The following is a 130,295-nucleotide window of genomic DNA, read 5'->3' as shown; positions in this document are numbered from 1 at the left end:
AGAAAACAAGACCCAGCGCTTGGTTTAAGACCGAGCCCTGTAGAAACCGAACACTATTGAACGAGCGCTGGTCCAAGACCAAGTGCTTATCACGAACGAGCGCTACTGAGACTGAACGCTTGATCCAAGACCGATCACTAATAAACTCACATAAAACGAATGAATATAAATCTATACAATTGAGCCACCACTTATTCTGAATGAAAAAGAACAATAACGTCTATGACCTTAAGTAGTATATAACACATTAACTAAACTGTTTAGGAAGTCTAAAGAAGAACTACACTTAGGCTGAACACTCATATATACATATCTACTATTATAACACGCTCTTCATTAACGAAATCCTTTCTAGAAGAAGAACTTAATATGAACGGACGCTCAATGAAAACTGAACGATGAATACAAACTCTCGGTCACAGTTTATCTATTACTATCTAATATTACAGAAAGACTCTTAAACACTATCCCTAACGCATGATAATTCAAGTAAGACCATGCACTTCCAAGAAGAACCGAACGCTCGCTAATGACGCTCGACCATACTATCACCTTTGCTCAGAATACTACGGTTCAAAGATTAAACTCTATCCCAACTCAGTTCACAGCGTATATCATACATCCATCCACACATCCAAATAAGCAGTACAATCATATTTCATACTCATCAAATAATCAAACAACATATCATGCAAGCATACAAACATTCAACACAACAATCTAAATCAAATTATATAAGCTTCCCTTACCTCTATACGTAACCGAACACTCAACTATGCAAAATTAGAGTTCCCTACTACCAAAGACTTAACGTCCGACAACCACGTTTTAGGAATACTGAACCACACAGAAAACCAGAAACGTTCAGAATAATACCACTCGCTCAGGCGACCAGGAATAAAGGTTTGCATGCGAGAATAAACGAACGTGCTAAAGAGGAAGAAACTCACCAGCTCAGAATCACAAACCGATCGGTTTAAACGGAAGCTCTTGACGCCGGCAGTGTTCCAGCGGTGCCTGAGAGGTTATCGGAAGAAGAAAAAGTGAGGTTTTCTTAGAGAGAAGGAGGAGATTTTAGAGAGAATAAAGAGAAAAGAGTTTCAGCAGTTTAGAGAAGAAGAAAGACATACAGAGAAGTGGCACAACATTTGAAATTTGTCCTTAAATACTGTCTTCACTCATAACGAACGATCACTCTCCTGCAGACACCTGTTTTCCACTAACTAAGACGCTCACTCTCTTCTTAGCACATGGATCTCACTACTTGAGATTTTGGATGTGTTTTAATGGGTCTGACATAATATATTGTGCATGTCTTTCAAATACATTCCAAAAAAATTCAAAAAATACTTGATGATATTATATTTAGTAATAAACTCTAAAAAAGGTTAATATCCAAGAATAAAAGAAAATAAAAAAAATGAGAGAAAGATGGTTTTCGTGAAGATGGTTTTTGTGATGAATCATAATATAATAATAATTTCTTTTATATATTATTGGAATATTTGAAACGTTATTAAAAAAGTTATTAAAAAATATTTTTCTTTTTTGCGTTTGTTTTTAAGAGAACAAAGCCCCTCGTTAATAGAAGTTCAGAGACCAGCTATCATCCATAATGTGCGACAAATTTTTACAACTTTTGGCACAAGCACAATAACTCTTTCGTTTCTATACTGAACGAGATTTGTTCTTCTATTCTTGGTAGTAACATTACCTCCTCTTGTGCTGTCTGTCCGTACTCTGCTATGAATAATTAATTTGTTTTTCTCTGCGATATTTTCTGCATTCCTGTTTCTTTGTACATAATTACAATAATAACACTTTTGTTTATTATTATTTGAGCAATCCGACATCAGCACCATATCACCCTGTCCTCCAGTCGTGATTCCCGAGAAGCCCCCAATTTTTACTTCATTTTCTTATAGTAATTTAAATTCTGTGATGCTCCATATAATATATATATATATATATATATATATATATATATATATATATATATGTGTGTGTGTGTGTGTGTTTAACATTTATTTCTGTATTATTAGTAATTTTTCATTTTAAATATTTTATTTTAAGAATATTTGTAATTATGATAAACAAACATTATTCTTATAATAATTTTTTCACTTATTTATTTGATTTTTTTAATCACATAATTGGCTTTTCATATTTATAATATTGTTAATAAAACTCAGTGATATATCTTGGGTAAGTTTTCTAGAAAAATATTCATATGATATAAGTTCTGTATAATTTTTTCTGTAGATTTTAGTATGGAAAAATATTCATAGATTTTTTTTTCTAAAATATGAAAATATTTTAGTTGTGTAATTAATCATGTAAATAATTTATTTTATTTATATTAAAACAGATAATCCTAACTATTTTACAAATTAAGGATAAATAAAAACTTTAAAACATAATTAAGAATTTAGTGGTCTTCTTAAATACTAAAGTGATATAATAAACATCCTATGTAAAATTCTGAATTGTGAGTCTTAAACTCATATATGAATAAAAATGAAAAGAAAAAACTTACTTCTTTACAACGAAAATATTTTTCACAATACTTTAAATCAAACAACAAACATTACTTTAAATCACTGAACAAACATTTTAGGAACATTAGTACTAGTTTACAACTTTTTAATATTAAATATGTTTTAATTTATGAAATTGAAATTTATCTTTTGATATATTTTTATTTTTAAATTTTGAAAACGAATGAACATAATTTTTTAATTCAATTTTTTAAAAAAAATTGACTTATCAAACACATTTTAGATTAATATTTAAGTTGTTTACACAAGTTTGAAAACATCATTTAATTAACTCAAAAAATTGGATTAAAATAATTATATTCTTTCACTTTTAAAGTTTAAAAATCAAAATTTATTATGAAAACGAATATCAATTTTGTGTATAAGTTGAGGGATTAAATATTTAACTCAATTTTTTATGAAAACTTTGTTCACTTCTAACACTTCTAAATTTGAAATAGAATAAATGTATTTGAGAGGATAAAGAAAAAAAATGACATTGCTCCTTTTAAGAATTTGAATGCGAAAGTTAAAATATTTGAAAATAAAGTTTATAAATAATAACATGATAGATAAAAGAAATATTTTAATAAATCAAAATGTAATATCACAATTTTATCCTTATAGTTAAAATTAATATAAAATAAGATCTATTTAGTTAAAATTAATTTAAAATAAAATCTGAATAATTAGTTTTTATATAATAAAAAAATTAATATGAATAATTATTCTTATTATAATGTAGGCTTGCATGCATGTGTAACTGCTTCTCAAAAATATGGAAAGAGGGGAAGAAAACAAAACTAAAATTCGTAAAAGCATCATTCCAGTTTAACCAAGATAAAATCAAAAGTAATTTCTAAAGTGAACAAAGATAAAATCAAAATTATATAATTAATCGTACTAACTTTAAACATATTTTATAGATGATTATTTATGATGAAAAAAAGACAGGATTTATGAAAAAAAAATGTAAACATTTATTTAAAGAAAAGTAGGTGTTGGGAGCATTTGTATTTTAGAAACACGTCATGATTATTGAATAGATGAATACATGCATCTAAATATTAAATATTAAATATTAAATATTATACTTTTTATATGGAACTTACCGAATGAGGCCAAAGTCGGCCGTCTGTTATGACCAAATAATAATGTCTTCCAAAATGGGAAGTGAAAAGCAAGTCTTCATCTTCATTTTCATAATTCATAATATAATAATATATTACAACTCAATCGGAAAACCGCGTCTACTTTCAATTCAATTACTTTTTACAAAATTATAACTTGTGATTGAACTTAATAAAAATGTAATCATTATATATTTATTAACTTAGGAATATAAAGTCAATTAATTGAGATATTTAAGTTAAAAGTTAAGATGAATAAGGTCATTAATATTTAAGAAAATAAACTTTTTTATTTTTAACACTTTAAGTTGAAGATGAGATTTTAATCTCATTTCTTTATGATTTATTAATGTCGAATAAGATAATTGACATCTTGATCTTTATATAAATTTATTTATTTATTATTTATTTGTGTTGAACTTTTTTATATATTTTCTCTAATATCTATTACAAGTCAAAATTTTCTTTATATAGTTTTTATTTTATTTGTATTGAGTTACGAGTGGATATTGTTTGTAGATGTTTTTATGCCTTTTTGAATTGTGTATCAATATATATTGACACTGAAGAGTGCATTTCTTCGTGTGCATGGTTATTATCATTCTGATAATTTTTATGTCAGTATTTATATAAATTAATAAAGTTATCGCATATTTTTTATTAAATAGTATTTAGAAACTCTTGCATGTAGCAATATTTGAACTATATAATCTTAATTTAAGTGGATTGATTAATATGGTCACTGAAAGTGTATAATAGTTTTAAGCTACTCACAAATTAAAAAGATTCTGAAAAGCCAAAAATAAATTCCATTTCAAACATATACAAGGACTTATGTAATTAATAATGAATATGAAATGAAACATAAAAGGTATTTTTAGGAATTTTTTTAGCTTATTCATCTTTAGGAACTATTTTGAAAACACAAATATTTTGGAACCAAATTTACTATTATCTCCATTATTTAAAATGGTTTCTTTATCATTAAACTATTGATTTTAAGAATTTAAATTTTCTGTAAATAAAAGTCACAATATAATATAATGAAACAAGTAATCTAATTAACTTATATAATCCAAAAACATGGCCAAACTTTTTTTTACATGTTTAGATAACTTTTTATTACATTAAGTATATTTGTTTACCAACCAAATTCATTTAATTTGGTTCTAATGCATCTATATATTATAGTCCTCCAAAATTTTCAAAATGTAATTAAAATTATCTTCAAAATATATTTTTACATTAACAAGAGTGTGTCAAAATACAACTAATGTAACGTCCCGACAACTCAGAATTACTCCAGGCCAAGCACGCTTAACCATGGAGTTCTTATGAGTCAGGCTACCGAAAAACAAATGCATTTTTGGTGATATGAGAGTGTGCTTTGTCCTCACTCGCACACTTTCCGGGAAAACTTCCCGGAAGGTTACCCATCCCAGAATTATGCATTTTTGGTGATATGAGTAGTCAAATCAATTCCTTTAAGCTATCCTTCAACTGTATAGTCCCATACCTATACAGTCTCCAGATCCCTCTCATTCCGATGTATGTTCGATTCATCCATGTGTCTCTTCCACCAGAAACCTTGCCAAGAGCCGCTCCTTGTCTGTGCCCCCTGCACCGGCGTCACTCCCGCCCTCTTATCAGTGCCCGGGTGTCACAACTAATATATAAAAAGTGTGAACTTAAAGTTCTAAACTATCCACCCCTAATCTCGACGCAGACCACCGTTTTCATCTGCATCATATGATCATAGAATGTAAAATCTACGAACCAAACAAAAAACAGAGTAAATTCATAGAATTATAATAATTCATAAGAGTTATAGAGTATCTTCTCATAATAAAAGGCCTTATCAATCCAACCGTTTACATTTTAAATACTGTACTAATTTCAATTTATGTTATTTATTTAAAGTTATACAATTAAACTCAATAGTAAATAAAAATAAGAAAATAAAATATCAAAATCATGTCACATAATATATAGAAATAATAATGATATACTCATCTATAAAGAAACAGCTTAATCTTCAATTTTTCAGTAGGTATCAAATTTTTATCTCATCCTTATTTCTATCAATTACCATCAATTAAAAGGTATATTCGTACTTTGTACTCGTTTTCTTACGGTTTCCATATTAATTAATTACTTTTTATAAAAAAATTCAATATCAAAATGTGATATTCTTGTTTCTTTAATCTATTTCTCGCTTAATGATGTTTATTGTGTTTTGACATGACAAACGATGAATCACGCTGATCTTTTAAGGTGTTGAGAGTAATGGAACTTATGGATTGCATCAATGTTATTTGTTGTTTGTTACATAAATACAATTAACACTATTGGACGAAAAAAAAAAATTATATCCATGCATTTCTTAAATATAGAAACTTAACCATATCAAAGTTAAAAATAGGAACAAAATCAAGAATTGTGTTATAGTTTAAGGACCAAAATATAATTAATCCTATAAAAAAATTATAATTTTATTTATACATTTCACATTAGAGTGTCAAATAAAATTTCATGAAAATCAAATATTCGTTAATTTTGCAACCATTAATAAAACAAAGTTGATAAAAATTAAAAGTATTCTTAAAAAATTCTAAAAGGTAAACAAATATTTAAACTAAAAAATATTTTAAATGTATCTTTATTTTCATTCTTTAAATTCTAATGAAATATATTTTTTTATACACTAATAAAATCTACACTACTTCAACAAAATCACACGAAAAAAAAGAGATTAAGTTAATAATAATTTAAATTTATCATAGATATTTCATCTTTTGAATTTCAATATTTGTTGCATGGTTATAAACAAGATTTATCACAATTACATTAAATTATTATATTACAGTAAATGAATTTTTTTATACAATTGTAATGATAAAATTACACCCATTATAACAACTTAAAAAATAAAAATAATTATATATAAAAAAATAAAAATATTAAAAAGAATAAAGAGGAATAAACATATCTTCATGACAAGTTACACAATTTGAAGAAAAAAAAGTGTGTAGGTGAATTTTGTTTTATAAAATTAAAAACTAAAAATATTATATATAATTCTTAACTTTTAGTTTTATAATTTTTTTAATTATTTGACTTATAACTTATAAATTATTTAATAGACTATAAGTATTTTAATAATAAAAACAACAGTGAGGACAAGTACTAAAGTAAGTATGAAAATAAAGATGATATATATATATATATATATATATATATGTATATATATATATGTATATATCTATTTTCATTCTATATTCAGTTAAAAAAATTATATATTGCACATACTTATATATTTATCCAATTAATATAGAGATTTTTGTCACACTTATTCAAACACAGTATCGACAAAAATAATTTTATTTGTCATTGATAAATATTACTTCATAAAATTTGAGTAAAGGCTTTCAATTTCAAATAATAATGAATAAAATTAGGAAAAATGTAAAATAAAAGACCACGTGTGTTGATGATGGGTGACGTTGACGTTAGAATTTGACATACACAAATCGGACACGATGAGGTTAGATACACAAATATATTGCCGATTCTGCTGTATAATTGTTGAATTCCAACCATCAATTCTTAACGTGTAGTAATTTTTATTGAATAGTATTCTTTGACATTATAGTCATACTTTTAAAAATGATGGATCAAATTATTTTTATCGTCACTTAATATAATGGTTCAAATAACTAACATACATTTAATCATTATTTAAAAGAAAATTAGAAATAAACCTCATAAAATTATCTCTGGAGTAACTTTATATATATGTATATTAGTTTTAAAGTATATTATTATTATTAGTATGTAGAATTTACACTACTAATAAAGATAATCGCAATGTTGATGGTGATAGTTTTTAATAATGATAACAATATGACCATTGTAACTATAATGGTTTTGTGTTAGCTTATGATAAAAACATATAAATCACATAATTTAAATTAGCTTAATTGAAAATTAGTTGTTATTAAAGTTGATCCAATAAGAAAGATGATATAATAATAAGATAATTTGGCAAAAGAAAAGTGTAGATAATAATTGAAGTATATTTCAACACAAAAAGTATGTTGGGGAAATAAACGCGCGATTAAGGAATAATAATTCAGATATGGCTGCTGGCCGGCGGAATAGGATTAAGGGGTATGTTCTTAATAATATCTCTTTAGAAAAGCTTTTATAAATAAATATTTGACTCTTTTTCAGAAATAAAGCTAAACATAAAGTTTTACACTTACATGCCAACACATTGCAATAAACTTAGAGCTACCTAAAAGAATTTAAGAGCTTGTTATTTTGTTTTCTTTATTATTATAAGTTAATTCATTCTTTTAATATATTTTAATTTTAAATTTACCATTTCAGATAAATTTTATTTTTTATTTTTTGATTTTCGAAACAAGATAATCTACTTTGGTTATATGGGAAGCTCATTAATAAATATATGAATTCTTCATTACATCATGATATTATTAACTATCCAATGAGACAAAGTCTCAAAACTAACAAGTTCTTGGACATCATGATTATTTATTTTCATTTTTTATTTTTGTTGTAATGTATGATAAGTATAACATTTTGTGAATGCGGAGATGGATACAATACAATGTAAGATCCAGTTTACGTAAACTAATATATATGATTTCAAAGTATATGTAAAATAAAAATGTATTTTAAAATAATTTATAAAAATATTTAAAATAATTATTTTTTATTTATCATTAATCCAAATATTTTACTTTCTAACTAAGATTTCGGGCTCAGCAGTAACATTTTTTAATAATCATATTGCACCACCGAACAGTAGTGAATAAATACATTTTAGAAAATAAATAATTTTATTATGTAGTACGTCAACAAATTTCATACTATTTAAAGGTTAAAATAAATAAATAAATTATACATATGTTCCTCTTTTAATTCATTAAAATACCTTTTGAGATGAAATCATAATAAACTCACTGTAGAGAATACTTTTAACATTTAAATGTAGTAATTAATCAAATCGACACTATTTTAATAAACTTGATATTGGAACAACTATTTAACATATTATAAAAATTATAATTATTTATTTTTTAACTTTTTGAGTTTATTATTTTATTACTTTTGGATATCATATATTGTCATATGATTTTTTTCATGTTTTAATGTAAATTAGGTAAATTGGATCAAAGAAGATGTCCTCAATCATAAAGAAAAGAGTAATAGTATCATGTCATATTTTTACATTCATTTGACATAGAGTATAAGGATAAAATGATTATAAAAGTATAAATTTTTGTATTTTTTTAAAAAATAAAAGAATAAAAAATAGAGAAAGATAGTGTCAAATAAATATAAAAATTTAGGTGTATCAAAAAATTATTTTCCAAGAAAAACAATTAGATTAAATGTATAAGTAAGTAAATTATAATTATTTTTACTTTATTTAAATATAATCTCCAAAAAGAAACTTTTAATCGATATGATTACATTTAAAATTTTATATCAAGTTTTAATCAAAGAAAATGTTTTTTATATAGGCAAAATTAATAAATTTGTTAATTAACTTGAAAATTAATTAATTATATATATTTATATATGGAAAGAGTTTATGATATGATAAAACATATAGAGAAAATTATGAGTTCAAAACTATTATCTACAAATACGATATCATATATGATATATATTTATTTATACGTTGATATATTTATTCTGTATGATAGTGAGTGATATGGTGATATATGTATGTTGAAAAGTGTATAATAATTTTTAAAAATAAAATAAATATATAATAGTTATTATATGAATTCAAATTAAAACCATATATTAACATAAAAAATTCTAAACTTTATAAATTAAATATTTTATTAATAAAGTATTATAAAATATCAAATACAAATATCTGTCAAATACATATCCATAATCCAAATTGAACAATCGATATATATATTACAAATAATTAAACTATTTATTTCTAATGATTCCAATAATTCTTTAAGAACACCACCTATGCAAAATTGATTCGTGCAAATATAAAAATGAGTATAATAATAAGATGGTAAAAAGAAAAAGTGTAAAAAAAGATATAAAAGCAGTACTGTTTGTGAATTGACATCAACACGTGGCCATGTATGGACAAAAGGAATGGAGTCCTGAATTTCAAGTTTGTACAACAGACATCAGATCAAACCATATATAAGTAGTGTTAATGGAAATCACTTACACTCATCATAGTATAATCTTCTCATAAAAAATACTTCATCAAAACCACATGCCAAACACCACTCAGCAGTTCCCAATCAACAACATCAACTTCAACAACGATTCCCTGCATGTCTCCCTTCGCAACCTCTCCCAACTCAGCACACGAATGGATTCGCTTCAGAGCTTTGTCTCCCAATCCATTCAATCTCACACTCTCCTCACACACCACCAAATGAACATCGTATCCAACGAGATCCTAACCGCAATTCGCCACGTCATCACCAACGGCGCAGCCTTAGTCGCAGCGTCGGAGGACGTGCTTTCCCTTTCGGAGACTCCCACGTCGGAATACTCTCCCAACCCAAATACCAACCAAACAAACGTGGTGGAGCTGGACGCGATGGAACTCCTGGCGCAGCACCTCCACTTCTGCGAGGTGTGCGGGAAGGGCTTCACGCGCGACGCCAACCTTAGGATGCACATGCGCGCCCACGGGGACGAGTTCAAGACTGCGGACGCGCTCGCGAGCAGGGCGCGTGGCGAGACGCGTGGGAAAACGACGCGGTTCTCGTGCCCCTTCGAAGGATGCAACCGCAACAAGACGCACAAGAAGTTCAGGCCGTTGAAGTCGGTGTTCTGTCTGAGGAACCACTTCAAGAGGAGTCACTGTCCCAAAACGTTGTCGTGCGAGCGGTGTCGGAAGAAGAGCTTCGCGGTGCTCTCGGACTTGAAGAGTCACATGAAACAATGTCGGGGAGAGGCCACGTGGAAGTGCTCGTGCGGAACCACGTTTTCGCGGAAGGACAAGCTGTTCGGACACGTGGCGCTGTTCGAGGGGCATTTGCCTATGCTTGAAGAGGAGAAGGAGACCTCGGCGGTGGCGGCGGCGGCGGCGGCGGTGGAAGGGTTGGTGAAGGAAAGTGACGGTGGTTTGGATGGGTTACCTGAAGGGTTCTTTGATGGGTTGGACGAATTTGGGTTTGGTTCCACTGAAAGCACCTCTTCACCGGAAGAAACTTCGCCTTGGGGTTTCCCACAAATGGAAACTCATTTCTAATTTAATCAAAAGAGATTTATTGCAAGTATTTTATGTACTTGTTAAGAAAAATAAAAAGGAATAAATATTAGAAAATGATCCTTGTTCATTGAACAAAAAAAAAAAATAACCTTTTTTCAAAATTTGGAGCATATTAATCTCACAAACCTAATTAACTTGGAAACACATAATTTTTAGATAAATAACACAGTAGAAATGTTGATGATGATTCACTAACATACTTTCTATGTTAAATTTAAACAAACAGTACTGAGATTCAATAAGCAAGAAGTCAGACTCACAGTTATAAAACTTGGAGAAACTAGACTCAAATAATTGATTAAAATTTTAAAATTCATACAACAGAAGGATATTTAATAAGTCACAAAGTTTTATATCAAATTTTGTTATGAACAAAAGTTATATAAAGAATATGTTAACATGTTGTTAGTAAAAATGAGACTTATTTTTAAGGACAATCATTTTAAATTTAGATATTGTGGATACAAAAAATATAGTTAAAGAAATAGTTCATGATGACTAATAAATTTCTAATAATGAATATTTAACATCATAATAATAAAAAAGACAATTTTATATAAATTTTTTAATTAAATAACAATGTAAATAAACAACAAAAATTTACACTTTGCGATCTAAGATTTAAAATCTTGCATTATATAGGAAAAATAATAAATATCACGTGGACAAATGATCATAAGTTATTTTCATTTTTCTTTTACAGGAGTCAGTCCACTTTGTGGGTTGATTGATCCATCGTCAATTAATAAACTCTTTTAAATTTCTATTTCTTATAAATAAATCCTTTAGTCAAAATATTTTTAAAATAAACTAATATTTTATGTAACATTTCGTTTGAACTTTTATAGAATTACAAGAACAGAACCAACAATATAAAAAACAGTCAACTAATGATTAATCAGTAAAATTCTTTTGCAAAATGTAAATAAATTAACCATATTTTGTTTTCTAAAATATAGTCGACATTTCATTAAACAGTCAAGAAAATGTCAACTCTTCTTTCCTAATAAACCTTATTGTAAGTTGAAGTGGGATCAATCAAATTTTCACACCCATGAAGATTCCAATTCTAAATAATCAAGAGTTGAATTCCTTAATTTCCCAAAACGCTTTTGTTATTTGCTTCAAATACGAAATTTTGCAACCCTTAAGACTCAACAACAAAGTTTAATGTCCAGAAAAATGAACCCAAACTTAACCTTTTTGCACATTCAATCAAAATTGTCTTCGATCTAATTCTTCCACCTTTATGCCAAATACATAAATCAATTCCAATGAAATCTTTAAAAATATATATATTTATTGCTGTTAAGTAGACAACTCCATGACTATTGAATGGATTAACTAATGATTTATTTACATACTTATTGTTTATAGACTTTTGTTTTCATTAAAATTGTTTATAGTCTTTGATCACTTTCTATCATTATCAAGTAAATTTGTAAGAATATCGTAGTAGTACTCAAAGGTGTAACTTCTTAATTTCAACAGCTTATTACAACTAATAAAATAAGACACCATAAAATTGATAAACAAAATAAATTATCTCAACATATAATATAAATATATGATATTAACACAATTATATAAAAGAATAATTATAACAATAAAATATATCTAAAACAATTAAGGAAAACTATACTAAACAATTAGTAAGAATACTTTGCACTATCACCATCCTTAACCAAAGATGTTTCAACACATATCCTTCATGTGTTCACACAAATAAGGTGATCAATGTAAAATAAACAACTAAAAAACATAAGAAAACACCAAAACAAATGACAAGGTAAGGTAATATGCAAAAAAAAATTTCATAAAACAAACATAATGACAGTATCATACATCACTCATTCATAAAAACAATTATATCACATATAAAGACTCATACTAGACTCAATTATCCGAATACATTCATTTGACATTGGGTTTCACTATAGGCGTGCATTTTTGTAATAGTATTTGTACTCTATAAAGTCATAAAAAAAGGGATTATCACCCTACTACTCACAAGATTAATCTCATTTACACCTGAGACCAAATGGTCTAGTGGCTAGAACCTCTTATCATTCTCTTCCCTGACCATTCCTCTCTATATGAGTTGAATAGTTGGTAGAATATCAGGGTACCTCCTTTCTAACTCCCCAAGTGTCAATGTGTATACTAAGATCATCACCACAAAAAAAAATTCTTTGAAATTCTCTCAACACCATCACCATACATGTCCACAACCACAATCATCACCACAGATAATAACAAACATTATTATAAATATACATCAATTCCATCACATATATATTTCAAACAACCAAAGAAGAAAATAGATCCAAACATATACACTAATGCTCAAAGGTGGCACCCAACGTCAAACCAATCGCAAAAGGTGGCACCCAACATCAGTTATGGCGCTCAGTATTAGAAAGTGAGTTTATGCCTAACTCAACCCCACAAAACCGGCTTGTAGGGTGAGGTTTGCACCTCACTTATATATTATAATTTGGCCTTATCTCTAGTCGATATGGGACTTCCAACACACCCCCTTCACGCCGAGGTATAGACATCTCGTGCGTGATAGTAGAAATTGGGTGGTCCGATAGCGGCCCGATTGCGGGTGGAAGAGAAGAATAGAATGCCCACTTAGAACTCGCTAGGATAGGCTCTAACCATGGCTCTGATACCATATTAGAAAGTGAGTTATGTTATGAGAAAAGAAAGGATAGGAATTGTATTTCTTATTCCATCAGAAGAGAGTACAATTTTACATATATATAATTGTTTGAAACAATATATAAACGGAATATAAATATAAAAATAGAATATAAATATATGAAGATAAATGCACAGATATGAACGGAAAATAAATTAAATCTAATATCCCCCCTCAAGCTGCAGCATATATATCCTTAATGCTCAGCTTGGACAACAAAGATTGAAATTGTGCTGGATGCAAAGCTTTAGTATGAATGTCTGCAAGTTGTGCTGAAGTAGGAATGGACAGGAGCTTAATTACACCAGCTTGAACTTTATCTCTTATGAGATGACAATCAATTTCAATATGCTTTGTTCTTTCATGCATGGCTGGATTTTGTGCAATTTGTATAGCAGATTGATTGTCACAAAACAGAGAAACTGGTTGTGGTAGAGGTTGTTTCAAATCATGGAGCAAATACAGAAGCCATTGAATTTCACATGTTGTGGAAGCTAAAGCTCTATATTCTGCTTCGGTTGATGATCTAGATATAGTACCTTGCTTCTTGGATTTCCAGCTAATTAATGATGCACCATAGAACACATTAAAACCAGTCACAGACCTTCTAGTGTTAGGGCAAGCAGCCCAATCAGAATCACTAAAAGCCTTGAGAGCATGTTCTGTGTTGGAGGGAAAGAATAATCCTTGTCCTGGATTGTTCTTGATATATCTCAGGATTCTTATTGCTGCTGCATAGTGATCTTCCAAAGGATTGGAAAGAAATTGACTGAGAGTACTAACAGCGAAACATAAATCTGGTCTTGTGTTGGTTAGATATAGTAACCTGCCAAGAAGTCTTCTATAGGCCTGCACATCTGAATAGGGTTTCCCTTCTGTCTTGGAAAATTTTGTGCCTGGCTGTATAGGAGTAGAAACAGGTTGACACCCCAACAATCCTGCATCTTCTAGTAACTCTAGAGCATACTTCCTTTGTGACAAATTAATGCCCTGTTGAGATCTTGCAATTTCTAAGCCCAGAAAATACTTGAGTTGGCCTAAGTCTTTAATCTTGAACTTTGCATTCAATAGAGCCTTCACAGTTTGGATTTCCTGGATGTCATCACCTGCCAAAACTATATCATCTACATAAACAAGTAAGATGGTAATATGAGCAGAATCACTTTTGACAAAAAGTGAATAATCTGATTTTGATTGTGTGTAGCCCAAAGAAAGTAAAGTAGTTGTCAACTTGTAATTCCATTGTCTAGAGGCTTGTTTGAGTCCATATAAAGACTTCAACAACTTGCAAACTTGTCCTGGTTTTTCAGATTTATAACCAAGAGGAAGAGACATGTATACTTCTTCATCTAGATCCCCATGTAAAAAGGCATTAGTTACATCTAGTTGATGTAAATACCAATGTTTGGAAGCTGCTAAAGCTAGAACCAATCTTACTGTTGTGAGTTTGACAACAGGTGAAAAAGTCTCAAAGTAATCTAAACCTTGTTGTTGTGTGTAGCCTTTGGCTACAAGCCTTGCCTTGTATCGTTCAATACTCCCATCAGCATGCCTCTTTATTTTGTATACCCATTTACATCCGATAGGTTGCTTTCCATTAGGTAGATCAGTCAAAACCCAAGTTTTGGTATTTACACCATATTAGAAAGTGAGTTTATGCCTAACTCAACCCCACAAAACCGGCTTGTAGGGTGAGGTTTGCACCTCACTTATATATTATAATTTGGCCTTATCTCTAGTCGATATGGGACTTCCAACACTCAGCACCACTCTTCTTGCAAATGGTGCACTCAATGACACTTTCTAGCACTTAGCGTCCTTGAGTGAAAATGCTCCAAACATGCAGTATAGGAATGACGTTCAACGCCACTCTTCTCGCAAAAAGGTACACTTAGTGACACTTTCTGACACACAGCGTCCTGAGTGAAAATGCTCCAGGCATGCAGTATAAGAATAGCGTTTAGCGACACCTTGGTGCTGCTCAACACTAAACCATTCGCAAAATGGGTGCTCAGCATCACCCTAGCACTGCTCAACATTATACCAACTATCAACACTTTTTTGCATTTTTAAGGAAACTTATACATGTTCAATTAATTAAATGGTATTCCTTAGTGAATTAGTTCCAAAACAATTTTAAACATGAAAACTTGTACCGTTTGACCAATTATTCAAATTATAACTCTTTTAAACTCACAAAAACAAGTCCAAACTAGCAAAATTCAAGATCAAACATTCAAACCACAATTTCAACAAATCATACGTACCAACAAATCAATCATACAATCAATTCACCATGTAGTCATATAATAAAAAATTTCAAGGTATCTATTAATGAAGTAATGTGTTTTAAAATAATAAAGTTTTCATAACAATAATATTTATATCAAAATCTTTTAATATTAAAATAATTGAATCTTACTTCTCATATAAAATATCATTTTCTATACTTTTGCATAAGTAACCCTTTTACATATATTAAAAAAAATTGTACATATTTGCAACTAATTTCTAAAAAGATTTTATATATTTAGTGTCGTATAATAAATAAAATGTAGAAAAAAATTCTTAAATCTTTTAAAGTCTTTTTAAATTTAACTACACTTTAGCTTACTTTACAGGTAACTAATTAAATCTTCAAATTAACTTTATGGATCCACACATGTTTAAAGTGTATTACAGGGAAGATAATATATCTATGTCTCTCTCTCTCTCTCTCTATATATATATATATATATATATATATATATATAAACAACATATAAAAATTAATTAATTTAATAAAAATAAAAGTTTTATTAGGACCAAAATTACACTTTTCAGATTTAGGTATATTATATATTAAAAGTTTGAAACACGGGAGGTTCCGAAAGACACAGGAATGAGGTAGTTTTGTAACATTGTTTGGCGGTGGGGAACTAAGTGGTCAGTCCTAATCGTGCAACACGCTATTTTGAGATGAATTCGTGCACGCGAAATGCATATTAATAAAGCAATTTGATTTGTAATTGCATGAGTGACATCAGTCTTGACTTTGTGTAGTGCGTTTGAATTGAGTCCATTCTTGGCTCTCCGGCATAGCCAAAAGGTTAAACCTATCAACCCTTTCCGTCTCATGGTCAGCTTTCAAAATTGAATAACACGCTCGAAGGGGAGGCTATCTAACATTTACGTAACTAAAAAAACAAAATTAATAGAACACCTTATTAAGTGTTTTCTTTATTATATTTTATTTTTTTATATTTAAAATTATGATTCATTTAAGTTTTTATATATTTTTTTATTAAATTAAGATTCAATGTCTTTTAAACAGAATTAGTTTAGTTTATTTGTTAAATTGATGTTAATACCTTTTAGAAGTTTCATGTGTAAAAATTTGAAAATGTCACGTGCTAAGGTGTTTGAAAATTATCAAGTGTTAAAATTTGACATATGTCATATTAAATCAAAGGAGTCACAGGGTATACTAATGGATGTAAGCTTTTTTTGCGTCGGTTAGATATAGACGATATAAAAAGTTTTCATTTTCTATACTGGTTATTCTAGAATTGGTATAACTTTTCTTACTCGGGTTTCTTTTTTTTTGTTATAGACTCTTTTGTTACTCTTTCCACCCAAATGTGATCAGAACAATAACTTAACTTAACATCATCACCATTCGTTGCGTCCAAAGGGGGGGTCGTCGGTGTCAATGAGTTTCTTCTTCTTCACCTACGATGGTTACTTAACCTCGTTCTCACCACGGGAGGATGCGTCGAACCATGGGAGGGGCGTCAAACCAAGGGAGGATGTTGTAGTCATCGTTCCTCCATCTTTCTTTTCGTTCAACCTTCTTCTTACTTTTGCCTTTAATTCCTGATTGATATTTGCAATTTCGTGCCTAAAAAGTGTGATGTGAGATTGGAATTGTTGAATGCAGTGAAATAGAATTGTGATGAAGTTTGATGGTACAAAGGGGTACTCGTGGTTGAGAATGTTTCTGCTGGAGAGGAAGTGTACCAATGTGGAAGAGACTCACCTTTGAGGGGGAGATTGTTGGGAATCTAAGTGTGAGTCTGAGTCCCACATTGGATAGAAATGAGAAAGTAGAGTACTATATAAAGGTGAAAGACCCATTAACTCATTGCCTTAAGGTTTTGGATAGAGAGTGGTGTCAATCTCTTATATGGTTGAGCTCATATAATTGGTATTTGTGTCTCTCCGGTGAATCCCCCTCCTTGATAGACCCAACATTGGGTTGTGTGTGTGTTTTGTAACATCCCAGATTATATAGAAGCATACAACATAGTAAGTTCACATTTAAATAAAAGAGAACAGTTAGAGTAGACTGTAAACAAAGTAGTTACGCTTACAGTCATCCCAGAATGAGGCATAATTTAAAACTTAAACGCAAGTAGAGTGTTTCAAAAGGATAGGAATCACCGGGAAAATCCTTAACAGCTAAATAGTAATTCAAAATACAAGAAATACTAAGAGAGTCCTAAGGAGACTAAGCCGCAGCATCGCCTTCCTCCAAAGCCTGCTCCAGAGGCACCTCATCCATCTCTGCTCACATCCAAGTGGATGATCATTGTAAAAGAAAGCATACCCAAGCAAATACAAACACCCAAGCAAACACAAACACACAAGCAAGGGTGAGCTAGATATAAAAATCATGTTATTAACAGTCATAGGCAACATGCAAGTAAAGGCGAATATACTATACTATACAAACATGACTTGTTGCACTTAAACTTGACTCGTCCGAACTTAGAATGATTGCCGAGCTATGGCGGGTCATGCACTCGTGGTGGCTTCTACTGCTTTGCAAAGTCATTGTCAATGGGTTTCACCCTACCACACTCACGAGGTTAGTCCGTTATCACTCACCTTGGGCTATACTGGAAGCACCCAAGACTAGGACCTCCTGCTACTCCTCACCACATGGATCAATCCTCTCTACTTGAGAATGAAAGACCATTGGAGCGTCAGGAAAACTCCCAAGACTGAGCTACCGTACAAATCATTCTAAGCACACTGAAAGGGCACCACCATGTATCCCCCTTAAGGATCATGGAATTATGTCCAATACTAATACTTTCCACTTTAACACCAACATGTTAATGCACATATAAACCCTTAAAGCAACTGGAACAATTAAGTAAAATAGCATACTTGAATAAATAGGAATAAAGGCCGAACAGGAAACATCAACACTTAAAGGGCAAGTCCGAACACCCTGTGAATGGGGGAGACCGAACGGTATCTCACTTCCCAAAGGACAGGACCGAACGGTCCATAGATGGTAAGACTAAAGAAGTGGTCGAACACTATTAAGGACCGCTCACTAAGAGAGACCGAACGTTACCTGAGATCGAACTCTCCTTAAGAGACTGAACGCTACCTAAGACTGAACGCTACCTAAGACCGAACGCTAACTGAGACTAAGCACTATCAAGACTGAACACTACCTAAGACTGAATGCTAACTGAGACCAAGCACCATCAAGACTGAACGTTACCTAAGACCGAACGCTAACTGAGACCAAGCACTATCAAGACTGAACACTACCTAAGACCGAACGCTAACTGAGACCAAGCACTATCAAGACTGAACGCTACCTAAGACCGAACGCTAACTGAGACCAAGCACTATCAAGACTGAACGTTACCTAAGACCAAACACTAACTGAGACCAAGCACCATCAAGACTGAATGCTACCTAAGACCGAACGCTAACTGAGACCAAGCACTATCAAGACTGAACACTACCTAAGACCGAACGCTAACTGAGACCAAGCACTATCAAAACTGAACGCTACCTAAGACCGAACGCTAACTGAGACCAAGCACCATCAAGACTGAACGCTACCTAAGACCGAACACTAACTGAGACCAAGCACCAAGACCAAACGCTAACAAGGCCGAGCACTAAGGTTGAACGCTAACAAGACCGAGCACTAAGGCCGAACTCCAACAAGACCGAGCACTAAGGTCGAACTGTTCTTAAGATCGAGCACTAAGACCGAACACTATTACGCCCGAACGCTCAACAAGACAGAGTGCTAAGGCCGAACTCCACTTAATACCGAGCACTAAGACCGAACACTATTACGACCGAACGCTAAGACCGAACGCTCAATAAGACAGAGCGCTAAGGCCGAACGGTTATCAATTGCAAAACTGCATAATTCTGCAAAATTATGAACAGCACCTAACACAACCATTCCTAACCATTTTTACTAACTTCTAACACCCTTAATTCTTGTTTTACACTTAATTAAACTCATCTAAATGATCCTGAACATTCCTACTACCATCCTAAAGTGATAAGATCAAGTTTGGTCTTTTGAAACACCAATTTCCACAACTTAAGGATCCAGTTTCGATTTTACCACTTCTAACATATTTTAGTCCAGTTTTATGATCCTAACAGGTCACAAATGACTTGCCTAAGATGTCCCAATAGCCCAAATGTGCCCAGAACCCTTACTTCCCAAAATCACTACCTCACTTCCTCTCAAGTAACCCAAAACCCTTACAGAATACCAATTTTTCCATCCATTCACTGTTACAACATGTCTCTCAGCCCAAACGCATCAACATAGACATTATAAAATTTAAATACATCTCAAAACAGTTTACATACATTACAATCCAGTTTCACAGTCATTCAACCCAACACATGCAACTAAGTCTTTCCAAATCAAAACACAATATCAACAGTCCAGCAGCACAACACTCAACATACAGTTCATGCAACCAATTAAAGAAACATTCTAGCTCCCTTACCTTGAAACTTCTTTGCTCAGCTCTAAGACCCGCAACTCCAGTACCCCACACGCGAATAATCTAGACAACACCCTACAACCCGCAATGCGGTGATCAAGAACAGCTCTTAGAGCTAGAATGAATGGAGGAAAACGTAAAGGAGGGCACACTAAGCACATGCAACTTGCCCTAGGTCCCAAACAGCGGAGAACAATGAAGAGCTACTTACCCGCTGAAGACTGAAAAATCTATTTGGATGATTGCGAAGGTCTCTACGCTGTGGTCACTTAAGCACCACCTAATCCAACATGCAACCACTAAACGTGAGGGAAAGGTAAAGAGAAGGCAGAGAGAAATGGAGGAACAAGCTTTTTAGGGAGAGAATGGGAAGCTAAGATAATGAACTCAGATATGAAAAATCCCTCCTAAGGTCATAGTGCCCTTAGTGTTATGGGTCTGGCTGCTTCAACATAAGGCCCAACTGCCTTATATTTTTAGGCCCTTACATGTTTTTTTGAGAGAGTTTGGAGAATATTAAAAAGAAGAAAGTCTGAAGAACATAATGACGAGGAGAACAACAACATGAAAAGGGTTAGAGGTATACTATGCCAATTTTAGTGACGAACTAGCATAGAAAAGTCTTTAATATTACAAAGATATCACTCTCTCACTTTTTATGCTAGTTTTAAGTCTAACCGGTATAGAAAGTATTTTAATTCATTATAAAAAATTTCATTGCTCAAACTTTCCATGTTAGGTCTAGGTACAACCATTATAAAAAGTCTTCTAATTTATTACAAAAAAGTCATCGCCTCCCCTTTTTATACTGGTTTTATTGATAACCATTATAGAAAGTCTTACCATAATTACAACTTTGTTACCGTGTCACTTATTATGCTGGGTGGATTATAATCGACATAATAAGTTGTTATAAAAGCATGTTTTGTGCATTAGTATAAAAGATGACTGAGATTTTGAGTGAAACAACAATTCCTGTGTTTGCTTCATTGGCAATAATTATTTTGTTTGAAAATTTAAATTCAAGATGTAAGTCAAAGGAAAAGGATTATGGGATCATTTGGATGAAATAACAATGTCACCCAAGAAGGAAGCTTGTTTCGTTACATGAGAGGTAAAAGATGCTCAAATTATGTCTTGGATCCTTAGGACTATTGATCCTAAATGATCAATAATTTGAGCTCTTTTACAAGTGCTCAACAAATGTGGGATTGTTTGAAAAGCATTTAGAGTAAAGACAATACAACAAATTTTTAATTGGAACGAGAGATAGTTAATTACATCAAAGATAATTTTTCTATTCAACACATCCCACATAGGGATGACAACCGGTCGGGTCGTGTACGGATAATGCCTACCTGCAACTTGACCCGAAAATAAAAATTCTATCTGCAATCCGACCCGCTACTCACGTGGATATTTGTTTCAAAAAATTCCGCTGATACCCACAGATATTAAAAAGTATACATCTTATACATTTTTAAAATAAAATTACAAAAAATATATAAAATTTAATATAAATGAAATAAAATATAAACTAAAATTTAATTTTAATTAAATTTAATCTAAACAAATATAAATTAATTTTATTTTAAATTAAATATAAATTAAATTATTATTTTTATTTTTTGTGAGTAATGGGTATATGAAGGGTAGTATAATACCCACACCCAACCCGTTTATAAGCGGGTATTAAAATATCTGCTATCCACAACCCACAAGTAGTAAATATCTGTGAATACCAACTATTCGTTGCGAATTTTATGTATAAATATCTACGGGTGTGAATTTTTTTTTGCCATCCTAATCCCACACGTCCTTCATGACTAATGTCCTATATAAGCATTCCATGTCACTACCGGTGCACCCAATTTCCATATGATGGTGCTGTTTTCCAGCTTGAAATGATTTAACAAATATTATTTTCTACTCTCTCAATTGGGTATTCAGGGTATGTCCTATAGTGTTTCTCACCCATAATTTATTTATTTTAGTGCATCCAGTGGCATGACGGATTCCTTTAAAAATTTACATAATGTAAATTCTTATAATGGTACACATAAAATACAAAGTTTTGACAGTAATACTCTTTCTATTACTAATATTTGTGACCTAAACCCTAATTTTTATAATATACTTGTCTCATCTGGATTTGCTTCCAATTTATTGTTTGTTGGTTAATTAGTGGAGAATAATAATGATGTTAAATTTTTTTGATCTGATTGTCTTGTGCAAGAGCAAGTATCGAGGAAGGTGATTACAAAAGGACCTAAAGTGGGACAATTTTTTTTCTCTCAATTTATTTTCAATAATTTGTCTTCTTATATTAATGTTCTAAATCTCTACGAGGTTTGGCATAAAAATTTAGGTTATTGAAGTTCTATTGTTTTGTCTCACTTATTTTAAGTTGGTTTGTTAGGAAATAAAAATGTTTTAGTTTAAACCCTTTAGTTGTCCCTATTTATGTGGAGTTTTTTTATTTTGATCCCTTTCTTATTAGAATCCTCAATTGAGTCCTTATAAGTGGTATTTTTAATCAATTGAGTCTCTGCCGTTAAATTTAGTTAACGGGGTTAAGTTTTTTGCACAGGTGGAAGGATGACGTGTTAATTTCTTTAAATGTGGCATGGATAGGCATTTGGCAAGTTGTTAAATTTGAATAATTTGGATTTCTTAAATATAGGATTTAGGGTAAAATGAAGTTAAATATGAGATTTCGATTTCATTCTTGATTAAAAATCTGAGACGAATGTGGTTGTGAGAGGAATGTGGTTGTGAGAGGAATGTGGTTGTGAACCTTGTGTAAAGTCTTTAGGATTCGTTGTTGTTGAATGCAGAGAAAAGGAGTTGAATGTAGAGAAAAGCAGGGCGAGTGAAATTGGGATTGTTAATTGTAATTAGAATTGAAAATTGAAGGAGAGAGAGAGTTGTTTCCTAGGGAAATAGAATTGTTGGTGTCGCCGCGGGTGAGTGATCGAGGATGTCGGAGATGACGAGCCCAGATCCCGAGGGAGTGGACGGAGTGCGCATGACGTGGAACGTGAGGCCCCGCACCAAGGTGGAATTGAGCAAGTGTGTCATCCCTCTAGCAGCCACCGCGCCTCATCCGCCCCCACCCTAACATCCCCCGCCTCCAGTACGCCCCTCTCCGCTGCAAGACCTGCTCCTCCGCCCTCAACCCCTTCGCCCGCGTCGACTTCACTGCCAAGATTTGGATCTACCCCTTCTACTATCAGCGCAACCACTTCCCCCCTCAGTACCACACCATCTCAGAAACCAACTTCCCTGGCGAACTATACCCCCAATACACCACTATCGAGTACAGCCTCCCCCTCTCCAATTCCCTCAACCCATCCCCCGTTTTCCTCTTCCTCCTCGACACCTGTCTCATCGAGGAGGAGATCCAATTCCTCAAATCATATCAGCGCTTCGTCGCGTGATTGGCCTTCTTCTCGATAACACACTCGTCGGTTTCGTCATCTTCGGCACCCAGGTCCAGGTTCATGAATTGGGCTTCTCCGACATGTCCTTGGTTTATGTCTTCCGCAGCTCCAAAGAGATTGCCAAATGCCTAATCCATGCCAAGTTTCAACTCTAAACATGACACGTTTAAAAAAATTAACATGTCATTCTTCCACCTGTCAAAAAACTTAATCCTGTTAACTAAATTTAACGGCAGGGACTCAATTGATTCAAATTAACACTTATAAGGACTCAATTGGAGATTCTAATAAGAAGGGGATCAAAATGAGAAAACTCCACATAAATAGGGACAACTAAAGGGTTTAAACTAAATGTTTTTTCTGATACACATTTTTCTTGTTTTATTTTAAAATATGGTTTTATTAATTTAAAACACTTATCAACTCCCACACTCTATTTATTATGTATTTACATAAATAATGGTGTTTAAGATTATTTTAAGTATGTAAATAGTTTGTTTTATTATTTAATTTTATTTCATGGATAATAAAACAATAATTTAAAATTTTAAAATATAAGTAAAGATAAAATAGAAACCTAAATTGATTATATATTATTATAGACAATAATTTTTTCACATGTGTAGGGTTGACCTTAAGCATATATAATTTCTCCATTGATTATATATATATATATATATATATATATATATATATATATATATTATAATTCTGTCATATTTTTCAAAGTTGGTATTGATGAGATCAAAGTTGAGTGTCAAAGACAACAACTACTCCAATGACTCAGAAAACAATATACCTGTGAGCTTGTATATATCTATCAGAAACACACGCCAACAAAATATTATGATAACTTTGGACATTAATTCAGACTTCCGTATTCAAAATTATTCTCAATGGTAACAGTGTTACACTCTCGAGATCTTCATGATAGCTGCTCAAAACTCAAATGTCAAGTTCATCTTTGAATCAGTCTCCATTGACATTTTGAGGTCAAGAATTTGCATGGCCACCTTCTTCAATCATAATATCCATATATTCATGTCATGTGATTCATCAACATAATCAAACTTGTTGATTCCACAGGTCATTCCAATTTTATAAAGCCACGTGAAATGTGTGCACAGAGGGTACAAAGTTCTTGAATATCTATATAAGTTGTTGTGCACATAAAATCTCTTTCTGCAACATGAGGCACAGCAAATTGTTGTAGTGCAGACAATGTTGATTTCTTTAGAGGCTTTGGCAATGGCAGGAGCAAGCAGTATCCAAGTAGATGTGGCGGAATGGGAGCTCAGAGATTCTGAGCAGAATCCACCACCCCATTTGCTGGCTGAACATTACTGCAATGAAGAACATTTTCTGACCTTCACAGATCATCAAGAAAAGCTAGATACTTATGCGGAAAAGAGGAAGAGAAAATGCATCAGGTCAATAAAAGCAAAGCTGCGAGCACTTGTAACAGCATGCATGTTCATGTTGAGCGATGCATGCAATCGTGGTTCACGAAAAGCGTGAAATTTTGTACAACATTGGCATTATAGGTAGAGTTGTCTTCATGATGATTTTGAATAAGTAGAAAGACAAACATTATTTTCTCTTAATATAACTATACCTGTGTAATCAATGGAATTGTAGGAAGACTATAGATAAAGCCAAATTATAATATATAAGTGATGTGCAAACCTCACCTTACAAGTCGGTTTTGTAGAGTTGAGTTAGGCTTAAAACTCATTTATAATAAGAATCAAGTCTTCCCTTCTCTACCCTTATCTAATTGAAAAAGAAGTATCGTTTTAGATAGTAGAGTAAAAATGGAAATTAGAGCGAAAATGTTATGTAACTTTTTATAATAATGCTATAAGTAAAAAGGAATGAATTAAATTATACTTAAAAAGGTTATTCAATAGAACTAAATTGAAATGTGTAATACTTTAGATAATAGAACTAAATTGAAATGTGTAATACTTTAGATAATAGAACTAAATTGAAATGTGTAATACTTTAGATAAATTGAGTTAAAGTGTAATATGATAGTAGGGAATTGAAACACATCGAATTATTCTAAATTGTTTTTGAAGTACCTAACTTATTTGAATTTTATTTATAATATCTTATTTTAGAGTAAATTTTACAATTTCATAAATTATAATATAGTTTACTTAAAACAGACAATTTTAATTAATTCAATTCATTTTTTATTTTAATTTTTGAAGTAAATTTTTCTACATTACATACATATTCCAAAAGTATAATATATTTCGGGCTCTGCAATCTAAAATAAATTTCAGAATTTTTTTATTAAGGGTAAAACTGTTGTTTTATGACGTATATGAGGAAGAAAAACATGAAGGTGAAGCAATGACATAGAAAAGTAAAAAAACAGTTTTGTGACGTATGACGTACTTGAATATTGGAGTTTTAGCAAATGCACACTAAACTAAAATAAAATTATGCCTATCTACTTGAAAAATCTGCTGCTGCACTACGAACATTGAGATTGTTCAAAACACCAAAACGAGAAACAAGTTTTTGTGTCTTCTCTCATCTTAACGTTGTTTGCAAGTTTTCAAGTCCAAACGAAACACAGAGTAAGTGCTAGATCACTGTTTGACAAGCCGCAATATAATGTTGTAGTTGTTGGGTACCCTGTAATGTAATGGGATAACAGCTGAGATCACACCAACAGATTTTTCTAATAAATTCCTTACTTATCCGGAAACAAAAAAACAAGTTCCTTGGAACATCAAAATTTTACAACTATTTTCCCCCTTTCTTTACAGTTGGAAAACAAGAAAAATCACATTCCTAATCAAGCTTAACCTATCATAAAAGGATATTTAGGTACAACATACAACATACATGTTTTAAATTTATAGATAATCTCATCTCCCACCAGACAACTCAATGGCATCTTGATTATAGACGGAATCTTCTCCCCAATCAAATCTTCTTTGTAATCTCTCGTATTCTTGTCTCCGATTGACCTCCACGTGCTGCCATTCCTCCCACCTTTCGGCCAACCCTTCTCCTTCAAGCATTCTTACCACCTCAGACATTGGTGGACGGTCCTCTGGTGTTGCTTGCGTACAGAGTAACGCAACCTGTATCATCATTTCTACCTCTAGTAGGTTGTAATTTTTATTTAGGTTGCGATCAACAATGGCGTCTAGTCTTTTTTCCCGTTCTAATTTTTTAACCTGTAGAACACAAAAATGCAGTAAAAACAGTAATCAGATAACCAACAAGTGCAAAGCAATAATGGTGCATTTCGGTTTTTGAATAATGATGACCACAAGCAACATGTACGCTACGGCAGAAGGCTAAACAAACACTGCAGTTCAGCTTTTCTTCATCAACATTATCATATAAATAACGCACACCAGCTTATTCCAATCTAAATCAAAATGTTTATGTACTATTATAGCTACACGAACTTCCTTGGCTCACTACAGCATTACTCATGTCAAGAGGGGTAATGATATACTCTTTAGGTAGAGCAACTATGACCGGTTGATTCTTGAACACAATCACTCACAAAATCACCCAAGAGTCACACAAAAGATGTAAAGCATGCTAAACACAAACAAGAAACAAACCAAAAAGACAACAAATAAGGAGGCCATGATGTTAGAAAGTGATCTTACATGGTCAAGTAGCAGCACATCATCTTCCTCTTCTAATCGTGAAAAGTCAATTGCTCGTTGACCTGTAACGAGCTCCAAGAGCATAATCCCATAACCAAAAACATCAGTCCTTCCCGAAGACTTTCCAGTGGACAAATATTCTGGAGCTATGTGGCCCATCGTCCCACGAATTTCAGTTGTCACGTTGGTTTTCCGAACATCGACTAACTTTGCCAAGCCAAAATCACCAACAACAGCTTCAAAATCTTCATCTAGTAATACATTAGCTGCCTTTACATCCCGATGAATAATCTTAGGATTGCAATGCTCATGAAGATATTCTAAGCCTCGAGCTGTTCCCAGGGCCACTCGTTTTCTAGTAGGCCAGTCCAGAACAGGTTCACCAGGTTTGAGTTCTGCATCAGTATTTACTTGGTAAACCATAACTGGTAAAGATGCAAGATTTTACATATACACAACAAAATGTGGAAATCCAACCTACCCAAACACATTAAAGAAAGTATACAAAAATCATATTTAAATCTAAATCATTTAATCTCTTTTATTTATGGTTATGATATCATGTAAAGGTTATAAAGCTCAATATTTAAAATAGCAGCAGTCAGATGGCAGTGTTAGTGATGAAACACCCATTGACACTTTTCATATCTTGTTTTATTTTGAAGTTCCTCACATAAAAGTAATTTATAAAAGTATTTTTCTTTTGAACAGACCATACAGATAGAGTTAAACAGTCAAACCACGCTTGCATTCACAAAACAAGTGAAAACCAGCAAAAACAGGAGAAACAGATTGGTTTAGGAAATGTGTACCCCAAAACTAAAATTAGGACGTGCTTGGGTCAGAAGTCAAGTCAGGATAGAATAAATCCTAAAAATGGTTGGCATATATCCTCAATTGTGTACTTTAAATATTTTCACCCAGTTATTTTCTCATAAGTTTAAAATGATAATATGACTGAAACAATATAAGAACTTATCGTGATGATACTCAACAATATGAAATCTGAATGGCCATACAACTCCAGTTACAGAAGTAAATAATACTTTCTTTTTTGTAGAAATTCAAATTGAATGCCTAGCATACCAGTGACGCCAAAAATGATTTATAAATTGTTACCTCGAAGACGATAGGCAACACTTAAGTTCTGCATAAAGGGATAAACCAAGAGGCGCTCAGTCGGGGTAGTACAAAACCCAATCAACCGTAACAGGTTCCTATGCACAGCTACACTTATCATCTCAACCTCACGCTGGAAAGCTGCATCTCCCCCAGGACTTTCATAATCAGTTAACCTTTTGACAGCAACTTTTGTGTTATCAGCAAGAACACCTTTATAAACCTTTCCAAAGCCTCCCTGTCCTAAAACATTCTTCTCACTAAAGTTGTCTGTAGCTATCTGTAATTCTCTCCATGCAAATCGTTTTAGCTGACCAAATGCAATTCGCCGATCAACTTCCCCTGATAAAAAAACAAAAATTATCAGAATATAGAATACACACACGGTATTTTATAGTTAGCATCAGAAATTTGTAATTTTTAAAAAGGGGAAATTTCACACCAACTCATTTTTAATGTAGCTACTATTCTATTTTAACAAGCATTCACAGTAAAAAGATTACAGAATAGATTCAACCAGTAAATTTTCTTCTATCATGCCATAATTTGATCATATCTCACATTCACTTAACATGAAAGGTTTAGGGTCATAAAGATGGATGGATATATTCCAAAGTTTTAAGGACCATTTTGTTTAGGAGAAGCCTATTATGCAATAACATTGCAATCTAAATAAGAAACTCAAACCTGGAACATCTACAAAAACTTCACGCCTGTAGCCCTTGTTTCTACCCTTGCACCAAAAGAACAGCAGACCACCAAGGAAAAGGATAACAACTAGCGCTGTAACAATTCCAACAACGAGGCCAGTTTTTGATTTATGTGATGAACCTGAAAAAAGTAGACAAATTAGTATTCCGCTTGTAGAGAGGAGAGAGAAGAGATAACACGCACATCAAAAGGATGGAATAAACTTTCAAATAAAGTAACCTTGGTCTGCATTATCAGATTCGCAAAGTCGATGACCACAATCCAAATTATTTCCAGTGAAACTGCAATAATGAGCACAATTAAAAGAGTAAAATGTAATGGTAAAAATTATGTTAAAAATTGCAAAGCATCTCATGCACATAAATTAAAATAATATTCTATCCGAGGACTCCGTGCACAGAGCATACCATATGGTCCCAAGAGATAAAAGGGGGAACAAAAACAGTTTCAAATTTATAGTAAACTACATAACCAAACAATAAAATTAAGCATTTTTTTATCATTAATGCTCCCATTTGCTGCACTTATGATGTGAGTTCCTTAACATGGTATTTGATCCACTTTGACCAAGTGGTAGAGAGTTCAATCCTCATTACTCCTTTATTCTCATTTTAAATCAACTTGTTGCAGAAAATATTAGTGCACAAAGTTTTGTCTATTCTTCAGGATCAAAAGGCCTATATATAACAAGGTATGTTAAAAGATACAAGTAACAACAGTTCTAGGTTTTCAAGAAAAAACCTAAGCTATTTTAGAGTAGCCAAAGCCGAATAATAAGAATATAAAACACTCCAACACCTGTCATTCAACAATACTAATATAGTGTCCAATCAATTTATTTTCTGGATGTTAAAAATGTTGTAATAATCCAAACATGCTGTATTAACTGTAATAATTACAGTTATACAGCTTTGCATAGCTTTAAATAATAGTAAACTTTGTAAATTCAGTGTGTATTGAGAAAGTCTCTTGTTTCTCAATCTCCTTAAAATTGTGTGGCTTACTGTGTCTGAGTATTAGTGTGCGTGGTTTGCCTTGTTCCAGCAGAAAACACGGAAGTAGCCAAGCTACAAAAACTAAATGAAGTCTGTTGAAAAAAATTTGACAAAATCTTTCAAATGCAGATAAAGAAGTGGAACCAGAAACAACCAATACAATGTTATGAAGGGAGTAAAAGAGGCTCCAGAAATAGAAGCAGCTGCAGGTAGTGAGCAAGTGGGGACTGTGGAACCAGGCGTACAAATGGCAACGAGTGAGATAAACAACGGCAACTGCAAAAAGTGGAAGGAAGAGAATAGTAAACTCTGCACTGAAAGATTTCGGGTGAGGGACTGAGTGATTATAAAAGGGAAATTGCTAAATGAAAAATGTGTGGATGATGTAATTTGTCTCGTTCTCTCTCTTGACCCTTTTGGGATATTCTTTTTGATATTCTTTTTATTAGTAAATACAAACCTCACCCTATGATCAACAATGTTGATCTACCAACATGCCAAATCATCTAATACTTTAACCATGGGACTGTTATAACCCCTCCCTATCCCTCAACAAATTTGGCCATGGATTTTATTGTTTGTCTACCCCATCTCATGGCTTCACAGTGATCATGGTTGTCATGGATTGTCTCTCTAAATAAGTGCATTTTTCCACACTTAAAGGCAGATTATTCAAGCAAGCAAGTAGTTGAGGTATTTATTAAATCCATTGTGAAGTTCCTTGGGATAAGTGGCACCATCTTAGATATGAGAACTGCCTACATTCCACAATTCAATGATCAGTCCAAAGCTCTTAATAGATTAGATGTTTGGAGATGCATTTAAGATGCTTCACAGTTGACGATCCAAAGGGCTGGAGTAAGAAGAAGTTGCGATGGACAGAATATTGATATAATACCTCCTTCCAAACCGGTATTGGCACCAAACAATTTGAAGCTATTTATGGAGAGACCCTCCCAATCTTCCTAAAATATTTGGGTGATGATGCCACTGAACCCCTCCATTGCAAGAAATGTTGCTACATCATGATCAAACACTGTTATGTCCTAAGCCTAATTTGATGTTAACACAAAATCTGATGAAGATTGCAGATCATTGCCCCTCTACAGCAAAGATCCACCCAGTTTTCCATGTTTCTTTATTGAAACCGTACAAAGGAGAGCGTTGGCAACAATACTTGCCTCTGCCACTTCTAACCAATGAGTTTGGTCCGGTTGATAACTCTGGATTGTAATGCCATGAGCGGTACAATCCAGAGTAAGTTTGTACTGGGATCAACATATACCTCAAGTACTTGATCAATGGGTGCTCCTTGGGAAGATGTGCTCACTTTGCAACATTAGGGGAGAAATGTTATGAAGGGAGTAAAAGAGGCTCTAGAAATAGAAGCAGCTGCAGGTAGTGAGCAAGTGGGGATCGGGGGACTCAGTGGATGCATAGCAAAGAGGGAGGTAAACAAGGATAACTGCAAAAGTGGAAGGAAAAGAAAAAGTCAATTTTGCACTGAAAGATTTCATGTGGAGGACCAAGTAATATAAAAGGGGAATTGCAAAATGGAAAAGGTGTGCATGATGTAATTTGTCGCTTTCTCTCTCTTGGCCCTTTTGGAATGTTCTCTGACATTCTGTTTTATTTCTGAAAATTCCGTTTCTTTTCTGTTAGAGCTGACAGCTTCTTGTTTCAGCTTTTTCTCATATTATGAAATTCCAAATTTCCATAATACTATACAGATTGTTCTGCTCATAGTTTTCCCTTACTGTTTCATTGATTAATTAACCACATTACATAGAATCACTATCACTGATTGATTCGATTATGTCAGTAATTGTTAAATGAAATTCTATGTATCTGGACACTTCGAATGTATTTCATCAAGTGTTGCATGTGAACACATTGTCCTTGCAGTCAGGGTTAGAAAGACAAGTTCAATTGGCAATTTAAATGCATCATACGCTAATTTTGTGGTTTTGTCATCCATACTTGTATTTAGAAACCTCAAATAACCGCCCTGGGATTGTGCCATTCAGATTATTTGAATCTAGCATACTGCAAAAAGAGAAGTTAGAATAATCGATCAGATACTAAAGTAATGAAATATACTTTAAAAGAAACAGCAAAGTTCTAGAAACCATAATTGCACATACACATTGATCAAGATTGGAAGAGTAGCAAGTGATTCAGGAATAGTCCCACTAAGATTGTTTTGACTCAATGTTCTGGTTGCAGGACAAATAAACAGACACTTATAAAAATTACACAAAAGAATACATAAGAAGACGCATCATATAACCAAATAACCTAGCAGAAGGAATGTCATACTTACAAGAACTGAAGCTTTTTAAGATTACCAAGGGAAGAAGGTATTTCTCCAGTTAATTTATTGTTTTCCAAATCCAACCTGCACAAGCTTGTCATGTTTCCTATCTCTTTCGGTATGCTGCCAGTGATGCCATTCCCTTGCAAAGAACTAATACATGTATAATATACATCAATTCTTAGATTTAAATTTTTCCTTTAGTTGTTGATGGTAAATATTTAAAAGAAAAAACCATTCCAATGAAAACATGTAATAAAACAAAAGCATGAACAACTTCACGCCACACCCCTCCGCAATATAGCAAGAGTAAACTCGTGAACTACTTCACTAGAGAACATCAATAACTTCTTTTAAAATAAGAAAATTATTCATAATAAAAAATATATCAAAATTATCAATACTTAGCAATAGTATGCATCAAAGTCCGTAACATTCACTGCAGATAATGACTACAGCTCATCAGATGCATAGAAAATAATTTCAATCTTATATAGCAACAAAAAATAATGGTGACGTGTGTATATATAATTTCACATTGTAATGCAAACAATTCAATAATGATAACGCTAGCCAGTAAAAAGGAGGGAATATGCACACATGGTTTTTAATAGCCAAAAAACTGAAGCTATCTAACAAGTTCTCCATCATAGAAAATTGCGAGTAGAATGCCAAAATAATTTTTAATACTATGGAGTTGACCAAGATTGTGCGGATCCTTTTGGTGATAGAAATCCTTACAGAGCTGTAGCATATTTAAGTACTCCTATTCTTGGGTTCAAGTATCCTGTGAATCCCATATTTGCTAGTGATCTGCAACGAAGCAATTTTATATACAGAAAGCAAAAAATTAAAGCTACGAAAATGTGAGATATATAACTTCAACAATGAATAATGATAGTCAACATCTTCAGCAAATCAAATAATTAAAAGAAAACAACTACAGAAAATATCTTACACTTGGATGACATTGTTGTTTGAGTCACAGTAAACACGTGACCAAGTACAAGGATTCACTTGATTTTGATTCCAGTCAGTAAGCTGGTGAGCTGAAGCATTCAGTGACGCCTTCAATGCATATAGTGCATCTCCTGAAATGAACAAGAACATTACATATTGACTAGATCTTTGACCAAAAGTCCAAAACCACGGAAGTTTTGGAAAAAAATGAGGCAACCCTTCAATTCTGTCAATAAATAGTTGTTTTTATCTATTTACTCCTCATAAAAAAATTGGAAATTAAAGTTGAAAAGCTACTTTATTTACATAAAAGAAATTCAATGTATGTAAGCATATCAGTTAACTTTTACATAGCATATATGCTTTTCTTTTGGGTTGAGTACCATAAGAACAGAAGAGTATACCTTGCGTGTCAGGAAACACAAAAGAACATAAGCAACCCAATATCAATAACACAAATAAGAAGCCCATTTCTACTGGCATCATCCACTGACACAATGTCCGTCAGAATCAATTAGCATAGTAGCAACCTCCATCTCTGCAAAGCAGAATCATCAAAACAATTAAGCTGTGAAAATTGGAAAACAACAGTAAATGTCATACAAAGATTAACAGTACAGAACAAATTACTAGTGATAAAAACAGAATTATTGCAGAACAAAGTATTTACGATCAACCACGAAGTTAAGCCTGTTTTTGGAAATAGTAAGGGTACTTTACCTAGCCATGAAAAAATGGATAACAAGAAGACCAGGAAATCTATTCCGTGTTTAATTCCAAGGGGAAAAAACATAACCCTTTCATTTCTTTCTGTTCTGTACATAAATCAGGTCTAATAGCAACTCAAATTGTGCAGACCTGGATAGCCACAGCCAAGCTATCCAGAAAAGATCTAGAAAAGCAATCACTCTGAACGTGACAACCAATCTAGTAGTTAATTAACACTCTTTAATTACAAGTTCATCCAAAGGAGTAAAAATTACAAATATGGCTCAATTGCTAAGCACTGAAACTTCGTCTACTAAGAAAATGCAGAAACACAACAGACTCCAGACACAACCAATTAAACGACCATGTAATTTTATCTAAAAAGAAAAATACGGAAATAATTAAAAATCACCAAAGTCCAATTTAAAGAACCGGGCATGATTAATTCAGAAACAAAAACCCACAACAACAAAAGACTGATGCAATGGGGACCAAACCAAACAAAATCATCCGCCAGAAAAAGAGAAGAAAAAAAAATCCAGAAAGCTCAATCAGACAGCGGAAAAATCAGTGAACAGAAGAGTAGGGAGAAAATGAAATCGAGTAGGCACAGACCAAAGCGTGCGCGCAAAGGGACAAAAGGGTTGGGCAAAAGCAGAAGAAGCAAGAAAACTTAGAAAAAGAGAAAGTGAAAATCGGAATCAGGTACCGGAGTAGCCGGTTGTAGGTCATGGACGGTGAAGTTGCACTTGGTGAGAAGAGAATAGAAGGAAAGTTTGTTAGCGAAAGGGAAAGTTGAGTAATGGCGAAGCGTTAAAAGTATGGTGAAAGAGAAAGACAAGTAACTGAACAAAACAGAAGAGAAAAAGAAAGAGAGTGAGATACATTCATAAATACATAGCTGGCGGAATGGGCAAAACTAGCGGTGTGACACCAAATCTGGAACAGAACCTTCTATCCCTTCTTTCTTCCCTTCTTTCTTCCCTTCTTTCTCTTTGGTCAGTTTTAAGCCAAACCTTTCTAATAATTCATTTTTGCCTTTTTCCTACTTCTTCCACTACTTTACTTTACTTTACTACACTTGACTATCTGTCTCACACTCACTCTCACACACACCGCAGCAAAACAGTCTTTGTTTCTCACACAAACATTTTTTTTATAAATATTTTAACACAATTCAAAATACATTAGTATAATAATAAATAAATAATGAATTAATATATGTTGTAAAAAAAGTATTAAAATATCTTTTTTCCAGTGGTTTAACAGGAATGAAAAAGAGAAGCAAGTTGGCATCATTATTGGTTCTCTCACTCACTGCACTTGTGTTGTGTTGTGTCTCTTGCTGGCTCCTTTCCAGTGCTTTGAAAATGTCACCCTCTTATTTAATTCCACTTGTCTCACCCCCACATCTTCATACAAGTAAGTTACTATTATCTGCTAATTAAAAATTAATGCTTTAAGAATATTATGATACTATGTTCTTTTGCTGTTAAGAGATTAATTAATGCTGTAATTGTATGGAATAAAAATGAATTCCGTGTAGAATCTAGTCAAACTGTTTATTCTTGTCTTAAAACAGACTATTCATGATCTTATCCAACTATACGATTTAACTCCTAACAACAATTGTATTTAAAGAGATTATTTATTATCGTATTAGCATATCTTTTTTTCACACTTTTTTTCTTTCTCCTCCCATAAATGAAATGAATTTAAATAAATTGATAATATATAAATGATTAAAAAGGTATATTATAAAGCAGAAAGAATAAAATATTATGCGTGGAAAATTGAAAATGCAGGTTTTATGATTGGAGAAGAAAAGAAGAAAAGGATAGTGGGTATTAAAAGTATCAGGTGCCAAAAATTGAAGGAAGGAATTGTTGCAGAAAATGTAGGAGAATCCTCTGTTGTGTTCCACTTGTTGTTTTCAGCAAAGTGAACAACCCACGTGTTTACTCAACACTCTTCACAAACAAAAAACATAAAGAAAAACATTCTACAAAATATTTTTTATATTTAAATATTTTGAATTAATATCAATAAATATTTTATTTTGAAATATCCTTAGTAAGTTATAAATAAATTTAGTTCAAACAGTTACGTTTAATATCAATTCAGTTTTAAAAAACTAAAATTATTCAATTCATTTATTGTAATTAAATGCATTGCTATATATTGAGTTAAGTACAACAATAAAAATACATAGGAGTGTGCTCTTAAAAGATATTCTAAGTTTGATTATATCATACTTACTATAGTTATAACATAGTTATACCTATCTAATCATAGTAATGTTACAAGTTTGTATCAAAATACCTTATTAAATCTCAAAGATATGAGGTAGAAAAATAACATAAACTGAAATGTTTCAATTAATTAATGAAATTGAAAAGGTAAATTAAGAAACGGTAAATAAGAAGCAAACAGCATTTTGTTATGTTATTGTGAGCAATTATTGTTGTACTTATCAAATTGAAAAGTAATGATGTGGGCTTTGATCACAAAAATAAAAATATTTTTGTAGTTCATCGACAGCCAAAAAGGGTCCCACTATGGTGCTTTCCTACCCTAAAATATCTATCCAAATCTTGAAAAAATGCTCTCTTTCTCATTATAATTATACCATACAAATTGATTAGTGTGTTATTCAACGTGATTTAATCTTTTGTTTAGATATATTGTTTTTCTTAAATTATTTTAAAACAAAATAATTCTTAAAAAATTAAATTATTACATGTTTTATAAAATATTATTAATATAATCTTCAAATATTAATTGGTGGGAATATAGTATATTAACAAAAATGCGTTTTAAAAATAGTTTAAAGATAAAAAAAGATATATTTAATTCTTATTTTTTTAATCTCAAATATATATTTTTAAAATATTATTCATTAAAACTTTATATAGTCGATAAAATAGACCATTAAAATTATAACAAGCTTAAATTAAAGATGTTTTAAGAATGACATTATTAACTAAAATCAAGTTATTTATGAATAAAACAAAATAAAAAATAGATAGAACTTTTATAATGTTTGAAAACAACTTATTAATAAATAATGTATGTAAAAATATTCGTATAAATTAAAAATATAAGTGTTTCCGATATGGGGATAAAGCTAATATACATGTTAAGTTGTGTTATCTAAAGTTCAAATGTTGTCTAATAGGTTGTCTCTCATCCGTTCAAAATAGTCGAAGAATACTTGCAAAAAGCAATCTAATATCAAAATTAGTTCAACGCATAAGGCTTTGAAATCCTATGTACATATGAACGTATCGGTCAACCATAACCTAGACGGTCAATTATAGTTCACGTGGTCAACCAGTAAGCTAGCAAACCACCAAACAAGTCGGTTGATCATACACCAGCCCAGATGGATGTTCTACAACCCAGAGTGGAAGTCATTGAACTTAACCAGTCACTAAATTAGTCGTCCGACCATGAACCACTTTGAATAGTTAATCATCGGCTTGGTGAACAAAACACCGAGTTTGATTGGTCATACACTAGCTTAGATGAATCAAGCACTGACTCGGAGAACAGGACAAACCTGGATGATCATTAAGTTTATTATTCGACCTTGAATTAGACCGATCAGGATGAACAATACTTTAATAGATTAACCTTAAAGTTGATGAACTTAAAATTAAAATATAATTAATCACAAGTAGGTCGTAATTAGGCCAATATTAATAAAAATCTACCATAAAACCTATGACCGGTTTGGACATACAGAAAATTACTTAAGAAAAATCTACCATGAAACCTATAACGGTTTGAACATACAGAAAACCACTTACCAGACAAGATTTAGACTTTAAATAACACAACTTAACTAAAACTATTGATTTTGACTTAAATATTAAGATATATTTGTTTCATATTCAAGTGGAATAATATTATTAAATCAATTAGTGTAAGTGAAATACTGATTGTTTTGAAATTTGAAACTTTTGATACAATTAAATAGTTAGAAAAAATTAGTATTTAAATTATTTTTAATACTAATTTTAAATTATATAAAATTATTATTACCTAATAAATTGTAGTAATTTATTAAAGATTTTAATCTTTTTTACAAGTACATTAAATTTATAGAACATTGAATAAGTATTTCCGAAATAAAATTTTAAATTTAATTAAAAAGATACATAAACAATATCATAGTACTTATCTTTTAATTAATTTTTTATTGGCATTTGGTGATAAGGACAATGAGTCACATTAAAATTACTTTATGGAAGGTCTGTTGGTATCTAAAAATTGTTTGGTTACTGTTAGATAAGGTTGATATGTTGTCTAAGTAATTATCATACACACTTATATATATATATATATATATATATATATATATATATATATATATATAAATAGATGTGAAATATATAAACAATTTGTATAAAGAAAGAAGAGTAGGGTTGAATTAAATTCTTTAAAAAATACACATATATAATTTAATTTATTAAATTGGTGTGATGAGAAAGTGAGAAAATTTTATGACATATGATAAGGAAGTGACAGCGCATGATTTAGATTGAAGGTTGAAATCGCTGACTTCATAATAGCAATAGCAATGCCCATGCATGCATTTCACTAACAAAGTACGCTACTCATGCATCCTTCATGTTAATTTGGCAGACAAGCAGACAAAGTTTGGCAGGGTTAGAATTCTCTGCCTATTGCCCTATTACCCTACATTTTAATCAATTCCAAAATTGTCATATTTGAAACAGGAAAACAAAACTATATTTAAATATTGCTCTTTAGCATCCATTTAGTCTTCAAGAGATTGTGATCTCTTTGTTGATGGTTTTAATAGTTCTATTATTTTATTGGTGATTTTGATAATATATTGGAATGAGCTAACAAGATAAATTGTATTTAATTATATAAATTTAAATACCCATAAATATGAGCGTGTGTTAAATAATATTTTTAGAGTATTTAGTATAAAAGTATGTTGACAAAAGTTGTATAAGAAAAGGTTAAATGATGAATGAGGTTTATATTTTTGTTTACTTATCTTAAATTAAATGGTTTTTTATTTATTTTTGTTTTTAATTGTATTCTTATTTGTCTAAAATGGATATAATTGGATCTTTGTCATTAAATTTAAAAATACATTAAACGAAATGTTGATACGTATATTGTGAGTTTCAAACATGATCAAACAATTAAAAAATCTCATTTTTATGCAAAATCCTAAAATCTAAAATCTCTAATTGATACTCTGTTGTCTCAAAAGCATGTGACGTTGTGTGACTCAGGACCAACAATGTTTAGTTGCATTCTCTTCTCTGCATTTTTTGAACTCAACTATTTTCTTTATCACTCGTAATTTGTTGAAGTGTTTTTTTGTTGTTTCACTTAGCATGGGCCATGATATTATAATGTTGAGTTTGTGTTATCGTATTTGTTTTTAGGAAAATGGAGAGCAAAATAATTGGCTTCCGTTGACTGGGTTAGGTCTGCAAAGTAAGGTCATGTATACATAATGATACCTATTGTTTTTTAGTTTGCTAACATAAGGGAAACCTGGCGAGTTAAATCTAAATTTTATCGGTATATCGTAAACAAAAATTTGAATTTTGGATAACAGTTAAAGGACATGTTTTGTTTTCTACAAGGATAATACAAAACAGACTTACCCTTAATGTCCACCACATCCAAGGCAATGGTTGAAGGAAAGTAGTGAAAAAATGATAACAAAAGAGGAGGTGGAAGTTGGAGAGGGTTGTGGAGATTGAGAAGGATCGAAAGTCTAGAGAGGAAGAGATCCTGCCTCCATTGAAGAGTGAATAGATAATTGAAATTGAAGATGAACCACAAATATGTCTTGAAAAAAAAATTCTTAATTTTCTACCATATGATTTAAAAAAAATCACATGGTAGAAAATTAAGAAATTTTTAACTTGTCACATCAAAATATTTTTAATCTTGTTAAACCAATTTAACAATAAGAGTCTAACTACATCAATTTTTCATAAATAAAAATCAAAGAACAAAAATAAATAAAAAATCTATTTGGGACGAAAAACAAAAAATAAGAACCTTGAAAGAAAGATATAAAATAATTATATAATTTGTTGATAGTTAAAATGAATTAGTAGAGAAGAAACAGGTGAATTACGAGAGTGCAAGAATAAATTAATAGACTAGTATTGAATTTAATAATTTAAATGAGTAGGTTAAAAGTATTTGTTGTGTAAAAAATATGTTAACATAATTAGTTGCATTGATTTTCCCGGGGCTTAGCCCCTTGATATGTTGTTAAAATTTGTATAGATGCTATTTGCACCCCTTTTTAAATGTTTTTTCAGTTTAGTATCTCTTTGTAGCCATGGTAATAATCCCTCAACAACTTTACCTTTAACACTATTATCCTCTTTACCTTTTACCTTCTCCTGTATCATTATAAGTGATTCCTTAATATTTATTATCTTTACCCGTGATTATTTTTCTCCTCATTTTCAGTTGAGGGTCTATTTAAAAGAAAAATGAAACAGGTGGTGTATTAGTAAACTTGAAGGGTATCAATAATGAGAATGTGTAATAATTCTTTCTTTTTCTGTTGTTTACTGAGTCCAAAACGCAGACCCCTTCCAAGCCCAATCTGCCAGAACAATAATAAATATATTGTTAGTTTTAAAATAATAAAACTTGTTTATAATAAAACTATTTAACATTAAAATAATTGAATTTTTATAATATTGTTAGTTTTAAAATATTATTTTTTAGAATTTTACATAATACATAATCAATTAAGTAGTTTTAAAAATCAATCGAGTATCATATGAAATATTTAATACATTTAATGTCAATATTTGTGACATTTTCCATTTTAATTGGTAAATATTTATGGAGGAAATAAATAGAAAAATAGTAGGATGGTTGGTCCTCTCACGCACTATTTGAAATATGGGTGGCCATTTTCTTAAGTTTACTCTTTTATTAAAGGTGTTCTAAGCGAACAAATTTTTAATTTTATATTATAAATAAATTATTCTCCATTAATTTATTATATTGATTAATTGATTTGTTATAATTATTTATGTAATTAATTTAATTATTTGTAAATAATATTTTTTTTTCGGAATAATATATTTTCTCTTCTTTCTTTATTTTTCTTTTTTATCATAAATTTTATTTTATAATAATCAGTACAATGATCTAATCAACTAAATTAGTGGGAACGTTTTCTCTATTTATACTCTCCGTATTTTTTAATCTACATTTTTTTTTATTTTCATTTATAATTTATTTTATATTTTTATTTTTGTGATAAAAATTATTTAATTTTATCAATTCTTATTTTTGTCTTATTATTACTATTATTTATACTTGATCATTTTTCTAGTACTTAATATTATTATATTAATTTTTCCGTTTCACATATTAATATTAAATTTATGGTCATGATATTACGGAACAACTAATTTACTTATGTAACAAAAATATTTTGAAAAAAAAATTCATAAATATATTTTATATATTATTTTTGCTAAACAAAATAATGATTTTTGTTATGTTAAGGAAAACTTTAATAATGTTAAGTGTCAGATTTCGTTAAAAACGCACCCAAAAACTCTCTGAACGGACGCCAGGTGTCAAGTAACGAGGATCCGGAAATCAGATAGTGGAAGGCAGGTGTCGGCAGATGAGCGGACGCTCGTTTTGACGTGGGAAACAAAACTGATTTTTAGAAATTCACGTCACACTCTCTGCATGCACCCTTCTTCCCCAAACTCTGAAATTCTCATTTCTCCTCTTTCTCTCTAAAAAGCTCACCCTTCTCTCTACCAAAACTCACCCTTTCTCTTCTCCGATCTCCGTTCAGACACCATAAAAGCACTCCCGGCGTCAAGAGCTTCAGTTTGAACCGATCGGTTTCGAGTTCTGAACTGGTAAGTTCTTCTTCTCCTTTAGTCGTTCGTTCCCTGGCACATACAAACCAACTTCTGGTTGCATGAGTTCATAGTCTCATTCTGAACCATTTTGGTCTGTTGTTTGGTTTAGTTTGAAGAATTTTTGAGCGTGAGGGTAGAAGGAATTGTAGTCAGGCGAACCTTACTTTTGTCTCTAGGACGTTTGTTCACACTCAGAGGTAAGGGAAACTTATTTAATTTAATTGTATGTTCGTTTGTACATTCGTTGATAATGAATGCATGTTGCTGAGTGGTTGAATGTATATAAAGTATGAATGCTGATATGCTTGTTTATATGGAATATGATTATTTACTATGATATGGATTGTATGAAGCATGAAAAATTTATTACAATATGAATTTATAAAGTTATGAAATTATGTATTAAGAAATGAGTTGAAGATAAATGAGTCCTAGATATGAAATTTCCCTATGATAATGTACATTCGTCATTGAACGGTCATTGACCGTTCGGTAATACTAGTAACCTTGGTTAAAATTGGATTCTTTCATTTGGAAAGAACCCTAGTTGAGGACGAGCGTCTTCGTGTGGTAATACTATGCTTGAGCGTTCAGCCAAGCGTAGTTGTATCTGAGTATTCTGTGATAAACTTAAATTTTGTAAATATATGTATTTGTATATTTTAGTTATTCTTAAACACTATTCCAATAGTATCTTATTATATTTATCAAGCTTTCTATTATAAGTTTAGTAGTGCTCGGTCTCACACCAAGCGCTCGTAATGAGTAGTGCTTGGTCTTATACCAATCGCTCGTACTCGTTTCGTGTATGACCTATCTTGATGAAAATAGCGTTCGTCCAACTTCAATAGAATTTTCCCTCTACCGTGTTCGGTCATTGACTGACTTTAGGTTTCTTTATGTGAATTCTTCTAAGTATGGTTCTTTAAATGTCTTGACGTGTCTACATTCATTGGTTCCTGCCTAAAGTCTTAATACTTGACATGTTCTTTAGGTGTTTGGTTTGAGCTCACGAGAGTCAGTTCATTCAACTGACTCATCTTTGTAAGTAACGTTCGTTCTAGTCGTTCTTGTGACATATAGTTGTACTCGGTTTCTTTCTCAACCTGACAGTAACCCTCTCGGTCTTATTCTATACTGGAACGAGAGACTTCTCTGTCTCGTTCCAAGTGTTCATCCTCGTTTTGAGTGAGGATTGAACGTTCGGTATCGGGTGTCCTTAAGAATCCTTGAACAAAGATGGAATTTAACTGATTGGTAATGAAAGATGAATTTGAGAAGATTGATAATGAAAGATGAAGAAAATATGAGATGAATGGAATGTTGTGGATTTGAACGAGCGTTCCAGGGCAGAACGACTCATGGATGATTATTGAATTGGTAAAGTATGAATGTGGGCATGCTAAGCTGGCTGTTCATCCTGATGTTCCGTGAGTATCGTCCTCACGTAGAGGAGGGTAGGTCATGTGTGGGAATGACAGGAGGTCCTAGTCCTTAGGGGTACTTTGGACAGATAGGACTAACCTCGGGTGGCAACTGTTGAGGGCATCCCAGTTACTACATCACTCGGGTGCACGAACACCTGTAGCTACACATATTTCACACAGTCCGGACAGTCAGTCTAGTATTATGATTTATATGAAACGTATGATGAAATATATCTTGTGTGTTTGATTGTGTGAAATGAATGTCTATACATGAATTAAATTACATAAGCTTACCCTGTGTTTCCTGTCTTGTCTTGTTTTGTACATCCGTCTTTGTCATTGCAATGCTCATCCGTTGTGGATGTGAGCAGAAGGAGACGAACTGCTGGGAGAGGCGCTAGAAGAAGAAAATTTAGTTGAGATTGAAGTTAAGACCGAAGAGTAAGACGTTCGGCCAGTAGTCTAGTTATAGTAAGGTGGTCGTTCGATCACCTTCTCCTTCTGTTTTTGTTTGATCGTTCGGTATAGGTTTTTGTAAACCGTTCGGTTTGAATTACTTAAGGCGTTAGGTTTAATTTCTGTTCATCTTTAGACCGTTCGGCCATAACCGTACGCTCTTCTTAGTGTAAGATTGATCTGAATTATTATTAAATGTAATTATTCTATTATATAGTTTATACTGTATTTTTGGAATGTTATATTAAGGAGAAAGTATGTTTTAAAATTGATATGACTTATGAGTCCACTTATCTTGTTGTGGATATCAAAGCAAATATTTATATATAATATAGATAATAAATATACTTGAAATCTAAAAGTAATGCAATTTTCTTTATTGTGGTTGGAATTGACTGCGGAAAAAACCAATCAAATTATATATAATTGATATAGGTTTTGTTTCACTTAAACACCAAATTATATACGATCTTATTCTAAGACTTCTATAAATAAACAACCACAATTCACATTTTTCAATAATCATAAATAACATTTAAACATAAACAAACACAGCGTAATTCTTACCATATTCTGTTTGACGTGATGGTGAATGGCCACACACATTTCTTATTTGTCTATTTCAGCAGTTTAAAAATGTTTGTTAAAAAAATAAAAAATATATAATATATTAAAACTGTTAAAATCCATCTCTCTTCATGTATGGATTTATTTATGTTTAATAAAATTTTAAATTAATTTAAAAATACATTTTAATCATTTAAAATTTTAAAAACATGGTTCAGTGTCTAAATAAGACTATCTTTTAAAAATTCATCTCAGGTTTTTTAAATTTAATATTTAGAAACTAAAATTGTTTCTGCAGTTTTTTTTTTTTAATTTAGTTGACCAAAACTAAATTCATCTACAATGTATAATAATATAAATATAGGTATGACATTTATATAATTTTGGTACGCGTTCATTTATTAATATATATTGTTTTATTGAAAGCTGTCCACTCATTCGAAATTTGTCTTTTTTCATTCTTTAATTTTGATCAAAGAAAAATTTGTTAACAAATCAATTCACAAAAGTTACGTCCACTGATATAGCGAAATATTAATCACTAATATGCTTTTAAAAAAGTTTAAAATAATTAATGCATATATTACAGTAAAATGGTAATGAAAATTACATTTTCTATATTTTTATTGTTCAGTAATGGACTTTAATTATTTAAAAGGAACTCAAACTCATTATTTAATGAGATTATAATTTTTTAACCTTAAAAACATGTTATATATGGTATGATACTGAGTCCCATTTACAGTTTATTCCGTTTATAACAGAAAAAAAAGGCAACTATTTAGTATTTTGAGAAGAGACGTAAGAAATCTGTATATACATATTTTTGGATAATATTGGTATGAAATATTTTATAAAAGATATGGTCCATTATCATTTTGATATTTTTTTTACCACGTTTTTTTATCAATTTGTGTTACAAAAAATTATTTAAGGATTAGAAACATTTTTCTTTTAATATAAACCTGATAAAGAAAATCTCCAATTTATTTTTTTATTCTATATATAATTATTTTTGTGGCCTTTTATTATTAATAATATAGGAGACTTTTGTCTCTGATACATTCACTTGTGTGTGCGTGCTATGACTGTTGTGTCTGCATCTTCTACTCTGTGCGTGCTGTGAGTGTTGTGTCTGCGTCTTCTACTCTGTAATATAATATCTCTTACTCTGAAAGTACAGTCTCCTTTGCTTCATCTTCATCATCATCTTCAATCAATTAGCTAATCATTAACAGCATGGCGGGGTGTATAAGCTTCACCGCCACGCGCGACCGCTGCTTCCGCTTCTCCTTCTCCAGCGCCGGCCTCAAATCCGCCACCACGGATCTGGGTCAAGGTACCATCATGCACTGCTGGGTCCCCAAGGCCCACAAAGACTCCAAACCCAACCTCCTCCTCCTCCACGGCTTTGGCGCCAACGCAATGTGGCAGTGGAACGACTTCCTCCCCCCACTCACGCGCCGCTTCAACGTCTACGTCCCGGACCTCCTCTTCTTCGGGGACTCTCACACGACCCGCCCCGATCGCACCGAGGCCTTCCAGGCCCAGTGCGTGGCCGCCCTCCTCCAGGCCCACGGCGTCCGGACAAGCAGCGTAGTCGGGATCAGCTACGGCGGCTTTGTCGCCTACAGCCTCGCCGCGCAGTTCCCTGAGCGCGTGGAGAAGGTGGTGCTGTGCTGCACTGGGGTGTGTTTCGAAGAGAAGGACTTGGATGAAGGACTGTTCCAGGTGAAGAGCGTCGACGAGGCTGCCGAAATCTTGCTGCCTCAGACGCCGGAAAAGTTGAGGCAGCTTTTGCGCCTGGCGTTCGCCAAGCCCTCTAAAGTCACGCCCACTTGTTTCCTCACTGATTACATCAACGTGAGTACCACGCGCCGACCTGAATTTTAATTAAATTTTGTTTTGTTGGTTTACTTAAAAATTGTTTGGTCCACTTGTTCCTAATTACATCATGCTCTGTTATAATCCGATGGTGGTGGGTGATCCGTGGTAGAGATGATTTATTTAATGTTTAGGTGGAGAGAAGGAGAAAGAAATAGAAAGATGTAAGAAATGAGCACAAGGTTTGATTTTTTTGACAATTGGATCAAAGAAAGGTTTGCCTCTTTTTCAGTTGTCGTTTTAATTGAACGTAAGTTGTGCCTGCGTGTGTGTTCTCTGTTGGTCCATTTGGATGCTCTCTTCTACACAATACCATGGTCCTCTCGTATTGAGAACAACACCCAAGTATGAGCACGTAAGCCTTTATGAAAAAGTATGTGTTTAATCAAATTTGTCGTTTCTATTTGATTTCAACCGTTCTTGATTACTCCACAATGAGAAATTACCCAAAGTTCTGATTGCTTGCACAAGCATGGGAGTGCCAATTGCATATTTACTGAAGTTTGTAACTTGCAGGTGATGTGTACTGAAAATATCCAAGAGAGGAAAGAACTGATCGAAGCATTGTATAAGGATAGAAAACTGTCTGATCTTCCTAAGATAACACAGGTTTTTCTTTTTCTTTTTAGACTTTGGGTTAGTTTCACCATGTTTGCCATCTATCACTGAATGACATAACTTTTTTATGATGCAGCCTACGCTAATAATCTGGGGAGAAAAAGACTTGGTATTCCCAATAGAACTAGCTCACAGACTCAAAAGGTCTCTCTCCAATTCACTTTTAGTTTTGTGACATTGTTAATTTTGTCTTGAAAATGTCTCTCCAATTTACACTCAACGATTGCTTTAACTTGACATCTGATTTTAGGCATCTGGGAGAGAACGCAGAACTAGTGGTTATTAAGAATGCAGGACATGCCGTGAATGTAGAGAAGGCCAATGAGATGTACAAACATTTAAGATCCTTCCTCATCGATTCCGCAGCTCCAACTGTGCAAAAAAACCACAGTAACGGCCGCCATGTGGATTAGCAGAAAAATAGAAAGATGTCACACTACAGACATTTAGATTTGATTTCACCATTGTAGATATGCTCGTGTATTAATTTGTTTGTACGCCGTTATCAGTCATGTGGTATTTTTTTTCTCGGGCAGGACTGAAAGGGGATGGTTGTGAAACTGGTTCCATACAGAGAGAATAAAAACAGTGCATCTGTTTCTTATTTAAAGGAGTGTCAGAAAATAGTTTTTAGAGAGCATCTTCCACTGTAAATTCATAATTAAGGAAACTCGGCTGGGATTGCATGGTAATAATATCATGACTTGGTGTGTGTGCATTTCAACACTTCAATCTCTATGTCCTTCGGGTGATTACAATGCATCTATATCTTGTCTATTTATGTCTCCATGCTTTAATGTTATAAGGATATGGAAATTCATATTGCTGTTATCAACAGTGTTTGAGTTATAGTTTCAAACATCTCAAGCGAATATTTCCACTTTTTTAAGGATTATCGCGTTGTTTGGTTCCACTAGAAACCAGTGGAACAATCTTGAACGGAAAGAAGAAATGCTATATTAACAAAGGAAAGGTAAAAAATGCTTCCATTAATCTCAATTTTCATTTTTTATGTGAGATGCTGTTTTTTCTTGAAATCATACTTACCATAAAGTTAAGGAATGGACAATGACTCAGAAGGAAACTGATCTCCAAACACGCACTAATTAGTCATAGTCATATTTCACAGTTTAAAAGAGAAGAAGCATGGAATAAAGCGGATAAAGAACCATTTTGGGCCTTGGGCCTCCGTATTCTTCAACATCTTTTTTGGGCCTTTGGCCTCCTTTATGCACATGCCCATCCTTTTTATAGATTCAATTCAGAAAGTAAAAAAAAAAAAAAAGTAAATAATGTAAGAATGGAATACTTACCTACACTTAAAATACATCTTAAAATATATAAATGTTACCTACACATTACTAAAGTAGCCGAATTGTAGTTGCGAAATTATCCACAGAAACTAGGAATGAATTAGCGAGTGCTCCTTTCTTTGATCATAAACTATTTTAACAAAAACAAAAGAACCAGAAAGACTACAGTGTAGGAGGAATGGATGCGGAATACCTTTATTCTTTTCTAAAGCAGCTTTTACTAATTAAAAAGTTTTGACGATATTCTGAAATGAACGGCTCCCCTGAATGCTCATCACACTAAGCTCAAAATCATACCAGCCAAAATGGAACTCCAAACAAACCAAGCTGCCAAACATTCACAAAGAACACAACATTAATGATACATGTCATAATTACAACTGTAAATATATGTCTTCCATGCAAGACATTACATTTTGTTTCACCCAAATTAGAACATAGAAGTGTCAAAACGATCAATGGTTATCTATCTTAAATAATTATAAGCTTAAGCAAAAACTCATTAGTTCTTATTAACAGGTTCACATACAAAAGGAAGAAGAACTTACATAAGAAGAAGAAGGGATAAGCAGAAGCAGAGTCAAAGAGGTAGTCCTGGTTCTGGTTGTAAGCGGGGGAGCAATCGAAGCTGGTGTTATAGCCTCCTTTACAGACACAGAGGAAGCCATTTCCAGGCTCCGAAAACCCGCACACTCCGCCGCTATTCTCGCAGCCACTACACTTCGTAGTCACCAAGTTATTATCCAAGGCCCCGCCATAGGAAAACTTCAACGCCACCCCATACACCCAGCGCGAGGGGTCAGTGGGGGTGTCGCCCAGCGACACTACAGAAGCGTAGGCTCCACACTGCATGGCTTTCAGGTCCAGCTTCCCGTTGCCGTCAAGGTTGGCGGGGGAATAGACGCAGCAGGAGTTGGTGGGAGGGAAGAGAGGGAGGCCGAGGGAGGTGACGGCGGGGCAAGTGTAGATGGAGGCGCAGAGGTAGTCAAAGGATGGGTCGCAGAGGGGGGAGGAGAGGGAGAGGGAGGGGTGGCAGGAGAGGAGGAGGAAGGTGGTGGAGGTCAGCTGGAAGGGGGAGGTCCAATCGAGGGAGAAGCTTGTGGTGGCGGGGTGCATGGCGGAGCAGCTGGACATGGAGGACGGGGCGAGAGTGAGGGTGGAGGTGTCGTAGGAGATGGAGGTGATAGGGTAGGTGGCGGCGGAGTGCGTTTTGAGAAAGAGTTGGTCGGCGGTGCCGTTGGAGGCGCAGGTTATGTAGGGGCTGAAGAGAGGGGAGCCGCAGCCTGGACCGGTGCCGAAGGGGAACTTCACCTGAGTGGAGCCGCACGTGTCGCGGCATGCTGCGGCTGGTGCAGATGGGAATATGTTGATGGAGAGAAAGGTGAGAGTAAGAAGAAGAGAAGGTGGTAGTGCTGCTGCCATGCTTTCATTAAAGAATCGATGTCACTAGCTTAGCTTAAGCTTCTTCACATCTATTTTTGTTACTTTATACCTTCTTTTCTTTTCATATAAAAATGCTCCCTTATTAATTCACTAATTATACTTTAGGCCTTAAGATTCATAGTAATTGTGATTTTGATTTTCTAAATTTCAGGAATCTTTTTTTTTCTTCAAAATTGAAAAAATATATTTTAATTTAATAATAAAAAATTGAAGAACTAAAAATCCCAAATTTTATATTCTAATTCTTAAACTTTAAAAATTAAAACGTAATCTATCAATCCCAAAAATTATATTTTATTCTCTCAAAAGAAAAATGACATGTTAAAAAATAGTTATATTTTTTAAAAGAAAAATTGTTTCTATTATTTATTGTATAGAAAAAAATGTAGCACGTATTAAAATGTACAATAATAGTATAGTACATACTGAAGGATGTCACATTTACGTGAGTATTTGAGAGAGATTTGGAGGTTCTGAATATATATATATATATATATATATATATATATATATATATATATATATATATATATATATATATATATATATATATATATATATATATATATATATATATATATATATATATATATATATATATATATATATATATATATATATATATATAGAGGTTTGATAACGCGTTTACATTTGTTTTTCAGTTGATACATTTTTAGTAATGTGTACTGGGTTAAACAAAAATATCCTCATATATCATGGATTCTAAGTTTTAAAATCAAAGATATTTAAATAATTTTCATTCTCAAAATTAAAAAAAAGAAACCCCAAACCTTTATTCATCTTCCTCATTCCTCTCGACCCTTTATCTTTCATCTCTCTCAACCCCCATATCCCTCTCTCACACCAACCACTTCACTGCCATTCATTCACTCCTCAAAAAAGCCAAAGCTCTCAACTTTTCCATGCACCCTTCTCTTTTCAGCTCCATCACAGCATCCCATATTTCCCATCACATCTCCCCTTCTCTTTCTATTTTTTAATTTTTAAACATTTTTAGTATCTTAACTTTCATACAAAATTTGATTTCATCATTGTTCCAAACTTTGAATATTTTTATTAACACCTTGACACACATGTGACAATATTGTTTTCTCAATATAAGTAAAACTTTAATATTATTTGGTGATAAAAAAACTAAATCCATTTACTTTTAAAGTTAGGGATCAAATTGTATTAAAGTTTGAGATAATAACAAAATCTAATTTTGCCTCATAGTTTAAGAACTAAAAGATATATGTAACCAAAAAAAATATTTTTAGAATGAAAAAAAATAAAAATTTAAAAGTACTTTCTTCAACAAAAACCATGTAGATGAGAAATCGATACAAACAAGGAATGAACACTTGAGAAAGAGAGAGAACTGTATGAGAGAACGGGGAGTAAGAATTTCAAATGCTAATGTTTAGGTTGATTAGATATCTGTTTTATAGTTAGTTTTGGGATATAATATGATACATTTATGACCTTTCAACCAAAAACAACATTTCTCTTCATAAAAGTCATGGTAAATTTTGTTTTAACCTCATTTTTCACATTAAATTAATTACTCATTAAGGCTAATTAACATTAGAGACATCCAAGAAAATTTATCACATGTGTGTCCAAAACTGGTTCATAAGGAAAGTAAATTTTCGATTTTGATCTCTAAAATTTCAATTGAGTGAATAGGTTTCCAACTATCATATTTATATGTATCTCGAAGTCATTTTCATTAATAATTGAATAATTTTAGTTGATGGTAGGTATTGACGGGACTAGAGAGATTGTGTGTAAGTTGAAAAAAAACATTAAACCAATTATATATGGTATATTGATGTGATAAATAATATATAATTTTCACAATTAATTTATATGTATTACTTGTCAAACCAATATGATATTATTATATTAATTGTAACAATCTTAATTAATAAATATTCTATACTAATTATATCATTATAATTAATACAGTAATAAGTATATATATATATATATATATATATATATATATATATATATATATATATATATATATATATATATATATATATATAAAATGTACTTGCAATCTTTTTAAAAGTGTTTAAACAAATTTTAAAAGAAAATACAAAACTCAAGAATAAATATAACTTATTCTATCATCTCAAAGCTTTGCAATCTCATTACTTACTTGCTTCTATCATCTACCTAATTTCTTTTTGATGTATAAAATACGATAATTGAAAGTGGATATCACAACACAACAAAGAAAAGCATAGGATAGTTAGTGAAAATTAAAACAATATTACACATTACATTATCATCATTAACTCAATATCAACAACATCATTACTCAATCATAACATAGACATCTTACTCTACTTTCGGGATACTCGTAGATTGAATAGACTTAAAGACTTTGCATTTGTCATAAATATCAATCCCACATTTTTCGAGGTATAACTATATATATGTTAGGACCATCTCGAGTATGATTAGGGTAAAGTTTCAAATTGAAGGAACCTCCTTTGATTCTCACCAGTAGATATCTTTCTCTATGTGAGTCTTGATACTAACAAAATCATATAGTCTTATAGCGGAATCCATTTCTATACATCAACTAACATCAATTCAATGTAACACTCTCTCCCTATAATGAACGCATTCACATCATCACACAAACATATAACTCATTCCAAAAACATTAATTTAATTGAAAATAAATCTTTTTTCTCAATTTTTCACCCACCTAAGGACTACTTTCCCTACCTAGGGAAAAACAAAATAGAGCTCTCTAGATTGTTAATTTTTAGTTGGCACCCAACAACACTAGCTCGACCCTAGTGGCCCAAGTCCTGATGCTCATTGAAAAAATCAATTTTTTTTTCTTAACACCCTCCTTTAATAAACTGCCCAACAATGCTACAAAATTTTAGAATAATATGTGTATCAGATTAGCCAATTGAGTCTATCTTTCCCATTTTACTTTTGTCTTGTACCAAAAATAAGTTCAATTCGATTTAAAATCTTCTCAAATAGTATCAACTGATCAATCTGATACATCGTACTCAAATCAAAATATTTACCCAGTCTCACCATTAATATAGTCCAATCACAACCTAAATAACTATTACATAACACAGGTTAATATTTCATCCACTTATCATAATCTTTTCATCATCATGATCATCATCATAAACTTGAATCAATAGTATTTTAACCTTTACTAACTTCTCTTAGCTGAGAATAGATTTACTCAGAGTTCAGGTTCTATAACTTAAGAGATATTGCTACTTATAGCAAGAGATCTAGAACAAAGTTTCTAAATATAACAGAAATTCAAAATATGGTCGAATAAGTCAATATGATCAATTTTTTCAACTGACCACTCTAAGATTGATGACTAAAGTCATACCAAACTAAGAGATGATGAATTTTATAAAACAAATAAAAACTTACTTTATTTAGAAAATTTGTTAAATAATGTCATTTAAGCTACATATTTAAACTTAAACTATATTATATTTTCTACTTAAACTATGTTTATTTTCTTGTGAGATGTAAATTTACTAGTGGAAATAAACATTCAATGACCTCAAATAAAGATGGTAAAGAAGTCCTCCTTGTTAAAGAAAACACGGTGACAAACTTGTAATAAAAATAAACTTTTTTGTGACGGTTCATGGGAAACCATCATAGAAAGCTTGATTTTTTAACTATGAAACGATGGAGGTTTCATGCAAAATCATCATTAAAAGTGTTGCGTATTAGGAAAAAATGTGACTTTTCCTTTCTTGTGTTACATTTTTTATAGTGTTTACAACTTCACACTCCTCTTGCTATCGTCACTTGTACTCACCTCATTCGATATTGTTGTCAGAGGTCATCCTAGTTTAGTGTCATCACATGTGACGTTTATCATTATTCCTTTCCCGCTCACCCTACTCGCTCGTCCCTTCTCCATTCTCGTAACTTTCGTCGTGTTGACCCACTAACCTTGTTTGCATTTTCACTTCTATAGGTGGCCATTGTTGTTGCTCTATTGCTTTCAATATTGTTGGTCCTTCTTTCTTTGTTTGCGTCTTTTGCTCTCTAGTGCCGCTCTCCATTCCAAGTTAGATTTTCCTTATTTTGTATTAAATTCTTTAATTTAATTAATGTTTATCATTTCTAAATTAGATAGGATTTAAATTTAAATTATATTTTATTTAGTTTTTGAAATATTTGTTTTGTTGAATATATTGGTATTTGGTCTAAAGGCGTTCAACTTCCAACAAATATTGTTTGATTAACGAGAATTATTTTTTTATCTGTTATATTTTTGTTGGACCCTTGACAACTATTTCTATATTTTATTCATTTTGGGTTAGATTAGTTTGTGACACAATAGAAAAAGTGAGTATGGGGTGTTCGACCTCTAAGTTATATTATTTGATTGAGATAGGGCCATTAATGAAAAAGTGAACTTTTCATACATTGATCGAAAAATTATTTTAATGATGTATCTACAAAACATAGATATGGATGAGAGTTTGATTGACTCAACACATGTAAAGTGAAAATTACGGAAGATTGGTTAAAGAATTTATATAGTTCATTCAACATAATACTTGAGTGTAGAAAATACTTGTGTGAATTGTTTGAATGGAATGACATTAGATGTTTCCATAATTAAGGAACATCTTTGTTTATAAAATAATTTATTACTTACACATGGATTTATTTATGCTTCAATTAATTTGATGTAGATTTTTAACGAGAAACAACACTCGACTTAAATGTATTAACTTATGCCAAATGACATAAGCAAATTATTTTATTAACTTATATAACACTTTAGTGTAGTTGACAAATTAGAACATATTAGTTCATAAAAGTTTTATATTTATATAAAACTTTGTTTCTAAGTTGGTATTCTGCTTTATATTTATTAAAGTGTTTAGTGTTACAAAGTTTTTGAAAAATTGTAGAAGATTGTAGGTTATGCAGAAATTCAGAGTTCATTTAAAAAAAAAGTCTCACTTTTAACAATGGTTATAACCCAAACCATCTTTGTAAGTCTATTTTTAACGATGGTTGTTTCTCTTGTCTATTTTCTTTTTATTTTTGGTTTTTGTTTTTCTACGACAATTATTTCTAACCATTAATTTTTGTTTTTTAAATATAATGATTGTTCTCACCTTTGTTATTGGTTATTTGAACATATGACCACAGGTGAATCGTCTTCAATTCTTCTCATTTACAACCACGATTACATTAAAATCTGGTAGGGAATTATTATTAAAAATCTATTGTAATCATGTTATGATCCTTTATAATGATTGGTATTATAAATTTTCTACTATTTATTTATATTTTTTAATCCTTTAAATTAATGAATGTATAGATGGAAAAAATATGTCTTTTTAAAGAGAGAAAAATATTATTAATTATTTTATTTTAAAAATTTAGTGATTTGACTCTATTAAAATAAAATGTTCACAACTTAGATCAGTCAAATTTACTTGATTTATTTAGAGCTTAACATTCAAGTTCAACCTGAGATGATAAATATTAATAATCATGTATAATTATTCGTTATACGAGATTTTTGATATTAAAAGAGAATATTTATATTGATTGAATAATATGAGTATAAGTATAAGTAATATTTGACTTTTAAAATTAAATATCAAGATAAAAATAGATATGTATATATTAATTTTTTATTTTTTATTTTAAATTGGCAAAATATTCATAATTTATTAAACATTTTATTTTAAAATTTATATTGTAAAGCATTCTTTATTATTTCACATTAAATAAAATATCATGTATGTTTTTTTTATAGTAAATTCCTAATATTATTATATTTTTCACTGTTATTTTTATTTTTCATATAAAAAATGCAATAAATATTTGCAAAGATAGAAATTCATAATCCTTTTATATCAAAATGAATAATAAATATTACTATAAAGCCAACTCATCCCATACTAAGCATCCTAGTGTACACCATATGAAATATTTTCTTAGGATGTCTATTAATAAGATTGGTGATTCAAACTATTTTTATATAATTTATTTCAACTTCACACTCAATCTTAGAAGTCATGATGGAAGTTAAGTGACACTCAGTTGACATGTCGTGATGATCTTTCCCTTGCATTACATACTATTGACATGTAAACATCATCTTTAATATTTTCCTAACACATTTGCATCCACAAATTCATAATCACTTTTAATATTTTCAAATAACTTATTTGTCTGCTTATTATTTATTTTTATGAATCTGTTGAAATTTGAAAACACTCTTTATTATACTCTGCAATATTATGAATACCTTTGAATTAATCATTTGACTAAGAATTTTGATTTTACCCAAGTATAAATAATTTTATAAAACTATCATCAAAGAAATAAATAAATTAATCAAATAAATAAAGATTAATTTATTTTATGTTAAAAGTTAGATTTGAAATCTAATTCAATTTGATAAAACTAATTTATAAAATAAAATTTATAATTATTTATATATTATAAATTGATTTTATTCTTTTTTTTAATATACTTATATTAAAAAGGAAACTAATAAAATTAGGTTTATACTCAGTTATTACTCTAAATTAATAAAATTATTACTGTAAATTAATCGTTGTGTAACTTCTAATATTTTAATTTTAATAAAGAATATTGTTTTATAAAAAATAAGTATTGTAAGAACTTATTAAAATACATATATATATATATATATATATATATATACATATATATATATATATGTTAGCCATAATTTTGAATTCAGAGTAAATTTTTCTACATAAAACACACCAAATATTAATTATTCATTGTATTATAAGGTTAAGAAAAGGTTTATAAAATGCATAAAATATTTAAAAATATAATTTTAAAATACACAAAATATATAAAACATATAAATATCTATAAAAATAAAATGAAATAAAAATATTTATTGTTCAGCAAATAAAAGTCTTTATTTATGCCTTATACATGCTCATATATATATATATATATATATATATATATATATATATATATATATATATTATATAGTCATAGCAAATTATTATGCAAAGAACATCTGAAAGAGTAAATTATTGAAAATAAATTTATAATATATAAAAATGGTATAAAAGAAATATTTTCATTAGCCAAATAATCTATATATAAGCAATTCACAATCAATTATAAACATATAATACAATCAATTATAAACATATAATGATGATATAAACCACCACAAATCAAAATTATATGTATAAGATTTGTATTAAACATGCCTTAATACATATTAGCATATGATTAAATACTTAGATTTACAAACAAATATAAAATAATAAGTTACGACAAGTTTATTACAGTCTAAATCGTACATCTATCTATGTCACAATATGCAAAAATTTCTTATTAGTTTCTCGACATCCAATATCTTAGTCTATAACTTAGATTATCAATGAAACAAAGAGATATGTTTGTTATAACAAATACAAACACTTAATACATAAAATTCCATGTATGTAATCATAATTTTTTACCATTCTTATTAATTTTTAAGATCATTTTCATACAACACGTAATTTCATAAATGTTTAATAAACATAATTATATAATATAACTCATTTAATTAAAATCACAAATTAATAAAATATTTTAGACAGAGACTATGATTGAGTTTCAATGTTGTATATGCTTGAATGAAAAGTTTTCTAATCACATCAAATTCCTAAATTATAATAAAGAAAAATATAAAAATTTACACTATTTATCTAATCATATTTAAAACTTAATTCAAAAAAATTTTATACTTCACATATATAATTTAGTTACTATATCAACTTATCAAGTATCCAATTCATCAAGCAAAACTTAGTTACATTCAAATTCAACAATTCAAAAAAAATTCTTAACCAACCACAATCTCTACATAAAATTTAAGATACTTTCACATTCATATTATTTCTATAAAAAAATATATAAATAACTTCTCTTATATACAATGTTTATCTTTAAAACAAATTATAAAAATCCAGACAAGAAAATTACTCAAAATTTAGAAACCTAAATCAAAGTATTATGATCAAACAAGTGGAGATACATCTCAACTTATTGACGAAAAAAATATTATCAGAATTGTGACATCTCAAATATATAGCAGTATATATATAGGTGTCATCAATCATAATAATAGAAAGCAGTTAAGACAGTAGTTTAAGGTGTTTAGGATTACAGTCATCCGGAATGGTCTAAGAATTTAAAACTTTAAGTGCAATAGCGTACTAAACTTGAACTTAATCATAAAGAGTATTTCAAAAGAACATAAAATGACTAAGGAACTCCTAGGAAGACTAGGTTGCAGCATCAGCATCCTCAAGCTCTTGCTCGAGGGGGACCTCCTCAACATCTACTCCCATCCAAGTGGATGATCATCGTAAAAGGAAACATACACAGGCAACACAAACAAGCAAGGGTGAGCTATGTATAAAAATCATGTTATACAATCACACGCAGCATGCAAAGACCATAACACAATACATACTAAGATCGAACGCATTATTCTGATACCAATGATCGACCACGTGATTTGACCATCCAGACTAGTATGAAATGTCAAGTTCTAGGGGTTTGTGCACCCGGGTGGTGTAGTAACTGGAAAACCATCAGCTGCCACCCGAGGTTAGTCCGTTATAACTCACCTAAGAACCTATGGGCTAGGACCTCCTACTATTCTCACCACATGACTCATCACTCTCTACTTGAGCATGGATGATCATTAGAATGTCAGGATAAACCCCATAAGGTCACTTCGGCCATTCATACAGTCAATCACAACAAACCACAGGGCATCACCATGTAACCTCCCTTGAGGATAATGGAATTACGTCCAATAATCACACTTGATGCACTTACTTGAATCACAAACTTTGTACATATACATACCTTCAAACTGTATTCTGCAACATAATATAACATACTCTTGATCATGTTACACAGATTAAGTCACCCAAATCAGTTATATAGACATACATACACCCTGACAGTCAAACAACATCAAACAGCTCAAACAGATGAGGAAAAGTGTGAAACTCACTCAACCGGGTCGCACAGCGCACTAGGGTGCAAGGCAAGACAGCAAAAATTCGCACAGCAAACCACCCTTGGTGCGCTGAGCGAATTTTCCTGATGGGGAAGACAAGGCTTGACAGCAAAAATTCGCACAGCGCACGACCCTTGGTGCACTGAGCGAATTTTCCTGACGGGGAAGCTTTTCAGCTAAAATTCGCATAGCGCACAGGGTGCACTATGCGACTCTGCATAATCTGCAGAACGAAATTATGCAAATTTCAAGCACTCAACACCCCAAAACTCGTTCTAGACCTCTTCCTTAACTTCTAATGATCCTAGATCGTAGTATAAGCCTAATTAAACTTGTCTGTTTGATTATAAACATTATTAGCATGATTCTAAAGTGATCAATACCCAACTTTTAACTTAAAACTCCGATTTCATTAACCCAAGAACCCAATTTCAATTCTACCATTTTGAACATGAATTTACTCAATTTTATGACCCTAATCAGTTCTAATTGACTCATCCAAGCTAGCCAAACTGCCTAATTACACTCAAGACCACCTATGCTCAAATTTACTACCTTAGTTCCTCTCAAAAGACCTAAAATAGTACCCCAGTAACTGTTTACTCATCTAACAAAGCTAACACATGATTTCCACCCTCAAACACTCCTTATTAACCCAATTGGTCATCGGAGAAGAATCAAATGTCTGAACACATCAGACTCACCATAAGTGCCGGTACATATGACTAGTCACAACTTGTTGGGCCATTCTAGGGCTGCTCTATGATCAGGGATGTACCAACTCCGGTTTTTAAGATTCCTCTATCCTACCAACAATGTGCTCTCAACCAGTCCCAAATTACCTCTCTACACTGTCTTAGTACTTCAATCACACCCCCAATCATAGTAACTCAAAATTTCTATCTCAGTTTACTTAATCCCTTCCAAAATGACCATCATAACAGTATTAACACTCTCCACCATATTTAATCACAACAACATAGTTATTCCCAAATCAATCACAACATCAATTCACAGTTCATACAACATTCACATACAGGGCAGTTTCATATAACATAAATTTACAACTTCAAACAGAAATCTAAGTCATACATGCACTAGTTCACTAAACCGAAATTAAGAGAAAAACCCAGCTCCCCTTACCTGGATTCCAAGCACAGCTAATTTAAGAAGTCCTAACAGTACCTCCGCATAGAGGCAGGTTCAACAGTACCTATAAACCACCAAATTGGTGTAGAGCACAACTCTTAGAGCTTGTTTGGGCATAAAATATGAAGATGAAACCTCACTAGTAACATGCAACCAATAACGTTGCATGCCCTAGGCTCTAGAAACAACGAAGGAAAGGGGAAAAATCACTTACCGGTCCAAACGAAAATATGATCAGATCAAAAGGAAGCTCTTGACGTTGCGGTTGCTTAGGCAGCCCCTAAACAAAAATCTAACGGTTCAGCGAAGGGATATTTTAGAGAGAAGTCAGAGAACTTTTAGGGAGAAAGGGTTTTTAGAGAGAGAAAGGAAAGCTGTAAAATGAACTTGGATTTCTGAAAAGTCTCCTTTAAGGCTAAGGTATCCTTAGTTTATGGGTCTGACTGCCTTAACATAAAACCCAATAGCCTTTTACTTTTCAGACCCTTACAAGAAAAAAAGATTCACATAATAAATAACAATTTGTATCTTTTAAAAGTATCGTTAGGTAAAAATGTTCAACATCTATTTTGTACTATAATCAGATTTTGAAAAAGAAAAATAAAATAAAATTTAATGGGAAGTGAGAAAGAGAGAACGAGAACTAGAGAAAGATAGAAAATAAAAGATAATAAAGATTTGAAATTTTACCAAAAAAAAAATGTATTTTTAACAATTTTTTTAAATATATTTTAACAACGTACAGTGATTGATTTATTTTAAATATTTTTTAAAAAATAAATTTAAATAAACTAATAAAATAATGACATGTTACTGTTAAAAAATTGTTATAAAAAATTGTTACCCTTTTACAAAATCAAGCTTATAATTAATAATTTAATAAGAAAGAAGTGAAGTCTGTGACACCCGGGCACGGAGACGAGGGCGGGGAGTGACGCCGGTGCAAGAAGCATGGTGCAGGGGGCACAGACAAGGAGCGGCTCCTGGCAGCTTCGGGTGGAAGGGGTACATGGATGAATCGAACATACACCGGAATGAGAGGGATTTGGAGATTGTATAGGTATGGGACTATACAGTTGAAGGATAACTTAAAGGAATTGATTTGACTACTCATATCACCAAAATGCATTTGCTTTTCGGTAGCCTAGCCCATAAGAACTCCATGGTTAAGCGTGCTTAGCTTGGAGACAAAGCACACTGGAAAGCCTGGTGGTGATCTGTGGGGGCAGTCGATGGTCCCTGTGAGTTGCATTAAACCCGTTTATAATTAATAATCTAATACTTAAACAGATTAGGAAAAAGTCAACTGAAAAACCAAACCCAAAATCTCAACTTAGGTCTTTACTAATTAAGTTCATAAAATTAAAATAAAAAAAAAACACTAAAAAAGTGGTTGAAAATTTGAAAGGAATTATTTGATGTTATCTTATTAAATTAGTTTTTGACTATTAAGAGAAAGATTTGAGAAGAAATTATTAAAAAGATTTTAGGAAAAAGTTGTTAACATAATATCTAATATCCTGAATAACAGAGAAAAAGGATAGAAAAATATCCCAAGGAAGAGAATCAATTAGGGGAGACTGGTACGTGTATTTTAATAACCACAATAAATCAAACAACCAAAAGAGAAAGCAATACTAGGTGTGTCCACCCACCATCAATTATCAAAGAGAACTCAACCAATTCAGCGCTCACTTTTCCCTGTTCAGAGAGAGCGCGAAGCTTTAAAAAAAGAACCGTCACTACCGCCAGGTTTTCTCTCTGAGTTTTTACAGTTCCCATTTTAATAAACTTAATCCTTTTGATTCTTTTTTATATAGACGCGATTAGAATGTTGCCGTTTCTGTCTTTTTTATATGGATACTTGTTGTGTTTTTGGAGTTAATTTTATTTCATGGTGATAAATGAAGGTTGAATTTACTTGTAATTCATTTGGAGTTTTGCTTGTAATTTTTTATGTGGTTCTCGTTTTGTTATTTTGTAGGTTTAGGGTTACATTCAGGATTTAACTTTTATTTGGCTATTGGTTTGCATTTGGTTGTAATTGATTCTGGATGAATTTTCATTTGGAGTGTTAAGAAATAGGTATCATTTGATTTAGGTTATGTCCAATTACTTTTCATCACACGGAAGCCTAAAACCATCTTAGTCCTTTTACTTGAGAATTAAACTCAAATAATTCTTGAAGGATTGATTTATCCTCTCATAATCTTCTATAATAAATTGATACAAGAGTACATGACAATTAGAGTAATCCTAGTCACAATATAATCATGACAATTGACAATTAGAGTAATCCTAAACACAATATAATCATGACAATTAGAGTAACGCAAGACACACTATAATCATGACAATTATAGTAACCCAAGACACAATATAATCATGACAATTAGAGTAACCTTAGACACAATAGGATAAATATCTAACACTTTTCAAGAACCATAGAACCATATCTGATAGCAATTGATCAGTACCCAAGCACTTGGGAAACTCACCCTAGAAAGTTGCCTATTATGGGGGAAAAGCCAAATACTTACCTACTGCAATGAACATCCCGTACTACTCTATATATGGGACTTAGGCACCCCATAATACATAAGTCTTTATCAACTTATACATATCACACAATGCTCAAACCCACGTCTGCTAACCCCTTGAGAAGGGATGTTATTCTTTATACAAGTTATGTATTCTTTCTTTCTAGATCCCCATCCTACATGAGGTGATTGTTGATTTATTGTGTTCTGAGATTTTTTGCACACTAAAAATGGAAGAGTTTTTTGTTTTTTTTAAGAATTGATTTGATATTAACTTCTTAGGATGTACTACTTCTTTATTGTATAAAAAAGTAATTCTGTTTTAATTGCATAAGTTGTGTAATCTTATGATCAAAAGGTTTATTTATCATTACTTAAGATTTTTTTTTTCTTTTCAAGTATACATTATACTTGTAGTGCCATTTGGCAACTTGAACACCTGATCTAACCTTCCCCTCTAGCAACATTTAGAGGGTCTCTTACCATGCTAACATATTAAAGTTCTGCGATTTTTTTCAGCTGACAGATCATCAATAAGGGTTGATGGCAATAACACCTTTTAGTAGTACATCTACTGCACAATGGGGAATTCATCCTCAGCTGTTTGTAAGATCCAGTATTACAGGCAAGGTTGCATCATCCAGCCACAAGTGAGTTCTACAATTGAATATTTATTTTGTAGTATGGAAAAAGTAAAGTTGTTCCTTTAATAACAATTTATGGGGCAATCATTGCGTGTAACAAATTAACTATAGGTCTGTGGTTTGCAGCCCCAAAAATCATTTTCATTATTCATATTGATGCAAGCATATATTTCTATTTAATATTGTTTTCTCTATAACATCACCAAGATCAACTGGGATATAATCATAAGTTAGATGTAATTTGTAATTTTGTTACTTTAATTGTCATTAACAACAAATTGTTTGGGTGTGGCCTGAATTATCAGATACTAGGGAATCTTTCTATACTATCTGTGTGTAAGTATTGTTGGATTTAGAGGGGACAAAGCGAGAAAGTTCTAGAAACTATGCTTTCTTATTCTCCTTGAGTACATAGTTTATGCCAGACATCCATATATATAGACTATTAATAGACCTGGTGGCAACTTTTTACTTAGTTAATACACGTCACAGTTATCATCTTGAATAGCAGCATAGCGGCTTGCTTTATAAACTTGGGATGACTGTTATTTTAATAATGTAGTACAAAATAAATAGTTTATAGCATACATATTAACATTCAAAGACTAAAGAAAACTCTAAAGTTAAACAAATGCATAATAAAGAATAAAAGTGGCATTTGCACCTTTACTCACCATCAATCTTGTAGTAATAAGAAAATATTAATGAAGTCAAAAAGTGAAAGATTATACTGACATTAATAGAAAAAATAACAAATACATAAAAATAGTAGACTGTGATCTGGGAAGTTTAAAGGATGAAAAAAAAAGAATGGAACACTCGGAAAAAGTAGTCCTGTAAAGTGTGAAGGAACAATATTCAAGACAGTAGTTTTTGTGTTTGGGATGATCAAGGACGGGTTTAAAATCCTACTATTGAAGGAAGAAACGCATTTGAAAATTGGAGAGAAATCACAATTTACCCTGCAAAAACTAAATAGAATGCTCTTTCAGCGGGTAAATATGGGTTTTTGAAGCCTATATCATGATAACATTGCTATTTGAAAGCTGTGGCATCTGAGGGTTGCTCCGTCCTGCTACTCCACAGTGCAATATTGACTAAATGACATTTTATCATGTGATACACGAATCCAATTTCCAACAAATAATATATTTAGCACCTACCCAACAGATATACTCAATTTCCAGCTTGATCATTGTGCTGGATTTTGTAATATGTTTAAGTCACCTTGCAGTGTTACCAGCAGGGTAAGCTTCATGGCTGCATCAAGTTCAAGCTTTTTTTCTCGAGATTCCACACTACTCAATGTGGCTGCACCCCAAACTTTTAATCATCGCAAGGGATCAAGGTTGATTGTTAGAGCTGATGCAGTAAGTCTGAAATGCAGCCTTGAGCAGCAATGACCTTTTGTGGATGTGCTTTAAATATATGATAGCACTTTTTGAAAGTATGTTTCTTATTTAAAGTATATAAAGCCCTTGGGCTGAAAACCCTTTATTTGTCAACATGCAGGATTATTATTCTGTCCTTGGGGTTTCAAGAAATGCTAACAAATCTGAAATTAAGAGCGGTAATGTCCATTTGTTGCCTTATCCTCTACATGATAATCTCTCCATTATTCAGCTCTGTAATGATCTGTTAATAACCTTTATTCTGCTAGCCATCTATTTTTTAAGTAAAAATATTTATCTCTGTAATTTTACTTTTTGACTATTAATGATTACCCACTATTTTGTGATTCTTTCTGTTTTCTTTGACCTTTGAGAAATCAAAATACTTTTACTTATTTGTGTGTGTGTATATATACACACATGCAATGTATGTATATGTATACATCTGTGTGTGTATAAAGCACACAAGAAAAGTTCGTTGAAGAAAATCTAGAACATAAAATTGTCAAAGAAGTATACTAGAACCTACAATGGGGATTCGAGTAATTTCATTTAGTTGCCAGGATCGATTAGTATACTACCAAACAAGAGCCTATTACATTTTTTCATTAGATATGAGAGCTCTCTCTTTGTTTTTTTTTTCCCAATGGACTTCTGTTCCTACTAATTCTAATTAAGCATAGGGTTACCTTTCCACACCAAAAATTTAAATTAGTTGGAATTATTTACTCCTTGGTTTGCACTTCCGCATTTTACTGAGGCAGGAGGATTTTGTATAGAAGGGATATTGGCTATAAATGTGGTATAAAATTGTTAGGTAACCATCTATAGTGGTTTGTTATGATAGGTAGTTACCAAATAATTAGTTAAATATCTGAGTTAGTTAGGTTAGATAGTCTGAATAATAAATGATGTTGCTTATAAATAATAGAGATAGATAATCTTGCATTTGTGAGGAAAATCTTTGACCCAAGAATCTAGAAAGTGAGACTTATCATCCCTTTCACGTATTTTCCTTGTAATATGGGATAGTTCTGCACTGACAATACAAAATTATTGAACAGGCAACACCAATTATTTGGACAAGCACTGTACTTGATTTAAAATGTTGGTATAAATTGGAGTAGAGATCAATAGAACATAGTAATTGTTAGGACTTAGAGAGTATAGGAAAGGAGAAAAAGAATAGAGAAATAAGGAACTGCTGAGCGGTTAAGGGGGGCGGGACAGATGTCTATATAAGAGGAGCTCTTTTATTGTTTTCGGTAGACAGTTAGAAACTTGGCTTGTGCAGACCGGTCTGAGTACCTGGTGAAGGAGGTTAAGCTCCTGATATCTCATTGTATTCTTGTTTCTTGATGTGAATACCATACTATACGTTGATTCAATTGCTTGTGCTATTCTTTTGACTTGAGAGAGAGAGGAAGATAGTTAGGATTCATACCTTGTTTCCTAACAAAGTGGTCCGACCTGTCAGATCTGCTTGGGAGGGGACTACCGGATCAAGAAGTTGCCGGATCAAGAAGCTGCTGGACCAAGAAGTTGCCGGATTACTGTACGGTGAGAACGAAAACGGTGGAAGGAAGAATGAACGTAGTCGAGGGACGATTGGAGCACATTGAGAGGGCCGTAGACGGGTTGAAGGCGGAATCAACGACGAATCGTCAAGAGTCTATAGCGATGCGCAAAGACATCCAAGAACTGATGCGGATGATGGGTGCGTGCACCAAACACGCCGATGAGAACTCCGACGGAAGCCAGGGTTCTGTCAACGGCAATCGGAGGGACCGGCGCGACGACGCAGAGGGGGAGAGAGATGGGGAGCGATAAGGGAACCTACCCAATTGGAGGCGAAGGGTGGAATTACCCATCTTTGAAGGACCCGACCCTCTGAACTGGATCAACCGGGCCAAAAATTTCTTTGAAATACAGAAGGTGGCAAAGGCAGAGAAGATCGAATTGGCCCATATTAGCATGGAGGGAAGCGTCGGATATTGGTTTAAGTTTTGGAAAGATAAAGCGAGCGACCGATCGTGGGAGGGGCTTAAGGAGGCTTTGTTGATCAGGTTTGAGAGTCGCCACCGTGGCGGCATTTTTGAGAGGATGGCGGCGATAAGGCAAACGACCACCGTGGAAGAGTACGTGCGGGATTTCGAAGCACTGGCCGGATAGATGAAGGAGTTTTCGGACGACCAACTGTTGGGGTATTTCCTGGCGGGCCTAAGGGAGAAATTGAGTGCCAAATACGGCCACACGACCCAAGAAATTTGATGGCGGCAAAGAAAATTGCGCGGGAGGTCAAAGAGGCACTACGCGGGTTAGGTCTGAGTGTTTGGGCAGCACCTAAGGATTCCCAGTTGTGGGGTCGAACGACGGGAGGAGGGGCGGTGGTGGCGAGAACCGAAGCGGCAAGGAGTAACCTGGGGAGGATTGTCGCAACTGAGAGCGTCGGATCGGTGAGGAGAGACAGCACGACGGGTAGTGCGGCGAGAGAAGGAAATCCTGGGGGAAGTGATGACAGAGGAAGAAACTCGCGGAACCTTCCCTACCCAGAATTTCTGAAGCGAAGAGAAGAAGGGAGGTGTTACAGATGTGGGGGACCTTTCAGGCCAGGGTACCAAGAGAAGAGTTTACGAATAGTGTTATTGCCTGAGGATGAAGAGGAGGACATAGAAGAGGAGGTGGTAGAAGTGGAGCTGAAACGGATGGAGCTCTCGGCCTTCTCGACTGGCGGAATAGGATAGCATTGCATGAGCAGTTTCAATTCAACCTTGGGGACAAGGTTGATCTTCAAGGGGGGAGTAATGTTAGGACTTAGAGAGTATACGAAAGGAGAAAAAGAATAGGGAAATAAAGAATAGGGACAAATGTCTATATAAGAGGAGCTCTTTTATTGTTTTCGGTAGACAGTTAGAAACTTGGCTTGTGCAGACCAGTCTGAGTACCAGGTGAAGGAGGTTAAGCTCCTGCTATCTCATTGTATTCTTGTTTCTTGATGTGAATACCATACTATACGTTGATTCAATTGCTTGTGCTATTCTTTTGACTTGAGAGAGAGGAAGATAGTTAGGATTCATACCTTGTTTCCTAACAGTAATCATATTAGTGAAACATATTTTCTCTTTTCTCTTGTTCCACCTAACTCTAATTTAAACATCCATCATCCTTTCCGTCCATATTTACTTCTGCTGTAGTGTTTACAAAGATTGGAACTCATCTGTTCTCACTCTGCTTTATTTTCTGCTGACTGTGATCGTTTCTGTCCACCAGTTATTGTTATATGTCCATTTTTATCCCTTTGTCCTTCTTGTTTCATCTTCTCCCGTTGTGGCAGCACTTTTACCCCCTCAAGATTGTTTGTCCATTTTAATCTTTCTGATTGAGAAGTTGTGATTAATGAGGAATTATTTGCTGGATTGTGCATGTTGTACTGTGATTAGTGCCTAGTTTATCATAGAAATATCAAAGTTCTTGCTTTTTCACATTTCAGCGTATCGGAAGCTTGCCCGGAATTATCATCCGGATGTCAACAAGTGAGTAGTTATTATTATTATTACTACTACTATTATTTTCTTATTTCATAGATTTGACTGTCTCTTTTTCTGATTATGCCCCTTCCTGTTTCGTTTTGACACTCCCCCACCCCTCACCTTAATGCAATTGTACCTGTCTTGTGAATTTCATTCAATCATATTTTTACTTTGGTCAATAAAGCTTTCTTGAATTACTTTAGCTGTTCTTTCTTGTTTTATGATAATTCATTGCATACTGAAAAAACAATGCTTATTCTTTTACTGTCATTTGCGTAGAGGTTTTATGTGAAGCAAAATGATGTTATTTGTTCAAATTGAAGACTTTAGTACCAAAATGAAATTAAAATTGAGCTTCACGGTGTGTTTGGTATATCTATGAAAATTGAATGAGTTTTTGTTTGGGTAAGCTTACTAAAAAAAGTGATTTTAAGATAATTAAATGTGTATAGAAAAAAAAGACTTTTACATTGTTAATTACAAAAAAGGATACGAAGTTGTTTGGAAAAAGGTTGAAGGAAGAGAAACATTGTTGGAAAATTTGAGGATAATTTTTTTACTTTTAATTTCTTAGACGTATGAAAACAACTTATTTTTCATTTTTTTAGTAACTTTCAGCTCAGGTCCAAAACACCTGTTATTTTCAAACTACCTTTTTCTATATAAAAACAAGAAAAAATAAGCAGTCCCAAATGTCAATTTTGCTAGTTGCATAGTTTTCTGGAGTAATATGCATTCTGAATCATTTTTGTAGACATTGGATTTCATATTGTTAAACAAGTATCTGTATTATCTTGTGTTGCAGAGAACCTGGAGCTGACCAAAAGTTTAAAGAAATCAGCAACGCATATGAGGTAAAACTACAGATTGTTGAACTCAGCTTGTCATTATGCATATGCCTAATAACAACTTGTTTCTCTGAATAATTTCCGTTACAGGTGTTATCAGATGATGAGAAACGATCCATATATGACAGATTTGGAGAGGCTGGACTTAAAGGTTCTGGAATGGGGATGGGGGTAAGTTACCTCTGATGATGTATGATTTAATTTTTTATTTTCGTTTCTCAACGAAGGATTTCTCTGTTATGCCAGGATTTCAGCAATCCATTTGATCTGTTCGAATCATTGTTTGAAGGCATGAATCGCGGTGGAGGTTCGAGAGGTTCTTGGAACGGTGCAATTGATGGTGAAGATGAGTATTACAGTCTTGTTTTGAACTTTAAAGAAGCAGTTTTTGGCATAGAAAAGGAGATAGAGATAAGCCGATTAGAGAGCTGCGGAACTTGCAATGGCTCAGGGGCTAAACCAGGGACTACACCAACCAAATGTAGCACTTGCGGAGGTCAAGGACGGGTTGTCTCTTCAACAAGAACTCCGTTAGGTATCTTCCAGCAGTCAATGACATGCTCTTCATGCAATGGGAGGGGCGAAATTTCAACACCTTGCAATACATGTTCTGGGGATGGTCGGGTGAGGAAATCGAAGAGGATAAGTCTGAAGGTCCCAGCTGGTGTGGACTCTGGTAGTCGTCTAAGGGTCCGAAATGAGGGGAATGCTGGAAGGAGAGGTGGTTCCCCTGGCGACCTCTTCGTAGTTATTGAGGTTATCCCAGATCCTGTCCTTAAACGAGATGACACTAACATTTTGTACGCCTGCAAGGTTTCGTATATTGATGCAATCCTGGGGACTACAACTAAGGTTCCTACTGTAGACGGAACGGTGGACTTAAAAATTCCTGCTGGGACACAACCCAACACAACACTTGTTATGGCTAAGAAAGGTGTTCCCTTCCTTAATAAAAACAATATGAGAGGTGATCAGTTGGTTCGTGTGCAAGTTGAAATCCCTAAAAGACTCAACAATGATGAGAGAAAGCTTATTGAGGAACTTGCTCATTTAAGCAAAGGCAAGACTACCACAGGTAGGAGATAGTATTTTCTAGGAACCTGTGTATCTATCTACATACTCTTTTTATACTTTCACGTATATTCTTCTTTCACACAGATGCATCTTTCTTGTTTACGCCTCTCTGAGAGGGATTTTATTGTGTTGGTGGAGGTTTTTCATTTATTCTTAGAAACAGGCGGAGAAGAAGAGCAGAATAAATAAGAGATCTTTTTCTTTCATTAGAATTTATTCTATTTTGGAGTAAAGTGGGGTTGATCTTGAATTATGCTTTAGGTTCAGTTCCTCGTTATTTCGAAAATTTATATGTTCTGAGAGAAAAACTAAAATAATTATTCATTTTCATATATTGTAAAATTGTATATTCCTTATTTAGTAGGATGGAAATTGAGAACTATAGCAAATGTGTTATTAATCGTAGGTGGCAATTGATTGTACTTAGTTGGAACAAATCTGAATAGATAGTTGTTCTCAGCATAAAACCATTTTTGACAGGATTGAATGAACATTAAAAGTCAAAGGCTTTATTGTAGTTAAAATAATGTTAAACAATTAAATGAACAACTTAATGTTGAAGTGTTTCTTATTTATTGCAAATAACCAACAAAATATACTCTGCAAAAAATTATTGAAGTAAAACAAAATAAAATTTAGGTTTACAACCATACAAGACTATACCAATACAAGCAGAAAGCAAAGTGGACAAAGAAGTTGTCTAGTTGAAAAGAAACTAACAAAAATATTTTCTTTTATTTATTATTAAAATTTTAGAAAACGTTTCTTTGATAACCCAAAGTTGTCAACTTTTTGACAAATGATGTTTTTTATTGGTTGGTTTGTAATATTTTATTAAGAAGGTGCATTTTGTTGTGGAGGGTATTTTTGGAAAGGAATTTAAGATTCTCCTCTTCATTTCGTAGTTTCATTTGACATTTTCTCTCTCCCCACCATTTTCATTTCGGTCTTGTTCGTCTCTCTCCACCATTTTCATTTTATGTAGAGTATTGCTTTCATTCTTGCGGGTCTTCTTGTCGATCGAAAGAAATTTTTTTATGTGGAGCATTGCTTTCATTCTTGCGGGTCTTCCTGTCGATCGAAAGAAATTTTTTACTCGAGTTGGAACTTGTACATGTTTTTTGTATACAAAAGATCATTATTATAAATGTTGGATAACATGTACTGATAATATATTATATGAAGAAAATTTCAATTTTAATCTAGTACCATACGTTATCTACTAGTGTTGTTCGAGCATATATATATATATATATATATATATATATATATATATATATATATATATATATATATATATATATATATATATATATACACACGTGCTCTACTCACACTTAAACACTTAAAAGAAGTTTCATCCATTCAAGAAATATGAAAAAATGAAGTAAAATGTCTTTGGCTACTTATGTGTCCAGAACTGACTCCTGCAGTACAAGTTTTTGTACCAAACCAGATTTTTGTTCGTATAATCGTTTACAGGGTCCTTGTAATCGATTACAATGGCCAAAGAGGCCCACACTTGATTACCAAGACATAATTTGAAAGGTCTTTGAGTCTAGATTCTAACAAAATAAGAATCAACTCATTTGGAGTTTGGTGAAGAAAGTTATGAGAACCAGCAAATGTCAGAGGTGGCAAAAATGTATAAAACTTTAACTTTAAAGAATTAACTGCACCTACTCAGATGTCCAAAAATAAAAAATTAGTAGTCATTGGAAAGAGTTTTGAGTCTATTTTCTAATAAAAAAAGAATCACATCATTTGGAGGTACGTGGAAAAAGTTATAATTAAAATAGTCATCAAAGGTCAAAGTTGACAACATCTCAATCAAATTGCCTTTGGGGAGTGACGTTCTCACAGCTGGGTTCAAGACTTAGCTAACATGATCATCACACCAACATTGGGTCTTTCCTCCACCATGGGTTGCCCAAACCTCAGTTTTCAGGCTTTACTCAATCTTAAACACTAAAAAGAAGTCTCATCCATTCAAGAAATATGAAAAAATTACGTAAAATGTCTTTGGCTACTTATGTGCCCACAGCTCGCAAAGGTTAGAGTTGACAGGAATATATAAAGCGTTAACTTTAAGGAATAAATTGTACCTACTGAGATGTTAAAAAATTACAAATTAGTAGTCATTGGAAAGAGCTTTGAGTTTAGTTTTTAATAAAAAAAGAATCGCATCATTTGGAGGTCGGTGGAAAAAGTTATCATTAAAATAGCCAACAAAGGTCAAAGTTGACAGCATATTATCTCACTCAAATTGCCTTTGACTACTTATGTGCCCACAACTGGCTCCTACAACACAAGTTTTTGTACAAAACCAAATTTTTGTTCGTGTAATCGTTTACAGGCTCATTGTAATCGATTATAAGAGACAAAATAGGCTACGCATGTCATAGATGCATTGAAAATTGGTGATATCATTATTCATGGATGATACTCAATCGCATTGGCCACTTTGTTCATTCACATTCCAAACAACAACATATTTGACAATGAGAATAACAAAGACATTAAAACTTCAATTAACATTAACAATAACCAACTGAAGTAAAGTTTCATCTTTTATTTCATTAAAAAATTGGGTACAATAAACTTATTTGTTCATCTACGTACAATTTTGTATTCCTTTTTATAACAATTCAATACAAAAATCACTTGTGTTTCGCTCTATTTTCTGTGTATAGGGTTCTAAGCACCTTGCTCTTGTAACGCTTTCGCGATCAGAACCTCACAAACCTCTGCACATTGGGTTGGTTGTTGTACATGCCTCCCAAGCTTACAAAGGCAGTGTTTATGTTGGATTTTGCACGAGGCTTACTTTGTACATTTCTCCTTTTATTCTTCTCTTCAAAGCAAAACATACTTTGTTGAAAAAGAATGATGAACACACAACTGCATCAAAGAGACCAAAATAAAAAAATGCGAAATCCCAAAAACGAAAAAAAAAAATTAAACACAACAGCGAAAACCCAATGCCAAACCCAAAATACAATGAAGAAAATGGATAAACCCATTTACCTTGCTCGAACCACCATGGTCACTGGAGAATGGCATTGCACACAATGAGGAATATGAGAGCGAACGAAATGGATGACAAAATGAGGAGAGCGGACTTTGGGTTCGTCCCACGCAAATGAGGACCTTCACCAAAGGTTGAAGCTTTGGGTTCGTCCCTCGCAAATCACGAGCTTCACCAAAGGTTCGAGAGATGACAAAAATGGAGGGAGAACGAAAATGAGGAGAGAGAACCATAATGAAGAGAGAGAACATAAATTGGGGAATATGAGAGAAGGAAGAGATCAAATACGGTGAGGGGTAATTTTGGAATGAACAATCTCTTAACTCTGTGACCTTTTCCACGTCACATTTTCATATTTTAATTTTATTCTAAACAGACCAATGAGACGCTGACACGTGACATTGTAAAAAAATTGTTAAAATATAGTTGTCAAAATATCGGGATCCTACATTTTTTTAATTATTTATTATTATAATTATAACAAAAAAATAAAGAAAAGACAATCATTAATTATGGTGCTCTTGTAGTCGTAAAAACACTTATTTCTTTTTCACTTTAGCAACATAATTGACATGTGTGCAAATCACTATGTATTTCTACCTAGTTGTGCATTCCTTCTCTTTTTTGAGCATTTCTTCTCTTTTTGGGTTGAAATTTGAAATGGGACTGACATGTTTCTTTTTTCTTTTCAGATATGTTTTTGTTTTACTATTTTTTTTGTATACATTTCCTTATTTTACAAAATTACATATACTAACTTTTTCACATTATTGACAATTATTTTATAAACGGGTAATTAAATTAGGACCACCAGTTTTTTTCAGTATTTTTACTTTCTTTTTCAATGTTTTGTCGTAAAACAATTAAAATTTTTCAGTATCTTTCTTTCCCTTTTTTTATCTTTCACATTTGCACCTATTCAGCTAAACAACAATGTTAATATTTTTCTAATATCCATATTTTATTAGTTATTTTTTTTCTGAAGTATTGATTTTTAAAGGAGTCTATTAACATGCATACTTGTACTTTTGTTTGATGTGCGAATTTAGCTTCGAAAATTTTAATTGCACAAATTCAGTAATCATATACCTGGAAGGATTTTAAATTTGAGTTGGTCATTCCATTTTCCATCTGATAATTAACAAATACTATCAAACTTGTTTGAGATGGTAATGTATAATTGAGTTGACACCACAATAAACATAAAACTAAAAGCACAAAAGGAAAATTATATTTTTAACACTTATTATTTTCCCTTATTTTCACTTTACAACCCTTTTTTCACAATAAAATATTATATTCAACTAATAAAAATAAATACAAACGAAATTATAAAATAAAATAATAAATTTTAGGATTATGAAATAGAAATATAGATAATGTTAAAATATGTAAACTTTTTAAGAAAGTCTGATGCAAAATTAATCAATATTTTACAAACTTTATAATGAAAAACAGTAATTGTACAACATGGGGTGGTGGCGCAGTTTGCTAGCGCGTAGGTCTCATAGCTTCTGAGTGATCCTGAGGTCGAGAGTTCGAGCCTCTCTCACCCCAATTATTTTTTTTCCTTGCTTGTTTTTATGTTGAAAAAAAAAACTGATCCTAACCAAAATATCTCAATTTTGTAGCACTGGACGTGATAAAAAAATATATGGCAACCATTCCAATTTAACGACAACAACACATAAACAATACATTGTGATCTTTACCACATTTTGCAAAGAATTGTTGTCATATTTTAACTTACATGTATACATCCGCTGTGAAATATATGAAAAATGTCTGTTTTAAGAGAGATACCAATTTCCTGATAGAAACCTCTACAGGTCAGCAGAAACGGTAACATTTACACGCAAATCTTTTATTTTGCAGGTACTGCATTTTGAAGCAGTAATTCCAAATCTTTCAGTCTGCATGATGGTTCACACAATTTTAGTATCTGATCATAAATGAACAAAACCTAATAATATCTTAAGTTGTTAGCAGCAACGTATCATACCTTACGTTACTCAAGTCAGGGTAGAGTGCTATGGCCTCCTTGAAATCCTACAATACATCCAAAATAAAATCCAGGTACATCATCATGCAGCTAGTTTGAATGGATAGTTATTGGCATTTTGCTGTTAAACTTATTTCAAGGTTTACTTAATTGCCTCACCTGATCAGCTGTGGAAGGTGTGTAGGTAACCACGCATGACATCCCTGCTTGTGTTGCTGCCTGCAGAGGTTAATTTAGACCAGATGATAGTTTGAGCATTTTGTCTAAATGTAATTTGGCAAATTAAGGAACAAAACGAAATTCCATATGTCTAAAAGCTCGTGTAGTGGTATTTCTGAGCTCATTCAGTTAATCTTCTTTTCTTGAGATTGGTTAAATCTCAAAGGAAGTAGAAAATTGACACTAAAAAGAAAATGTACCTGTAATCCAATAACACTATCCTCTACCACCAAGCAATCTTTGTCTGATATACCTAGCTTCTGCAATGCTCATGTAAATTATGCTCACTCTGTTAGTGTATAAAAGAAATTTTAGAGTTTCAGGTTTCAAAGATTTAAAACCTTGGAAGCTGTCAGGTATATTGATGGGTCAGGTTTCTTTTCCTTCACATCATCACCTGAAGGATCAGATAAAAGAACAGATGCATTTAAATTTGAGTAGCAAAGTATTGCCAGATAAAAAGATGATAAGCAAAGTGGATGCTGTCGACTAGGAAACCTTTTTCTGCACATACATATTAGGACTAACTTTATGAGAAAAAGGGTTATCCAATTTCTTATAGGATGAAAAATGAATTTAGATGCAAATTAATTGAGTTTTGAAGCCTCAGCTGGCGCTGGAGCATGGTATAAGTTTTGTTTCATTATTCTTGATCAGGAAATAATAGTCAGAAATGTTTATATGATCAATTAAAGAAAGTATACCAGCAAGGAAGCAATCAAGGCCTTGAAAGCGCTCCTACAACAGAGATAATAACTTGGTTGAATGCAAATTAATAAATAAATTTTTACTACCAATAGTGAGAGTATAAAGAAAAAGGGCTTACAAGTCCTATAAGGTTTTCAAGACACAGAATAACTGAACTTTTAGTTGCTGCAGAACAAACAGCTAGCTTTTTCCCCTGCAACAGAAATTGGGCAAAACATGACAGACTTGAAAGCTAACATCTCTCTAACCAACATAACATTAGTTAGAACAACAATCAGATAGAACAAAAATCCCATCACAAGTAAATAAAGTAATACTTCAGGTAATGAAAAACAATAGATCAGTACAATGCTAGAAAACATATAGCGTTATCTTTATCTTACTGCATCTTTGGCCTCATCCATCAATCTCAGAACTCCAGGTCTGGGTTTTACCTGTGTCAAAATGTACAAGTATTTAGCAGTATCTTACCAACAACACAAACACCAATTCCACAGTTCAGGAAAGTGGAACACAAGGACAAGAAATAAACGGAAGTCCACTCACACTTCCAGACTTGATTATTTCTTTGTATCTCTCAGTCTTCCAATCCTACATAACAGCAGTGAATGACAGTTGAAAGGGTCTTGACCAGTTATTCCATGAATGCAGCACAGGCACACAAAATAAGTAGAGTTTAATGTTCCCATAAGAGTAAGGTAAAGATGTTTCCACCATTAACCAATTAGAAAACATGTTCAACATGAGTTTTAAAGTAAGTATCACAAAATCTAACAATCTTACCATAACAAGTAATCTACCGTCAGATGTCAGTTTAAATTTTACACCTTAAAAGCATTCTAAGTATATCCATCTTGGAGGCTGCCAAGTTCAGTAGACCGAGTCTGAGCTCGCGGAGAATGAGAAACATGGCAACTCAATTCATCGGAACGATAACAACCATGTCATGAAGCAATGTGACACAAAGACAGACAAGTAATAAAAGAAAGAAAACAAACAAAAACCTGAAGAGTGTCAATCAACTTGGCACGATCCTCGTCACTGGTCGGAGGCGTCTCGAACAACGTGGACGAAGGCCACCCGTGTTCCTTAAAGTACCTTAAAATCGCCGAAACGGTATAATCAGTAAAGAAGCATTGAAAAGATAAAGGAATAAGGAAGAAAAAAGAAAAGAAAAAGAACCATCGCATTTTGGGTTTGCCTCCACCAATGAGGTTCTGGAGTTCGTCGTAGAATTGGACGTCCCAGTTGAGAGGGCCCGGAGAAGAAGAAGAGGGGCACCGAACGTTGAAGTGAACAAAGGCATCGTTGTAGGCCTGGCGATGCAGGTGCTCAGACTCGAGGATGACGCCGTCGCAGTCGAAGATGAGAGCCTGAAGCGAACGTGAAGAAGAGGAAGCGGAAGCAGAGACGGATAAAGCGCGGTTCTTGGAAGAGAAAAAGTTGATTCTGGGATATGCAAAGGCGTGTTTGGTTCTGGGGAAGAAGGAGTAGGAGGTGGTGGTGGTGGTGGTGGTTGTGGTGGCAGTGAGAGTGAGTGCCAGAGTAGAAGAAGCCATGTGAAGAAGTGGTGTTCCTCATCACATCCATCATTCTAATATATTTTGTGTGGCTCTCTGTGCATTGCCATTCTCCAAACTTTCTACTCTCTTTTCTTTCTAACCATCATCTTCCAAATTTTCTTACCATTTTTACCTGTCACAAATTATGCCTTTTACTATATTTTCCATCAATCATACATTTTCTTTTAAATATCAAAATTTAAATATCAAAAATATATTTAACTCTTATAAAGTAAATAGAAAGTACACCGAAGAATAAAATAGATTTATTGAGGAAAATCCTTATTCACAATTTATTTCTGATAAAAAGTTGAGATAATAATAGTGCTACATATTTCGGACCCAAAATAGAAGCAGCAACAAGTTATCTCCATTCTCCAAGTTTCACCATTTCATGAATCATTTTTCAAGATCTTTACCCGATTCCTCATCTATTTTCTTCTCCATTTTTCTCTCCTTGCAATCATGGAAGTAAATCATACACGACACCCATTTGAGCGTATTCACCACAGTGAATAGCCCAATTTGCATAAATATCCCATACCCTCTTTTATAGCATTGAAGGGAGACACATGACAACCTTAAACAAAGCCCCAAGGCAAAGAAAACAAACATCAAAAGTAATCCTCTCTGCTGATTTCCTCTGCTGAAGAAATATGAAACTCGTATAGCCCCAATACCATATATACCCTCCACAACCGATATCACAAAACTCATATTCCAAATAGCACTCCATTCCAAATACACCATCAACAGCTTTGTAAATGCTACAAAGCAGATTACTGTAAAAAATATGTAATACCCAAAATCCCTGAAGAGCATATAACAGTTATTCAGTATCCATGGGAATGCAATCAAGAAACAGGTTGACCAAAACATTACGTACAAAGAAGTGATAAATGTGCCTTTCATTATTGACGTGTCAATGGAACTTTTAAACATATCCTTCAGACTCATGTAATTCCCTTCTGACTTTAGCTTTGAAGCCGAATCCATAGTTATAACCGCAGAGCAGATATCTAGAACGTGAAGAGGCACCAAGTAAATCAATCCAAGTTGAATCAAAACAGGCAAATAATCATTACTAAAACTTTTACGAGGTGTGTCTACGCGGGCGAAGCCACCATTTACAAAGCTATGATATCTTGGTTCGAAAAAGGGTAGGAGTGATATAATTTGTGGGGTCTCAACTATGATTTTCTGGAACAAGGTTTCAAAGTAAACCATAAGAAGAAAGAAAGGAAGGGAAGTTAGACAGGTGAAGATGATAAAGTTGATGTTTTTGACATAGAATGTTACAGCTTCATTGAGGATATCAAAGACTCCCAGATTCTGCTTAACTTGTTCTCTCTCATTCTCCATGTTCAACACTCACTTCAATTCTGATTGCATATTATCGTATTCTCATTATAAACAGATATTTCCTCTTCATTCTACTTTCGTGGAAATACACAGTTTGCACTTTCAGAAGACTTTGACTTTGAATAATCGTTTCCTTATTTAAATGAAATGACCAACAACACCTTTGCCACCCATTTTTTGTCGGTGCCTATATGACTCCAAATATTCGAGAGCAAGATGTTTATGTCAGAGGTTTTTGCAATATATTATGCTTCAAAACTTTAGTTTTTGTTATCTTTTTTAATTGTAAGTTTCCATCGTCAAGACTTATATAAGAGAAGAAAAGTTTGTTAATACTAAAAGAAAAAGTTAAGTTTGTTTAAAAATCAAATTTTATATCTTAATTAAAATACATATATATTTTTTTTCAACTTGTTCTGTTTATAGTCAACTATTTTGGGACTCAACCAACTATATGATGTCTTTTACAATTCAGAGATGTAATTTGGACCTTTTCCACATTAGATTCAGCTCGGTTTGACCTAAAATGGTTATTTTAATTAATGTATATTATGTAAAAATTGGAAAAAGAATTACGAGGATTAATGAACGAATTAGTTGTAATTTTTTTAATATATTATCTGTTGTATGAAACTCTTATTTTTAAGCTTTGAAAAGATCATTGTTTAAAACCCAGCTACGTCATATTTTCTTGTTAGTTGATTTCAAAGATAAATTTGAGTGGTTACCATTAACTTATATGGTGGAGAAGACGGCAAATTTAGTGGTAAGAAACTTCGATGTTACGTATGATCAAAGAAACAGTCGAGGAATCAACCTTTTTCATAGTTTCCCACCATATATAATTAAATCAAATTGAAATGAGTAATAAAATTTATTTTATTAGTCATATTTCGAGTTAATAATGTAGGTATCAAGTTCGTATTTTTCGAATTCAACTTGTTCCTCAAAAGAAGTTTATCGCACAAATTCAGTTTAATCAAGCTAAAAATGTTTAAATTGGATAAATCAGGTGTTAATTGTGCTCTAAAAATCTCAACTAACTAACTTGCAAATATTCTATTTGAAGTTAGTTTTTAAACTAGTTTAATTTCTTAATTTCTTCAACCACCTTTGCATTTTTTTTATGAAAAAAAAAGTGGGTAATTGCATGTATTTTTTCCATAATAAATTATGGACACTTTTTTGTTTTTTTATTGTAATAATGTTAAATAATTTTTCTATAACAAATAAAATATCAAATTTTTTATTTATTTATCTATTCTTTCATTTCATTTAAACAAATTTATCCCTTTTCCTTTTTTTAGTATTTATTGTACTATATAAAAATAAGGTAAAAACCTTTATATATATATATATATATATATATATATATATATATATATATGGAGAATTCAATTAAGTTGTTTTTAGTTAAGTGTATATTCTTACATTAAGCTCCTCTCATATAGTGAGTTAATATTTTATGATAATAAAGCAAAATGTTCATATTACTAGGACAAAATATATTATGTAATTAAAATCTTAATTAAAATTTTGTTAGACATGTGCTTCAACTCTACGCCCAAAGTTTATGTTACGCAGTTCAAGTATCCTAGAAAAGAACATACATTCTTGAAATTCAACCTATAAAGATAATCCAAGTGCCCCTTACAAAAACTTCAGTTTAATCAAACTCAAAATGCTTAAATTGGATAAACCAAGTGTTAGTTGTGCATGAAGATCTCAACTAACTAACCTGCAGATATTGCATTTGGAACCATTTTAGTTTATTGGTTTCTCATACCACAATTTACATTTCTTTCTTTTGGCTTATTTTTCACGCAGAGAAAGAAACACTGAATAATTTTATGTAACCTTAAATTATCTGAGCTAGATAGTTTTGAATTGAATTAAATCAAACCGAATTGAGTCGAAAAAAATTAAACCAAATCAAAACGAGTTGAGTCCAGTCGAACTAATCCAAACAAAATCGAAATACATTGAAAAGAGTTAAACCAAAACAAATCGAACAAAACATATTCGAACCAAACCAAATAGAACCGAGTCAAGCCGAGCGAAATCGAACTGAAGCGAATTGAATTGAGCCTAGTCGAGAGAACTAAGCCGAACAAAACCGAACTGCACCAAGCATAACACAATCGAGCCGAGCTAAGCCGAACCAAACTGAACCGAGCCAAACAAAACCAAATCACACCCAGTCGAACCGAACAAAAGCGAACTGAGACAAGCCAAAATGAATCGAACCGAGCTAAGCCAAATCAAACCGAATCAAACTGAGAAAAGCTCAGCGAGCCGAAACGAACAGAACCGAACCGAGCTGAACCAAAATGAACCAAGCTGACCCGAATCAAACCGAGCTGACCCGAACCTAACCGAGCTAAGCCTATTCGAACCTAACCGAGCCGAACCGAACCAAGCAGAACCGAGCCAAACTAAACCGAACCGATTCAAACTGAAGCGAGCCGAACCGAATAAGACAAAACCAAAGTGAATCGATCCATATCGAGTCGATTTGGGCCGAGCCAAAGCAAATTGAATTAAACTGAATCGAACTGATTAGATTCGAACCAATCCGACCGAGTCAAACCAAACTAGACCGAGTTTAGCCGAGAAAACCCAAACCAAACAAAACTAAATCGCACCGCACCGAACTGAACCGATCCCAGTGAAATCGAACTAAGCCGAACCAAACTGAACCGACAAGAACCCAACCGAACCGAACCGAGTTGAATCGAGCTGAGTCGAGCCGATTCAAACCTAACCGAGTCGAGCCGAGCCGAACCAAAGAGAATCGAAACGCACCGAATTGAACCGAACCGAATCGAACCAAACTAAGACAAATTGAAATGAAACAAAACGAAGTGAATCGAACCAAATCGAACTGAATCGATCTGAATCAAACCGAAACAAACCGAAGTGAACCGAACCAAACTAAGCTAAGCCAAACTGAAATGAACCAAACTGAGCTGACTAGAGCCAAACCAAATTGAACCGATTAGAATTGAACCGATTCGAACCAAACCAAACCGAACCGAGTCGATCTGAGACGAGGCGAGCATAAACGAACCAATCCGAACCAATCCATACAAACTGAACTGAGTCAATCCATCCGAACTGAAACCAATCGAACTGAACAAAGCCAATCCGAAATGATTCGAACTGAACCGAACTGATTCTAGTTTAGCTGAGTTGAGTCGAATCGAACCAAACCTAACTGTGCTAAGTTGTGTCGAGCCAAACCGCATTGAATCGAGCCGTACTGAGCCGAGCACAGCCGAGCCGAACCGAACTGAGCTGAGTAAAGCAAGGCTACACCGAATCGAGTCAAGCTCAATCAAGTCGAGTCGAGCAAAACCGAACCGAACTTAGTCCTAACGCAAAGTCGAAATGATCTGACATGGACCTAACCTGCTTTAACCTATGGTAGGCCCAACTCAAAATTACTTGAGGTGTGTCTGATGTTCCAAACACAATTGAGTTGAAGGTGAACCCATATCAACTCGCTTAGAAATAAGTCTGACTTAAACTAATATGAGATGAGTTTCACTTGACTCAACTTGATGTGAGCTTAATATTAACTTAACTTAAACCAACGTGAATTTAACTTTACTTGACTTAATGAGCCCAATTCAATTTGACATGACATTAGTCCAACTTGCCTTTAATAAACTTAGTTAGACTCAATTAGACCTAGGTATGATGTGTGGACCAAATTGAACTAATTTGTAAAAAATCCAAAAACATAGAAACTACATATAATATATGGATCCTCAGAGTTGAAAAATTATTACTACCCTTTTAATTTATTTGTAAGGACCTAGAATATATATATATATATATATATATATATATATATATATATATATATATATATATATATTAAATAATAAAGAAAAGGATTAAAATGAAGAGAAAAGTTTTTTCTTTTATTCTGAAAAGCGTACAACTTAGCAACTTTACCAAATTCTGCTCACTTCTTCTAAAACCATTCTCTCTCTCTCCCTAGAAAGTTTCTTCCCATTCTCTCTGCCTTCTTTCTACCATTCCCTCACATTCAACCATTGCATGTTTGATTAGGTGGCGCTCAAGTGACCACGACGCAGAGAGCTTCGCAACCATCCGATTATATTCTCGTTCTTTAGCGGGTAAGTCGTTTCCCCTTTTTCCTCCTCTTTTGGGAACCTAGGGCATGTAATTAGAAACCTTCTCCTTCAATTTCTTGTCAAAAATTAGCTCTAAAGAGCTGTTCTATCACCCATTGGGTGGTTTGTAGGGTTTGGTTGAGTTCTTGCGGAGTCAAGCACTATTGAATCAAGTTGTGAGCTTAGCTGTGAAACCCTAAGGTAAGGGGAGCTACACATTGTTTTCAATTTGCTTGCAGTATTTGTATGTATGTTATATTCCTTAATGAGTGTGCTGTTTGGTTTGCTTGTTTAAGCTCTAAAGTAAGTTGGTCATACATGCTAATGCGTGTGATGTATGAAATTGTAGCGTGAGGTCTGTAAACTGCATTGGTTGAATCTAGCTGCTGTAATTGGGCATGTTGGAAGTGCTTGGAGTGATAAATCTGTTATAGCTTGAATGAAATGGAAAGGTAAGTGAAATTTTGGTGTTTTAAGGCAAATTGGGGGAAGTGAGGTAGTGATTTTGGGCATTTGGGGTCTAAAGCGCAATTGGATTGTTGGGGCAATCTTAGCTAGTGTATTGTGACTTGTTTGAGTCACTAAATTGATCAAAATAGGTGCAAAGCAGTAGGATTGGGTTTTGGATCCCTAAGTTGGGAAAATTGGTGTTTTAGAGTTGAAATTAAGTCTTAATCACTTTAGAATGGTAGTAGGAATGTTTAGAATCATTTAGATACGTTTAATTAAGTATAAAACAAGAATTAAGGGTGTTAGAAGTTAGTAAAAATGGTTAGAAATAGTCATGTTGGGTTCTGTTCGCAATTATGCAGAATTCTGCAGAATTATGCAGAACGCTGCAGTTGATTGTTCGGTCTTGTGCTGCTCTCGGTCATAACTGGGTTGGTCTCTTTTGAGTCTTACCAGTTCATGACTGTTCGGTCTCCTAAAGAGTGTTTGGTCTTGTACTGGCACTCGGTCTCTTAAAGAGTGTCCGGTCTTGTACTGACACTCGGTCTCTTAAAGAATGTTCAGTCTTGTACTGGCACTTGGTCTCTTAAAGAGTGTTCAGTCTTGCACTGGCACTCGATCTCTTAAAGAATGTTCGATCTTGTATTGGCACTCGGTTTCTTAAAGAGTGTTCGGTCTTGTACTGGCACTCGATCTCTTAAAGAGTGTTCAGTCTTGTACTCGCACTCGGTTTCTTAAAGAGTGTTCGGTCTTGTACTGGCACTCGGTCTCTTAATGAGTGTTCGGTCTTGTACTGGCACTCGGTCTCAAAGTAACAAGTTTTCGGCCAAAACTCTAAGTGCTCGGCCAAAGCTCATAGCATTCGGCCAAAGCTCTAAGTGCTCGGCCAAAGCTCATAGCGTTCAGCCAAAGCTCTAAGTGCTCGACCAAAGCTCATAGCGTTCGGTCAAAGCTCTAAGTGCTCGGCCAAAGCTCCTAGCGTTTGGTTCAAGTTCTTTAGCTATTGTTTTGGGTAAATTATGTGTGTGTAATGATTTCCGTGTAAAGTATGATTGTTGTAATGTAGTTAAATTGAAAGTATGGGAAGGTATGATCTATTGTTGTGTTGAAAGTGAAAAGTATCAGTATTGGACGTAATTCCGTGATCCTCAAGGGAGAGATACACGGTGGTGCCCTTTTAGTGTGTTTAGAATGATTTGCATGGAAGCTCAATCTTAGGGGTTATCCTAAAACTACAATGGTCAATCATTCTCAAGTAGAGATGATTGAACCATGTCGTGAGTAGTAGCAGGAGGTTCTAGTCTTGGGTGCTTCCAGTATGGTCCAAGGTGAGTGATAACGGACTAACCTCGTGAGTGTGGTAGGGTGAAACCCATTGGCAATGGCTTTGCAAAGCAGTAGAGGCCACCACAATTGCATGACCCGCCATAGCTCGACAATTATTCTAAGTCCGGACGAGTCAAGTTTAAGTGCAACAAGTCATGTTTGTGTAGTGTATCTATCTTTACTTGCATGTTGCCTATGACTGTTATAACATGATTTTTGTATATCTAGCTCACCCTTGCTTCTGTGTTTGTATTTTGCTTGGTATGCTTCTCTTTTGCAATGATCATCCACTTGGATGTGAGCAGAGATGGATGAGATGCCTCTGGAACAGGCTTTGGAGGAAGATAACGCTGCTGCTTAGTTAGTTAGGACTCTCAGTTGTCCTTATTATTTTGAAATACTCTAGTATGTTTAAGCTTTAAATTATGACTCAGTTTGGGATGACTATAAACTTAATAACTTTATTTACAATCTACTCTAGTTGTTCTCTTATATTAAAATGTAGACTTACTATATTATATGCTTCTTTATAATCTGGGATGTTACATTATTCGTATTTTAGTAATTAATATTAATTGAAAAAAGTATCAGAGTATCGAATTCTTTTATGATTCAACCTTGTTTAATAATCTTTTTAGGTGTAAAAAATTATGAGGGTGTTAATAATGTATCTCATTAATAAATATAATTTCATAATAAAATATTAGTGTAACAAGAAATATATTTATTTAAGAATCAACATTTCTAAATAATATAATAGGTATTTTGTCATAAATTTATGATTAAATTTTTATAAATAGATAATTATAAATATATTACTTGGAAGTAGAAGAGGGGGACACATGTATACAAAGTAAATAATTCAAAATAAAATACTTGAAGTAGATAAGTTGTAAAGACTAATAAAGTATTTAAAACGAATTATTAAAATAATTAAACTTCAGGAAAATACAATAAATAAAAAAAATATCTTAATGTAAATAATTGAGAACATTATGATAATTCCTTCATTATATATAAATGTTCCGATAAAATTTAAATATACATTTATAAGTTTTAACTGTTATTATAACATAAAAATATAATATTTAATAAGTACAAATTTTGAATATTTATAAAATTTTAATGTTTTAAAAAAATCTTTATGATGTATGGTTTTAGTTTTTAGTCTCCAAGATAACATTCTGAACTTGGAATTTTAAGAATTTTGACTTTTAATAGATTCAGAAATATTGCAATAATGTGAGTGTTAGTTGATGGAATATGGAATAACTTGGGCATTTGGCTTAAAATGGATCAGTATATAAAATAAAATGCCATAATCATGTATTCAATTATTAATTGGTAGTTTGGGAAGGTAATAGCTCTTTTTGATTAAGCATATCCATGCGTGGACAAAATTTTATTACTATCAGGTTAATTTTTAATTAATAAAATTATGTGAGTTTTCTGTTCAATATCATGTTTTTAGCTAAGTTTTTCAGTAAAAAATCGTATTCATAATTATTTAAGATAAAAGCTTGAGAATATAATATGAGAAATTTAATATAAATTATACTCTATCCATCAATTACTTTTGTTTCCGAATTTTTGTTCCTACCATTAAAACAAAATTAAAAAAAGATCATTGATCTTAGTTACTCAGAGAAGATACTAATTTGTTTTAAAACTGTTCATACAATATATATTTTTTAATGAAAAAATATACTTTTGTTTCATCATAGTATGCATTTAGACCTATGGACAATGAATGCTTAAAATATTGATTTAAAATAATCGAATTCTTTTAATCAATAAACACAAACAATTTAATTTAATATGAATTACTAAAAATCGAATACAACTTGGCAGTCCAAGAAAAACCAAAGTGAAAACTTAGTGATCATGAACTGTAAAATTGTATTTTTAATATTGCCACGTGATCATGAACTGTAAAATAGTCAAAATTATTTAACAAGTTAAATATAGTTGTCTAGTTATTTTGAAGTGTATATGAGATGACTTAATACAGTATCTAGGACATAAGGCAGAATGAGTGGAAATTTGTTGTTGATCTAATCTGTACCATATAATAAGTATTATTAAAACAAAAACATGGAAATCAATAAGTTCGACACATCATAGTTAACGTACTAAACAATGTACAGATAAATGAGTCCAAAGTTTGCATAGGAGTGAAGATGTTGTGTCTAGTGAGTAGGCAATGAAAATTCCAAGATAAGAGAAAAAAAGGTTTATAAGACAGATTCAGAAGAAATGAGAGAGTAGAAAACACCTTAGCAATGGACAAGACAAACCCCACTTCCTGTCTGTTCTTGTTGGACACAAAATTAGCAATTAATCCTTAGCCAATTATAAGGAACCCCTCAAGAAACAGACACAAAAGCAACAACAGCAAAATTTTCTCAAAATTCAGGGGCAAAATAATAATAATAATAATAATAATAATAATTATAATAATAAAAGTTGGAATTCAGGTCTGTAACAAACTCTGTACAAGTGTATCAAACTCCAATGTATACTATCCATGCTGACGCAAGTGATAGCAAATCTGTTACCCTAGCTGACCCCTAAACAAGAAAATATGAATTTAACCAACAAAAAATAGGAGTGCCAATATCCATTTTAGAAGTTTTAAGGGTTGAAGAAGTGGTCACCACAATGGCATTTCCACCCCAATGGCTTGTAGTTGGAGTACCTGTTGTTACCTTGGGGAGAAGAAGGGTTAAAAAAAGTTGCCATGGCAGAAGTTTTGGTAAGATCTGGAGGGTTAGAGTCATGACTAGGCAAAGTGGGCACTTGAACTGCCATGCATGGATGACAATCATTGCACTTGTTGTGACAGCTTGGAGGAATGGAACCTAGCCTGTTTTTCTCCTCAAATAACAGTTCCTGTACATGGAAAACACATTTTGTGCAGATTCTTGTTAGACCATTTACACATACTTGAAGCAGTGATATTGTGGAAAGGAAACCAAAACAAAGATGGCTAAGATTAGAGCTTACTCTTGGAGAGATTGCAGTGCGAGGGTGATTGGAGGCAGAAACGAGAGATAGAAAATTGTGAAGCAAAAGTACGATGAGCAAGGAGGTGGTTGTGTAGTAATGATATGAATTAAGTGAAGCCATGAATGCATATCATATCACCCCTTAAAGTCATTCCCCATCTGAAAGAGAAAACTAGGTGGCAGAAATTAATGAAAGTTAACTGAGATCTGGATGGCAGTCCTCTGAAGAAACTTTATCAACTTGTGGAGAAGCAAAGCGAGAGAGAGAGAGAGAGAGAGAGAGAGAGAGAGAGAGAAAGAGAGAGAGAAGCAAAGTGAAGCAGAAAGCGAAAAGATGAAAAAAGGAAGAAGGGTTTTGCTTATTTTCCAGAGTAGAGTGGTGCTTTTCTTGCCATGGCGTATAGCCTGAAGGAAGAGAAGAGAGGTACATAAATTGGAAGATGTGTTGGCAGCAAACAAGTAGAGAGGGAGAGAGAGAAAGGAAGGTGCAGAGTGCAGAGTGTAGCAGAAAAGTGAAAGGAACGACTCAAGAGAGTTAAACAAATTGGGAGAATCCACATCAGTATCAAGGGCCCCCCCTTGGACAGCGTTCTATTAGTAGTTTGAGACTTGAGACTTTGAACCTAGTTATTAGAAACTGCTTGGATAACAAATGGCTTTGTCCTTTCTGTGTGTTTAAAAATATCACAGACAGGAGAGGGTAGTTCAAATTGGCATTTATTATGCTAACTAATTTTTGTCTCAGTTCTCAGTTAAAGATTCATCTCTTTGACTGTCATTGACCTCTATTACCTACATTCTGGACTTTTTGCACCTGATTATGGCTGCTAGTGCAAACCCTTTGTGTGCCTTGTGTTTGCCCTCAGAAAAATGTGCTGTAAATTAATGAGTAATGTTTTGGCTATAATGTAAGATTTTAGATGTTCAGTGAGTAAAAAGCATGGATTATTACTGACCCCTCAAGTTCGTATACAGACCAAGAAATTAAATGATTAAGTACTTGTATTTATTACCTATTTTCCTTCAAGGAGCACTCCCTACAGAAGTGGTCCCTTAGTTAATATCATGTTAAATTGATTTGAAGGGGACTCGTATTAAATATAACTTCAGGCATTTTACAAATTGCAATTAACAACGCTTTATGTATACACAAAAACTGATATTACAGCAACAAGCAGTACAGTTTTGTTGGAAAAACAAAAGCAAATACTTCACTGTATTTCTCTGCACTATGCACACACTGTATGATGTGAGTCGAGCAAGATAATATAATTTTCCTTTATCCTTGACTTAATGCTTTTAGTGTAACACCGTCCGTTGTAGTACGTAGGTTATGTTAAAAAATTCTCATACTTTGTAACGAAAATCAGTAAAGAGAGATTTTAACAGAAGGTGTTTGTGAAAATTTTGGAAATGAATTGGATGGCTGTCATATATCCTAAAAGGTGGATTTCTAAAATTGATCTAGCACGCATCAAGAAAGCATTTCACACCCAATAAGTTTAAGGGGCATGTGAAACTATTCTCGTTTCAGTTTCCTTTTCGAGGTTTCGGGATTCCTTGCTGTGACTCTACAGCTTTCAATTAGTCAAAGCTGCCATCAGAGTATTGACATTGCACTGAGAGGGTGAGAGGGATTGTGACTGTGGGAGTGACCAGACCTACGCATCTTTCTTACCACTGAGCAGGAAAAAGATGTCTCTGCAAAGATAAAAAATATTTCCATTTTCTACAGCTTTACCCTTTCTTCTAAACTCCACACTAGTCACTAATCAAATGATGTGCTGATCATCATCAAAAACAACTCGAGATATTTTCTCTTTTTTCATTGCTTTTTCCCCCCGAGGTTTCTAATCGAGGATTCGATTACTTTTACCATTAGCGGAGTACAAAGGTCTCGCAAAAGACAAGGACACTCTCGCTTTGCTTCTCTTACATCTATTTTAATGTACCTTCAAATTCCTTGCTTGCTCTGAATACTGAACATAAATTTTATTATTGTTTTGAAAACAAAGTACCATGAGTTGGGTTCACATTCACATGCAATCCCTGATTTAGTGGCGTTGATAGTTTCGACAATTGTGACCACAAACAAGGAAATGAATAATTGCAAAGTGTATTGTAGCCTTCTAGGTAACCCAATCCAGTTTTGCGTAGTACCCGAAAAAAATGTTTATTTTTGTATCTGAATTTTAACCTCTCCTTTTCACTCGTTAAATTCAGATCAAAGGTAAAACCACAGTTGACGTCCTCATCAGTTTTGCCATGTTTTTAAATTAAAACTTAAAGCTCCTTATTCTTTGCCTCCATAAGTTTTATGATTTATTATATTTTTTAATAAGGCTTTATCATTTTTTTAAAATAAGGCTTTATGATTTAAAAATAATTAACGAGGTCTTAACATTCCATGCAATTAATCATTGAATCAATTGATACAGGGAAAATTGAGTCTTTAAATTAAATACATAAAAAACAACGTAGAAAAAGAAAAAGATAAGTATAAAATCCCAAACTATAATCAGCCCTGTGAAATGTGAGAACATAGATAGACAAAAGCACAGATTGGGCTACACCATATCCCCGTGAATTACTTTGAAACCTAAAACATTCTCTGCCGACTGACCTTGTCTACAATTTTAGAACATCTATACCACATTCCATTTTGTTCTTTGAAGAACACCCATAAGAGCTTTAACTATGACAAGCTGGCTTATAATGAGGATACAATAGGCAAGATCGGTCTACTATTTATTTAATTTCACAGCGCAAGCAAATCAATTACATTTTACTAATCTTAATTAATAAGAACGTTGGGTGGAGTTTTTTTTTAAATAACATTTTTCAAAAGCTCTAGACAATAATTTATTTTATAGTTTGTTTCAACTTTATCTTTTACTTATTTTTCTTTTTCCAATTTATTTTTTCATTTTTCCCTCAACTAAAGGGCATTAAAAATACTCTAAAGTTAACAAAAACAAATAATTATTTCTCCAATATCATCAGTGTATTTGATTTAGTGGAAAGAAATATAGAAGATGAAAATAGAAACGAAATAAATTGAAACGAGAAATAGGAAAAAAAAGAAAAAAATCAAGGGGACACCATACAAGGCAAGAAACGTAAGGCTGAACCGACCGCTAGAAAGGGGATATACGAAAAAGAAAAAGTGAGTGGGGTATTCTGGTTTCTATCTCAAAGGGACAACATCCAGGCAAGAACATCAGCTGAAAAGTTTGCCTCGATAGATGTGTGCCCAAGATATTTAAATAACTTGTTAGCAAATACCAAATAGATCTAATCATATAGAAGCAAGGACGAGGCAGATGCCAACCTTTGGTAATTAGAATGATGAAAACAGAGAATAAATCTCCCCTAAAATTCTCTTGAAACCCGTAGATTGTGAGCTGTAGTCCCATTCCCTTATAAATACCCTAAAATTCCACCTTTAAGACAGTTCAAGATCCCAAAGATGACGTCCAACCTACTAATAAAATGGCCAAGGTGATCCCAGGGATTACAAACTGAAGAATACTTGTGAATTTGCAAATTCGCAGCCCTATCACAGTTCAGTTTCAGAAATTGTTCATTAGAAGGAGGGGAGTGGGGATAAGACACAGTTACTTTTATATCTACCGCTGGACGATTTCATATTGGAGTAGTCGTCCAAATTACCACAGAAAATAAACTAGATAGGATCAATCAGTTTAGAAGTAGCAGGCCCCGATAGGTTGAGCAGTCGTTGAAATGCTGATTTCAGAAAACATCTTATATTATAGGGATAAAAAGATCCTCGGCCTATAAATCTTACAATATCCGTAGTTTTTTCTGGGTCTCAACATTAGATTTCAATGTATAGGAGGTGCCGAAGCCTCCAATAGAATTTGTTTTGGGTAATTCACCTTGACCAATAGACATTTCAAAAATTATGAACGAATACTGAAGGTTCATTTCAATATATGACACAGAAACATGCAAGGGACAAAAACTGTTGTACCGAACCCTTATACCACCAATATAAGCATTTAAAAACAAAATTGATGAACAGCTTATAAATTTGATTTCAAAGTACATGCACAGACACGAAGAACCAGCGGATCTTTCCTAACAGAACTGGACAGAGTTCAACAAATGCTCCTACCTTAGTATGTCTTACCTCTCGAGTAATCTCCTCTCACCTGTATCCACAGCAAATTTGAGGTATTCTGGAAAAAACGAGTAACCATTAATTATGTGCTAATAACATTTTGGTAATTTCGATTGTGTAAAAATCTATGATTCAGTGTACACAGAAAAAAGTATACAATATTTCACCATGATTTGCCACTTCAAAATTTCAGGAACTTCCTCCTATTTTAACCCAATCATATTTGATGCACCTCCTGTTTTACCACACCCTCAGCCGAGTTTGACATTTCTAATGTATCTTGTCGATCACTGATTTCGGGCTTGCTTTCCCATAGCTTACCAGCCTTCCCGATTGCAAGAATCAGATCAAGTTGTTTTCGCTGTTGTTCCTACGTGAACGATCAGACATAACCAACATAATTCAAACTGATGACAAAAAGAATGAGGATACTTTGGCAAGTAAAATAGTCAAGAAAGTTTTTTATTAGCCAGTTAAGGTCAAATTGGATCCTAGGTCAAAGTATAACCTTTACATTACCAGAAAAAAACAACAACAAAGTGTTCTATTGCAACGCAGCTAAAGATTTAGTAGTTTGTACGAGGTTGCCAAAGTACACCCAATTGTCCACACTACAAATGTTTCAACTGCAAAATTTGAGACATCGTCATTGAATTCATGTCCCAATTATACTGGGTGATCCAAAACAAATTCTACCAACTGTAAAACAAAAACAGGCCAGGAGTCCAAAAGTTTGCTAACATACCCCTAAAATTTGAGTATATCTTATCCCCCATTGTTGCTAGCTAACATACACTGCATAAACTAAATACATAAATATAAATATATTTTTTGTTCCTATAATCTACATAAATTTAATATTTTTAGGTTTTAGTTTCTGCTAGCAGCAAATACCACTTAACCTTCAAGAGATAGCCATATCAAGATCAATGTCTAGTCAACTATATAAGAATTAAAAAACCTAAAGGGAAAGAAACTATAGGAACCAAACAAAGTGTAGAAAAAAAACTTCAACTGTAAGGGCTAAAAAACAAACTTTTAAAATAGAGACCAAAAACCAAAATTGAAGTACACAAAAGAGACCAAAATCGCTTTAACTTAGATTATTATTATATAATAAAATTACAAACAAAATAATTCAAACAACAAAGTCCAGTCATATACAATGGTGCCTACACTGTCATCCAGAACTCAAATAACATAGGGGATAGGATTACCTGCATTGCTAATAAAACGTGTTGAATTTCACCAAGTTCCTGCTCTAAAATGTCTGATTGCACTGCTAATGCTCTAGCAGCCTCAGAATTCTTCTGGGCCAAAGCTGCAGTCTTCAAGAAATGAACAAATAATTATTTATGTTTTTCATACATTAAACTTCAAGCATTCACTCAAAATAAGGTATTTCCATGTGTCAATATGATATATAAATGCCAATGCAAATTTGTTTTTACGAAAAAAAGTGTACAGAAAGGCAACGAATAAATACTAACAATAATTAAAATATGAATAGTTATTACAGTATATTTTACAATATATTTCATTTAAGAAGAACCAAAGACATTCAAATTCAGCTATACTTCAATGACCAGGAATAATACTTCCAAATACCTCAGCAACCCACTCCGATATTACTATGCTGATCAGGCCATATGGCAGTAAATTGTTGTTTTCTGCTCAGTGTGGCTATAATTTTCGTCAAAGTAAATCACTATATTAAAGGGAATCCAAAGGCCCATCTGAGACACAAGAGACACAGGTTCAGTTCCTTTTGGTGGTTGAGGTACTACCACACTACCCATCAACTTCACCAAGGCACTTGGTCAATTTTAGTGCCTTGCTAAATTTAACTTAAGTGCTGACTGTTGATACTAGTAAAATGACAAGAAGACAAGCTAACTTGCTAATTGTGATGCTATGGTGTATAAACATAATGTAAACAAAAATAATTGGTTTCAAGCACCCACTGACTATTAGCAGCCTGGGGTTTTGTAAACAAATCAAATTTGAGAACAGTGGAGGATCACCATCAACGGATATTGATGAATGTGTTGAAGATGAGATCTCCTTGGGGGATGACAATGAAGAACTGACACGGTTGACAGCAACTGCAAGGGCAGCTGGGGATAAGAAGCAAGTAAAAGTACTTCAGATCTCAATTAAATGGCTAACACAGGCGCGGTAAGGAGCAAAAGGATACTGAAGACATGAAGCTTAATTCGGATGAAACATAAAAAGATGCTTAAGAAAGACCCAAATCTAATGAAGAAGAAAATGAATATTTGGACAATTACAGGGCTTCCACCTTACAACTTAAGGTTTGGGTAGAAGTTTTTGTGTTGCAATTGTTCTAGCCAAAAGATGTACGACCCCGATCAGCTAAAGCATTCAAGTGTCATCCTTTTGCCTCATCCGGCCTCCTTTATCCTAATCGGCCTCTGACCTTTTGGTCCCCGTATTTAAGAGATTAACAAATATTCTCCCTCTCTTATTACGTGCCTCTCACCGGTCATTCCATTTAAACACCTCTTTTAACTCTCTATAACATTCACCATAATGTCCAATAAATAACCAGATCCAACACGACCCACTAAGCATTTAAATTAGTTATCCCAGTCGGCATTGGGGGTCTGGATTGGGCCTACCACAACACACATTATCCAAAGCATCTACAAAGAAGTGTGCCTTTTTGCGCTTCAACAATGCCAGTATTTTCAACATCCAATCCATGAATTTGAAGCAAAAGCTATTAGAATTAGCTTCAAAAGGATGTCATCGATCTTCTCTAATCTTTGATGGCCAACCAAACACACTGCAAGTAATTAGTATTGCAATTCAATCCTTCCCGCCCCAACTCTAAATCGGTTAAATTTCAATGTAAGATAAAATAAACCTGTGCATAGTTGCCCAAGCACACATTAAGAGCTCAAAGGGTTTTAGTATAAGCAAGTGTTGAAGATGTAAAAACCATATCAGGAACAGCTTAAGATTTTAGGAGTTGATACTCGACTGCAGCTATAGAACTGAATTCAGCGATGATTCTACGAATCTAATTTCCAAATAAGAACTTCGTCCAGAAAATGAAGGATATTTATGTCTTTTTGTCATGAACAATAATTTGAAGGGGTAGCAAATTTGGTTATGAATCATAATCTTCAATGTTTGCTGCAAATTACCATTGTTGAAATCGTTATAGCTATTATGCTATCAGCCTTATTGTATCACGGGGCTTTCCTGTCACTACTAGACCTATGTGCTAGTGTCACCCGACCAACTCACTTCATACCATACCAAAATCCTAAACTCACACCATATTACACTTTCTAAAGCTCAGCTGTCACTATTCAGAAATTTTAACCATTCGGAAGTTGCCAATTATGCATTAAAAATATGATCCTCACAGTGATCGCTGAATGAAATACAAGCTAATTCACTCAACAAACAACTATATTCCAAAGGTTCAAAAAAATCACGCGCTTAAAGAGAGATTAGTTACCTCAGCTATGGGATCCTTCAAGGCCTTTCTCGTAACCCTAAACCTAATCCCTAATTTCTCGAGCTGTCTTGACAAAACCCTCACAACCGTCAGGGAACTTTTCAAATCCTCCTCCAATTTCTCAATCCTCTGGAGAAAGTTAACCTCCAACCCACCCTTCCCGTTCTCCACACAAACGCGCCTCCACTGGCGCCTCCGAATCCAAACGCCGATCAAAACCCCGATCACAAGCATCGTGACGCCAAACGGAGCGGCTCTGGTGCCGATCCCGGCCAGTAGGTCGTTTTTGGAAGCCGCAACTACGGTGGCAGCGGAGGAAGCGACGGCGGAAGAGAGGAGGCAAGAGAACTCGAGGAAAGAAAGGAGAGAGTCAAAATTGGAATCGGCAGTGACATGTTGGAATCGGAGGGGAAAGGAGTCGGCGCTGACTGTGAGAGAATTGAAGCGATGAGCGGTAAGTTTAAGGTTTGGGGTGGTGAGGTAGAGGGGGCGCGAGGTTATGATGGAGAGGGCGAGTGAGAGGTTGTGGTTTCTGTTAGTGGTGGTTGCGCTGAGTAAGAAAGGGTGGTGGTGACACGTGAGTAGCATGGTTTGTTGAAAGTTGCAAATTTCGTTAATGTGTATGGAGTAGAAGAAGCAACATTGATTATGGTATAGTTATAGTAGTAGAGATATCATATCATGGTTGGTTTACGAGTTTTGGTGACGATACCTTCGAGGACTCAGTATATGCAGCACCTCCATATCACCGCTCCTCAGTAACTGAACTAGGATTTGATTTCATCATTTTATCTAGCTTTTTCTTTCATTCAAGACCATTTCGAAAATGGAAAATCTGATATTACTTCGGGATTAGTGTGAGCTTATCATTTTGCTTGTTAAAGTGTTGTCTTTAATTACTTTTCATAAATTTAAATGATTTTTTAATTATTTATAAGGAGGAATTAAATGAAAACATAAATAGTATTTCATGTTTAAAAAAACGTCTAATATTTACTGTACTTAATACTAGCAAATAGAAATATTAGCAGGATAATAAGAGAACTTAGAACTGTGAAATCAGAACCCCGGATCTGTCTTTCTTCGCAGTAGTCTCACCCAAATGAAAACAATTCATTGTCATTACACTTAATAGGTCATTGCATGTCGACAGCCAACAGAAGTTGCAACGAAGCGTGTTTTCACATAGACAGATCGTTAAAACAATTTATACAGGTTTTCTCTTCTATTGGATAAACACGAACTAATCAGAAAGCGGTTCAAACCAGAACCAATCCACAGAAAGGTATGAAATTATAGATCTACGGTTCAAACCTTTGATATTACAATTACGGGATAGATAGAATTCTAAGGAAAACAATAAACTGGGGGCTTTTTAGGGGCCTATACCATATAGATAGCTGATTATATCGGTAATCCAACCATTTCAAGAAAATAAATAACCAAAATTTAATTTAAAAAATGAATTTGTTAGTTTTATGTTCAATTTAAATTGATTTTTATTATACTATAAATATAATTATTGTTGAATTTTATAAACCAGTTGATATGAACATCCCAGTATAAGAGGGGGAAGATATAGAAATTGTCTAATGACCTATACGTCATAAATCGTAAACCAAAATGCTCCAGAAAACGCCATTCACAATACAATTATAATACGATTATATATAAATTTAAATTAGTGATTTGATCCAATTTCCGTGCGACCGGACAAAGACCGGTAAGTTTACCAAAGGGTACATCTTTGGTTAGTATGAACTATGAAGACTGAAAAAAAAAAGTCACTAACATAACATAATATTCAATGGCTATTGTCAGCCATCATCCAATAACTACGCAAGAAAAGTTAAAAAAGTTCAAGCATCCTAAGACTAAGACAAATGGACACTCAATCGCAGAGTAGATAATACTGAATGAAGACAGTGTCAATGCCCAAATAAAAAAAATAAAAAGTTATTGCCCCAGGATGCACCATTCATACTTTAACACATTTCGTATGAAACTTCTAGTAGTACGGCATGTAACGATTTGGCCTTCTAAACCTAGGAACCTTCCTGCAGGTTATTTGATGAAGATGAAATAAAAAATCAAAACATAAAACATCAATCAAAACCAGAGTTCACAACAGGTGCAAATTGAGATTAGGGGTGCAACATACCCATATCCATAAGGGGAGTAAAAGTAAGGAGGAGTATATGGCCTCCTGAAGCCGTATGCCATGTAAGGATTAAACCGTCTAGGACGATGTTGTTTCATTCCAGGGACATTGGTCCTCTTAGGTAAAACCTATATATACAAGTATGCAAATGATTAAATACTACTAAATTAACTTAATGATCACTTGGCTGATTCAAACAATAGTAACCTAGTTCAAATAATAACTCAATGGACACAGCGTACCTTCAGTTGCCTGCCATGCAGTTCAGATTCATTCAAGACGAGAGCCTCTTGAACAGCTTCAACTTCAACAAATTCCACATAAGCAAAACCTTTAGGCTGGCCAAACTTGTCTGTCAAGATAGTGACCCTGTTCACAGTACCACAGGATTGAAAGTGTTGCTGCACTTCTTCTGGTGTGCATGCATAATCAACCTGCACAAACCCAAATCAATTTCAAGGGATTTTGATGCCGATAGTATCAAGTTAATCAGAAAGGGGCTTACACTCAGTTATCTTAAAAAATAAAATAGATTCCAGATTTACATCCTGACATCATATATGTAATAACATTGTTCTAGTAAAAAATTATAATATTACACAAATTTCTCCAGTTAAAACACTCCTAATAAAAATGAAAAAAGTGTACAGCTGAATTATGATCTATTTAACTTGGAATTGCATAAATCTAAGGACAATTCAATTGAGAAACTCTGGAGCATAATTTCTCTTATCCTTCATTTCTATCTCCACATTATCACCTTTGTGTATTGAAATCTTTACATCACTACTTTTATCTAACATTAGACCTCTTGAAAACGACGGCAGACAGATCACCTTCCTACTGTGACAAACGTAAGTGCAACTCATTAACAAATATGTATTTACCAACTCCTCACCAGTTCTTACTTCATAAACTCTTTCAATCTGATCAACAGTTATTATTTATAACTACAACATGCAGAGACAACCATCTTCCCAACTCCTCAAACATCAGAAGAATTTCAAAATTTCTAACTCCATAAACTACCAATTCCTATCAACAGGACGTCCAAAACATAAAGCCTTACCGAGCTATGCACCGTATTCATGTAATTTTAATTTATGTCCATAGTCATTTTACAGGCTCTTCTCAAACTTTAGATAAAACCCTTTTCCTTCTACTCCTTGGTTTCAGCCTCTTTATAGCCTTTACAATAGCACCAACATTTCTCTGGCATACAAGCTACTCCCAATAATGGGCAAGGTAGTAATGCATCACCAGTAAAGGATGTACAAGAAAAGCCTAAACATATTGGTCATAATTCTAACTTTTTATGTAAAAATTTCACTATTAGAATTTTGCATGATGTTAGAAGAGGGATAAAGGGGAAAAAATGCAAAATAATCATTCTCTTGAAACTCGATGATTTGTGAAAACACTTAATATGAGAAAGGAAAGACCTAAAACACCAGTTACTCTGATTTTAAAGAGATGAAAACAATTATGAGATAAAAAGACAGCAGGTAAGCAGTGGCTGCATGCCAATGGGCATGCTAACCAAATGGAACACAACAAAGGCACTACAGACCACACTGCAATCAACAATAGGGCTCTAACACTAGGATTGCATGCCCAGCACTTACAGAATGTTCTTCCAAAAGAACCACAAGCTGTCTCCTCCAAGGGTGAAGTTGATGCATCTTTAACACATTCTACTCCAGCTGTACCAGTTTCAGCCATCCATGAAATGTCACTAATAGTTTCCCCAACATATTTTCTTTTTCTCTTCTATTTACTCATTTCTTTCTTCTTTTTTTCTCAACATGATCTTTTTCTTTCTGTATAATTTTTCATTCTTTTCCTCTTTTTTCTTTTCAGAAGCTTAGTTTTTTCCTCCTCAATCTTTTGTCTTTGTTTTCCTTCATGTATCTTATTAAATTTCATAAGCATAACATACTTTCTTTTTTCCCTCTAGAACAACCCTAAGAGACACCAATCACATTGCCCCACACACAAAATACAATGCAAGCATCCCAGCGCTAATTATAGAACCTGAGTAATAAGAATGACCCTGCGATGATAGTCAGACAAAAGTCAAACCCTGTCTCCGAATATTAACAGTATACACTCCAAAACAAAAAGAATATGCATTTTCAAATATATCATAATAAAAAAAATACAATGCATAAGAAAGAACATCTAGAATTCAACTCAAGACCCATTCAACCAAGGTTTCTACTGAAAAAACTAAACAAATAAAAGAATGCTTCAAAAGCGGCCAAATTAATAGATAGCCCAAGACATGACATGTGCGTTATACCCAGTGATAAACAACGGCAAGAAGTTTCAAATTTTAGAATTATCAAATGTCAATCAGAAAGGGCATGAAGGAGAAGCTTTGCTAAATACCTTATATGAAATCTTTCATAGATCACTGCTAATTTCCAACATAGCATTGGTAAAACATTAAGATTAGAAAGAAAAAAAATTTATTCCCCGTAAGGTCTAAAGAAACTACTCAATGGTACTCAAATTTCCAATTTAATAGACTTATTTCTATTTGCAATTTAATAGACTCCAACTACCAAGATCTCTTGCATGTTTTTCACTACTTTTTCCTTGTATCACATACAAACACAAAGGATCGGCAGGACAATTTGATCCAAATTTTATGGGCCCTATAACTTGTCTTAGGAAAAAGCACGAAGATATGTTTATCCAACTTAAACAGTTATGGATGATAATAGTATTCCTTTTTGATTGCATGAAATATTAAATATGTAATCAATGTATAACTGCTACGCATCATACACAATAGAGCAGCACTCTAATGCTCAAAGAAACTGAAACATAATGCCATTACCAAGTATAATCTCCACAATTTCACATTGGTTAACATTTAAAGCGACCCTGACATACGAGTAATGCCTAGTGTACCACATCCATATCTAAAATTGGAAAATTTAAATTTGATATGAAAAACATTATAACCACTGCCATGGCGTCCCACGTTGTCTTAATCAATTTGATTAAAATAAATAATGTTACAATTAAAGTGGAAAATGTATAACCAAATTTGGGATTATAAGGGAATAAATAACAAACTGAAAGTTAAGTTATTGCAAGTTACAATCTCCCAATTACATAAAGTGTTTCACAATTGTGCAACTTGGTTACAGAACCTATGAAGAGTGTATTGAATATTATATTGCACCAAATAACATAGGATTAGGATATTTTTAACAGTATAAGCTTCATAAAACACTATGGGGAAATTAAACCACTCACAAACACCATGTCTCTATGTGTGTGTCCAACTAAACTAATATTCTTTTGCAGCAATGCATAAAGACCATAGAACAGTTATAAGTAAAATGTAAACGGTTCCTGCAGTTCTTCTGACCGATTTATACTTAGTTAGGTAGTTTATTATCTAATATGTAAGCTATCAGTTCAAAGGCTGGAGCTAACTATTTGGCAGATCAGTTTTTGGTTTTTGGTCCAACTAATCAATCCAGTCGGACTGTTTTAACTTCCACAACTTGAGCTAAATAGGACTAATAAATATGTACTAAATACAGTTCGTATTAACCAAATCAGGTCCTATAATTTAAGTTGATTAGGAAAAAGGTAACGATTTTGTATCCAACTAAAAAGAGTAGTCGAATGCAAACTTCCACATAAATACGGCAGAGAAGGGAAATCATGATTCAAATTGAAAAACTAGTAAAATAAAAAAAGAGGATATGATGTGATTCATACATTGCCAACAAAAACAGACCGAGAATCTGCCTCCTCCTTGTTTGCTTGAGAAGCAGCTGCATTAGCAGGATCTGCAAAAGGTATTCAATCTTGAAGTTTAAAACAATATGTGGGAACTCTATTTAGACAATAGTCACTCGATTTGGTAAAATCCATATATTTCACAGAATATAGTTCAACAAAGGACATTGTATGTTTTACCAAAATTTTAACCAAAGACAAGTATACAAATAAGAATACTTCAAATAAAATTACTTGACTAGAAACTAAGAATTAATCACAGTTGTCAATGGCAAATAGTGAAATGCGGGGCAACCGCAAAAAACACTATAGGAAATTTGACGGAACCACGACTCCAATTTTGAAACTTTGATCTCGACTACGAGTTCAGAGAGATTTTTATTCAAGCTCTGGTGTTTTTAGGTTTATCAATACATCAAATTTACTAAAAAAAACTGGTGAGTTTTAGGTTTTATGAAAAATGACGATAGATGAGATGGAAGAGGTTATTGTTCGAGTTCTGGTACGCTTTAGGTTTTAATCATAATCATAAAGGACGAGTTTAAAGAAGACTGGTATTTAGCTGTGGACAAAGCTCATAAGAAACGCATTCTGGTAACCAAAGTGTTTAACGTTCCACAAAAGAATTGCATAACGATAATGATGGGAGTACTCTCAAGCGCGACCAAACCGATAACAGGGCTTGAACAAGATCAGAGAACGGCGAGATGAGAAAACTCGAGGATCAGTTCGAAATGAAAAAGAATACTGGCTAATCAAAAGATGATAAGATAAAATTGATGAATTGAATGAAAATATGTGATGAGAAACCTTGAACACTGCCAATTTCCTTCTCGACCTTGGCTTGCATCTCGCGAAGCGCTGCGGCTTCCTCCTCCATCTCCTTCAATCGGCGCTTCATCTCGTCGAGCTCCTTGACGGCGGCGTCATCGTCGGCGGCGGACATGTCTACGTCTCCTTCCATCTCACCCTCGTCGGGGATCTCTCCTCCGTACACCTCGTGCTCTTCCTCCTCCATATTACAATTCCAGAAAAACCAAATGCAACAAATACACTCCCTGCCAACAACACAATTGTTGCAATGAAAATTAGGGTTCTTCTACTTCTTCATTATTTATTTATAATTATAATACACTTTACGTGTTTGATTTGGGAAATTACACGAGAGCACCGTGTAGTCTTAGGTTGTTTAGAGTGTTTCTTTTACTACGATTTTAGCACTTATCATAAAATTTAATTTTCATATAATTAAGTCAAAATAAATAGTATATTCAAATATATGATATTATAATTATATATAATAAAATTAAAATTATATATGATGAAAAGTTTAGTTTGTGATGTGAGGTTGAATTTTATCGTTGATAAATTTTAAAAAAATCTTTGGAAATTCAAATTAAAGATGTAAATTAAAAAAAAATGATCAAGAAAACTAAACATAAACTATAAGATAATTTGACATAAATAGAATGACTAATTCGACGACTTATATACATAGTTTTTATGTGTAAAGGGAGGTATGTTTAGAATGTCTAATTAATTAATAGAATAAAGAGACACAAGATATTTATCTTATTAGGTTAAAAATTAATTAAAATAATAGAGAGTTGAAGAGAAATTTGAATGATTTCTTAGAAAAAAACACGTGGAAAGAAATTTAGATTCAAAAACTTTTTACTTGTTATTGAAAATAAAACTTAGGGTTAAATATGTTTTTAGTCCCTCAACTATCAAGCGATTTTGTTTTTCGTCCCTATTTCAAACTTTGTACGTTTTGATCCTCTCCTCAAGGAAAACATAATTTTTGATCCTCCAAAATAAACGGCGTTAAAAATTAGGTGAGGTGGATAACGTTTGGCCACGCTGGAAACTTTGAAACTCTCTCTCTCTACAACATTTAATATTTTTTAATGCAAAGTCAAAACACTGGTCACACACCTCCACTAACTTAAAAGTTAGATGCAAATACAAAATAATAAACATAATAATATTAATATTAAATAATATATTATTATTATTATATTCTAACTTTATAATGACGAAAGAATTAAATAAATTTCAAATCTTTAACAAATAACTTTTCTTTTATATTTTAAGTATTTAATAATATTTTTATATTATTTATCTAATAAATTAAATTCTTTATTCAAGTTATTTAAGTCAAACATGTCAGTAAGTTAAAACATAATATAATGTTAAAAATTATAGATATTAAATGTAAAAAAAAACACATATATATAAATATTTTTCTAGAAATTTAGAACAAAATTTTACCATTTATTAAGTAATTTAAAAAAATATATATATTGAACAGTGAAAATAAGATTGAATCAAACTTATTTAAGGGAAAGTGTAAATAAAATTTTGCAATATATCACAAGTCTGAGCCTTGTGAATGATCCATTAATGTGGAGAGAGAAAGAGAAAGAATGTTGAATATAATGGGGAAGTGTAGGGTATTTTTGGAATAAAAGAAAATAGTGAGAAGGTGTAGAGCATTTTTGGAATAAAAGAAAATAGTGGAGAGGTGCAGGAACACTTCGGGTGGTGGAGGGAGCAACACCCTTATAGCTTTTGACATAGGCGGGCTTGAGACTAGTGAAACCTTAATCACGGCCCAATCTCAGCCCAATACTTCTAATTATCATTTATCTTAATCTTCGAGGCCGTCCAGCTGGCTTGGTGTGAGGTAATGTATGACCGTTCAGGCCATAGGGTACACATCTCTTTGCCTTGATTTGATTATCATTTTTATTAAAATCTTCACTTATCTTAATATGTTTTTAAATAATCTTCATCATAATCATTTGATAATAATAAAAGGTGTATTTCTTGGTTTTCATTATAACCTCTTATATTCATTAATTATTAACTTGAGAAATATTAACCTCTAAACCTAAATTAAATGAGGCGAGACTACTTTTTATATTTATATGTGTCTTTGTTTTAACATGCATATATGCATAAATGATTCACATTCATTCTCTTGTTTGACAATAACAAATATCATTTGTATGTAATAACATAGATCTTTCTTAGTATTCCTTCATTAAAACTATAAGATTGAGACAACATATATTGTATTTATACACATATATAATCACATTCAACATATAACAATGTAAGCGTGTCCATGTTTAAGATTCTACAACTATTTAACATTCATCCATGGTGATTGTGGAACCATCCATGACCATATTGTAACTAAAAGAATTACATAAAAAAAAAGGATGAATTTTGTTTACATGATTTTCTATTTTTATTTTTTTGGATAAGATAGTTTAGTAAAAGTAAAAAATAAACATGTCCATAAAACATGAAAAAAGATCAAATGAAAAGAACAAGACAATAATATTATAACAATTAACTTAAGAATTATTGATTAGTCCTCCACAACATTGTTAGTTTCTTTCTTATGTGACTAAGAGTGTGTCACGTCTTCAAAACAATGTATAGTTAAAATAATAATTATTGATTAAATTAAGCCCAAATATCAAAACTGAGGAAATATTGGACAATTAAGCACAATTTCCTAATTAAATCTAGTACAATAAGTTAAGTGAAGTCTAGAAAATATTGACTCAACAAAATAGACCACACTTAGTCTTTTGCACTCCTAGGCAAAATCAAGACGCAGATCAAGGAATAGTTCAAAGGACATCAGGAGGGTGACACAACCTCAGTACACAGAAACAAAAAGACTCACAAGAAAACAAACAAATTTACACAGTCCTCAAGGAATCTGGAAAAAGAAAGGCTTAATAGCTTACTCGGTCCCTATGTTAAGTGGTTCTTTTCAGTTTAGTACCTGGTTTTAAAAGTGCATACATTGGGTCCCAAAGTTTTCAAAATTGTATGAATGAAGTCATATCCATTAAGTTGGTAGAAACGACGTAAACTCTACGCTGATGTGGCTGCACTTTTTTTCTCTCTCCTCTACTCTACCTGCCATCTTTTTCTCTCTCTTTTATATTCTTCTCAACATAAATTAAAAGCAGTAAGTGGACCACTTCTACCACTGGACCACCACAAGCCACCACCGCAACCTAAATTGGGGTTTTCTAATGCAAGGGAGAAACCTAAATTAAGGTTTTCTGATGCAAGGGAGAAAGGGTTTTTCTTGGGCCATCATGAGGGCGCGACTTGCTTGCCCTGCGGTGGAGATGATTCACGTTTTTTATGGCGCTACGAGGGAGAGGAAAGGCGTGATGGTTGTGTGATTTTGGATCTGGATTGTTTGGTTTTTTTTCTTGCAGGTGCGAGGCGTGCGACTTTAATGGTGTATCTGGTTCACGTAGAAGATTGAGGGTGGTGCATCTGGCTTGAACAACGACACGATTTAGGTTGGTGCAGGTTTCGCAATGGAGGTTGTTGTGCGAGAATGATGAAGAAGGGGGTGGGCCGGTGGTGTCCTGGTTACGCGAAGCTATGGGGGTTTCTGGTGAAGAAGATGAGTGCGTCGACTTCGAAGTGGCTTCGCGATTGGGGTTTTTCTGATTGCAGGTATGTGTTGATGGTGGGGAGGTGAAATAGGGTTTGATGGCTGCGACATTGACGGTGAAGATGATCAACAGTGGTCTTAGGTTGCGATGGTGACTTGTGGTGGTCCACTTCCTACAACACACCGCTCTCTCCAGTCCCATCCTCTCCCTATTCCTCCTCCTCCACTTCTACATCCTCATCACCACCGCCCAAGACCACTTCTCCCTCGTCACTACCAAACTGCAGAAAGAGAAAAAGAAAAAAATGTCCTACAATTATAAAAATCATAAATATAGAAAGAGAAAAAGTTGGACGTTGCAGAAAGAACAAAGAAGAAAAAGATCAAATTTTATAGCCACGTCAACGCGAAGTTAACTTTGTTTATACCAATTTAACGGAAGGGGCCTGATTCATATAATTTTTACAACTTTAGGACCCAATTTATACACTTTTAAAACTGGGTACTAAACTAAAAAAAACCACTTAACATATTGACCAAGTAAGCAATTAAGCGAAAAGGAAAAGGAGTAGACAATATCCAACACACAAAGAATTAGAGAAACCAGATACTCATGGTAATCATGAAAGCAATTCCAAACATGGCAAAATAATCACTTAGCTCAAGAGGTGAATAAAAGCAACAAAACCTCACAGATGCACTATCATTGTATCTCTCAAGTGTCTAAGGTAAACAATGTCAACTTAATGCTCTCAAGAAAGCAAACAACAAACAGACATGGCAAGCCTCTAATATAAACCCTCAAAACATATGTCTGTTCAAATCAAAAGGTCTTTTCATGGTTGTAATGGGGCCAAGGACAATGGAGGATAAAATATGGATGAGAAGCTACAAACCAAAAAGAATAAAGGAACAATGAGGAACAAGTGAAAATACCATCAAATCATATCCAAAACCTCTAATTCAATCATCTTCTTTACTCCATTATTAAAAAAAATTATTTTTCTGATTTTTTTTTCTATTTTTTTCTTTCTTTTCTTGTCTTGTCTCATCTCTTTTCTTTTCTCTCTGTTTTAGAACACAACTAACTATAAAAGATAGGATACAAACAACATATCTTCAATACAACCAAGAAGAGGAACCAACTAGCCAATTCATCAAAATCCCCAAGAAGACCACATTGTTCCCAAAACAATTCCAAAGCTCCAAAATTCCCTAAGGCTAAGGTAATCACAATTTTTCACTTCAGGCTAATTAATGAGCTTCAAAACAAAGAAAAGGGGAAACATAGGCTCAAAAGAGTTATCAAAGGATCAAAACAGGGTAGGATTATTTTGCTAAAGACACTTTAAGAATAAAATTGCCTTTATCACTTCCAAACATGCATATCAATCAAGAATTATCAACAAGAGTCAAGCCAATACACATGTGCAAGCAATCAAGAGATATATCATATACAAGAAAGAACATCAGTTGGCTCAAAACCTCACACAGGGTATTTTTGTCACAATCAATTCAACCTCTCAAACATCATAATCATCTACCAGTCAGAGAAAAGCAAGGATTTCAACCAATCAGAGTATTAATGAAGTGAAGGACACATTTACAACCTAAACAAAGTCCAGAAATTGAAAGAAACATGCAAAACTGTGCACAAGACACAACAAAAACAACCTAGAAAACAAAACCTAAACAAAACCTCTCCATGTTGTTGAGACCTTCATAGAAGTATTGGAGAAGGAATTGCTCAGAGATTTGGTGGTGTGGACAACTTGCACAAAGCTTCTTAAATCTTTCCCAATATTCATATAAGCTTTCACCACCAAGCTGCCTAATCTCAGAGATATCTTTCTTTATGGCCATGGTCCTTGACGTTGGAAAGAACTTCTCCAAAAACAATCTCTTCAAATCAACCCAACTGGTGATAGACCTGGGTGCAAGGTAATATAGCAAATCCTTTGCCACACCCTCTAAAGAATGCAGGAATGCCTTCAAGAAGATGTGATCTTCAAGAACATCATGAGGTTTCATCGTTGAACAAAGAATATGGAACTCATTCATATGTTTATGTGGACATTCACCTGCAAGACCATGAAACTTGGGCAACAAATGGATCAGTCCAGTGTTGAGAACATATGGCACGTCCTCATCAAGATATTGAATGCACAAGCTTTCATAAGTGAAATCAGGTGCAACCATATCCCTAAGAGTCCTCTCGCGAGGTGGAGGTTGGACCATATTGTTCTCAATAGTATGATGAAAAACTGAATCAGAATCAGAATTATTCCCAGATGTAGCAGTTGCAGAATGCACAAAATATGGAATAGTGGATGCAGAAGTAGACTGCTAAGACTCTAATGGTATGAACTCTATCACACCCTGATATTTTATCCTGAGAAGGTGACACCGTTTCACAAAATACTTCTTTTCCAAAAGCATGCAGAAGCGTTTAATTAATTTTTTTTTAAAAACCCAAAACACGTCTGATATATTTATTCAAATTCAACATTTCAAAAACTTTAACAAAAGTAGATCAACCTCTAGTCCAACAAAAAAATGATCAAATTATAGTTCCAACAAGACTTAAATTCCTCAAATACATATAAAAGGCCATTTAAGGTCCCTACTCGCAAATCCTCGCATTACACGACTTCATCTTCCCCTGTCTCATCATCTCCTCCCTATAACATCACACATTATACGATCATCGCATTCACATGCACAAACACAAAAAATAGAGTGAGATAACTGAAACAAACATATAAACCTTCACAATCCTTTAATAGTACATCTACAATATTCAATAAAGTTAAGCACACCTACTGAACATATTATCACAATATCATTGTTCAACAGAATTACTATTCCACTTATCAAAGTGTGATATGATCATACATAGGTCAAAAATGAAGAGTTTCAGAGTGACAAAAAGCACAAAAAAAGTAGAATAGGTTTCATAGGCGTGTATTTGCCTCTTTGATTTCTTTCTCTTAGTTATTGTGAATAAACGCTTATAAACTCTTCTTTCTCTTTAAGAACAAGCAATGTGGGACTTTCCATGGCTTGGTCTTAAAAAGAAAAGGAGACAAAATGGGCGTCCTAGGCGTTAGTGCAAGGTAGCATAGGTAGTTTTCATGTTTTTAACTATAGGAGAACTAGTTGCCTTATAAACCCTTTGGAGTGGAGAGATTTCATCAATGTGGGACTTCAAAGCTCCTAGAGGACGTGCAGCAACTGGCTGGCCGGCCTCCTCACTCTAAAGTCCCACATCTCCTAGATCTTGCATCCAAGCTCATTCCAAAGGCTATATAATAAGGCTTAGGGGTCTCCTTTGTACACTCACCTTTGAATCAATTGATTTCTTGAGTTGATTTGCACATTTGTAATCCTCTTTTGAGATAGTATTCTGTCTCCAAAGTCCCTCTTTGGGCAGACCTTATCTTGCTTAAGCAAGTGGCGGTCTTCCTTTGATGCTTATCTTGGAGCCTCCTTCAAGTGGTGCATCTTCAAGTCATAAGTTCCCTTTTCTCTAGTCTTTTCCATTTTTAATTTCTCTCCATTCTTGTGTATGCCATTTAGAATATTCTCTCTAGGTATTCTATTCCTCATCATGTGGTATCATGAGCCTTAGGTCTTGATCATTTAGGAATTGCATGCTAGAGTAGAATAGCTTACATATCTGCTTAGCAAAAAAAAATTTCGCCCAGCGTCAGCGTCATTTTACAGTCAACTTGTATGCTTTAGTTTAGCTTCATTTCTTGTCCGTTTTCCATGCAATTTTTTTTAAAAGTTTCGTCTGGATGTCTACTTTCATACCTAGTTTTTACTTTGTGCCAATTCATCCTATACTGTTCGCAATAAATTATTTTTCGTTGCTGTGTCATCCAGTTTTCTACTGTTGATTTAATTCTCCTTTGTTTTCATTGTTGCTTGCTGTTTGGTTATTCTGGCTGCTGGAATTCATCACTGGATTGTGCTAGAACATCACCACACTCTTAAGCAAGGAATCAAAGCTTCAAATCAAGGCTTGGAGGTGTTAAACCGTGGTTGTCCAGAGGATTGTGCAAGCATGTTTCTTCAACAACAACAATGCTATTGGAGGTCTTCAACAAGTAGGTTTATTCTTTCCACTTGTTTGTTTTTCCAGCTTATATTTCTTGTCTTGCCTGGATTGTATGTGTCTTTTCTTGATTGCTTAGCTTTGAATTGAGTCATATGTGTTTCCTCCTTAGGAGTTTTCTAGAAAATAATTCTTGAAATTGCACTTGCTAAGAGTCCTTTGCATCTTGGTTCTTGTATGCTGAATTGAGTTGGATCAACTTAGGATTTAAGTGTGTATGCTTTGCTTGTATGTTCTGCACCAATAGAGGTATTAAGCAAATCAAATTATAGCTTTGTCAAACAAACATATTAAAAGAATACATGCTTGGCCGAGACTAGTTGCTGCACATTGCATTTTTCTTTTCAGCAATACCGAAACTGCACCTATTTGCTTAAATCTGCATGGTCTGGTCGAGACTTTCATCTTCTGTTTGGTGTGTTTGACATATTCATTTTGTACCTCTCTTATCATAAATTTACAGAACATATAGGTTTGAAGCATGCCAAATTAATTCCACTCAATTTTAGATCCTTCTCTTCATGTATGCATATAATTTAGGGTGTGAATTGTCTCTTGTTTGTGTTAATTTTTTTGCTGCTGTCTTGTTCAATTGTGCCACTGTTTTCACTCTTATTTCTTGCTGTTTTGTCTCTTAAAATCCTTAGATTACTGCCACCTTGTTTTGTGCCAAGTTTCTTGTTTTTTTTAGGTTCAAATTTCATCATTTGTCTTGAAGTTTTCTTTCATTTTCTTGACTTCTACCATGTGTTGTCTTGATTTGGCTCCTTTGCATTAAGGGTGGATTGTACATTTTTCCATTTACTTTAGACTTGAGTTGGTGCTCTCAAAGTGGACTTGTGAGACACTTTACTATTTTGAAAGAAGGGTGTTGCCCTTACCTTGTTTTTTTGAGACACTTTGCCGAGAGATTTGAGCTTCCTTTCTTGTTGTTTTGAGTGAAACCGTGTGCTGCTGTTTTGGCCGTGATTTTTGGCTGTTTCTAACCAATTTTGTGTGTTAGCTTTGTTGCTGTTTGCTTTGTTAACATGTCTGCAGGTTCAAGCCGTGCTTCCTCCAATGGAGCTAGTCATTATGGAAGCCCTTCTAGCAAATTTGATTTGTTGAAGGACTTCCAACAAATGCAATATCAACTTGACTCCTTTCAAGACATGAAACACCAACTTGATGTCATTAGCAAACGGTTGGACACGGAGGCAAAGGCTAAAGGGAAGCTCTCTCATGGTCATGAGCATGGTTCCTACTAGAAGAAGCAAGAAGCTAGAACCGTCAATGTATACCTTCCCTCGCCAAAGAAGCATCAAGAAGATAAAGCTATGGACCAAGGCCTTACACTACCAAAGTTGAACTTGCCTACTTTCAAAGGGGAAGTCGAGCCGTCTATTTTTCTATATTGGATAACTAAAGTAGACCAAATTTTTGATTTATATAGTGTAAATGGATCTTTGTGTGTAAAGTTAGCTTATTTAGCTTTAGAGGGATATGCCAAACAATGGCTAAATATGAGATACTTAACCATGGCCTCACCCGCGAGTACATGGGAACATTGCAGGGACATTTTGTACCAACGTTTCGTACCTCCATACTACCATAGGGACCTCTTGATTAAGCTCCAATGGCTTACTCAAGGTAGACGAAGTGTGGAGGAGTATGCTCGCGAGCTCGAAGTGCTCCTACATCGTACTAACCTTAAAGAAAATGATCATGCAAAAATAGTTAGATTTATTAGTGGACTTAATAGCAACATCCAAGATATAATTGAATTCCATGATGATGAGACTTTAAATGTAGTGGTTCATAGAGCCATGAAAGTAGAGAAGAAACTCTTGAAAAAAGAAGCTTGTCACAAATCCTCATCATCAAAGGATAAAACCAAGGATGTTTCTAAGGAGTCCACTGACAAATCTTGTCCTCATTCTTCTTCTAACCATTCCTCTTCCCCACCTAAATCTCCTTCTAGACCAAGTCACATTAAATGTTTTAAATGCTTAGGACATGGTCATATAGCCTCTGCCTGTCTCACCAAAAAGGCAACATGCATTGAGGGTGAAGTAATTATGACTAATGAGTCTACCTCTTCCTTACCTTCACCAACCTATAGCTTTTCTTCCTCATCAAGTGATGCCAAAGAGAAGGTCATGCTTACTTGTTTAAATAAAGCAAGAAAAGAAAGAGAGGAGAGAGTAAATGAAGAGACTAAGAGGAAAGAAAGAAAGGAGAGAGAAAAGAAAGGATAAGAGGACCTTGTGAGAGAAAAAGAGAAGGAAAATGTCCTACGTACACAGGAAGTGCTACTGAAGGCACCTTCCACTCCCATCATTCTACAGGATTCAAGCAAATTTAAGGGAGTTTTTCCATCCTTCCACTTTTCTCCAATTATTAAGCTTTCTTCTTTTCCTCAAAACTTTTGTGAAAATATCCCACCTTTCTCATCTCTTATTCCCACTTCTTCACACACCATTTCCAAACCACATCTTGAGTTAATGTTTTCTTTTTTAAACTTAACTCAAGACAAAAATAAAAGTTTTTCTAAAGAAGGACTTTTAGTTTTCACTAAAAAAATACATTGTTTGGTAAACATCAATTCATTCACAAAATGTTTGATGTTTTTTGCAGGTTAACATTTGATCCAGGAGGAGTTCCTTTAGATTATCAACCAAATAAGTCACTCATCTCTCTTTTTTGCAGCTTTTTCAAAGATTCAAGGTCGAATCCTCTCCAACCTGGGGGGTGATATGATCATACATAGGTCAAGAATGAAGAGTTTCAGAGTGACAAAAGGCACAAAAAAAGTAGAATAGGTTTCATAGGCGTGTATTTTCCTCTTTGATTTCTTTCTCTTAGTTATTGTGAATAAACGCTTATAAACTCTTCTTTCTCTTTAAGAACAAGCAATGTGGGACTTTCCATGGCTTGGTCTTAAAAAGAAAAGGAGAGGAAATGGGCATCCTAGGCGTTAGTGCAAGGTAGCATAGGTAGTTTTCATGTTTTGAACTATAGGAGAACTAGTTGCCTTATAAACCCTTTGGAGTGGAGAGATTTCATCAATGTGGGACTTCAAAGCTCCTAGAGGACGTGCAACAGCTGGCTGGCCGGCCTCCTCACTCTAAAGTCCCACATCTCATAGATCTTGCATCCAAGCTCATTCCAAAGGCTATATAATAAGGCTTAGGGGTCTCCTTTGTACACTCACCTTTGAATCAATTGATTTCTTGAGTTGATTTGCACATTTGCAATCCTCTTTTGAGATAGTATTCTGTCTCCAAAGTTCCTCTTTGGGCAGACCTTATCTTGCTTAAGCAAGTGGCGATCTTCCTTTGATGCTTATCTTAGAGCCTCCTTCAAGTGGCGCATCTTCAAGTCATAAGTTCCCTTTTCTCTAGTCTTTTCCATTTTTAATTTCTCTTCATTCTTTTTTATGCCATTTAGAATATTCTCTCTAGGTATGCTATTCCCCATCAAAGTGTTACAACATTGCCTCATCCGACCTACTTGCCAAAGTAGCATAAACCAAGTTCTTCTGCCTACTTACCAAAGTAGAGCAGCAAGACAATACTGCCTACTTACTAAAGCAGCACTGTATAATTACTCCGCCTACTTACCAAGCAGCGCGACTTATATTATTCTCTTTATCTCTTCATCCATCATCTCATCTTGCCTATTTACCAAAGTAGTGCAGATCACCCTGCCTACTTACCAAAGTAGCATAGACATACGTCCTCTTACCTACTTACCAAAGTAGCGCAGATTAACAAAATTACATTTTTGCAACAGATTATTCATAATCAATCATAATTCATCTCAACCAACAATCCCAAACCTATCAGGCTCAACAAGCATATAATATCCAATCAATGTTTCCCAATTCACTTCTGTCTACTTACCAAAGTAGCACAGATTAACCAAATTACATTTTTATAACATATCATTCATAACCAATCACATGCCATCTCAACCACCAATCCCAAACCAGTCATGCTCAACAAGAATATAATAACCAATCAACATTTCTCAATTTCAATTTTGTCTACTTACCAAAGTAGCACAGATTAACCAAGTTACATTTTTATAACTTATCACACATAATCAATCATCATCCATTTCATCCAACAATCCCATTCCAGTCAAGCTTAACAAGCATTTAATAACCAACATAATGTCAATTCAAACATATCATCAATTCATTTTGCCTACTTACCAAAGTAGCGCATACCCAAGAGAATATACATCTCCAAACTCAATTCACAATCACAATCTAATCATTCTTAATCATACTTAACAAAGTATTTCACATACATCTCATCCCATACATTTCCCAACACACCATTTATAATTAAACTCTTAGTTTAATTATCCTCAACCATACTTAACAAAGTATATTCACCTACAACTCATTTTCACATCATTCAGCCCACCATTCACAATCAAATTCATAACTTTCTTTATAGCACCTTTGATTCCCCACATTTAGGTATCTCAAACAGCTTGGAGACCATCACCAATGGCTCCGGAATGGTCAAAAACCCCCAAAACGAACTAAAGAACGTCAAAAACAGACATCTAGAACTCCCAAAACCTCCAAAAAACAATTCTGCAGCGCGCAGGTACATGGTTAATCGATTAACTATGAAGGTTAATCGATTAACTATGAAGACATTGCAGTTTAATCGATTAACATTGCAGGTTAATCTATTAATTGTTCATAATTAACCCAGTTTCATTTAGTTTTACCCAGATTTGATTCAACACTTCTAACATGTTTCCAACCATATTTGGAGTCTAAATTCATTCCAAAATCAACCACAAACATCATAAACATCAATCCGTCAATTTACTCATGCAAAATCAACTCTTTAAGTGCACACAAACAAGATTTTTCTGCATAATTTTCTAGCATATTCAACCAACCATTGATCCTCAAACTTGAGGTTTTCCCATCCAGATTTGTATCCCTCCACAAAGACCATTCAACCAACATATTAATCATTCTAACAGCCCCCAAAATGTGCCAAATCCATCCCAAAATAGTTCATACAAATCACTCATTCATCCATCATCAAAAATAGATTTGAAAATGCATAATACTCAAGTGAAATTCCCAACAACTCATCATCAATTTTACTAAACAAAAACATACCTTTAGATCTATCAATTTCCAGCACATAAACTTGAATAACATCATCATCTTAATGTTTTACTCATCATACTTTCAGCTTGCCAAAGATTTCCACACAAACCAATCCATCCATCCATCCAAAATTCATTAACCATCCAAAACAAACCATTTTCGTATTAGATAAAAAGTGAGGTAAAACTCTTATGTTTCTCATTCAATTTCACAACCCAATCCATTCAAAACTTCCTATCTACACATACCAACAAACAAAAACGAAATTCCACCATCAATTAATCATAGATCCATCAATTCCCACCAATCTTTCATCATATAATTTAATCAAGATTCAAAGATCAAAATTGTAGTAAAAAGATCCATTCAAATCAACTTCTTAAAATCATACCATGCAGATCTCAATTCCTCATTCTCAAATCTTATCAAGTAAATTTTGCACACACAAAAAAAATATATAAGGGATAAGTTAACTCCCCTTACCTCTTGAAGACCTCCTTTGAACACTTCAACTTCTTCTTCCAAGAGAACAACTCCTCTCCTCCTTGCTAGACCAAGTCAGCTGCCATCCTTTGGACACTTAGGATTTTCGTTTTCTCCTCTCCAAGAAGCCTCTCCACTCTCCCAAAACTCAAGACCAGATTTTAGGCTAAAAGAAAGGAGCCTAAACAACCAAGGACCCACCTCCATGATGTTTAGCAATAATAAACAACCAATGGACCATCTTAACCCCTTTTCCAGCCCCAAAATCAGGAAGGGATGTCTCCAGAGGGTCCCTAAAATATTCCCTCACCAAAAACGCAGCCAAACACTTCATTTTGTCACAACTCGCAAAAATACACTTACCGTCACCGTTGGGCGCTACATTCTTGTTGTTGGACGCTAGTCCCTCTGACAGCAACACTTTCACGACTTCTCCTATCCGGTTGGAACCATTCCCAGTACTCAAATTGAAGATCTTTGAGTCTATTATCCAATGGAACAAGAATCAACTCAAAATCTTAACTGGACAAAAAGTTACAATTAAAAATATAAGTGATGTACAAATGATATAAAAATGGTGTAAAAAAAGTGCACAAAATGTGTACAAGGATGTAGAAAATTGTAAACAGTATACAAATGGTGTACAAAAGATATATAAAGGATATACAAAGAGTGTAGAAACCAATCTTTTACGTATTTTTTAATTTTAATTCAAAATAATAAAATTAAACATGTGACATTAGTTAGTTGTACATGTATCTTGAAAATATGACACGTTACTAACCACATAAAAAAACTAACAAAAAAATTGATCAAAATTTATAAAAGATACCAAATCCAAAATAATTTAAAAACAAAAACATATTTAACTCTCTAATTTAATTTAAGAGTTTATATATATTGTTCTAAAACCCTTACAATTGAATTTTAAATATTAAAATTGAATTGGAATATGCACCTGGGTTTCAGTTGATCAAACCACTCTCACTTTGTATTGGAAGACGTGAGAAGAACTTGCGAATAAAACAAAGTGCTCTATAGTTTAACATGATATATAATTGGGGGTATGGTATATATGGGCCTAAATAAATTTAAGTAAAAGAATATCCGAGATATTATTTTTATAAAAAATTGAAAAATACTTGTATTATTTCGTGTTACAATGAAACTGTATGATTTATCATGAACAACTACACCCAATGTATTGGATAAAAATGAGTATATTTTTTCCCCTTCTAGTTTTATTTTCCTTATTTATTTGTTTATTTCAGAAATATTTTTCAAATACTAGTTTATTTTGAAAATAAAATTAAAATTCCAGTGTAATCCCTTTCTTTTGATTGAAAAAATTAAATATTATAATGGATCATCAAAGAAGGTGGTTATACCGTAACCATAAATTTGGAAGTTAAATTATTTTGAAGTAATATAGTCAAATTCAATCAAATAACAATCTTATTTTTATTTGTTTAAATTCAAGAAAATCGATCTATAAATAAATTTAAACATTTTTAAACAATGTAGAGGCCTTTAAAACAAATATACTGTGAGTAGTTAGACAGTATATCTATACTGAATTTCAAAAAATTAGGTTTACTTATTTATTTAGTTTTTATAATTATACAAAATTTACCTTTATATAAAAAAAAGGGTTAAATATGTTTTTCATCCCTTAAGTATCACACGATTTTGGTTTTAGTCCCTACTCGAAACTTTGATGGTTTTTAGTCCTCGTAGTTTTGAAACTATTAGTATTAGTCCTTAAAAATGGACGGCGTTAAGTTTTAATAGATGTGGCAAACGGCGATGTCCAGCTGCGCTCTGCACTCTCTGCCACGTTTCTCACGCTGTGCCACATTTCTGAGATTGAAAGTGTCCTCCATTCACCACCCTCTTCTCCTCCTCTCCTCCACTACCGCGACCTTCCCTTTCAACTTCGTTCTCGCGCAAGCCGCCGCCACCAACGCAAGCCGCCTCCAATCGTGACAGAACTAATACAACAACCCTAAATCGTGCTCTAAAGAAGAAACCCATCCAACAATTCACAGCACCAATTTAAAAATATAATTTATATATTAAAAATTGTATTTATCGTAATGTATAGTGGTTCTTAAAATCTGGAGATGTTAAATAGATGACATCAGAAATTGATTGGAGGGTTTACCAAAAGGGGAAAACATTGTCTGAACCTGCATAAACAAGGCAACCCAGTTAGGGTTCAAGGATTGAAGTGACCGGAATTTGAAGCATAAAACTGGTGATTCACGTGTTTCAGATTTATGAAGTATTGGACTTGTTAGTGACAGTAACAATTGAATAATCAGCAATGGCGAAAACAGTGATCGGAGAAGAAACCCGACTCAAATTGGCGGAGGATCGCCTCAGCCAATCCGCACTTCCATCGGAGGCACATTCTCCAATGCCATCTTTGTCACACTCTCACTCTCCCAAATATCTATCTAACTAACTACCACCTCTGATTTTACTTTGAGGTGGGTCTTCTAATCGGCAAGTTCAGCTCCGCTTTGGGCCGCGCCTTCATCTTTGATTTGGTTCCCACCCCACTTCTACCACAATCACTCAGTATTTCGACGCACTCAAGGTGTTGGTTTCAACCCTTTCTTTTATCTTCCTAAAATGAAGCATTCAAGGTAAGCACTGTGTTGGAAGGTATTGGAGTGAGAGAGGACAATCGAGAGACTAACGTGAATCAAGCCCAATAGCTTCGCATCGTGTACCCAGCAGGAACGACCCACTAGACAGTGCTGCTGGAGGGCGTGGAGGGTGAGGGGCAGAAACAGGAAGCTTCTGGGTCGCCGTAGAGTTCAACTTGGAAAATGAAACAATCAACGTGGCACAACAGCTGACATCAAACCTGTCCTTGCCGTTTGCCACATCAACTAAAATTTAACGCCATCCATTTTTAAGGACTAATACTAAGAGTTTCAAAACTACGAGGACTAAAAACCATCAAAGTTTTGAGTAGGGACTAAAACCAAAATCGTGTGATACTTAAGGGACGAAAAACATATTTAACCCTAAAAAAAAATATACTTTATTACTTACAAATGTCATTTTAATCCTTTTTAATCTATTCTCATATTATTTTAGAGATCACATCAATTCTCATACTATTTTAGATATTTCTTTTGGTTTGTTTCTAATTATTACATACCACTCGAATATAAGGAATAAGATATTACTTGAGCTATTGACCTAAAAGTCACACTAAACAATCATAAAAATTTATGCAATTCGCATATATTCAAAACAATATTTTTATTCAAGAATGTATACAATTCACATATATTCAAATTTTACATATTGTATAATATAAATATATATACAATTATTACATTATAAAATTACAACATTAACTATAGTTATTTGGATTAAAGAGTGTTTTAATCAACGATCTCTTTATAATGTTTTTCTCACAATCCCAACTATATAAGTGTCAGAACCCATTTAAAACACACTCAGGACTCGTTTTAGTGGAGTTCACGTGTCAAGAAGGGGGCTCGACACTCAGATGACGGACGTCAGGTGTCAAGCGAAGAGGATCCGAAAATCAGATAGTTGAAGGCAGGTGTCGGCAGTTGAGCGGACGCTTGTTTTAAACAAAACTGAGTTTTTGAAAGTTTACGTCACACTCTATGCATGCATCTTCTTCTCCAAAACTCTGATATTTCTCATTTCTCCTCCTTCTCATTAAAAGCTCTCCCTTCTCTCTACCAAATCTCACCTTTTCTCTTCTTCGATCGCCGTTCAGGCACCGTAGAAGCATTTACGGCATCAAGAGCTTGAGTTTGAACCGATTGGTTTTGGTTTCCGAACTGGTAAGTTCTTCTTGTCCTTAGCTGTTCATTCTCTGGTACATGCAAACCAAGTTCCGGTTGCATGAGTTCATAGTCTCATTCTGAACCATTTTGGTATGTTGTTTGATTTTGATTTGAAGAGTTGTTCAGCGTGAGGGTAGAAAGAATTTGTAGTCAGGCGAACCTTCATTCTGACTCTAGGAACGATCGTTCACTTTATAAAGTAAGGGAAGCTTATTTAATTTAATTTGTATGTTGTTGTACTGCATGAACATTCGTTTATTTAATGATTGGAAATGAAATATGATTGTGCTATGTTATGATGTATGAAATATATGGAATTTCTATGATATGGATTGTATGAAGTATGAAAATGGACTATGATATTAATATATGAAAGTATGAAGATATATGTTGAGAAATTTAATTGAGATAAATGATTATGGTATGAAATTTCTATATGAAAGAGTACTTCGTCACCGAATGGTCATCGACCGTTTGGTATTTCAAAGTGAATTTGGTTAGACTTGGATTCTTTCATTTGGGAAGAATCTTTGTTGAGGACGATCGTCTTCGTTTCGAAATACTATGCATGAACGATCGTTCTGAGTAGTGCTTGGTCTTACACCAAGCGATCGTCTGAATGGTCCTTGGTCTTACACCAAGCGATCGTTCTGAGTAGTGCTTGGTCTTACACCAAGCGATTGTTCTGAGTAGTGCTTGGTCTTACACCAAGCGATCGTTCTGAATGGTGCTTGGTCTTACACTAGGCGATCGTTCTGAATGGTGCTTGGTCTTACACCAAGCGATCGTTCTGAATGGTGCTCGGTCTTACATCAAGAGATCGTTCTCATTCCTTTTATAATATATCTTGATGAAAATAGCGTTCGTCTAATTTCAATAGAGTTTTCCTTTTTTCGTGTTCGGTCATCGACTGACATTCGGTTTTATTGATGCTAAACTCAAATAAGCTAAGTACTCATAAGCGTTCGGTTTCTTCATGTGAATTCTTCTAAGTATTTTTCTTTGAAGTGTCCATAGTTATTGATTCCGGCCTAGAGCCTTAGTACTTGACATGGTCTTTTCGGTGTTCGGTTAGAACTCGCAAGAGTCAGTTCATCTAATTGGCTCACCTTTCAAGTAACGATCGTTCGTTCTAGTCGTTCATGTTTTATATGATTGAACTCGGTTTCTTTCTCAAATCGTTAGTAATCCTCTCGGTCTTAATCTATTCTAGAACTGGAGACCCCTCTGTCTCGCTCCAAGTGTTCGTTCTCGTTCTGAGTAGGATTGAACATTCGGTTTTTGGTGTCATTAATAATATTTGAACAAAGATGAAATTGAAATAATTGATAATGAAAGATGAAATTGAGATGATTGATAAAGAAAGATGAAGAGTATATGATATGGATGAAATGTTTTGGATTATGGACGAGCGTTCCAGGGCGGAACGACTCTTGGATGATTATTGAATTTGTAAAGTATGACTATGGGCATGCTAAGCTGACGGTTCATCCTGATGTTCCGTGAGTATTCGTCCTCACGTAGAGGAGGGTAGGTCATGTGTGGGAACGGCAGGAGGTCCTAGTCCTTAGGGGTACTTTGGACAGATAGGACTAACCTCGGGTGGCAGCTGTTGAGGGTATCCCAGTTACTACATCACCCGGGTGCACGAACGTCGTAGCTACACAGATTTCATACAGTCCGGACAGTCAGTCTAGTATTATGATTTATATGAAACGTATGATGAAATATATCTTGTGTGTTTGATTGAGTGAAATGTATGTTTATACATGAATTAAATTACATAAGCTTACCATGTGTTTCCTGTCTTGTCTTGTTTTGTACGTTCGTCTTGTCATTGCAATGATCATCCGTGTGGATGTGAGCAGAAGGAGACGAGTTGTTGGAAGATGCGCTGGAAGAGGAGAACCTGGTCAAGGTTGAAGTTAAGACCGAACAGTAGGACGTTCGGTCAGTAGTTTAGTCTTATAGTAAAGTGGTCGTTCGATCACCTTCCCTTTTGTTTTGAACGACCGTTCGGTGCTTGTTATGTTATAAACTGTTTAGTCAGACTTGTACTCCTGTACAGTTTAAGTTTGTAACTTTTCCTGTAAGGCCATTTGGCCATAAACCTGCGTTCGCTCTACTTTAGTGTAAGAACTAAGCTGTAATATTATTATATGTGATCATTCTATTATATGGTTTTACACTGTATTTTTGGGATGTTACAATAGGTAAATATCCAAAAAAATCAACTCCACATCAATAATATTTCCTTTTCAACCATCTAAGATAAAGAAAATAAATAAATAAAATCAAAGTAAGATTAATTATTTTTATCATATCAAAACCTTAACCTATTGAAATCAAACTATACTTATATTCCAAGAGTTATAACATTTAAAGAAATACAATAAAAAATAATGTATAATCTATGTACAAACTTTTTGTTTTTTTTTTTAATTTTAAACCTACTATTAAAACAATACCAGAGTATTCTATTTATATATAAACTAACAAACCAAAAGAAATATCATATCATAAAGCTAAACTGATCTCTAGTGTCTCTCGTTGTAATAAAACAAACACTTCATATTACACGGTTGATTTAGAAAGAAAAGGACATATACACAAAAATTATTCTATTATACATGGAGCGACAGCTATGTTTATTTTGACAATATTTTTAATAACTAAATGAGTGTGGATATTGTTTTATTCAACTCCATTCCAGACAAAATTGAAGTTAACTTATTTAAAAGAAATAATGTTGTAATAAACTTGTTACATTATATAAATATTATTACTTTTTTGTATGCATTTTTGAGACAACTGAAGCGAGAATTCCGCAACGCGTAAAATGGTGGTGGGATCAGAGGAAAGTAAGATAGAAGGAGCTGTCCTCAACAACCGTTTCACTCTTCTTCAAACACTCTTTTATGAAACCAAACCAACTAACTTCTAATTGGTGTGGGGAAACACGTCTCTACGCTTCCACCTCATTCCAACACGTGTCACCTGACACGTGTCCCTCCAAAAAATACCAATAAATGTAAACGATGAAGAAATAAATTTCTCCTTTGATTGATGAAAAAAAAAAGGAACAAAAAAGATCGTCACCTTTTATTCGAGTTTTGAGGTGAAAGGGAAGGAGACAGTTAGAAAGAGAGTGGAAATGGCAGGTGCGGGTGCAGGAGGAGGGTATGGGGACGCGAACCAGAGGATAGATTACGTCTTCAAGGTGGTGCTGATTGGTGACTCTGCGGTGGGGAAGTCACAGATTCTAGCGAGGTTTGCCAGGAACGAGTTCAGCTTGGACTCAAAGTCCACCATCGGTGTTGAATTTCAGACGCGGACTTTGCTCATCGATCACAAGACCGTTAAGGCTCAGATCTGGGACACGGCTGGCCAAGAACGGTACTCTAACTTCTCTTCCAGCTATCTCTTTTCCTTTTCCCTACTTTCTTCATTTTTAGCTTCGCTTTCAATCTGTCACCTGCACCACCGCCTCGTTTCGCGCGTGATCTCATCACCGCCGCCAGCGATCCTCTATTAACTAAGCTTATCATCACGATCAAGTTCTGGATTCGTGATTGATGAGTGACAGAAGCAGCAAAACGAATAGCACGCGGTATTCCAGAGCATGTGCTAGGTTTAATAAGTATCTGGAATTTACCACGAAACAAGGAAAACTGCTTATTCGAGAGAATTTGTGTTGTTGGACGAACACTTGACATAACTCGTCACCGTGATTTTCGTTAATCATAAAGAAAACTTAATTTTCAATTTAGTTAATTATATTAAAATGTAAAATATAACCAAGAGTGTGTATTAACTTGTGTGAAACATTATCAGTTAAACCGGTAGTTTGGAGTTATAGTTATGTTAGGCTAACTTATGTTCGGAAAACCTTGATATTGGGATTGTAATTATGGTTACAATAGTAGCTGCGGTGTGGTCACCACTCTCGTTGATACTGTCAAAAACTATGGACAAATATTGTGATATGGTTGCAAAGACCTGAAAATTCTTGATTTTGTGGCTAGATTTATAGTTTTGGTTGTGCATTAGAATCAGTTATTTATGTTGATGCTATTGGTCGCCGAAATTGTGGGGTTGCTGTTAGTTAATTACCCCAGTGATTTTATTTCTTTTAAATTTGCAACGGTATTTTTTTCGTGAAAAACTATTGTGGAACGAGTTTATGGCCACCATGTCATAGTCTTGCAGCATTTGTTTTGTGAATGTGTAGTTATTATGCAAAATTCAAAGCTATATGTAATCCTGGTAGATTTAGTTAAGTCTGCATTTCTCATTGCTGCTTTTGTCTTTCTTCATTTTGGTCAATCGTCGCTGTTATGGTCTAAGTATTGATAAATTTATGGATCAACTTCACCGGAATTGATAGTTATGTTTGATTGATTGTTAGTTTCATAAAGATGCTGACTTTCTTCTTACTCCATTTCTAACATTTTATATTCTCGAACTATATAAAACCATAATTTTTTCTAAAGGAAAATGAATTCTGAATTTGGAACATATTTGGTATTATTGTGGGAGGGATTCCAACTGAATGGAGTGATTGTAGTGCATGAATTATTGCATAAGTTGTTTAATGTAATACGATCTCATGTTTTACAGAGTTTAGAGAAATACGTTTGCTTAGATTTGTTTATAAGACATAGAAATAGAATCTCGTTATACTTCCCGCTCTCAACTAGTCAACTAGATGTCAATATTCTCCATTTATTGAGCTTTTACAATAACAACTGATTTTTCCAATATGAACTACATCAAACCTCAGTTTTTAAACATTGATATTTACCACATACATAAACACGGAAGAACCGGCGACAGACCATCCATGGAAGTGGATGCCAATGTTGTTGTAAAATAAAGGGCTGCGAGTATATTGCAAAAGCTAACAAACAGTTAGTTGCAAATTTTAAAACCCCTATTCTTGATGTCGTGATTCATGGAAGCTACGTCCGTGGAAGACCTTAGTCCAACAGTTGTTGGATTCTTTTCTTCTTCTGCAAGTTGTGAACTTTGAGTTGTTGCTGGATTTTTCTTCCAGCAAACCTTGGGAATTTTGGACAATCATGAACCACTCCGCTAATGCTTCCTTCAAAATCACTCAACTCATTTCTCTTCTATCTCTCCCTCTCATAGCTCATTTCTTTTTTTCTTCTTCTAATATTCTGGGTATATTTATTCTTTAAGAGTTTATCTTATTAGATTCTAAATATCTCAAAGAATGAGAAGTTTTTATTGTATCTTGATAGAATTGCACAATACAGCAACAAGTGTGTACGCATCAGGAAGTATTATTTTTTTCGTGATTTCGTCAGGTTTTTACAACAAATGTTGGGTACCGTATTACATAAATTTTCCACACTCTATAAATTATACTGACCAACATATTTAGTTTGGACATGTTTTCCTGTTTCTCACATATTTGTTATGAAGCATGTAGATTAGAGATATATTTTCTTGCATGCAAATTATATCTATTTAGTGTTTCTTCTCGTTATTTATTTATTGGTTGGAATGGTTGACTTACAAGTACATCAAATGTCAGTTTAGCCTCATATATGAATGGTTTATGATGCAGCTACAGAGCAGTTACAAGTGCATACTACAGGGGTGCTGTGGGGGCAATGTTGGTTTATGATATCACTAAACGCCAAACCTTTGATCACATACCCCGGTGGTTAGAAGAGCTGCGCAACCATGCTGACAAGAACATAGTGATAATTCTGATAGGAAACAAATGTGATCTTGAGAACCAGCGTGATGTACCCACCGAGGATGCAAAAGAATTTGCTGAGAAAGAAGGGTTGTTTTTCCTAGAGACCTCAGCACTGGAAGCAACTAATGTTGAAACAGCCTTCGTAACTGTCTTGACAGAAATATACAACATCCTCAACAAGAAGAATCTAACTGCTGATGAAAGTCAGGGAAATGGTAACTCCGCATCTTTGTCTGGCCAGAAGATTATCGTTCCAGGCCCTTCACAGGAACTTCCTGCTAGGAGGAATATGTGTTGTCAAGCATCTTGACTTATTTATAATTAATTTCTATAGTGTATCTCATGCTTGTGTTCTTGTTACCAAATTTTAAAGGTTTTGGCGCATTGCTTTTTGTACATTTAAATTTAATTTGTTTGGGTTGCCGAGTAAACCACTAAAATGAACAATTGCGTGGTTCAATATATACGTGATTTTTGTAGGTGAATTGGTGGAACTTGGAACGTTCTCGCACTTGATAATGTCATCACTCTTGTTTGTAGTTTTGACATGGCTACATTTTGTTGGTACGGCAAAGCGATCATGAGATACGTATGTGCAGATAATGGGTTTTTCAATTATAGCTTCAACCGTCCATAAAATTAGATTTTGATAAATTAATTGTTGAAAGAGTTGAAATTGAAAAACATTTATTTGTTGAAAACTGTGTTTTTAAAATAATTTTGTACAAATAAATATAAATGGAGACTACTTTTAAAAAGGCAGTTATTGCAATAAAACACGTAGTCATTTAATTTGAATTAGAATTAATATCTTTGACCGTTTACTAAATACAATGAGTTTAAATTATTATTTCTTAGTTCTGTTCCATGTTATTCATTTATTGGTAACGTGACATGCAATTAAATGTGTTATGTCACGTTATTTCAAAATAATAACATAGGCTAGGTATATCTCAATATATATCGAATCATTAACCAATAACAGAGATCATTTTAACTTTTACGTTTCATTTGGTATAAAAAATGAGTAAATCAATCAAAATTATTCAAAATGACTATAACATAACCATTAGAAGTTAATAACACTAGTAAATGCCAATATATATTTGATCAAAATGTTCAAATTTTGTAATTTTAAAAAATATGAGGACCAAAACACTTTTCTTTAAGAGATTAAAACAAAAATTGATTTTGTTTACACATATTACAAAAAAATATCCAGTCTTATAATTTAAATGGTTCTATCCGATTATCCAACCTAGTCTAACCTATTTATAATTAGGTTGAGTTGGATGTAATTGCTAACTAAGAAATACATAAACTCTAATTAAATAATTAGATTAAATTACTGAACCTACTTACACAGCTTAACCAAAATACTAACTGATTTTAACTAAGAGTAACACAAGTATAGATTCTAAAAATGCATTTTAAAAACTTACCAGGAAAACAATATATAAATTAATATGGTGCATGCATTTTCGACATGTTCTCCAAAACTATAAATGAAATAAACTTCATAATTAAAATTAATAACTTTATATAAATTACAATTCAATTTTTGGAGAACTCAACATAAAAGAACTTTTACAAAGTACATAAGTTATAGCTTATAGAAAAACATTTTATTTTTCTTCTATAAATATTTACGAAAAATTATTAAATAATTTTGAATTTTACCCGTAAGTATAAATTGCGTGAGTTCGTCTAAAATTGACCAGTTACATGATCGCGCAGGGAATAACATTTCAAAAGTTTAACACCCCAAGGCTCTAAACCGTATAGCCAAAAAGTTCGAAGAAACAATTTATGAAACCAAAACTACAGAATAATTCTATTGATACAAATATGGGCCGACGTCTATCTATCTTTGAAATAATGACGGGCTTAAATTAAAAAACAATAAATTTTCACTAACGTTTCATAGGTGAAGAACAAATCACCATTTCTGTAAGTGATAAATAACATAAATATTGGTTACAAGAGTGAAGAATATCTTTTAACCCAGCAGCTTTCACACCATCATTGTCATCATTTTACTGCTTTAATCTTGCACAGGTCGTATTTCTTCCTCATCATTAGAGGATTTGTGGACATGCCCAGAGGAACCATTTACATTGTCAAAACGTATTAAAAGCCTTTCAAGTAGTTCTTGGCAGTCCATTGCAGTAACCATCACAGACAACCTCGCTCTTCCTTTCCAGCATCCAATGGCTATCGTTGACTCATCCACTTGAAGAGACTCTACAGCAGTTGTGTTTCCTGCACAAAAAGGCCATATAAACAAATATGTCGATGCCAATGGGAATGAAACTTCTCTATGGCGTGGTGATACATACCTAAACTCAGAATTACCACACAGCAGCCAGGCAATAGGTTTGCTGCCTTTTCACCAAACTTGGCATCAGTAAAATCTTCAAATTTTACTTCTTTGTTCATCAGAAGATGCTTGAAGTCTGCGGGAGATGCATGCAGAATCTGTTTGGTTATGTATGGGAGAATAAGGGGCAATCCTTCAGATGATATCCGGAAAGCACATGGTGCAGAGCTACCTTCTCGTGCTGTTTGTCTTTCCTGTAACATGAAATCACTGGGTCATAAGAATTAATCAAAGCTCATTTATCACAATGACTTAGGACTGACCATTTTTATCACAAAATGGTCCAGATCGTGCCAATACAGTCCGCTTGGGACATTCTAGAATGATCCACAAGAAGAAATTAAGTTTGTAAAACAGTTCTACATGCATTATGTACTTATTATATCGAAATACATTTTTAGCATATGTGAAAATTAAATAAGCAGATGACTATAATTCAGATCAATAAATCAACATCACATGAACTTAGAAACCGACTCAACAAAACAAAACTAGAAAAGCCTAGGTACTGAAATCTCATTTCCCTCTTTTAACATCAAAATTAAAATAAAATACAATTGACTTTTACTAATCAAATTCTGACTAAATCTGTCTCCCAGGACTAGATTGATCTCCTATGCCCCAACGATTATCCACTTACCTATACTTTTGGATAGCTTCTAATAAAAAATATTTACATCAACATCAATTATTCATACAATTAGTAGCATGGAAGATAAATAAATCAATCACATAAAGTGAAAGTACGAACAAAAACAATATCTTTCAATTCAGAACAAAATATACTTACAAACATCTTCAGGCCAATTGAGGTTATTTTAAGTTGCTGCCCTACTTTGAAGTTCAACTCAAGAACATCCTTGACTGACTTCGAGATATAATAAATTCTTTTCACATGATTTGCATCACTATTTCTTGTAACAAGGTGACCATTGAATGGAAAACGCTCGTCAATTCCATAAAAATCCCTTATACTATTGATTATTATTTCATCTTTGAAAAAGACAACAGGGTCAACACCCCTCCATTTTCCTTGAATTTGTAGCTTTCTCTTTCCTGGAACCCTCTTCATCGTGTTTTGCACATTATCAGGCTCTAGATTTTCCTTAGTTTTTTGTTCTTCACATGCAACAGGATCATCTTCCATATCTTGGGTATTGGGTTCGTTGTCATCTGCATTTTCCTCTGAAACTGCTTTGAAGTCTTCTTCATGTGCATTTTCCGGTGAAGTTATCTGTTGTACTTGCGCATCATTAAGACTCTGGCTTGCTGGATCTACATATTGCTCATGAATTTTTACTTTTGGTTTTTCTGGAATTACTGAAAGAAAATAAACAGTTAAGAACCTGTTATGGCAAGCAAAGAAAGGTCTGTGACAATGAATATAGACAAGGAAGAAAGGTAAAACTTGGAATTATTAGAAACGAAAACTTATAAAAGAGTAGGAGACAGAGTCAAACAAATGTAATCATAAATCATAATAAGAATACTACCTGGCAAAGGAGAAACTTTTTGCAGAACAGCAATGAAGAAGGCTCCAGTATTCTGATCATGAGGCACTATCCTCATACAATGCTCTAGAGGGAAATCAGAAACTTCCTCAACAGATTCAGACATCACAGGATTCAGTACTGGTTGAACACCATCTCCGGCGTCTTCATTAATATCTCCAACGTTTTCATTAATACCATTAGTACCAACCTCTACGTTAACATTACAGCTACTATCCACAACATCACGATGTCCTCTTCCAGAAGGAAACATACTGGAAAGAATTACACTTCTACGGAACTTAGGAACACCATTATACGAGACAAACCAGGAGCCCTTGTCATATACCTGCATCTCCAAAAATCAAACACATTTAGAAAACCTTAAATGCATGCAGCTACAAACAAAATTAACCCCTTCCATATTTCAATCAGAGTCAGAACCAACAGCATTTATTTAGAATACATGTTCGAGTAGGATAAACTTCAAATTTTCGGTTTCAAAAGTTTAAAACTTGATTTTATACCATGGGTTTGATGGAGGGAATAACTTTACAGAACATCCAACAGATCAAAATCAAATAGAAGAAATTTGATTAGAAAGAAATCACTTTCAGTCATTTTCCAAACAACAAATCAGTAAAACAGCATTTCAAATCCATCAAAATTCAAATAGCAAGTAATGACATCTATAAATGATGAAGCAAACAATTTCAGCATGGCAGTTTGGAATGGGTATTAGAAGAGACAGCTGCTTGGCCACACCAAGTTCTTTTACCCACGGCTACCATAAGAAAGTAAACTACAATGGAACAGAGAAACATAAGCAAGCTAACCACCATATTGACAACTCACATAATTTTATAGGGCATTGTCTCCAGGAGAATCCACAAAAGATGAGATACGCACTAAAACTTTGGCATGTATAGGTATGGTACAAATTTCTTTCTTAAATTTACATGTTCTCTCCAAAACTCCAACTTCCTAAAAATAAATAAATGGTAAGTTAGTCACGACAAACACACCTTCCATTTCTTGAGACCTGGCCGACGAATAAGTTGTGGAAGCTCACTAGAAACATCAACAAGTTCAA

The 130,295-nt window shown here is 33.5% G+C and overlaps 10 protein-coding genes, 1 long non-coding RNA gene and 2 other non-coding genes across 32 annotated transcripts in view; 6 read left to right on the top strand and 7 right to left on the bottom strand.

Moving 5' to 3' along the window:
- The first annotated feature begins 9,767 nt into the window (after nt 1-9,767).
- On the top strand, nt 9,768-11,018 carry LOC108325699 (protein SENSITIVE TO PROTON RHIZOTOXICITY 1). Its single transcript, XM_017558798.2, has one exon. The coding sequence runs from the start codon at nt 9,954-9,956 to the stop codon at nt 10,941-10,943; it is 990 nt and encodes a 329-aa protein (XP_017414287.1). The 5' UTR covers nt 9,768-9,953; the 3' UTR covers nt 10,944-11,018.
- A 15,535-nt stretch (nt 11,019-26,553) lies between these two features.
- LOC108344865 (probable LRR receptor-like serine/threonine-protein kinase At5g10290) lies at nt 26,554-35,378 on the bottom strand. Of its 5 annotated transcripts, none has more exons than XM_017583395.2 (12): nt 35,221-35,378; nt 34,032-34,165; nt 33,626-33,758; nt 33,409-33,480; nt 32,677-32,820; nt 32,498-32,569; nt 32,334-32,399; nt 29,578-29,639; nt 29,335-29,478; nt 28,648-28,989; nt 27,529-27,923; nt 26,554-27,081 (listed from the first exon to the last, which is right to left on the bottom strand). In XM_017583395.2, exons 2-12 carry the CDS (start codon nt 34,111-34,113, stop codon nt 26,767-26,769), a joined length of 1,827 nt encoding a protein of 608 aa, XP_017438884.1. In that variant the 5' UTR covers nt 34,114-34,165; nt 35,221-35,378; the 3' UTR covers nt 26,554-26,766. The 5 variants fall into 5 exon arrangements, with proteins under 5 accessions (XP_017438884.1, XP_017438876.1, XP_017438894.1 ...); XM_017583387.2 differs by lacking the exon at nt 35,221-35,378 and adding an exon at nt 35,045-35,203; XM_017583405.2 differs by lacking the exon at nt 35,221-35,378 and adding an exon at nt 34,951-35,186.
- A 10,382-nt stretch (nt 35,379-45,760) lies between these two features.
- LOC108334802 (uncharacterized) lies at nt 45,761-48,037 on the top strand. Its single transcript, XM_052871844.1, has 4 exons — nt 45,761-46,567; nt 47,105-47,197; nt 47,283-47,350; nt 47,457-48,037. The coding sequence occupies exons 1-4, from the start codon at nt 45,944-45,946 to the stop codon at nt 47,617-47,619; spliced, it is 948 nt and encodes a 315-aa protein (XP_052727804.1). The 5' UTR covers nt 45,761-45,943; the 3' UTR covers nt 47,620-48,037.
- Nucleotides 48,038-48,520: 483 nt separating this feature from the next.
- Nucleotides 48,521-50,012, bottom strand: LOC108338503 (wall-associated receptor kinase-like 15). Its single transcript, XM_017575418.2, has 2 exons — nt 49,068-50,012; nt 48,521-48,846 (listed from the first exon to the last, which is right to left on the bottom strand). Exons 1-2 carry the CDS (start codon nt 49,939-49,941, stop codon nt 48,794-48,796), a joined length of 927 nt encoding a protein of 308 aa, XP_017430907.1. The 5' UTR covers nt 49,942-50,012; the 3' UTR covers nt 48,521-48,793.
- An 8,062-nt stretch (nt 50,013-58,074) lies between these two features.
- LOC128195020 (uncharacterized) lies at nt 58,075-60,574 on the bottom strand. The gene is made up of 3 exons (XR_008246551.1): nt 60,402-60,574; nt 60,182-60,251; nt 58,075-58,345 (listed from the first exon to the last, which is right to left on the bottom strand). It is a non-coding gene; the product is annotated as an uncharacterized LOC128195020 (long non-coding RNA).
- A 1,185-nt stretch (nt 60,575-61,759) lies between these two features.
- LOC108319472 (chaperone protein dnaJ A6, chloroplastic-like) lies at nt 61,760-70,420 on the top strand. Of its 3 annotated transcripts, none has more exons than XM_017550639.2 (8): nt 61,760-61,939; nt 63,247-63,377; nt 64,618-64,741; nt 64,884-64,941; nt 68,253-68,295; nt 69,098-69,146; nt 69,231-69,311; nt 69,387-70,420. In XM_017550639.2, exons 2-8 carry the CDS (start codon nt 63,271-63,273, stop codon nt 70,224-70,226), a joined length of 1,302 nt encoding a protein of 433 aa, XP_017406128.2. In that variant the 5' UTR covers nt 61,760-61,939; nt 63,247-63,270; the 3' UTR covers nt 70,227-70,420. The 3 variants fall into 3 exon arrangements, with proteins under 3 accessions (XP_017406128.2, XP_017406118.2, XP_017406108.2); XM_017550629.2 differs by having other exon boundaries at nt 64,615-64,741; XM_017550619.2 differs by having other exon boundaries at nt 61,762-61,939; nt 64,606-64,741.
- A 4,294-nt stretch (nt 70,421-74,714) lies between these two features.
- TRNAM-CAU (transfer RNA methionine (anticodon CAU)) lies at nt 74,715-74,799 on the top strand. The gene is given in 2 exon segments: nt 74,715-74,752; nt 74,764-74,799. It is a non-coding gene; the product is annotated as a tRNA-Met (tRNA).
- An 83-nt stretch (nt 74,800-74,882) lies between these two features.
- LOC108345919 (haloacid dehalogenase-like hydrolase domain-containing protein At4g39970) lies at nt 74,883-77,847 on the bottom strand. The gene is made up of 11 exons (XM_017584814.2): nt 77,354-77,847; nt 77,176-77,269; nt 76,718-76,762; nt 76,555-76,605; nt 76,290-76,364; nt 76,168-76,201; nt 75,805-75,860; nt 75,664-75,723; nt 75,404-75,463; nt 75,245-75,291; nt 74,883-75,155 (listed from the first exon to the last, which is right to left on the bottom strand). Exons 1-11 carry the CDS (start codon nt 77,728-77,730, stop codon nt 75,107-75,109), a joined length of 948 nt encoding a protein of 315 aa, XP_017440303.1. The 5' UTR covers nt 77,731-77,847; the 3' UTR covers nt 74,883-75,106.
- A 32-nt stretch (nt 77,848-77,879) lies between these two features.
- LOC108345995 (uncharacterized) lies at nt 77,880-79,164 on the bottom strand. Its single transcript, XM_017584937.2, has 2 exons — nt 78,620-79,164; nt 77,880-78,544 (listed from the first exon to the last, which is right to left on the bottom strand). The coding sequence occupies exons 1-2, from the start codon at nt 79,093-79,095 to the stop codon at nt 78,133-78,135; spliced, it is 888 nt and encodes a 295-aa protein (XP_017440426.1). The 5' UTR covers nt 79,096-79,164; the 3' UTR covers nt 77,880-78,132.
- A 12,783-nt stretch (nt 79,165-91,947) lies between these two features.
- On the bottom strand, nt 91,948-102,761 carry LOC108321384 (polyadenylate-binding protein 2). Of its 14 annotated transcripts, XR_008246549.1 has the most exons (6): nt 102,398-102,728; nt 101,567-101,637; nt 98,065-98,256; nt 97,823-97,950; nt 93,386-93,496; nt 92,400-92,538 (listed from the first exon to the last, which is right to left on the bottom strand). XR_008246549.1 is itself a non-coding variant. In XM_052871843.1 (5 exons), the coding sequence occupies exons 1-5, from the start codon at nt 102,603-102,605 to the stop codon at nt 93,451-93,453; spliced, it is 645 nt and encodes a 214-aa protein (XP_052727803.1). In that variant the 5' UTR covers nt 102,606-102,728; the 3' UTR covers nt 93,385-93,450. The 14 variants fall into 14 exon arrangements, 8 of the variants coding, with proteins under 8 accessions (XP_052727797.1, XP_052727799.1, XP_052727800.1 ...); XR_008246545.1 differs by lacking the exons at nt 97,823-97,950; nt 98,065-98,256; nt 101,567-101,637; nt 102,398-102,728 and adding exons at nt 91,948-92,226; nt 94,193-94,285; nt 95,662-96,492 and having other exon boundaries at nt 92,326-92,538; XR_008246544.1 differs by lacking the exons at nt 97,823-97,950; nt 98,065-98,256; nt 101,567-101,637; nt 102,398-102,728 and adding exons at nt 91,948-92,226; nt 94,193-94,285; nt 95,662-96,487 and having other exon boundaries at nt 92,336-92,538.
- A 5,020-nt stretch (nt 102,762-107,781) lies between these two features.
- Nucleotides 107,782-107,888, top strand: LOC128195154 (small nucleolar RNA R71). Its single transcript, XR_008246726.1, has one exon. It is a non-coding gene; the product is annotated as a small nucleolar RNA R71 (small nucleolar RNA).
- Nucleotides 107,889-122,555: 14,667 nt separating this feature from the next.
- On the top strand, nt 122,556-125,817 carry LOC108342142 (ras-related protein Rab11A). Its single transcript, XM_017579859.2, has 2 exons — nt 122,556-122,997; nt 125,195-125,817. The coding sequence occupies exons 1-2, from the start codon at nt 122,756-122,758 to the stop codon at nt 125,640-125,642; spliced, it is 690 nt and encodes a 229-aa protein (XP_017435348.1). The 5' UTR covers nt 122,556-122,755; the 3' UTR covers nt 125,643-125,817.
- A 1,297-nt stretch (nt 125,818-127,114) lies between these two features.
- LOC108342131 (uncharacterized) overlaps nt 127,115-130,295 on the bottom strand; it is an 11,009-nt gene continuing 7,828 nt past the window's right edge. The window contains exons 10-14 of the mRNA XM_017579848.2: nt 130,228-130,295; nt 129,206-129,551; nt 128,503-129,032; nt 127,672-127,906; nt 127,115-127,594 (exon numbers count right to left, since the gene is read on the bottom strand). The exon at nt 130,228-130,295 is cut by the window's right edge and continues 25 nt beyond it. Of these exons, the coding sequence (XP_017435337.2) occupies nt 127,377-127,594; nt 127,672-127,906; nt 128,503-129,032; nt 129,206-129,551; nt 130,228-130,295 (1,397 nt within the window). The 3' untranslated portion in view covers nt 127,115-127,376. The remainder of the gene's footprint in view (nt 127,595-127,671; nt 127,907-128,502; nt 129,033-129,205; nt 129,552-130,227) is intronic.

Source organism: Vigna angularis, chromosome 1 (genome assembly GCF_016808095.1).
Source record: "Vigna angularis cultivar LongXiaoDou No.4 chromosome 1, ASM1680809v1, whole genome shotgun sequence".
NCBI classification, from domain to species: domain Eukaryota; kingdom Viridiplantae; phylum Streptophyta; class Magnoliopsida; order Fabales; family Fabaceae; genus Vigna; species Vigna angularis.
This window is presented reverse-complemented; position numbering and strand designations above follow the sequence as displayed.

Coding starts and splice junctions, on each gene's coding strand:
- LOC108325699 (XM_017558798.2), top strand. CDS start 9,954: ATGCCAAACACCACTCAGCAGTTCCCAATCAACAACATCAACTTCAAC.
- LOC108344865 (XM_017583395.2), bottom strand. CDS start 34,113: ATGATGCCAGTAGAAATGGGCTTCTTATTTGTGTTATTGATATTGGGT. Junction 33,759..34,031: donor TGTGTTTCCTGACACGCAAG/GTATACTCTTCT, acceptor TGTTCATTTCAG/GAGATGCACTATATGCATTG. Junction 27,924..28,647: donor TGTTGCCTATCGTCTTCGAG/GTAACAATTTAT, acceptor ATACTGATGCAG/AACTCAAACCTGGTGAACCT.
- LOC108345995 (XM_017584937.2), bottom strand. CDS start 79,095: ATGGAGAATGAGAGAGAACAAGTTAAGCAGAATCTGGGAGTCTTTGAT. Junction 78,545..78,619: donor GGCACATTTATCACTTCTTT/GTACGTAATGTT, acceptor TATGCTCTTCAG/GGATTTTGGGTATTACATAT.
- LOC108338503 (XM_017575418.2), bottom strand. CDS start 49,941: ATGGCAGCAGCACTACCACCTTCTCTTCTTCTTACTCTCACCTTTCTC. Junction 48,847..49,067: donor TTATCCCTTCTTCTTCTTAT/GTAAGTTCTTCT, acceptor AATGTTTGGCAG/CTTGGTTTGTTTGGAGTTCC.
- LOC108342142 (XM_017579859.2), top strand. CDS start 122,756: ATGGCAGGTGCGGGTGCAGGAGGAGGGTATGGGGACGCGAACCAGAGG. Junction 122,998..125,194: donor GACACGGCTGGCCAAGAACG/GTACTCTAACTT, acceptor TTTATGATGCAG/CTACAGAGCAGTTACAAGTG.
- LOC108345919 (XM_017584814.2), bottom strand. CDS start 77,730: ATGGCTTCTTCTACTCTGGCACTCACTCTCACTGCCACCACAACCACC. Junction 76,365..76,554: donor TGGATGAGGCCAAAGATGCA/GTAAGATAAAGA, acceptor TTTCTGTTGCAG/GGGAAAAAGCTAGCTGTTTG. Junction 75,292..75,403: donor CACCTTCCACAGCTGATCAG/GTGAGGCAATTA, acceptor GATGTATTGTAG/GATTTCAAGGAGGCCATAGC.
- LOC108321384 (XM_052871837.1), bottom strand. CDS start 96,249: ATGCTACTCACGTGTCACCACCACCCTTTCTTACTCAGCGCAACCACC. Junction 94,286..95,661: donor TGAAGGATCCCATAGCTGAG/GTAACTAATCTC, acceptor TCTTATCCCCAG/CTGCCCTTGCAGTTGCTGTC. Junction 92,539..93,385: donor ACGTTTTATTAGCAATGCAG/GTAATCCTATCC, acceptor TCGTTCACGTAG/GAACAACAGCGAAAACAACT.
- LOC108319472 (XM_017550619.2), top strand. CDS start 63,271: ATGGCAATAACACCTTTTAGTAGTACATCTACTGCACAATGGGGAATT. Junction 64,742..64,883: donor TGATTGTTAGAGCTGATGCA/GTAAGTCTGAAA, acceptor GTCAACATGCAG/GATTATTATTCTGTCCTTGG. Junction 68,296..69,097: donor TATCATCCGGATGTCAACAA/GTGAGTAGTTAT, acceptor CTTGTGTTGCAG/AGAACCTGGAGCTGACCAAA.
- LOC108334802 (XM_052871844.1), top strand. CDS start 45,944: ATGGCGGGGTGTATAAGCTTCACCGCCACGCGCGACCGCTGCTTCCGC. Junction 46,568..47,104: donor TCCTCACTGATTACATCAAC/GTGAGTACCACG, acceptor TGTAACTTGCAG/GTGATGTGTACTGAAAATAT. Junction 47,198..47,282: donor ATCTTCCTAAGATAACACAG/GTTTTTCTTTTT, acceptor TTTATGATGCAG/CCTACGCTAATAATCTGGGG.